A 142,313-nucleotide genomic window follows, 5' to 3' on the forward strand; every position below is an offset into this window, starting at 1 on the left:
CTCACAGCTGAGTGACTGAAGGCAGGTTGCTCGACTTCTCAGTCCTAACTTCTTCATCAGTAAGTTGGGGATAGTGTTTTCTCCTGGATTGGTAGCGAAGTCCAGAGAGCACGGATGGATGGAACAGGGCTGGGTCCTGGCTCTGCTGTGTGGCCTTGGGCAAGTTGCTTCATCTCTCTGGGCCTCTATTTCTTTACCTGTGCCATGTACCATGTGTGAGAGTTGTGGCATTAGGGGCAGTCTGTGTGAAGTGCCTGGCAGAGAGCGTGCCTTCAACAACAAAAGAAAGCAGCTGGTATTACCGTTCGTTCTGACGGTGACAATGATGATGAAAGCAGGGGAGAAGCTCGGGGCCTGGGAGGGAGCTGGCGGAGCTGCGTGTTCCCTGGGAGAGAGCGCTAGCTACCGCAGCTGCGATGGGAGCCTCATTTTCCCTGACAGCTTCCTGAGATGATAGCACTGCCCCAACCGGCAGGCTCACACTCCGCTGCACGAAAGGAACAAGGAATGGGAAAGAAGGCGTCTGCTGGGTTGAGGGGCAGGCGCGGGGCAAAGGCACAGACTTCTCTCTGACTGACCCCTGGTAACCTCTGGGCCTGCCGGCTGGCCTCCACCATACCTAGGGGACGGCCGGGGAGGGCCGGTGGGCTAGCCCCACCACATCTGTTCAATTTGATCCCCCTTTCTCCCTTTCCTCCTATCTTTCACAATTCTGGGGAAATTAGTTTCCAGAATCCGAACAGCACAGAGAAAACCCAGAGATCATCCAATCCCTTTCCTACCACCAGGGACCTGCCCGCAGACAGGGCCTGAGGAAGAGCCGGTGTTAGGTGGGCACGGCAGATGCCTGCCTCTCCCTTCAGTCCCTCTAGCTGTTAGCTGCTTCCCTCTTGCTTTGCCCTCTGGAGGGGTGGAGAGAAGCTGCCCAGCCTCCATGCAAATAACCCTCCCTAGGTTAAGAAGGATTTAATTAAACCACCCCTTCTCCAGGCTAAATAATCCCGGCACCAATTAACCCTTTGCTCTCAGGTCCTGTTTTCCAAGTCTTTAATTATTTTCACTGCCCTGCTCTGTATTTTAGGACGCAAACCTGTAATCATAGAATTTCAGAGCTGGAAGGTGCCTGGGAGCCGAGAGCGGAGGGTTGAAAACCTCACCCGACCCAGCTGCAGGAACAAGAAGGAAGCCAATTCCCCTTCCCCATACCCTTCTCCATTCCTTCTCCGGCAGAGAAAAACCCTGCTCGTTTTTTCCTCAAAGCAACATACTACACAAAACCCCAAGCAGTTCTCGTGAGCCACACACGGTCTCGGCATTTTCACGGTCGTCACCTTCCTCAGTCCCTCACCCAGGGAGCTAGGATCAGCCTCCTTTCTTAGGGAAGGAAGCTGGCTCAGAGAGACGAAGTAACCTGCCCAAATTCACACATCAAGAAAGTCCGGGGCTCCCCACCCCAGCTCCAGCTGCACCCACAGAGCGCTGGTCCCCGCAGGCCCTGGGTGAGCTCCTGTCCCTCTGAGAAACTCTGCCGAAGTCCCAGGGAGCCAGAGCTGGGCTGTGGCAGGAATCAGCCAGGATCCCACAGAGAAACAACCAATAGGATGCATGTTTACGTGGAGAGATTTATTTCCAGGAATTGGCTCGTGCGATTGTGGGGGCCGACAAGTCCTCAATCCAGAGGGCAGGCCGCAGGCTGGAAACTCAGGCAGGAGCTGACACTGCAGTCTTGAGGCAGAATTTCTTCCCTGGGAACCCCCAGTTTTTACCCCTTAGGGCTTTGCCCCGGATCAGATGAGGCACACCCACATTACTGAGGGTAATCGCCCTTATTTAATGTCAATCGACTACAGGTGACTTTCTCTCACGGCAACACCTGGATTAGTGTTTGGGTAAGTAACTGGGTGCTACAGCTTAGCCGAGCTGACACATTCAACCAGCCGTCACAGCATCCTTCACGGGTGGGGTCAGCCTTACCCACGGGGCCTTGTCCAGAGTCCCCAGCAGGTGCTGGGAAGATGCCGAGGCCAGGGACGGGGGACCTGCTCATTATGCAAGAGTCCTAAGGCAGTTTGTGCCATTGGGCCCAGACCTGAGCACTCTGCCCTGGGGATACCCTGCCTCCCTTCTGCTTACTTGAGAGCCACAGTCAGGACCCAGTGTCTTTTCTGGGGCCAAAAGGCTTGGAACGAGCCAAGGGCAGGCCTTGGAGTAGGAGCGGGAGGACTGTTGCTTGAATCCCGAGGGGCCCAGTCAGCTAAGAGCCCTTGAGGGTGAGGACAGTGTCTTATCCTTCTCTGTACCCCAGGGCTGGGACCATGCCCGGTCCCCTGCAGATGTGCTACAAATGTGTGTTCCTTTCTCCTCTCCTGCTTTCCCGGTAGGTGCCCGAAACATTCTAGGCAGGTAGAAATTAATCCTGTTTTTGAAGTTCTTCCAAGAAAGGAATTTATGGGAGTGGAAACAGTACTTCTCAATCTAGAGAGTTCTTGGTACATAATCTAAATCCTTCCAATTCAGGATAAACTCCATTGTATTAAGAGATCAGACATGAGAAAATTAAGACTTCAGAAATATTATTGCTATCAAGTTTTGAACTACCATAGCCTTCTTGCTGCTGTCTACAGCTGGAGGTACAACAAAAGGACAGTTACCAAGAAGTCAAAAGAACCATGTAAACATTAAGACTGGAGTGGAACCCTCCCCTCACAGATACAATTACCTCTTGGCTTGTCCTTCGCAGGGCCAGAGGCTCAGTTCCTCAATTCTAACTACACAGTAAACTTTCATTTATAGAGTATTTAAGTTAGATTCAAAGAAGAACTTCCCCCAGCTAATAGTTCTAAAGCTTGAAATGAGTGGTTGAGGGAGGCTGTGAAATCTTGCAGGTCTTTTAAAGGACATATAGTTCTTTAAAAGATATATAAAAAAGATTTTCTAGATATAGCCTTGCCCAGAGGCAGAGGATGAACCAACTGATTGTGCCCTCCTAATCCGAAGATTCCACCAACACTGGGATTCCAAAAAAGCCGGAGGAGTTTTCTCCTTTTAAGGGGTTTCCTCTTTCATCTGCAGATGATTGGTGACAAAATCAGGTGTGACCAGGCCACCGCTGTGGGTGGGTGAAGCTGCTCCACCCACTGAATCAGGGGAGGCTTCCAGGAGGGGAATGGCGTTGAGATGCCTCATGAAAGAAGCTGGGAGGAGGCTTGGGGTTGACTGGTCGGTGGGCGTGGGAGGAGGGGCTCGGTGGGGGCTGGCAGGCTGGCAGGCCTGGTCTTCGAGAGCCAAGTGGGAAGAGGGGAAGTCACCTCTGCTTCATAAGGATCCTTCTGTGGAAGCCACACCTGCCAGCTCTGACAAGGGATGAGGTAGGGGCTGGCAGCCAGTCAAATTCCACCACCACCTGGTACAGGGAGAACTGTTGCAGCAGGAAGACTTTAAGCTAGACCAGAGGGAGGACAGGATGAGGTGGAGGAGGAGTAACTGAGGGGGTTCCCGGGGTCCCTTCTTTTCAAGGCCTTTAAAAATGAGGATGCCCCTCTGTTTCAGGGCCCTCCCTCAACCACCGTGGTGGATATGATGGCCCATAGGGGCTTTTTGCCAGTTTGCATATGACATATGGGCGCCGAAGGCCATCAGGAAGTGCCCTTTTATGGAAACTGTGCGACTGGATTTGGGGCTGGAGAGGGTCAGGAACCCAGCAGATGGGGTTGCATGAAGTCAGGCCCTTAGGTGGCACAAATGGCAGAGCCAGGGCGAGGGACCTGGGGGAGCCCTTCCCGGGGACAGTCCTTGGTGCCCACGCCTGAGCTCAGTACTGAGGGGTGGAAGTCCTCAGCTCTCTGCTTCAGCTCCAGGCGGGCTGCTGGACAGGACGGTGGTGGGATGGGGGCTTGGGCCAGCCCTGGAAGGATGACTGTTTTTGTTTTCTTCCCCTTAGAAGGTCTGTTTAGCCCTTGGATTGTGAGGGTCCCCAGAAGACTCTACCTCCCACCAGGCATTTGGGTGGAGCCTAGGAGAACCCAAAGTCAAGCAGCACCCACCGAGAATTCAGCTGAATCAGTATCTGTTGAGTCAAGTCAAACACCATCTCTGTCTGGCCGGGGAGGACGCTTCTGTGTGTGGAGAGCGAGCCATGCTCAGCCTGGTTAGAGGAGAGCCGGGCCTCTCTCAGCACGTCCTGGGCGCTCCCTCCTCGGGGCAGCCCGAGCCCCTCGCACGTATTTCCCTCATTCACTGTTCGTGCCAGATTCAGATAATTGCCTTTCCCATGGGACTGTGAGCTCCCCAGTGGCAGGATCTGGGGCTCATGCACATTTCTACGATCAGTCCCTTGCTCAGTGCCTGGCCCACAGTAGGATGCCCCACAAATATGTGTGTGTAAGAATGAATCATTAGCAACCTCGGGGGTCTGAGCTAAATGCCTTCTGAGTAGGACAGAGGGAAGTTACAGGGGCGGGTAGGGCAGCGATCCCCGCGGGCTTGGGTCCGAAGGAAAGCCCCCCGAAAGACGAGGATTTGCCTGACTTCCCATTCGCCTTGAGGCACTGGACGGGTTTCCCTCCCGTGGGACAGCTGAGAGTGGCCTCTCCAGCACCCCTCCTCCATCCTCCCTCCCATCATCTGTGCTTCCTCCTGGGTCATCCGCTAGTCCTCCAGTGCTGTGTTGGAGCAGGCTCATGCTGACAGCTCGTCCCAGCACCCTTCACATTGGTAATAGGATGGGAGAAATCGGCAAACACTACGAACCAGTGCTTTTTCACTGTGGAAGAACCAGCTGCTAAACTTTTATCAGCACACCCTTGCAATCCACTCACTCACCTACTTACTGCCTATCCATCTCCTTCCTTCCTTCCTTCCTTCCTAATCTCTCTCCTTTCTCCTTCTCACCTATCTTCCCTCCTCCCTTCCTTCTTTTTTCAATTCTTTTATCCAGTTCTCCAACTATCTGCTCATTCATCCATCCATCCGTTTATCTATCCATCATCCCTCCACCCACTCGTCCGTCATCAACACGTCTCTTATTCATCTATTCATCCATTTTCTCATGCATATTCATCTAGCTTTGGTTTCTTCCGCCCATTTATCCACGTGTCTGTCCATCCACCCACCCACAAATGCTTTCTGAGCATCTAGTCTGTGTTGGCTTATTCCTAAGGTTCAGAATCTTTTCCCAGATTTCTGGAAGGTGGTTGTGTGAACTCTAAGAACAGGCCCAGCCAGCATTGGTGTGGATCTGTAAGCAGAGCCCTGTGGCTTTTCTGTCTGCTCCTTCTTGCCCTCTCTGCTCTTTTCTCCTCACGGCCTGTTCTCTCAGGTAAGAGAGACATAATCAGAGGAGAGAGGGGCATGTCCCCAGCCAGCGGACCAGGACAGTACTCCACTCTCTCTCCCTCTCCTGTTTCCTCCAGGCCTCAGCCAAGAGCCCAGTGAAACTGGGCCTGGCTTTTTGAGATGGGATTCTCCACCCCAGAAGCCCCCTTGAGCTCTTAGCCAACTTGCCTGTGAGTTCAAACAGAAGGGGGCTTCTTTGGGGGCTGAGGACAGAGACCTCAGGTGGGAGGGGAATCCCCATCCCAAGCCAGCATGCCCCACCCCCAACACCACCCCCACACACCTCCTCTTAAAACTCAACTGCTTTGTGAGCCAAGCTTGTCTCTGCCCTTTTTTCCCAGGGGCTGTTATTGCAAAGGATTAGCTGTTCAGCCTGGCGAGCCAAAGGGGCGGGGGCCCGTGGAGCTTGACCTGGATTCGAGGGGAAGGAAGGGAAACCCACTCCCCTCTGCACGGCCCAGAACCTGCCCCACCAGCCTCACCCCCGGTCTGCTCTGCCCTGTGGGAGAGGCACAGCCCTTTACCCGGTGGAGGTGTGCTGGCTTCCCAGGACCCAGGCAGGGCGTCACAGCCCAGAGGTGCCTGGGAGGCATGTCCTATAAGAGCTGAGGGTCCCCAGCATTCCTGCAGGGAATCAGGGAGAGGGAAGGATGGAGTTGTTTTTCTCCCTTTTCTTCCTGAGGTCTGTATTTACATGATAGTCATACATGAACAGCTTACTTCGGAGATTATGAGTCCCACACTCCACTGGTCTCATTTTGGAGGGTATTACCTGTGGCCTGGTCCAAAGAGGACAGGCAGATGTTTTTCTGAGTCACACAGCAAACCTACTGTGGAGACAGGTGAGAGTCCCTGAGGACCCAAACACCTGGCCTGGCATTGCTTGGATTCCCCTGCTTGCTGTTTCTCTGTCCTTTGGATCCAAGCAGGTTCTGACCTGCTCTGGTACAAAAACTTAAGATCTACATGTACCTTGTTAGGGCCGCTGGGATGGGAAAGACTTTCAGAAGCCTTCTTCTGGTGAGGCGTTTGGCGGCTTTATGGCACCCTAGCTGAAGAAGGGACTTTGGAATCTCAAAGGCTTCGGGAGTCAAATCCCAGCTCTCCCACTCCATGTAGGCCAGCAAGTTACCTTTTTAGAGACTCAGTTTTCTTGTCTAACAAAAAGGGATAATTGAACGGGTTGTAGCGAGGCTCAAATGAGCTCATGTATGTAAAGTATCGAGGACGGTGCCTGGAAGCTGGCAAGTAGGGTTCAGTAATCAGTAGCCATGTCACTCCACGTCCTAAAATCCAAATCAAACTGAGCCCGGACTTCCCTGTAAGGTGAGAAGCAACCCCACTGTCCCGGGGTGGACAATCCGTCCTCTGAAATTCAGTCCCGCAAATTAGGAGGCTATTTGGCTTGTGTGACCCAATTAATAGCCCTCTGTCCTGCGGGCCTCGGTGGACACCTCACCTTCTGCCCCAGGGGCCCCCGGGCTCAGCAAAGCCTGCCCACCCACGAGAACGGAGGGCCCCCTTCCCTGACGAGAAGCAAATGCGTCAGACGGAAGCAGCCCAACTGGTTGCTGAGTTGTGGAAAATAATTAAGCTGGGGGAGAAAAAAAAGCACTTCTTCTAAAAATCAGGTGAGGTATGAATGTGCAGGGCGTGGCTCCCGGTGTAATTAGCTGCTCTGCTGGCTGCGGAGCCGCCTGCCTCTCCCCGGCCCGTTGTGTCAGGCCGGTGCTGCTGCCCCTCCCTCCGCGGCCTCCGCCCCCTCCTCCCCGCAGGTGTGTCCCTGGGCCCGTGGCTGCCCGCCCCACTCCCCGCCGAGACGCCCGCCGGAAAGGTCGCCCACCCTGTGGCCCCAGTGAGCCCCGAACGGACCAGCCCAGTGACCTGCGATGGAAGCTGCAGATGCCTCCAGGAGCAACGGGTCGAGCCCGGAAGCCAGGGATGCCCGCGGCCCATCGGGCCCCAGTGGCAGCCTGGAGAACGGCACCAAGGCCGACGGCAAGGATGCCAAGACCACCAACGGACACGGTGGGGACACGGCCGAGGGCAAGAGCCCGGGCCCCACCCTGAAGCCGGGGGAAGGGAAGAGCGCCCTGTTCTCGGGCAACGAGTGGCGGCGGCCCATTATCCAGTTTGTCGAGTCCATGGACGACAAGAACTCCAACTACTTCAGCATGGACTCGGTGGAAGGCAGGAGGTCACCGTACGCGGGGCTCCAGCTGGGGGCCGCCAAGAAGCCACCGGTCACCTTTGCTGAGAAGGGGGAGCTGCGCAAGTCCATCTTCTCGGAGCCCCGGAAGGCCACGGTGTCCATCGCGGAGCCGGGAGAGGCCCGGCGGAACAGCTACCCCCGGCCCGACGCCGGCCTTTTCTCACGGTCCAAGGCGGGCTCCGAGGAGGTGCTGTGCGACTCCTGCATCGGCAACAAGCAGAAGGCCGTCAAGTCCTGCCTGGTGTGCCAGGCCTCCTTCTGCGAGCTGCACCTCAAGCCCCACCTGGAGGGCGCCGCCTTCCGAGACCACCAGCTGCTCGAGCCCATCCGGGACTTCGAGGCCCGCAAGTGCCCCCTGCACGGCAAGACCATGGAGCTCTTCTGCCAGACCGACCAGACCTGCATCTGCTACCTCTGCATGTTCCAGGAGCACAAGAATCACAGCACCGTGACGGTGGAGGAGGCCAAGGCCGAGAAGGAGGTAGCGTGCTGGGGCCCCTCGCTGCCCTTCCAGGCCTCTCCTCCCTCCCCTGCCCCTCTGGCCTTGATTTTCTCCGCTGGGCTTCCTAGGGTGTGGGGCTTACGTCTGTGCTATCCTTGGCTCTTTCAGGAGACATTTCTTTCCCCTCTGTCCCTCCAGGCTGCGGGTCAGAGGTGGCTCCCCAATCCCCTAAGGTCTCAGGAGACAGAGGCATTTCCTAGATGAGCAAATAGAGGCTCAGAAAGATTGGGGGTTTGACCGAGTTCAGTTCACATCAGGGAATAAGACCCAATGGTAAGAACTCCCTCCTGGGCTCTGCCTGGCTGGGGTGTCTCTTCTTTTTGCTTAAAGGGAGAGAGAATTCTTCCCACCTGAACAGGACTGGCCCTTGGGGATGGGTGGTGGGTGAGGGAAGACATAAGAAGGAGGGAATTTTGGGAGCCACAGTAAGGTCCTTTTGGCTGGCTTTGCAGTTTGTGTTTGCGGTACAGTGGCTGCTTGTGTCTAATTCCCCATGGCCTCCTTTGTCCTTGTCTCGGCTGGGCCCCCTGTGCTTTGCGTGTGTGGTGGTGTGTGGACATGCCTATGCCTGTAGATGGACACTACCAGTGAGGGTGGGAGTTCGAGTGTAGACGGGGTGGATGTACACAGACCATCTTCCACTTACCGATGGTTCGACTTTACATGGTGTGAAAGCGATAGACTTTTAGTACAGTGCAGTATTTAATAAGTTACCTGAGATGTTCAGCGCTTTATCATAAAACGGGCTTTGTAGTAGATGATTTTGCCAATCCGTAGGCTAATGTATGTGTTCTGAGCATGTTTAAGGTAGGCGAGGCCAAGCTATGATGTTTGGTAGGTTAGGTGTATTAAATACATTTCGACCTATGATATTTTCAATTTATGGTGGGTTTATTGGGAATCAACCCCATTGTAAGTCAAGGATCTTCTGTATATGTGTGTGTTTTACGTGCATTTTGGTGTTTATGTGCATGTTGATGTTGCATATATTTGCGTATGTGATAGGTGAGTGTGTTTGCGTGAGTTAAGTAAGTGATTCTGCCTGTACTTCCACGGGGCGGAGCAGAGGCGAGTGGAGGCTTGTGCATGTAGCTCCCCTGGGGAGGGTGAACTGGGCTAAGGGCCCAGCTGTGGCTGCTGCCCTTTCCCCACAGACGCTAGGCCCACTGCCCCCTGCAGCAACACAGCTCTCTGCTGTGGGCCACCTCTCCGGGACAAACCCTCCTGGCCACCGATGTAGGGGACTCGGCTTTCTTCAAGGGCCTCTGCACCCCTCAGAATGGGGCAGCACAGGATCCCTCCCTGCCCAGCCTCCCTGACCACGAGTTTGTTGACTACTCTCTCCCTGCACCTTTCGCCCACACCCCTGGGCAGGGAGAGACGCGTTAGAGATGGGAACAGATCCTTTCCAGAAGCCTCATTTGGCAGGAAGAAGGTGTTCCCAGCTTCCCCCATCCTCCCGCCCCAGTGGCTTCAAGTTCATACTGGGAGACAGAGACAGGGCAGGGGCCTTGAGTCCCTTTCCTAGGGAGCTTACTCGGGAAGTCCAAACAGAGCAAGGGGCAGCCATCCTCATCCATAGCCACAAAGGAACAGCAGAGCCTCAGGACAGGTTTTAGGATATGTGACCGAGTCCTAGTCCCAGTTTTTGCTTCTAACTAGCTGTCAGGCTATGGATACGGCCCTTCTATTCTCTCAGCCTCGGTTTCCCTATATGTGAAACCAAGGTGTGGGGATAGATTGTTGCTTTTCAAATTACCCCACAGAGCCCTAGGATTCTTGGAAATGCCTTTGAGGCCTCAGGGTGGGGCAGGGGCAAAAGGTGCCGGGAAGGCAGAGGCTACAGCCTCCCACCTTGACGGCAAGCAAAGCACACTCTTACTGCTCTGTTTTCTATGTAGAACTCAGCCCCCAATTTTATCTGAATCAATTGTATCTGAAATCTCCACTTAAGAAAAGCCTGAATGCCCCTGGAAGAGGTGGTTCCGGTGGGCAGAAGGGTCCTGGGCAGCCCTGTCTGGAGGCGGCAGGAGCTCAGAGTTCACGTTCTGGTGCGGGGGCTGCTGTGGGACTCACAGACACAGTCCCTGTCCTTGACGACTCGTGATGTAGGTCAGGAGGCAGAGCTCGGACGCACAAACAGGACTGGGGAGCACCTGCCCAGTTACACGGAAGCAGCTGTAAGTAAACACACCCCAGAGGCCAGACGGCAGGCCTGGTGGAGTATTGGCCATGCTCCTTCACCTTGCAGATGCGACACAGGCCCAGAGAAAGGAAGGGACCTGTCTGAGGTTCTTGTTTGAGGAAGAAGCCCCTAAGTCCTCTTCCAGTGTTTGGGAGCGCATCCAGAAAGGGCCCTGAGGAAAGGGGATTCAGGATACGTGTGCTTTAGGAGAAAATGCCAGGTCCACTGGGGTAACTTTACTGGGGGGATCATTGGGCAGCCTGTGTGTGTGTGTGTGTGTGTGTGTGTGTGTGTGTACACATGCGTGTGCCTGTGGCACGGGGAGGGGCAGGGAGAGGCAGAGCCAAGCAGCCAAGGCTCTGAGCTGGGGCGAAGCACTTTGTCTAGGCCTGGCTCTGCTGGAATGTCAGATGTGGGGGTCCTTAGCAGAGTGGGGTTAGTGGGTCGATGGCCAGCGTGAGCAAGCACGCCAGTCCTGGCATCCTTTGAGGCATCTCCTGCAGACCCAAACATCGGCCCACACATAGCTTTCTGCAAGGAGCCCTGTGCAGAACCCGTTCTGCAGGCCTGCTGGGGAAGCCTGGTGAGGTCACCTCGGACCTGTCTCGGTTGGTTGTGTGGGGCTGTAGATGACACCTATGACTGTGGCTGCTCATCTCCTGGGCCTCAGCTCTACCTACAGACTCCCAGCTGAGTCCTTGTCAGAAAAAGGGCATTCGGTGTGGCAATACGACAGTGCCTTCCTCTGGTGGCCCCTGGGTCAGAATGTTTCCAGTTCCACCCAGATGTCACAAGGGATTTCCTAAATATCTCCTGTCCACCCCCCTCCCTCTGGACATCTCCCAGGCTAGGTTAGGTGGGCGAGATTAAAATATTCGTGTGCGTCCCTTTCTGTGTCCCTTCCTTCTGTCCATCCCAACTCTCTCCTACTGCAGCACACCAGGATGCTAGGACCCCTCCCAGGTGGATAGCCACCTGCTCCGGTGTGGCCCTGCCCTGTCGTGGGTCTGGCCTGGGCTCTGGGGTGATAGCAAGACAAGGCATGTGTGGAGACACTCAGCCGTGAGTGTCGCCCGGAAGGGGCTCAGCTGCAGCGCCTCGTCCTCTTTCTTGACTCCAACATTGTGCTCAGCTCCCTTCTCTCCCCATGCCCCATGGCTTTGTTTTTCATTTCATTGCCCAATTCTTCCATGAAGCCTGAGCCACCAGGCTGCTGGGCACGGGCAGCCACTAGCCCTTGAGTTTCTGAGCTGTGCTGGGCTGGGCGGGAAGGCTCTTCGGGCAGACAGCAGCGGCTGGGATTCGGGAAGAAGGGCCAGGCTAAAAGTCTCGTCCCCTGGAGATCTTGGGGGAGAACGCCTGCTCTGGGGCAGAGTGGATGAGAAAGGAGGTGGGATGCCTCTCTGGGTGCTGAGAGGGAAACAAAATAAAAGAGGTTTAGAGACAGGAAGCAAGGGTGGAAAGTGACAGGCAGGCCGGAGACAACCCGGTCTCTGCGGAGCACACCTGTGTGCCAGGGGCTGGGTCACTCCTGACAGCATCCTACGGGCTGAAGGTTATTGCACCTATTTTATAGGTGAAGAAACAGGCTCAAAGATGCCAAGAGACTGACACAAGTTACAGCACTCAAGAGTGACAGAGCTAGGAATCTTCTCCGCCATTTTAAACCTTTCCGTTCCTGTAGGATTGGAAGGGTCTCTTTGGGATCACTGAGGCTGGTGGCTCCTAAACAGCAGTCCTCAGACCAGGATCACCTGGTGAGCTGGTGAAACACAGATTCCCAGGCCTTTCCCCGCGATGCTCTGATTCAGGGGGTCGGGACCTGGGCTCTGTATTTTTAAGTCTCCCTTGGGGATTCTAATGCATAGCCAGGTGGGAATCAGAAATCTAGTCCAGTTTCACCATGAGCAAGTCAAGGCCCAGGGAGGTGAGGTGGCTTCCTCATGGGCCTGCCCCTGGTCTGCAGACAGCCAGGGTGATGTTTCCCTGCCCTGTCTGTTCCTCCCCTGGGCTGAGGCTGGGAGGAAGCAGAAGCAGCAGTGAACCCCAGTCAAGCCGACCAACTGACACTGGGCTGTTTGACATCTGGGTGGAAATGGGGAAATCTATCCAGCATTTCAGATTCTTATCCAGATAATTACCATTTGTCTGAGAGTACAAATTTGGCAATTAACTGGCTCATTTGGCAAATGTCACAGCTGACAGCCCCTGTGGTTAATTCAGGCTAGTGGAAGATCATGGCCAATCTCCCCTTGCCTGGGGGCAATGCAGGTACATCTATCCAGGTAAGTGCTCAGGTGTGTCTGTGGCTGAAGTCCCCATCCAGGCCAAGGCACTGCCAGCTGCTGTGCCACCCATCTGCTCCCAGGGAAACCTCTGCTCACCCAAGGCCGAAGGATTTCAAGGCTGGGTGGCCCATGCAGGGCCCATCCCAGGCATCACCAGACAAGTGTGGGAGAAGGGAACAAAGGAGGCATTTAGGGACAGGCCTGGGCAGGGTGAGGGAATGGAGCGGGGAGTAGGAAGAAGTCAGGAGGCAGGTGTGGGCCGGGGTGGGGCTGTGGGGAGCTGAGGCCCTGTCACACATCAGGGGCTTCAACCACATTCCAAGGGAGGAGGCAGAGAGGGAGGCGAGGCGAGGGGGAGGATATTGGGAGGGAAAGGGGGGCCACGAGAAAGAGGTAAAATTGCCAAATTGCACCATCTGAGAGATGGAGAGAGCCTGGGTGGGGTTGGCCATCCAGGCTCTCTCTGAAAGGGAGGGACAACGTTGCAGACGACACAGAGGCTAGCCTACAGTCACTGCTTCTTCAAGCCACATAATCGGATCCAAATCCTGTTGTTGCAACTTGGCCTCACCGTTTTCTAACCGTGCGAACTCAGGCAAGCTACGTAATCTCCCTAGGCCTTGGTGTCCGCATCTGTAAAGTAGGGCTAATGCCACTTACCTCCCCCGGGGGCTTTTGCAGATTAAAGGAGGAAATACCTGGCACATAGTAGATGCTCAGTAATCAAAGTTACGTTCCCTCCTTCTCCTAGTGCTGAAGAACAGCCCAACATCTTTGGAGCTTTCCCTGATCTATTACTTCCTGTGCAGGGAAAATTGCCAAAAGCAGCATCCCTAGAGGTCTCACCCCACACGCTCCTCCCCCTGCAGGGTAGGACTCATCCCAGAGGTGAGAAAGGACTGTTCTAGCAGCACAGAGTTCCCGGTCCGAGGTCCCTCCCTAGAGCTGCTGTGTCCTGCAAGTCTGGTCTTGCAAGGCGTGCTGTGGGAGCAAGGCCCTTCCCAGCCCGTGTCCGACTTCCTTAGCGCCCCAAAGAAATAGGAGGCCTCGTCTCTCCTCTACCCTGACCGATTCTTCCGCCCACTGCTGCAGACAGCTCGTCTCCGCTTCCAACCCTGCCCTCACAGGTTTGCAGATCACCTGCAAACACCTCCGGCTCTCCTCTCATACCTCAGCTAGCCCCGCCGCCTTCTTCCCTCACTCTCTCACAGGGTGGGCTCCCAGGGGCTGGCCTCTCTCTGCCCTTGGCCTAGACACTTCATTGTTCTAAGCCCCACTGGATCCTCCACCCGCACACTCAATGCATCCTTCCTCCCGCCTGGCCAGCGAATGCATGCTCACTGAGGCGACCTTTCCTCATCTCGGCCCCAGCCATCTAGCTCCCAGCCGGTCTCCCCCGTGCACTTCTGCTCACTCCAGGCATTTGTCTCCTTGGCCTTCACCTTCTCTGGTCAAACCTTCTCCCACTGACAGGTGGTTAGCCCACCCTCTCCCCTTTTCCTACCTCCACCCTGTTTCCCCCACCTTCCTCCAATCTTCGCTTGTCCACGAGCTAAGCTCTGTCTTTGTCTTAGCCTCCCCTTCCCCCCTGCACTCCTCTCTCTTTACTCTGTATTTGGACAGTGCACACACTACATCTGCATCCCAGGCCAACGACACACACCATCCTCACCGCTGAACACCGCCCAGACCTCACCCGACCACACCTGCCCGCTCCCCTCGCCTGCCTGTGCCTGGCTCACCTGCCCACCACTCCCACTCCCTCCTCTGGGCATGGTGCGGGTGAAAGGACCCAGCACAGCACCTGGGCCATGGAAGGTGCCCACTCAGCAGTGACGATGGGGACCACTGTTCGGTCAGTGCTCGCTATGTGCCAGGTTCTTTCTGGGAGCTTCCATCCCTGATCTGAGTCCCTCCCACAGCCTCCCTGGAGGTGGGCCTCTCACCACGTCCATGGAACAGATGGAGCTACTGAGGCACGAGAAGTGAAGGAACTGGCGGAGGCTCTGTCTGGTCACCAGGTTCCAACTGCTGATTCCTCTTCCTGTGCTGGGGATGAGCTTGGTCCTGATCCCCATTGCTCATGTCACGGAAGGTTTCTTTTCCCCATTTGTGACAAGCCTAAGGGTGGGAGGGACATACTTCTGTTCTCTGCTTTCCTCCCCACCAAGCCTTGTTCTCGGGGTGCTGAGGGGGGGTGAGAAACTGAGGCGCCAACTCCTCCATCACCAAGCCCAGTTAGGAGGTCTCAGCTGCAGTGGGTGGGAGGCCTCCTGCTGTCCCCTCGACCTCAGGCCTCACTCGGGGGCTCTCCAGGGCTGGGAAAGTTGCCTGGGACAGACCCATTGTCCAGCCTCTTGGCCTCTTCCTCGCAGCTCAGATCCACCTGCCACGCCCGGCTCCCCAGGGGCCTCCTTGGCTGCTGGGTCTGTCAACCTCTGTTTCTGGGCTCTGGGGCTCTGCATCCTCCGAGTGTGAGGGTCGAGTCCCCATGTCAGCGGTGGGTCTTCCTCCCTTTACTCTCCACCTGCCCACCACTGTGTCTAGCGGCTGCTGGCTTCTCCCAGCCTTTTTCCAGAGACCAGGCCAAATCCCCTCCTTGTCTCCTTAGAGTCTTCTCCTCTCAGCAGCCCTTCTCCGTCTCTGATGACGGCACGTTCTGTGTTATGGGATTTCCAGCCCACTGCTGGGATTGGGGGCAGATGATTACTGAGAACAACTTAGAGTCTCGTTGCCTGGAGAGCCCAGCAGTGTGGTGGTGCTGGGGGCAGGACATGGGATCGGGGACTGTGTCTGGGGAGCTCTGTGGCTCCTGCCCCAGGCCTGCCCCACCCTCTGGGCACCTTTTCCCACAAATCCAGGGAAGTGCTATCCACCACCGGGTCCATTCCCTGGAAGCCTGCAGCAGGCACCCCATGGTACCCCAGCCTGATGGGCGTTCGGGAGGTGGGCCACGTGGTGAAGCTCTGAGCCCAGTGCTCGTGACTCCTTGCTGATGGAGCTCACATTCCTGCTGGTTTGTGGCTTCCTCACCTTCACTAGGCTTTTGCGTCACTCAAAGAGACAGCCAGAGAAAGGGGTGGGACTCTGCATTCAAAACCCAGTTGTATGGGGAGGTCGTGAGCAATGCAAGGCCGCCTTGCATGCCTTGGTCCTCCTGCCTGTCAGGTGGGGCTCACCCATCTGTCTTCCAAGCTGGAGGGGCTTTGAGAGTCCTGGAGGGGAGCCCAGCAGAACAAAAGAGGCGCCTCTTGGCTTGAATGGGATTGGCCTTAGCTTTGTGCCGCCCCTCCCGTCTCTGTTGTAGCTGCTTTTTGGATAATGGCGTTTCCCCGAGTGGAAGGCAGATATAGATATGGGAGCCAACGTCCCATCGCCCTCCTGATAGCACCTCCTCCAACTCACCCTACACCCCAGCAGTCTGCATCCTCCCCTGAGCAGGGGTCCCTAGAACTCCCCCTCTCAGCCTCATCCTCTAGCCTTCTCCTTCCCCAGAGACGCTGGGTAAAAGTCCCTGTCTTGCCAAAGCTGCAGAATACATTCCCTTTCTCATAAACAGGTTTGTGGCCGTGCCTGCCCAGACGGAGCCTTGCCAGCGGCAACCCTGGCTCCTGCTTGCAACACAGGCCCACGTCATGCCATAGAAACGTTGTGCACTGTCACTGTCATGAGACACTCCCCAGGGCTGGGCTGGGCCGAGCTGGGCCAGGGCCCCTTCCTTTCTCTCCCCAGTGGCTCCAGGTCCACTGAAAGGAGAAGAACCCCATAAATGAGCTTTCCTCCTGCTCATGTTGGGTGGAGGAGCCAGGCAGAGGTTCAGCCCGTATAAAGATGTGGCTAGGATGTTTGGCCCTGGCGGCCTGAGGGTACGGCAAGACGGTGTTTGACTCATTGCTGGATCTTGATGACTGGCATGGCGCCTGGCAGAGCTGAGGTCTTGACAAATTCTTGCTGAATGAAGGGCTGAAGGGATGAGTGATGAGCCCTGTCTGAGAGTTTGCTCCTGGGTGGACCCACTCCCTGGTTCTCTGGTTCTCTTCCACCTCCTCCTCCTGACGTCTCCAACCCAATCCCTTTCCCTGCAGACGGAACTGTCACTGCAAAAGGAGCAGCTGCAGCTCAAGATCATTGAGATTGAGGATGAAGCTGAGAAGTGGCAGAAGGAGAAGGACCGCATCAAGGTGAGCACCCCCCAGGCTCACCTGGCTGCACCCTCACCCCACCTGTCCTGCCTGGGAGGAGGCAGGCCTAGGCTCCTTGTTCGAGGTCTCAGGCCCACGTTGATGTCCCATGCTTGTTTCTTCTGGGTGCTCCCTCCCCCTCTAGTATTCCCACCCACTCCCCTTCTCAGCCTGGGCCAGGCATCCAGATGGGCTCTAGCCTCATTGTATATCATCCCAGCAGATAAAGACCCCAGATCTGTCCTCTAATGTGTCTTCCAATGTCCTCCAATGTCTGCTCTGCCCACCAGACTACCCAGCCACCAAACACATGCCATTTCTGCCCCACTTGTGCCAGTGTGGCTAAATGTATGTCTTCTACGGCTTGGGTAGTTGCAAATCACAGGCTGAAATCCTTGACTCTTGACCCTGGCTACGTAAGCAGCCACCCAATTCACTTTCTGAATGATGTCTGGCTCTGGCTGGGGTTTCTGGGATTGTGCCCTGCCTCATGAGAGAACTTCTGGGCCCACAGGAGTCACTCAAGCATGGAGTGATGGTTCATGTCAACCCGCCAAGGGGAAGGAGCCACAGGCAGATAAGGAAGGGTGGGCTGTAAAAAACCCTGGCCATCTCTGTCAGCAGGTGACATTCCTCCGTGGTGCTTTTGAATGAGATTCTTGGCCAAACAGGCTTCCCAGGTTGGGGCAGTGGGAATGCCCTGATCCTGTGTTGGGAACCTAAAGATGTACCCCACTGGGGAGATTTTCTTCCTTACTAAACTCTCCTTTCTCCTTCCCCTGCCCCTGGACCCAGAGCTTCACCACCAACGAGAAGGCCATCCTGGAGCAGAACTTCCGGGACCTGGTGCGGGACCTGGAGAAGCAGAAGGAGGAGGTGAGGGCTGCGCTGGAGCAGCGGGAGCAGGATGCCGTGGACCAGGTGAAGGTGATCGTGGATGCTCTGGACGAGAGGGCCAAGGTGCTGCACGAGGACAAACAGACCCGGGAGCAGCTGCACAGCATCAGCGACTCAGTGCTGTTTCTGCAGGTGACAAGTGACTCTTGCACCATTCGATCCCTCAATCCCCCCATCCACCTTCCCAGACCCTCATCCATCATTCGTCCAGCCACCTCTCCATTCATCCACCATCCATCCGACCATCCATCCAAGCTCCATTCCATCTGTCCATTTTATTCTTCCAAACAATCCATTTCCCTACCTTCTTGTCAAGAGGGCACACAAATATCACCTTGTACCAACTTCGGTTGATACGTACTAGCAGTGCTCCAGGTTCAGTAGGAAAGAGTTCTGTGATTGATTAATGATGCCTGCTTTGGGCATAGGGGCAGTAGCACATGAGTGCTGCATCCTTGTTATCTTTGATCTGGTTTGTTTGTCTATTTTTCCTTCCACCCTTCCATCTGCTACAGTGTTTTAGGCACTACTGCGTGCCCAGTACTCCGTTAGGTGTGTGGCAAATAGAGAAGTGTAAGACATGGTTTCTGCCCCCAAGCAACTGCAATGCAGCTGGGAAGATAAGACATGTACAATTAGAGAACAATATAGGAAAGTGTGTAATTAAATGATAAAGCCTATGGCTCGGGAGATAAGTGCCTGTGGATGCTGGGAGAAGGGCAAGCAGGCTGCAGAAACGTGAGACAGCTTTGCGGAGGAGGAGGAGTTTGGGCTGGGTCTGGAAGGAAGGTTAGGATTTGAGGAGGAGGCACTCTCTGGTGAGGGGTAAGGGAAGTGAGAAGTGCAAAGGTGTCCAGGCGGGATTGAGCATGGCCTGTGAAGGTGGGACTGCCACCGTGACGGACCCGGCAGGCAGTCGTAATTCCTAGCATTTATTTAGTGCTTTCACTCCCAAAGTCTCCCCAGCTCGTGTCTGTCTCATAAACCTGTATGATGTAGACATGACGTACCTGGTTTAGAGGTGGGAACTGCGGAGTCACATGTCTGAATGCTAGTGCCATCAGGGATGTCGGCATCTAGTGGATTTCAGTTGGACCTTTTCACTTTACAGAATAAGAAATGAATGTCCAGTGAGAAAGAGCAGGGCTAGGTAATAGCAGAGCCGGGGCTAGAACCCAGCTCCTCCAGCACCCAGCCAGCACTGAGTCTTCCAGCTGGACCCTGAGAGCCCCCTGCAGAGAAGGGTCCCCATAGCACACAAAGGCCTGGGAAGTTAATGGCTTCTTTCCTTTCTTGGTAGGAATTTGGTGCATTGATGAGCAATTACTCTCTCCCCCCGCCCCTGCCCACCTACCATGTCCTGCTGGAGGGGGAGGGCCTGGGACAGTCGCTGGGCAACTTCAAGGACGACCTGCTCAATGTGTGCATGCGCCATGTTGAGAAGATGTGCAAGGCAGACCTGAGCCGTAACTTCATCGAGAGGAACCACATGGAGAACGGTAGGTCTCCTCTTGTGGCCGGGCCCCAAGGCCATGGCGTTTCTCTCCCAGGTCGATTCCTGCTGCCTGGTGCAGGCTGGCATTCAGCTGGCTGGGCCCTCATTGTTCCCACCCACCCGAGCCCCACTCCACATAAGGGTCAGGGATTCTACCCCCACTTTGAACTTGCTGCCAAAGTTACGCAGCTATTGCAAGGGGCCTCCAGAGCAGGGAGCATCCGGGCACTATCTGCACAAATGCCCCCTCTCTGCGGACCATCCATCAAACTCAGGGACTGGTTTCATTCGAATCTACATCTGATTGTCAGGGCCAATCCAGCAGCTGTGTGGGGACAGACTGTAGGGGACAGACTGTGAGCTGGTGGCTTTGCAGACTCCGGCAGCTCTGACCTAGAACTGCAGCTGTACTTGGAGGAGAACTTGCCTGTCACCCTTACCGTGCTGAGCCAGAGGCTGGACTTGGCCTGGTGTGCTGGCCTGGGGACGGTGGGACACAGTGTCTCTGTGACTCACCAGCTCCCTGAAGTCAGCTTTTCTTCTGAGTCACGCTGTCCCTGCAGCAGTCAACTGAATTGTCTCACAGAAAGCCTCCAAACCTGAGAAACTGCCTTGGTTAAAGGCCTTTTCCAGCCAGTCCCTTTAGGGCCTGAAGCCTGGGCACTTTCTCCCAGGCCCCACCCAGTGGCCCTGGCCAGACACGGGGCCTTGAGAGTACAGTCTGATTAGACTTCCAGCCATAAACACCCCAAAGAAAATGACCCCTGTCTGGTCTCCAGATGGAGCACGTGATTCTTTGGGGTGAAGAGGGGGAAAGCACGTGCAGAAGGTTGGGGTTCTGTGTACCTCAGTGACAGTGATATTACATAGTGCCCCTGTGAAATGTGGGGGACAGTCAATCACACCAAGGACAGATAAGCCATTTCAGCAAGACAATCATTTGGCTTCAAAGGGCACTCAGATCCTGAAATCCTCCTTCTAATGACAATAGGATGACACTAATGGTGACGGCGGCGGCTGACGATGACTGCGTGCTCCCTGGGTACCGGGCATTGTGCTGAGCTCCTCTGGCACGTCGCCGTCTTTTCCCTGTGGGGGGGATCGCATTTTACAGACAGAAGGCTGAGGCTTAGAGAGGCATTTCTTTCAAAGGGCGCATCGAGGTAGGAAGTTCAGTGGGGTTTAACACTCTGCTGTTCAGTCTCCTGTGTCTTGGCATCCAAGAGGCTGCTGCTCCCAGTGGGTGCAGCAGTGGGGTTGAGTGTGACAATCGTGGTCCCTGGGCCACACACCCCTCAGGTGAGGTCTGGCCTCACCTGGGAGGATGGCTGTGACTGGGGCGGGGTGGCCCATGAGCCTCTCGGGAACCGTTCAGCCTCCCCACGGCTCACTGTCCCATTTCTAGGTCACGATGGTACGGGCCATGGCCTCTGTGCAGGTGTGGCCCTGCATCCTGCACAAGGTGTGCAGCGAGGTGGCAGCCAGGAGCAGGGATGGGCACTGCTGATTCAGCTGCCCGCACCTGTGCCCGGGGCCGCTGGGGGAGGCGCTTTTGGCTCTGCGTTGTTTTATTTTGCGGCTGCCGCTTGGTTGTTGGGAGTGTGTCTGCTGTAGGAGGCAGGGGATGGGTGGCTGGTGAGTCAGACCTTGGAGTGACCATCCACTCCTCCCTGGTGCCACCCGCCCACCGGACCAGGGACTCATTCCGACCCCCGAAGGCCCAGGGGCTGAGGCACCAGCCTGCTCCTCCCTGGGGTCAGTGGGGCAGAGGGCTGGGCTAGCACCAAGGGGGGCATTCGCTCATTCTCTCAGTACCTACTGTGTGCCAGGGCCCTGCTAGGCACAGGTGATGAAGACGAAGGTTGAGGGTCTGAGCCACTCCTCTTCCTCTTGCTCAGAAGAGAGGGAGAGGGAAGGACAGATGAAAGTAGAAGATGGGGAAGTCGTAAGAGAAGGGAACGGGGTGGAGGGTGGCTGGGGGAATCAAGCATTGAGCAGCAGATCTAAGCTGGGGGGTCTGCAGGTGGGTGCTCCCCGTAGCAGCTCACTCTGCTCAGCTCCTGGATCCCTGGGACCTTGTTCCTCCACCTTAGGCTCTCAGCAGTGGCTGGGACTGAGCCCAGAAGTGGGGGGCCAGGGCTCAAACTCGATCTCTGTCCTCGTTGACATGTGACATTAGGCAAGTGGCTTCTGTTACCTCCTCAGCCTCAATTTCCTTATCTGTCACACGGGCGTGTTCATACCTGCCCAAGAGTTGCTGTACAGATCAAACAAGAAGTGGACGCCAACAGCACGCCGTGAACTGCCAAGTGCTGTGCGTGTGATCGTATTTGCAAAGGGCAGTACAAGAGAGTGGCGGGCTCACTGCAGGCACCCCTGCTCCCCGACGGCTCAGCAGCAGAGTGTCGCATTCTCCGAGGCTGCAGAACCGAGACTCTCCCTGGGACAGAGGGGCAGGCTGTGGGCTGACTCAGCCAGCGTGCCAGCTCCTCCTCCTCACCTGCCCCTCTGCCAACCCCCCCTCTGTCCTCCCCAGGGGGTGACCATCGCTACATGAACAACTACACGAACAGCTACGGGAGTGAGTGGAGCGCGCCGGACCCCATGAAGAGATACTCCATGTACCTGACGCCCAAGGGTAAGGCTGAGCATTCTTGTCCCAGGCCTGGTGGCCCCCCTGCTACAGGGGTGCCTGCTACAAGGGGTCCCCAGAGTCCGTGGAGGGACTCTCAGCCGGGTGCCTTCTGGGTGGAGATAACTGTGCATCCAGTTTGCCTGGGGAAGTCCTGACATCCACCTGTGATCCCGGTGAAATCGTGAACAGAAGTGTCCTGGTTTAGAGGACACACTCTCTGGTGCCCAGCATCTCAGAGCATCCTCCCTCCACACGGGAGCCCCCTCAACCCCCCTGCCTCAAGCCCACACATACTCTTGCTTCTCTTTCCTTCCAGAGGGTCTCCTGGGCCCCCCTCTGCCAGGCTGGAGCTGCGTGTTGCTTTTGTTCAGCTTTTTGTGGGTCTTGAGCTCTGAGGGGGAGCTGCCTCCCCCAGAACCTCTGCTCCCCAGGGGCAGGGAGGGGAGGGCTCCTCTTCTGCATTTCCTCCCCCTGAAACCTGGGTCTTCAGGCCTCTCCCAGGCCCTGCAGAGTCCCAGCCTGCAGGGTGACGGCCAGGTGGGTACAGACCAGTGCCTGCCGGTCCTTGCCCTGTGGTGGCCTGTCACATTCTTGGGCACCAGCAGCAAACCACAACAATGCCCATTACATAAGGGTGGGCGTGCCAAGACTGCTGCCGGGGCAGAGGGTGTGTGTGCATGTACATGCGGGGCGGGGGGCAGGGGGCAGGGGGCAGGGGGCTGGGGGAGAGGGACACGGGGAAGGCACAGGGGCTGGGGAGGGAAGCCTTGAGGCCCTGAGCAGTAATTCTCTCCCTCTCTCCTCTCTCTCTCTCTCTCTCTCTCTCTCTCTCTCACACACACACACACACACACACACACACACACACACACACACGGGAGGGACCTGGGGTTTAGAGAGATGAGCTCAGCAGAGAAGAACCTCTGCTGCCCCACCCAATTTGAAAACAACACCTGGGCTTCTCGGGTGTTGTTAGGCTCTCCCCGCTCCAGCATTCCTGGTGTGGGCCCTCTGGGCAGGACGGGAGGGTGAGCTGTGCTAACCGGCCTCCTCAGCCCACCCCTGCCTCACCCCGGCCCAGTCCTGTGCCCCTCTAGTCCAGGGACTGGGCCCTGATGTGGCACCAAGTCCCTGACCGGCCCCTGCATGCCCGCCCTGCTCTGCGAAGGGTGAGGGCCCAGTGCGAGCCCCCTGCAGGCTGTGGGAGGGCAGCAGAGCAGCAACAGGGGTGGGGGGAAGGACCTGCCGAGATGTCACCCCAACAGTTCAGGACGGGGGGACCTTGGGCTGGCCACTGCCCCATCTGGGCTCCCTATCTGAGAAGAAGGGAGGTGGAACTCAAATGCTGGCCCTGTCGCTGGGAGTCAGTCCGTGACGTTTGTGGTGGAAGGAACAGGTTCCCCTGGATCCCTGCCCCGGGCACCGTGGGCAGAGCCTGCGCCCCAGACAGGAGGGACGAGGAATCTGCCCTCTGGGAGCTCCCAGGCTCAGGGTAGAGGCCAGGGGAGGGCCAAGGACAGTTGTCAAGGAGGTTGGGAAACAAGGCCACTCAGGGGCCACCAGGCCCGGAGTCTGGGAGTTTTGGGGTCAATAGGATTGGGCAGTGGTTGTGACTTTCCCGGAGGGTCAGTTCCGAGGAACCGTGCACTCTGTAAATGGGCACGACCGTGATGGGTGGGGGGTGGGGTGAGAGGGACCGTGGGCACCAAGGGCTCCAGGCGGGGCCTGCAGGTGCTGAGCTGGCAGCAGGACTTAGGGGTGTGGTGTGGTCTGAGTCTCGGCGGAGGGGAGGAGGCAGCAGAGGACCCCAACACATGCAGGGAGCTCATGGTCTTCATCTGTAAGGTGGGGGTGCTGGTCCCCCTCTGCCCCCCTCAAGAGGCTGTTGTGGAGCCCAGGTGGGTGGGGTGAGGCTCCGACCCCGCACGGGTAGCCAGCAGTACCTGTTGGCGCCTGGGGGATGTTCTCAGGCCCGGCTCCTCCGGCCACCTGCAGGGAGCTCAACCCTCGCTTGGCCAAGCCTGCTGCCCCTGCCCCCACAGTTGCCATGTCCCCCTTCCTCCCACGTACCCCGTTCCCCAGCCTCTGGGGTCTCATTCACACAGGGGCTGGCTCAGGAGGGAAGTATTAACTTTCCTAGCCTCCTGGTAACCTCAAAGCCCCCCAACTATGTGACCATAAGCCTCAGTCTATACAGGACCACCAGGTTTACACCTGACGCTCTCAGCGTAATTATTAATAGAGCCCCTTCTACTCTCAGAAGTGTCCCAATTTGGGTGATAATCTCAGCGATTACCTTATGCTAGACCCACAGGACGTCTCTCCCTGTGGAATGCAGGTCCCGGGACAGGCACCGGGGAGCTGCATGGGGCCAGGGGCTCCTGCGTCAGACCCCTCCAGTCAGGGGCCCCGGCCCCGAGCCGAGCCTGACTCCCTTTCTGCAATGACAACCCCTCTTCCTCTGCCTCACAGGTGGGGCCCGGACATCGTACCAGCCCTCCTCTCCCAGCCGCTTCTCCAAGGAGACCAACCAGAAGAACTTCGGCAATCTCTACGGCACCAAAGGTGGGCGGGTGGCTTGGCTCAAGGGTGGGCAGGGGCCCCATGGGGGCTGTGCAGGACGAGGTGGGTGGGGGTCAGGGCCAGGGTGGGCTCCCCAGCGTGAGATGAATGTGGGGGCCCCAAACATGGGTTGGGAGTAGTCCCGCTGAGCTTAAAGCGTGTGTCTGTGTGTGTCTGTGTGTGTGCACACGCAGGACGTTGCTAGCTAGGCCGGAGAGAAAGCATCCCCGGGAATCCCCAAGTCCGCATGCTCCTCTTACCTCTGAAGGATGATCTGGGGGAAGTGGGAGGTGAGCAGCCACCCCAGCAAGTGGCAGGGCATGAAGGCCCACAGGGGACCTTTACGGATTTGCACACTTTTTCATTGAAAGTTGTACAGTGGTCGGAACAAATTAGTTTAGCCGTGAATGGAAAGGCAGGGGTGATATGAAACAGTGCCATCCCTGGAAACCCAGGGGGCATTGTTGCCACGAGAGGCAAGGGAGTGACACCTTAAGACCCAGAAGAGGTGAAATGGGGACGTGGACGTGGCCTCCCCAGGGGGAGCTGCCAAGTGCAGGGTCTCCCTGTGCCCAGTGCTGAGGGGACTGTTGTGCCCAAGGGCAGGGCCATGCGCTTGATGAGCTCTGGTTCTGTCCTGGGAGCGCCAGCCACGTACAGGGAGGGAGGGGCCTGGGCCAGCTCCACCAGAGCCCCTGTCCCAGACACTGCCCCAGGAGGACTCTTCAGTGAGGACAAGGCCCACGGAGACTGGAGGGCCGGGCACCCGGTGCACAGGGCAATGCCGGGGCTCCATGCCCAGCACTGGATTCACACCTATAACCGACTGCACCCTCCTCCACACATGCAGCAGGTGTGAGTGCCATGAGGACAGGGCCGTGTCTGTCCCGTGTGCTGCCACAGCCCCAAGCCTCAAGAGTAGGAGGGGCTCAGGGGACAGTCATTGAAAAAGACAGAGTGAAGGAATGAGTGAACAAAAGGGTGAAGCCTCTGACCTCCGTGCCTTGGGTGGATGTGCCCATTGAGGATCCTGCGGCAGAGGCTTCCTGACACCCCTGTGGGAGGGCTCGGCGCTGGGTCAGGTGCCGGCCCCAGCCATCGTGACCCTGAACCCAAAGGCCAGCCCCAGCCCTCCCTGCAGGCAGCCATGGGGGAGGACCGCTGGGCTCGGTGGGCACTGCCATGGCACGAGCTTGACTGGCGACACCCCTCACACCTCAGGCCTGGGGTACTGGAGAAGGCTGTGTCCTCTGAGAGGCCCTGACCCCCCGTCCCGCCCCCCTCCAAAAACTACTCGGCAAGCTGAACATGGACATTTTTTAGCCTATTCAACTTGGCAAACAGAATCTCAAGAGTTTGATCAGCTGCCTGTGTCCTCAAGTTTGAGGCAGTGTGTGTACTTATCCATTGATGTGTTCACGCATCCATCCACCAACCACACAGTGAGCACCTGCTAGGAACCAGGCTCTATGCCAGGCGCCAGGTGTGGTGCGGGGCCAGACGGGCACATCCTCAGCCCGCGTGGAGCCCACGGGGGAGACAGATGATTCAACGTGCAATTGCAACCCCGGGGGACGGGGCGTAGGGAAATGTGGGGATGTGGGTATGGGGCCGAGGCACGTGTGGATTTGGGGGCGGTGATATGTGAGCTGTCACCTGAAGACCCCCAATATGTGAATTTGTGAAGGGTGGGGAGCAGGAGGAGTCTGGCTGGGACGTTGAGGGATGGAGGGGAGGGGAGGGGGAGCCAGGAAGCGAGTGGGCCAAGTTAATGATTTTGTCCCTTATTCTAAGGACAGGCGCCTTTATATAGGGCAGGGACATGACTGCTCTTTACATGTTAGAAAGATCACTTTGATGGCAAGAAGGATTGGGGAGGTGTCACTGGGGACACAGCAGCATCCTGGCTTGAGACGTGGCCAGGGGCTGGAGAGGAAGAGCCGTGGAGTTGGCCACGTCCTAATCCTGCCCCTCAGGGTCGGTTGCCTGGGTCTGACGCCCCTTCTCTGCCCCGCCAGGTAACTACACTTCCCGGGTCTGGGAATACTCCTCCACCATTCAGAGCTCCGACAACGACCTGCCCGCAGTCCAGGGCAGCTCCTCCTTCTCCCTGAAAGGTGAGCTCTTCCCGCCTGCCTACTCGCTTTTCCTCTGCAGCTGCCCTGTCAGTCCACAGCCCTGCCTTGGTCTCTGCTCCCTCTCTGGCCAATTCCTCCCTTACTCTGAAAAGGAGAAGGCCCTGGCCTGAGAGCGGGGCAGGTCACCACAGTCTTTGCTCTAAATAAGGGCAGGAAGGGGGCTGGGCCACATCAGTGTTTACTGGGGCTTGTTTCACTGCACTTGGTCCCTAATGATGCAACAATAAGCCTCTATGCTCAGAAAGGTGGAGCATGCCGCACCCCCTGTACCCCCACCTCCAAGATCCTGGGGCACTTCTGTCTTCCTACTGGAGAGAGTTTATTTAACCCTGTTCACCCAGAGACTCCCAGCGTTGGTTCTAGCCCGCAGAGCTGGTCCTGCAGAAGCTCCTTTGGGAAAGGCAGGACCAGCTACCTCTAACGCACCCCCACTGTCCTCCTTTCCCTACCCCCATCCCACACCTGCCTGCTGTGCTCTGCAGCACCCCTTGACAAATCCGAGTGGTCACTGCCTCCTGTCCCCTGGGGCTGGGGTCATCCTGGGGCGGGGCAGGCTTGAATGAGACCCTAGCTATAGATCCCAGGCCTTCATGTCTCTCCTGGAAGACCCCAGGGACAGCTCTGGTGGGCTGTGGTAGGAGTAACTCTGTCTCTCTTCTGGTGTCCAAAACATCTGGCCTGGAATAAGCATCAACAGGTTCAGTGGGACAGGGGGGAGGGAAAGAGACTTGCAGGACAGATAGATTCCACGCAGTGGCCTCTGAGGTGGCTCTATGTCTTTTCCAGCCTGGGGACGGGAAGGGACATAGTTGGAAAGGACTCAGCTGTCCCTTCCAGCCTGGGGTCCCAGCCTATGCCTGCGTAGGGAATCTTAGAGCCACCAGCAAGGCAAAGGAGAAGGGAACATGAGTAGAGGGTCCCAGCCTACAGGACCCCTGGGGATGTCCTATCCCCGAGCCAGGCCTGGTGAGCTTCAGGACTTGCCTTTCCTGCTCTCTGGTCAAGCCTGGACCAAAGGCCCCCTGGCAGGAAAGGTGGCCACCCAAGGCATGATTTGGAGCTTTCACATGCCCCAGTATCTCCCCCTCAGCCTGCTAGACTCTCTGTCTAAGGCTTTGCAGTGAGAGAGCCTCTTGCAAATGCACCGTGCCCGGGGGGAAGAGCCCAGGCACACCTCCTCTCATCTTCCTGCAGATAGGCTCACCGGGCGGGCTGGAAATGGCCTTGGACAAGGGCTCTGGACAGGGGCTGCCCTGTGTGGAGCATAACCCCAGCCTGCATGGACTGAGCCCCCTGCACCCACTCTAGCAGCCCTGGGGCAGAGTGTGCTCAGGGCTGCCAGGCCAGTTCCAGAGGCTGGACAGTGGCTCCCGGGGGTCCCAGACCTCCAGAGTGAGACGTGAGTCCCTCTGGCCCCTCCCGGGACTAGCAACATGCTGCTAATGCCTCTCTCTCTCCCAGCAGGCACTGGGAAAACCCCCTATCAGTTCACCACCTTGGGACAGGCCACTGCAGAGTTTTCCAAACCAGTGGACCGCAGTGGGCTGTTTAAAAATAATCCCGGTACCTGCCCGTTTTCCATGCCTCTCCCTTCCTCTCCCTCAGCGGGGCAGGTGGAATGTCCTATGGAGGCTCTCTGCCACTTCTTGGGTGTCCTGGTCCCTCCTCCCCCCAGTTCCCTGGAAGAAGGATGCATGCCCCGCCCGCCACCCCTAGCTCACTCTCTAGCTGGGCTTCTGCCTGTGGCTCAAGCCTGGTCTCCTGGGCCACCCCCCCACCTCTCTCGTGGCTGGCATGGGATTTTCCTTCTGAGAACTGAGAGGTGAGGCCTGAATCCCCCTCTCTCAACCTCCACTCGGGACCCATGGAACCCTGCTTTCCAAGGCTGCCCCCCAGGTGCAGGAAGGGACCGGGGTTCTCTGCTCTGCCTCCTCCCTGTGCCTTCTTTCTCGGGGACACCCCGGCAGGGCCAGCCCGGCTGGCAGTCTGACAGTGCTGCAGGTCCCCGGGCCTGGCCTGCCCACCCTCACTTGGAGCAGGGCAGGACGGGGCTTCCCTGGGGCAGGCCGCAGCCTCACTGGACAGAGGCCCCACCCGGGACAGACCCTGTTTATTTCTTGAGCTCCTCTGAGTCCAGGTCATGGCTTGTTTCTCCTCGGGTGCCTCTGCCTGTCCCTGCAGGCCGGCGGCCGACACAAAGCGCTGGACACTGTTCTGCCGACCAGAGCTCCTCACGGATCCCTCGGGGCTGAGGGGAGGAGCCAGGGAGGGTGGCAGGGCAGCCACCCTGCACCAGCACCTTCGCAACCAAGCCCAGATAGCACCGCCTGCTCTGGGCCTCTTGGGCTTGCTGCCCTGACCCTGGGTGGTGGCCACACTGGCCAATGACAGCCCCTCTCTGGGCCTGGTCTCTGGCTAGTGCAGAGCAGCAGAGCTGGGTGGAAGGAGCATGACTGTGTGTTTTGGAGTCTGGCAAAGCCTGGTTTCGAATCCCGACTGCTGCGTACAAGCTGTGCAACTCGGGCAAGCAGCTGAGCTCGCAGAAACGGGGCTAAAGGAGGAGACATATGCAAGGTCCCTGGCACGGTGCTCGGCGCAAGGGGGGCTCAGTAGTGAATGGGAGCATCATCCAGCCAGCACTGGGGCGTCAGGACGAGCTCCGCCTGCTTGGAGACCCTCACACGTTGGGATTGTGAAGGGCTCTTCTGGGCCCCAGGGACGGGAGGGGTCCATGGTAGGACCCTCCGGGGTGGGTGGATGGGAATCCTTGCAGAGCAGCCTGATGCTGACCTGGATTTGGGGGTGACGCTCCCCTGCTGCCTGGCCCAGCCCACCTGGCTGGCTCCCCTTCCTCCTGTCTGTCTCGCTGCTTCCTCCCTTCGGCCAGGCGACCCAGGACTGTCAGTTGCGGCCCTGGTGCTGCACACCTCTCCAGGTGGCTGAATTTGGTAATGGGCTGGATGATGCTTGGCGGTCACTTTGGAGAAGGCGGCTGTGCTGCGGCCAGCCCAGCCCGCACTCCCTCTGACTGGAGCCTCTTGTCTCCCCAGGCTATCCCTCCCTCATGCGGAGCCAGACCCCCAAGGCCCAGCCCCAGACCTGGAAATCCGGCAAGCAGACTTTGCTGGTGAGTGACGTGCTGCCCGGGAGAGCCTGCCTGGGCACAGGCCCGTCCAGAGACCTGGGCACCGAGGAGGGCTCCCCGGGGGCACCCGGTCTTCATGTTACTTCTCTGAGCCACGGGGTGGGGGAGGCAGGCAGTGGTGGCCTGAGCACCTACACACAGCAAAGGGCAGTAGAGACCCAGGGCCGACAGGTGGGGGACCTGCGTAAGCACACACTGTCTGGGTCTCAATTTTCTAACCTGTAAAATGGGCCCTTGTTTTTTTATTTGGCAAATGGTGGTTAGGTGTCTGTGCTTGTGGAATGACAGCTTGGTCTCTGCTGGCTCTGGGATTACAGAATGCTCAGTTCAGGGGACAGATCTTCTAGACATGGGTCACACCTCCTTGGGGGCAATTTCCCCAGCTGTGACAGCAAACAGGCTATTGGGATAAGTCAGGGATATATTTAGGGTTCAATATCTAATGACCCTAAGCCAGAGGCACCAGAAAAGTGGCACAATAGGGAAGTATGGCCTTGGGGTCCAGGCCCTCTTTGGGACTTTGTTTCTTGCTTATTTATTTATTTTAGGCAGAGTCTCACTCTGTTGCCCAGGCTAGAGTACAGTGGCTTCAGCATAGATCACTGCAACATCAAACTTCTTGGGGTCAAAGGATTCTCTTGCCTCAGCCTCCTGAGTAGCTGAGACTACAGGCATGTGCCACCATGCCTGGCTAGTTTTTCTATTTTTAGTATAGACAGGGTCTCACTCTTGCTCAGTCTGGTCTCCAACTCCTGAGCTCAAGCGATCCTCCTGCCTTGGCCTCCCAGAGTGCTAGGATTATAGGCATGAGCCACCGTGCCTGGCTGGTTTCTTGCTTTTTATAATGTGGGTGCTGCCAGGATCCCTAATGCCCTTTAGCCTTGATGTGCCTGGCCCCTGCCAAGACCTCAGTGACTGGGGACTGTCCTTCACATGCTGAACCTATGTCCCCCCGAGCGTCTCTCTCCTGAAGGCCCACGCTAGGCCCTGGTGAGGGCCAGCCAGCTGCCCTGGCATGTGGGTGGCATCAGAGGCTCTGTGGGAACAGGGTCCAGAGCCCCGGCTCCTGCTGTCTTTGCATTTGGAGGTCAGAGTACGGCGAGGTGATTTGCTCTGGACCACAGAAAGCGACTGGGGCTGGTTTAATTGGAGAGAATCTTTAATTTGCTGGTGATGGGAACTAAGTGATCATGTGTGTAATTTGGAGCAGGGCCCAGGGGCATTGCAACAGCAGGACTGCAAAAAGCAGATACGGAGAGAAAAAAGGTTTCTGTCCCTAGACTCGGTCCCCTCCCTACCACACACTTTCCCACCCTCCCTGAGCCGGGGTCCCCGCAGGAAAGCCCCGTCACACCTTGAGACTCCTGGCAGGACAGGGTTCTGGTGCCCAGCTAGCACCCAGGGCTGGCAGAATGGAGGCAGGTGCTGGTGTGCAGAGAGGCTGGCCTGGGAGTCCGGTGCCTGGGGTCTGGCCCCAGCCCTCTAACTTGCTGTGTGGCCTTGTGTGAGTCCTTCTTCCCGTGTGCCTCAGGTTCCCCTTCTGTAACATAAATTGGATGACCTGGATGATTTCATAGCTCTTCCAACTCTCACTCGCCATCATACAGGAAGGGGACGGGGCTGGGGAGCACCTGCCTGGATGCCATGGGACCATGCTCCTGCCCACCCACCACTCCAGGCCCCTCACCAGGCAGCGCCTGGTTAAGGTGCCCTGATCTGTGGCCTTCCGGGAAGACAGGCTCAGCCACTCCCAGGCCTACGCCCTTTGCCCTGTGGACGGCTTTGGGCTCCAGGCTGGTGCCTGCGGGTCAGGAGACCTGGTTCCAGGTCCTGCTCTGCCACCGTGTGACTTTGTCCGTGTCCTTCTCCCTTCCTGAGTCTCAGTGTCTTCCTTTGTTTAACGGGCGGCTTAACCAAGGTCCGAGCTAAGGACTCTCAGCCCTGGCGTCCCACAGGCCCCAGACGTAGACAAGGCTCTGAGCAGGAGCTGCAAGTGCCCCGGAAGGCTGGCCAAGGGCAGGGGTGTCTGCATGAGGGTGGGGGATGGTGTCTCCTGTACTGGGATCAGTGGGGCATGGGGGTGGGCTCAGTCTCTGCCCCAGCTCAGGGACAGCTCTACTCCTTGAGATCCCCCAGGGGCTGACAGTGCTCACACGGGTGAGGAGCAGCTGAGATTTGCTCTTCCATTGCAGCCTGCAGGGCTGACTTCTCAGGGCCCTGATGAAGTGATTGGGGCGCTGATTTCATGAAATCATGGGACTATGCGATGCACAGAGGACGCTGGGAGAATTGCCACTGGGCTCTGTCCCTGAGTACCGATGGGGGATGGGGAGGAGCCTGGGACTGTGCGGGGCTAGGGCAGCTGTTTTCCCTCTGTGCACCCCTCCATCGGGGAGGCTGGTACAGAGAGAGCAGGAGCAAACGCTTGAAGCTTTCTCAACTGGAGAAGTGATGCTGAGACAGGCAAGGGGGTGGGGCTGGGGGTGGACTTGAGCCAGGCCGCTGGGCCTCAAATTCTAGCTTCTCTGCTTGCCAGCTGAGAGACCTGGGGCAAGTTGCCTAGCCTCTCTGTGCCTTGGTGTGCTCTGCTATAAAATGGATATGATAATAGTAATTCACTTAATTGGGTGGTTGTAAAAATGAAATGAGTCCACACATATAAAGCTCGGCACAGCGCTGCGAAGCTCTGTAGAGTAGAAAGTGCTACCAAATGGCAGCTGTGGTGGTGCTGGGGGCCCTTCCTGGGCCGTGGAGGGGAAGTTCAGCCAGTCTGACTTCGGGCTGACGTTCAAGTTCACCACCAGTTGGCAGGAATGAACTCTGATTAGGATTTGAACTTGGAGATTTTGATCACATCAGGGACCAGCCCCTGATCACAGGGGAGAGCGATATTATGGGTCAGGCCACGAGGCCCCTAGAATGGTTGGGGTTTGTACCCTGCTGCTTCCTGGGGACAGTCGTGGTGGGGCAGGTCTGGCTAGCGGGCTCAGCTGCCGTCGGCCTCCCTGACCACTCTTGTTTCCCCACAGTCTCACTACCGGCCATTCTACGTCAACAAAGGCAACGGGATCGGGTCCAACGAGGCCCCGTGAGCTCCAGGCAGGAGGGAATGAGGCACCGCACCCCCGCCCTCCCTGCTGACCCTGCTGCTCTCGCCTCCTAAGCTACTGTGCTCCTCCAGGTGGGAGGGCGCCCACCCTGCACCTGCCTTCCCCAGCCCTCCCTGGCCTCCCGGTGCAGTCCTGGCCTCTCCGCTTCCCCATGGGCCACGCTCCACTCAGGCCCTTTCCTGCCTTGTGATTCCTAATGTCACCACGGCTCCTGCACTCAGAGGCCCTCCCACGGTTGGGGCAGGGTAGGTGGGGTCTCCCCAGGCCCACCACCCTCCTCCTCTTGGGCTGCACATGGGGCCAGCAGTAAGTACCCATGTGGCATCAGCCTGCCTGTCCCACCCACGCCCTGCTGTCTCTCGGCCCTTGACTCTTTCTCCCACGGCCCCGTCCCCCTGATGTGGTCTGGAGGTGGCAGGCCCGGACGGCTGCCCCTCTCCCACCCACAAGCCTCACCTCCCGCCTCCCGGCAGCCTGGCCCTGTCAGGAGAAGACTGGCCCTACGAGTCCTCTCTCGTCCTACCTACCGATGCCCAGCCCGGCAGAGCCTGCTGCCCTCGGCTGCCACAGACGGAAACCTCTCAGTGTCTTGGCATCCCCCTGCCCAGGCCATGGGTCTCCGGGGCATCCACTTTGAGTCTGAGGTCCCCGGAGGGTGGGCTGTCCTGGCTGGCAAAATGATTTTCGCCAAGATACTCCTCCCTTCCAGCTGCCGGGACAGGCAGTTCCCTCGACATGACATAACCCACCCACGGAAATAGCGACTGGCCCCGCTGCCCCAAGGGACATGTAGGATTTCATGAATTTTACGATGTGGCCTTCTCCCTTGAGTGGAAGGTATGGCTGTGCGGGTAACAGCAGGAGCTACTGACAAGGGTGCCTTCCACGGAGCCCCCACTCCTACCCACTGCCCTGTTGGGGTCTGCGTCCTCCCTCTGATGAGCCTCCAGGTTGCCCGTCACAGGGCCTAGGGCTTGGGGAGGAGGCCAGACCGGGAGTGCCAGGGTAGGGTCATCCCTCCTCTCACCCCCACCCCCAGGGCCTATGTGGGGGCTATGGGAGGGGGCTTGCGGGTGGGGGCGGGAGACGTGCAGCCTGGGCTTTCCTCTCTGGAATAAACCATTGATCAGTCACTTCTCCTGTACTGAGCAAGCGTTTCCCTGCAGGTCCCCAGGGGGGGTGGTCGCATGCTCCTGGACACAATTTTCCTCTCTGATGAGTGTACAGTCTCTTTCTCTCAAAGACATGGCTCCTTCCCCACCCGAGGATGTGCTGGTGCAGTGCAGGGGCCTGGGCCTTGGATAACAACAAGCACGAGGGGTGGCGCACGCTGATACCCTGAGTCACGGGGGTCCCCAGAGGGAGCAGGACCCGGGGTTGGCTGGGAACCCGTACCCCAGGGGGTTGGAGTGGAGGCTGACCAGGGGCTGCAGACCTGAGAGTCTTCTCCGTGGTGGGGGGACCTCTGGGCAGGGGAGCCCGCGGCGGGGGCTGGCGGGAGAGCAGAGAGCCAGGCTCCTGATGGCAGCACCGTCCTGGCTTGGGGGATGGAGGAAGGAGACTAGGACTTCCAGTCCCTGCAGCCAGCGGAGGCTGGAGGAGGGCTGGTCAGGGAAGACTTCCTGGAAAAGATATGCCAGCCAGGAGGAAGCACAACGGTAGGGAGGGGAGAGGGTCCAGAAAGCCACACCCCTTTCCCTGGTGTGGTGGGGACACCCAGGCCCCTCTGTTCTCACTGTCACACCAGGGAAGCCCCCCAGTAAAAGTCCCTAAATGGGCTGGCTATGGTCCATCATGGGGGGCAACCTTCTTCCCTCTTCTCTCTCCCCACCCTGTGGGACTTGGGAGGCTTTAGGGTCCAAGCCAGCCTGCATCCAGGCTTCCTGGGAGGGGGCTCCTGGGACTCGGAAAAGGAAGGAGAAACGGGTGAGAGGAGGAAGATGGAGAAGAAAGGGGATAAGAGAAGGGGAAGAAAGGAGAAGGGGTCAAGTACGTCTGTGGAGGACCTCCAGGCATTGTCAGGAAGAGACGACTGCAGGTTGGACTGGCACGCTTTGGCCACCTTGGCGCTCTCCCTAGGAGCTGGGACTGCAGAGTGTCCCTCGGGTTGGCTGCTGCTCCCCATAACCCCTGTCCCAGGTGCTGGTCCACCTCTGTGGGCACCCAGTGCCCTGCAGGTTCCCTGACTTCTCTGGGACCTGCAGTTGCTGGGGTGGTGATGGCCAGGAGGGCCACATTCCTGGGCTCCAGCGATGCCCAGACTCTCGGAGAGAAGCCCTGGCCATGAGGGGCTCCCAGTTCTCTGGGCTCTGCCCTAAACCTGCCAGCTCCAGAACTGGATGGGACCCCAGGTCTGGGTGAATCCCCCAGGCCCCTGCCTGTCCGGGCCTGGGCCTCCCCAGGCTACGCCTCCTGCAGCCCAGAGGCCAGCAACGTGGATGTAAAGAAGACAGCAGAGGCAGGGGCCCTGGGCCCTCAGCCAGGGGCTGGGCGGGGACATCCACGAGCATCGCACTCCCCTCATCAGTCCCCAGCAGTTCCATTATTGTTAGAGCTGTGATTATAAAGCAATCAGGGAAACCCTTTCTTCTCTGTTCTTGAGAATGCCTCCCTCCCCAGCATGAGTGAAAACAGGGCTGTTGCAGGCCCCGAGTGGCTCAGGGGAGGGGAGGCATCTCTCCCCAGAGCGGGAGAGAAAGGAGAGGAGCGAGACTCCATTTCCACTTCGTGTTCCTCTCAAACCCAGGGCTAAGTCCCGAGCCAGGCTCTCCTGTTCCTGTCCTCACCCAGCTCTGGGCATTGGGCAATTCTCGGGGGCATGTGGGCAGCCCGCTGGCAGACTAGAGAGCAGGGGGGCAGTGCTGGGGCTCAGCAGGGAGCTCTAGCTGAGTGGTTAGGAGACCTGAGCCCCATCCTGGTTCTGACACTTTTGGCTGTGTGATCTGGGCAAACTGCTTGCCCTCTCTGGGCCTGACCTTTCCCATCTACAAAACGAGGTATTTTAACTGGATTATTTCTGGGGTCTTTTCTCAATTCCAACAGTCTGTGAAGTAAAGACCACAGCAAGGAGGGATGGAGGGACTGGAAATTTTTTTTTGTTGAGACAGGATCTCACTTTGTCATCCAGGCTGGAGTGCAGTGGTCTCATCATAGCTCACTACAACCTCAAACTCCTGGGCTCAAGCGATCCTCCTGCCTCAACCTCCCAAGTGGCTGGGACTACAAGCTTGTGCCACTATACCTGGCTAATTTTTTTCATTTTTGTAGTCATGGGGTCTTGCTATGTTGCTCAGGCTGGTCTCAAACTCCTGGCTTCAAGTGATCCTCCCACTTCGGCCTCCCAAAGTGCTGGGATTACAGGTGTGAGCCACCACGCCCTGGAGGAATCAGAAAATTGAGGTTGGTCCCAGGTTGGGGCTCCATGATCAGGACTGGGCTGACAGGCAGGTCGGGCTCCCAAGTCCCCAAGGCTGCCTGTCCCCAACCTGCTCCTCTCCTTTCCTCTACACCCTGACTGCCAGGGCCTTGGGTCCCCATCCAAGGTGCCTTCCCCGTCCTGAAGGGAGGAAGGCTGAGGCCCAGAAGCTTCTGAGCTCTGCTCTGGGCCTCGAGACCCACCAGCATATGCACTCTGTGACATCAGGGGTTATTCCATTTTGTCCTAGAACAGCGCCTGGCACGTGGACAGGCCTTGGAGGTAAGAAGCAGTTATCCAGGAAGAGGTGACGGGAAAGCCAAGAGGGGAGCAGGGAAGACACCCAGCGAGGTGTCTGGGCCATTTCATCTTGTGGGGGCTCAGGCATGGGCGTGTGGGGTCAGTGTGTGGAGCCAGAGCCTGGCTGTGGGGTCGGAATCCCAGCTGAACCACCCATCGGCGGTATGACCTGGAGCCCCACGCCCGCCCTGAGATTCAGTGGGGTAACATTTTCAAGGACTGTTGTGAGCAACAGAAACGGCGTGCAAAGTGCCTGGCATCGCAGGCGCTCACTATAGGAGAGAGTATGATATTATTATTAGTGTAGAATTAACAGCAATAACAAAGCCATAACGATGACAGCAACATCCCAACCCTAGAGGAAGCTTGATGTCCCCGTCCTTTCTGGCCTTCCGCGCCTGGCGGGGAGACACAGGGTGGAAGCAGCTGTGCCCGCCCCAGAGCCAGCACCAGAATCAGAACCAGGACCGGGCCATTGTGCGGGCTCCCGTGAGGGAGAGGAGGGGCAGGACTGGAGGGACAGGTGGGAGGGGACCTTCACGCACACAGACGCGTTGGGCCAAGCCCTGGGCACGGAGGGCGGGGGGGAGGAGCCTGCAGTTCTTGGGTACAGCCAGCAGGTGGCAGCATTTCACCGCAGTTAATGGCACAGAGCCTCGCGCTCCAGCCGGGCAGGACCGGGTCCCCCAGCCCTTCCGCTAGGTGAGCCCCTTTCTCCCCTCCTTCCGCATTAGCTAATAGACCTTTCTGTCCCAGACTATAGAATGTGTGGCCCCAGGACGGCAGTCCCCCGGTCTGAGTGGGAGTGAGGGGCTTGCTGCTCGCCCCACCAGACCTTGCCCCAGCTGGCCTGGAGGCCGCAGGCGGGGTGGGGGACCCCTACGTGGCTCCGCCCTTGAGCTCTGGGGCTGGGTGGTGACAGCGGGTTCCATTCCTCAGCCCCTGGAGGGGGCACGCAGGAGTCTGGCAGGACTCTATCCAAGGCCACCTGCTGATGAGACGGAAAGTCAGAGTCCTTGAAGCCCAAGGTAAGGGGAAACTGAGGGACCAAGCTGCAGAGCCCTGGACCTCTGTTGCCCTCAGATTTCCCACCTGCGACACAAGAGGTTTGTACCTTCCTCCTGATGGACTGCGTAGGGAGGTCGGAAGGGCTACACTGGGGCCCAGGAACACCTGTCCAGAGAGGCAGGTGCTGGGAGGTGCCGGGAGGGGGTTGACCCGCCTCCTGTCCCCTCCTGTTTTCCCACCAAACCCTCACGTCACCTCCCAAGAGTGACCCAGGCAGTTTTATCTTTCTGAGTACTGACTATTAAGTTTGAAAATGAACCGTTGTTCAGCCACATAAACAAGGGAGATAAACACTAATTGCTTGCTGGATGTGCCAACTCCTGGTCCCCAATTCATCACCCTGCCCAGGCTGAGGCTAAGAAGACGTGCGGGGAGAGGGGAGGGGGTGGGCACTGGGACCTTTGGGGCCAAGACACCCTCTTGCAAGAGGACACGGCAGTGGGTGGGAGGACCCCCTCCCTTGGGGATGGCATTGGTGCCCCGGGTCCCTGAGGCTTTCCAGGGACGACAGGAAGCCAGGTGACGGAGGGAGGGGAGGTCTTTGGCTGGGTCATGGTTATCAAGAAATTAATCCCAAATGGATATACAGTGTATTTCCTTGCTGGCCTGTGGTTGGCCCTGGATAGCAAACTGCATTTCTCTGAGGTGGGTTCCATTGTCCTGTTAAGACCCTCGATGGGGTGGAATGATGGGCTGCAGACCTGGCTACTGATGCCAGCTTGCGGGAGGCTGTGCTGGCAGCGGAAGGTGGAGCCCTGAGAGCCAGTCTGAGGACGCTCCCCGTTCCTTGGGGGGCAGGTTGTGGGTCTTTGATGGCTCAGGCATGGACCTGCCTCGAGGGGAGACAGGACCAGGTGAGACTGGGCCATTGTGAGGTCCCCGTGAGAGAGAGGAGAGGCAGGACTGGAGGGGCATGTGGGAGGGGACCTTCACTCACTCACAGACACTCACGCTGGGCCAAGCTCTGGGCACGGAGGGCAGGGCCACGGGGGCGCAGGCCGGTGCTCTGCCTGAGCTCGCACCAGCCGGCCTGCGGGCTGACTTAGGTGGCGCTCAGAGCATATAGCACCCAGCACACGGGGCTGGACAGCGGTGCCGGCCTGGGATGAGAAGATCTGGGGGACCAGAGGGACCTACACTTGGAGTGTGAGAAGGGCGGGGCCAGCCCGGCAGTGGCCACCTCCCTGGGAAATGGCCAAGAGCAGAGGGCCGGTGGGTGGAGGAGGTGGGTGGCAGAGCAGGTCTCGGCTGCAGAGGTTGGGAACACGGGGAAGGGAGGTCATGGCTCCCCTGCCAAGGGCTAAGGGTGAGGGACTTCCTCTGTGGGGTGGGTGTGGAAGCAAGGAAGACTTTGGGGGTGACACCATCCCAGAGGTCACCCTTTGCCTGTGTCTGGATGGCAGTGAGCCATCCAGACCTGAATCCTGACTCCACCAGGGAGCAGCTGCATCAATAGGACAAGTTAGTTATTCTTCCTGGTTCTCAGTTTTCTCATTTGCCAAATGGGGCTAATCATAGTGACCGCATGGGTTTTTTGTGAGGGTTAAATGAAAGCAAGCAAAAGGCTGCCATGATGCCTGGAGCATTGTAAGCGTCACTCAGTGAATACGAGCTCCATGCATGAGTGGAAAACAGGACAGGGGCCCTGCCTTCGGCCGCTCTCCTCTGACCCCGGCTTCCCTTGGTGGTGGCAGTGGTGGAGTCCAGCCTCGCCACCTATGGGGGGCCCTGCTCATCTCTTCAAGGCCGCCTGGCTCTGGTTCCTGGGTACGGGCTGAGCCTGGGTCCCTCTTGGGTCCCGCCTTCCCCAGTGGGCGTGTGGCCACGGGTTCTCCGGGCTGCGTCTGGCAGGGGAGCCAACGTGCAGGAGGGACGGAAGCTGACGCCTCTCCTCCTGGTGTGCGGGCCCGTCGCTACATGCACGGGTGGCCGGGGTAATTAATTTACACATTTCATCCTGCTTAAACTAATAAGCTTCTCCGTCCTCCTCCACTGAGCCCGAGCCTCGGGCTGGGCCTGCCAGAGCCATCATCCTGGCCCCTGGGAGGGCTGGCGGGTCCTACTGCTGTTCTGTGGGCTTGGCCCATGGTTTCCCAGCCCTGCATTTACACTCCTTAGGCTTCTTGTTTGGCCGCCCCAAGCCTGCCAGTCCAGGTGTGCCACAGAGACACCTTAAGGCACCAACCAACGCTGCACACCTGACAGAGGGAACAGCAGGACCTGGGAGCCCATCCTTCCAGCGCAGGCCTGCAGGGGTCCCCTCCTGAAGCAGCAGGGCCCAGCTCAAAGGTGCCTGGGAACCCGACGACCTCCTGTGTGGTGACACAGCTAGTCTCCAAGAAAGGCTGTGGAGTGGAGACAGTGACGTGCCAGTGATGTGTGTGGTAGCTGCTGTTTTGTTAGGGAAGGGAGAAATGCACACATACGTTGGCTTGCGTGAGGATAAAGCCTCCTGCATGGGTACATGGGAGACTGGGCCCCCCGGGGAGGAGCAGGGGAGCAGCAAGACAGGGCAGGAGGGACACTTTCCACAAGGACCCCTTGAGTCTAGAAGGCTGTGAGTGTATCACATGTTCAAAATGCATCAACTGTGGAAAATAAATGCAAATAGAATGTAAAACCCCATCTGCGCAGTATGTTTCTTCCCTTTTGTGCCTGGGAGCAAGGGGGTGGGAGAGTAAGTCACGGTCATAGCTTTCAAAGAGAGAGGAAGAGAGTAAGTCCGTGGTTACGATAACCGATAGTGAATGCAGTGCCAGGGGAAGCCTGGGGTCCTTTGGGAGCCAAGTAGGTAGTTAGGAAGGGCTTCCTGGGGGAGGAGACGCTTGAGTTGTTTTGAAGGCAGCATAGGAGTTGACTGGATGGAGAAGGGAGGGAAGGGCTGGATAAGACTAAAGTGCAAGTTTCTATTCTGACTGCTAAAACCTGCATTTGGTGCATTGGGCCTTTGTCTTCCTGTTATAACACGAGAGGGCTTTGCTCAGGGAGCTAGAAAGTGATTCCACCCCTGATTTTCAGCGATCATCGACCCCTCTGGAGCCGGTGGTGGGCACTTTAGGACCCAGCGCTGTGCCGGCTGCTCCCTCACAGAGAGGCTGTCTCGTTAGTGGAGGACAGCGGGCTGGCTCCTTCCGGCTGCTTCCCCTGCTTACGATTCCACTTGTATGCTCCGATTCCAAATCCTGCAGGATTTAATATCCACTCTGTAATCTACTGGCACCAATAGGCATTATCTAACTAAACCTTAAATTGAAAATGCTAGGCTTCCATTCTCCCCGTGCCGTCGGGAGATGTCGGGGCTCTCTTCCTCCGATGTAATTTACTCTTGCACTAATTAAAGTGCGTCACTGTGCTGTCCTCGAAGGCATGCAGCCTGCCCCTGACGAGGAACACAGCCGCAGTGGACAAGGCAAGGCAAGGCCCGAGCTGGCCGATCTCGGGCGGCAAGATTGTCCCTGTGTCCATCCCAAGCACCTCTTGCTTTAAGCCTGTTTCATTTCCCAAGAGGCCAATAGTTCACTTGCTGTAATAGTCATTCATTCATTCATTCAATCGCTCATTCACTCCTCCCCTCCCTGCCATATTTATTAAGCACTCATGGCAGGCACAGAAATAAAAGGTGCTAAACACACAGTCAGGCTCTTCTTACCCGGACCCTCTCCCCGTTGCCATGACGTTTTATGTGTTGCTGATTCCCAGGCAGCACCTGGGAATAGTAACACCTTGCAAAACTACCCCCAATAGTAACACCTTGCAAAACTACAGCACAATGTCACGACCAGAACATTGACGTTGATACGACCGAGATACAGAGAGTTCCGTAACCACACAGATCCCTCCTGTTGTCCTTTTCTCCCCTCCTTCCTGACGCCTGGCAACTACTAATCTGTTCTTCATTTCTACAATTTTGTCATCTCAAGAACAGCATGTAAATGGAATCATTTAACCTCTTGGGACTGGCTTGAATAACTCTTTTAATCTTTATAACGCACTGGCGAGTGAGGGAATGTAAGTTGAGGCCAGGGCAGTGAAGTAACTTGCAGAAGCGGATTTAAGCTCAGGTTGCCCTGACCCCAAACCAGGCTTTCTTTCTTTCTTTCTTTTCTTCTCTCTCTCTCTCTCTTTTTTTTTTTTTTTTTGAGACAGTCTTGCTCTGTCGCCTGGGCTAGAATGTAGTGGTGTGATCATAGCTCACAGCAACCTCAAACTGCTGGGCTCAAGTGATTCTCTTGCCTCAGCCTCCCGAGTAGCTGGGACTGCAGGTGTGCGCCACCACACCCAGCTAATTTTTCTATTTTTCTTTTTCGGAGACAGGGTCTTTCTCTTGCTGAGGCTGGTCTTGTACTCCTGGCCTCAAGTGATCCTCCTGCCTCAGCCTCCCAGAGTGCTAGGATTACAGGTGCGAGCCACTGCTCCCTGCCTCAAACCAGGCTTTCAATCGCTCACATGTAACACTGACTGGCAGGTACTGCTTGATCCAGTAGCCCTTGATTCTGCCCATGTTGGGGTGAGGTCCTGCTGCCGTCCACACACAGCTGGGGGTCCTGGCTCTGGATGGCTGAGCTCTCAGTCCTGGAGGCGGGAGGGGCAGTCCCAGCCTGTCCTGCCCAGCCCTAATTCGCAAGTGCAGGCTGTGGTGAAGGGAACTCTGGAGGCAGAGGTGAAGCTGCAGCTGTCTGGAGGGGTTGGCGTGGGACTCAGTGCTCTCTCCCGCTGCAGGAGGCTCATGGGTGATGTGCTCCCCCTTCCTAAGGCTGTGTAGGCCCCACAGCCTGGGATTGGGGTCTCAGCCACCCTGGTTAGGTCAGCCACGGGCCACAATGGGTCAGCTCTGAAGTAGTGCCACTCGCAGAGCTAACCAAGCATGGGATTGCTCGGACTGCTGGAACGAGCACGTCTCCTGTGTACCGTTAACCTGCCGCGGGCTCCTCCAACTCTCACCTGGGGCCTGTGCCTGCCATACCCTGACCTGGTGCTGATGGGGTTGTGAAGCCAATACCCCCAGGTCCCGCTTCCCCACTGACACCCCCACATCTCCCTATGGGAGGCCTCAGGCCCTGGTCCCTGGGGAGGGGTCTGGCTGTCGCTGCATCAAGTGGGAGAGCCTGGGTAGACCTCAGTCTGCCACTCCCAGACTCAGATGGGGTCGGATGGGCCAGGGCTGGGGCTGATGCATGTGAATATGAGTGGGGACCCCCTGTGTAGCCAGGTCACAGTCACCAGTGGTGACTGTAGCCCCTGGGCATCAGGTGTCCTCTGGAGGGCAGACCCAGGGCTAATGGGTGGGAGTTATAATGGGAGATGAGCAATTTTTACTCAATGACAGAAAGAATTTTGTAGTTAACTAGAAGAATGCAACAGTAGAGCAGACTGCTTTGTGAGGTAGTGAGGTCCCCGTCAGTGAGGGCATTTGTTCATTCCTTTAACACACATTGATCACCTCCTTGAGAAGACAGCATGGCACTGTGGCTCTTGGCCCTGGAGTTCCACAGACATGGGTTCAAGTCCCAGCTCTGCTGCTTACTACTCTGTGATCCTTAGCAAGTTCTCGGTGCCTCAGTTGCTTCACCTGTAAATGGGAGTAATGACAGGTCCTTACCCACCTCAGCGGGAAGACTGTAAAACTGCCGGCCCCACGCCTAGCACCAGGTAAGCACAAAGAGCCTTTCACGTGCAATTTCACAGGTGTTTTACCTCCATTCCATAATGAGTTAAATTCTCCACTACTAAGTGTCAGAGTAGGAATTTGAATCCGATCCAGTCTGATTCTAGAGCCACAGTCCTCCCCTTGAACCACAAGCTGGGCTCGGTTAGGTATTCAAATCTGAGCTGAGGGACTTATACCTAGAATATACAAAGAACACTCACTCAATAATAAAAAGAACAAATAATCCAACTAGAAAATGGGCAAAGGACCTGAATATACATTTCTCCAAGGAAGATGTACAAATGGCCAAAAAGTGGATGGGAAGATGTTCCACATCATTACTCATCAGGAAAATGCAAATCAAACCCACTATGGATTATCACTTCGCACCCAGTAGGATGGTGATAATCGAAAAGACAGACACTCGCAAGTGTGAGGACGTGAAGGACTGGAACCCTTGTACACAGTTGGTGGTAACGTAAAATGGTGCAGCCTCTTTGGGAAACATTTTGTTTAAACATAGAATTCCCGTATGACCCAGCAATTCTACTCCTAGGCATACACTCAAGAGAACTGGGAACACACATCCACACAAAAGGCGTGCAGAAATGCTCACAGCAGCATTATGCATAAGAGCCAAAAAGTGGAAACAGCCCAAATGTCAATCAGTGGATGAAGGGAACAGCTGAATGTGGCGCATCCATACAATATCACTCAGCCGTGGAAAGGAGTGAGGTACCGGTACATGCTGCAACATGGATGAACCTTGGAAATGTTGTAAGGGAAATAAGTCAGGCACAAAGTCCATTTATTATACGATTCCATTTATATGAAAGTCCAGAATAAACACATCTGTAGAGACAGGAAACAGAGTGCTGGTTGCTTAGGGTCAGGAGGTGTGTAGGGTAGGAGAATAGAGGGGTGACAGCTACATGGTAGGGAGTTTCTTTTTGAGATGATGAAAATGTTCTAAACTTGGCTGTGGTGATAGTTGCACATATTTGTGACTATACTAAAAACCATTGAATTGTACACTTTAAATTATATCTCAACAAAGCTGTTAAAAAAAGAGACAAAGAGAAATATACTCATTTAAAAAAAATCTATCAGAAGTTCAAGACCAGCCTGAGCTAGAGTGAGACCGTGTCTCTACTAAAAATAGAAAAATTAGCCAGCCACCATGGTGTGCACCTGTAGTCCCAGCTGCTTGGGAGGCTGAGGCAGGAGGATCGCTTGAGCCCAGGAGTTTGAGGTTGCAGTGAGCTACGATGACTCCACTGCACTCTAGCCAGGGCGACAGAGTGATACTCTCGATTAAACAAACAAATAAAATCTGATGGTGTACACCTGTTGTCCCAGCTACTTGGAGGCTGAGGTGGGAGGATTGCTTGAGCCCAGGAGTTCAAGGCCAGCCTGGGCAATGTAGGAGACCTGCGGGTGAGGTGGGTGAGGCATGGGTGGAGGCAGAGGCTAGGGAGTCTCAGCACACAGGTGGAGTGGTACCAGGAGGATGGTGACCTTGCTCAGGAAGAATTTCCCAGGTGGGAAGCTGGGATGCCTTCCTGGGGAAGAGGCGCTCTGGGGTGGGAGGAGGGATGAACTGGTGACTTCTGCTGGCCTTACTCATCGCCTTGGCAGGAGGGCCTCATAAGTGTTGGGTGGGGGGAGTTCTGATGAGGGCGCCCCCCACTGGGCAGTATCTCTGACTCTGTGCGGGCCCAAGGAGCCGTGTCCCTGCCCCACCTGCCTGCCAGCCACATCACCACGTGACCCCGTGTGGATGGACAGAGCTCAGCCCGTCCCGTGTCCCCCAGGGGCACAGGTTTGGAGGCAGCGGATCCAGGGCTGACCTCAGGTGGGTGCTAACTCTCTGGCCTCAGACTCCTCATGGGGGGATTAGGGGGGAATTTCTCCCTCACTGGGGGGCCTGGCGCCAAAGTAGGAACTGTTGAAAGCACACAGTGAGGGTGCAGATCAACCGTGGGTAGATGAGGGGTATTATTATCCCCATTTCACAGATGAGGAAACAGAGAGGCCATGTGTACATGTGACTTTCTCCAAATGTGTGCCCACCACGCCATCCTCGTTGTCTTGTGCCTGATAATCGAGCCAGCCTGGACCCGTCTAAAAGCGCTGTCAGTGAATGACCTCAGTTCACCTTTAGGACGAACTTCCGCGTAGGCAGCCCCATCTTTCAGGTGAGAAAACAGAGCCAAGGGATGCGCCTGAGGCCCCGCTGCTGACTGTGACAGGCCAGGACTCTACCTTTTCTTCACTCCAACCTGGTACCCACGTGACTCAAGTGAAGGAAAGGTCAGGGCACCTCTGCCTGCCACTGGCTTTAGAGCAGCCACACCCATGATTCTAGAGCCTTCTAGACTCCGAGATGAAGCTGATCAAAGGCCTTGAGATAAAGTGGGGGCCTGGGCAGGAGCTGAAGAGAGGGGAGGAGGCGCAGGCTGGAGGACGGGTCTGTGGCTGCTGGACCCTGTGCCACCCTCTGCACCGCCCAGTGTGGGTGACTCAGGCCACCCTTCCGTGGAGCCGTCTGCCTCTCCCTGCGGCTGTTGGGGATGAAGGAGACTGGAGCTTCTCCGCCCGGGGAAGGTGGCTGCATATCAAACGGGAATCGCACAGGCACTCTTGATAAACAGCAGGTAGCCCCACTCCCGCCAGCTAACAGGATTAATCTCAATGCACACAGACGCAGCTGGGCAAAATCAAAACGCAGAACCCGGGCTAAATTACACCACTTAATGGGGGCCCTCAGGGCCTCCCAACACGTCACCTGACTTGCTCACCCACCGAGCATGCGGACGCAGGGGGAGGCTGCCCGTGAGCTGACGCTAGCTTCTGAGGGGCATGTGACGCCCAACTGCAGCATGGAGGGGGACCAGGGGACCAGGCTATGGCTTGTCAGGGAGGCCGGGCGTTCAGGCAGCCGCGGAGGGACTGTAGCAGCAGGTGGGGTGGGGCATCCTGGAAGCTTGCTCTGGAGAAGTGGGAGTGGCCCCCAGAGGCTCCTGTGACCTCCACTCCTGCCCTGACAGTCCTGCCTGATGACAGATCCCATCCCAGGAACGTTCGCACGAAGAAAAGCCAGGCCTTTGGGTAGCTCTGCCTCATGGTCCGGCTCCCGGGGCTTGTTCTGGCCTCCACAGGGCAGGAAACAGGGGGACACTTCACCCAAGTAACCACCTGCAACCCCCACGGTAGCTGTCATTAACCCACCTTATGGTTGAGGAAACTGAGGCAGAGTTAAGTGTCAGATCATGCTCTCTGCATTGCCCCAGGCTTCCTCCCAAACAGTGGCTTTGGTGAGAAGCAAACCCTCTGTCCCGCACCTGCCTTGGACTCAGGTCAGTGCCACCCAGGGTCGGAGCAGAATCTTGTGACCCCCCAGGGCCCGGGGCTCTGCTTCCCTCCAGCTTCTGCTCAGGACGGCCCCCACCTGGGGGTTCCTCAACAAACACTCAGGCGAGGCCAGCCGCTGGGGCCGGAAGCCACACAGGCTGCACAGGTAGGGCCCCTAGGGGACAGGGAGAACCGCTGTGGGCCCCTCAAACCGGGCGGGAGCTGGGAGGGCACCAAGTCCACCCCTTGGCCTCTGGAGTGGCGGGTGAGCCAGTAGGGCGGCTCCTTTCCCTCAACCTCAGTCATGACGGTAACGATTACTAAGGTTGATTGAGTTTTGCTCACTGCTAGGAGCTTTGCTAAGCCCTGTGGATCTGTTATCTCTCCTAATGCCCCCCAACAACCCAGGAGGTGGGCACTGTTTGTAGCGTGATCTCCATCATCCCGAGGAGGTAGCTGAGGTCACACAGCCGGGGCAAACCCAGCCCCCACAAAGTCCTGTGATACCCCACCCTCCCGGGTCCCCAGGGGATTCCCAGGTCCTTCAGGTCCGGCAGTGGGGAGGGGAAGGTGGGGCTGGAATCATGAGACTTGGGGTCAGATTCTGCCCCCCCAACTGCCTGATTCCGTGGCCCAAGCTGGCCCCTTTACCTGTTGGAACCCAAAATCCCTGGTTTATATCATAAAACAAACAAGGGGGGAAATCTGTGCCTCACCTGTGTTACTGCGTTGTGGGAATCAAATGAGAAAAATACACGGCTGTGGCTTTCACGCTGTGAGGTGCCACATAAATGTTAGTTATTATGCCACACCCAGAGCAGGCGTGTTTCTGAGCTCCGTGGGATTTTTTTTTATTAATAGTAATTACTTAATAATAATCCCATTCCTAATCCATGCACCTCAGGGTCCAAGAGGAGGGGAGCAAGCTCCCCATCGTGCAGTGGGGTAGAATGAGCCCCCAGCCAGAACAAAGAGCTGCCCCAAGTCCCCCACCCCCAGGGTGACGTTCTGGGCTTGGAGTCTGGGATTGGATCTTCCCCTTCCTGCGTGAGGGCTCCCGGCCGCCCTGAGAGTGATTTATGGCAGGAATCGCAGCAGGTGCTGCGTCAGCGCTCCCGTCCCACTCCTGCCTTCCCGCTCTGTCTCCAACCCCCTCTATCTGTCTTCTCCCCCCTCCCTGCTGCCACTCACCTCCCACGGGCTCTGTCTTCCCTATTGCCCAAGGCTGAGCAGGGCCTAATTTCAGCTCCTTTCTGGGGCTGCGGAGCTCATGCTGAGCTGTCAGGGGCGGCTGGGGAATTTGAGGGGGACAGGTGGGGAAGGCAGAGGTGGAGGCTCCCCGTCCTGCACGCCCAGGTGATCTGCCCCGAAGCCCTCCAGGTCCTCTTTCCGTCTTTATGGAAAGAGGCAAAACGGAACCCGAGACAGAAAGGCCAGGTTACCTGTTGTGGTCATGTAACTCGTTCAGGGCCGGAACCCAGGCGCCCAGGGTCATCAAGGCCTGGGCAACAGGGCTGTGAGCAGAGCTGCCCCCTCAGGGCCACACAGACCCCATGCAGAGGTCCTGGCGCTTTGTCACAGCAACGCAGGTTCCAAGTCCCACTGGGAGTGAGCTTCTGGACGGGGGAGCCGGGGACAGGAGGGCAGGAGCTGACACGGGATCCTCCTTCCCAAGCTTCCACTGGGGCTGGTGTGGCACCAGAGCAAGCGCTCCTGGGAGGCAGACAGAGCGGGGGGTGGGTGCTGCCCAGGCAGATAGGCGGGTCATCAAACAGTGGGAAACCAACAGCCACATATTACATTTATAAAAGCCAAGGATTTATTGTATTAGTAACTCACTTTTTAACATAGATCAAATGGAAACTCAGAAAGGTTCTTTAACTCACCCAAGGTCACACAGCTAATGGATTCAGAAAAGACAGCTCCGGCCTGGGCCGGCTCTCCCTCCTGGCACAGAAGCTAGGGTGTGGGTCGCTCTCTGGCTAGTTCCTGGCTTTGCTCTCCCTGCTGCCCTCTCCTCTCCCAGCATCCAGAGCCTCTGGAGGCCTGCTCTGCCCTCAGCTTCCGAGCTGGGCCAAATTCAGAGTGACCACACTCGAGGCCACGGCTCAGCTTCCCTGGCTGTTCAGGACCACACACTGTTCCTCCCTCTACTTCCAGGACCTGGATGGGCCTGGCCAGAGGGTCAGGTGGGCATTTTGAAGGCACTGGTGGGTAGAGAAGCAACGTGGGGTGCCAGGACGGGGCCCTGAGACTTAAGCCGTCCCACAGAAGAGCAGGCACCGAATGGGAGAGGCAGCAGTGACCTTTGGGTTGCCAGCCCTGCCTCTCAACCCCTTTCTTGGCCTCTCCCTAAATTCTGGGACAATGAAACACTAGCCCATTGGGCCAGCCGGGCCCAGAGACTCCACCTGAGTCCCTGTGGCCCGATCCCCACGTGCTGACTCCGTGACAAGCCCAGCCGAGGAGGCTGACACTGGCAGATTTCCCATCCTGTGGACAAACTTGTTATTTACATTGATTGGTGCGTGATTTGTAGCTAATTTGTTAATCAACCGCAGCCTATGCTGCTTCTCTGCAAAGATCCACCAAGATCCCGCTCTGAGAGGCTGGCCCAGGCAGGGTGGGGGCAGCCAGCAGTGGCAAGGGGGGCGTGGGGGGGACGGCCCCTCCCACCCAGGGACCTCTGTCCACCCTCAATGTCCTCACATGAAACTGCTTCCTTTGGCTCTCTCAGATCCCCACCGCCCACACCCACACCCTGAGGCCACCCTCACTCCACAACACCAGCTACTGGGTGCCTTGGGCAGCTCGCCTCACCCTTCTGAGCCTCAGTTTCCCCATTTTTTGGTAGTGATAGCTTCCCGGTCTCTGGGTGGGGGGAAGATGGGTGAGTTCTGTGAAAGCATCAGATAGTTAGGGGAGGCTAGAGCTGGCTTCTGTCAGCTCAGAAGAGTGGAGTGTTAAACTTCCAGTGATTTTATGAGCTGGTTGATAAACACAGCCATTATTAAAAATTAAATTATATAAATTACAATTAAATAAGTTATATTAAACACCAAGGTAATAAATACTCAAAACTCATTATTTCCCAATTATTTTACTATATTTTAATATTATCTATACTCTCGAGGTTATTTCTATCTATTGTATCTGCCTGGTGGAAATTCTATAAGATGACACACTACTAAGTATCTCTTCCCAACTCCACGTTCAATAATGTCAGTTTGGTGGCTTGAAACAAGCCGGGGTGGGAATATTCACACCATGGAAATTGGCAAATACTGTAAATCAGGACTTCGTTCACTGTTCTGTTATTTGTCTAGACATAAAGTGAAGGTGAAAATCTTAATGCAGATTAAACTTGAAAGTGTGCTGTGTCTGTAGTTATTAATATATCGTAAATACCACCAAAAAATGAGAAATCCTTGCAATGTGAAAACTTATTATCTGATGCAGCAAAGAAGTTGCTCACATCACTGATGGACAAAGGAAATTCCAACAGATAGATATTTTCATTGTTTTGCTTTCTTTTTACTGGTTACCGGAAATGAAAATACCAGCCAACATTTATTGCAGGAACTATACTCGTTTGTTACTTGCAACCATAGGCTGGCTATAAATACAGGAATTCTGCAAAAATCAACTAAAGCATTTTGTGAGAATCAGATCTTTATATGGAATTTACAATAAAAGATATTGTATATTCTGTTAATATTTGTGAAATATGTGCCACATGTCCTTTATATCAGTAAAATTACACACAGGTGCAGACACACATAGAGACACACACACTCATACTTTTTCTGGAGAGCCGGTTGTTAACCATTTACCAGCACACACTGACTGTGCTCACGGGAGAGGCCACTGTCTTTTTCCATTCCAGCTCCAGCTCTAGAACTGGTATGGTGTCACCAGCCCTTAATGTTACTGAAAGTTCGGCACTTGTCCCTGAGGCTGCATCAGAAGAACGAGGACAAGTGGTTTGAGGAGAAGGAAAGAGAAGTTTATTAATTTGCTGGCAAATGAAGAGGTTGGTAGACTCCCTTCTTAAAGCACCAATGTCTTGCATCTGAGCAGGAACACAGAGCTTTTAAAGGGGAGGTTTGCAGCTTCAGGCTGTTGCTGTCCAACTATAGCTGATGGTTCTGATTCATCCCATTTTCTGCTAAGACAATCTTGTGACCCACAGGGACAATTCCCTTGAGTCATCTTCTGTGGTACAGAGAACAAAGGACACTCCCCTGCCCCTCGACCTCTGGTCTGAGGCAGGGATGCAGGTTTTAATTCCCAAAAAGAGTGGGAGAGGTTTTAGAGAGACAGAAAACATTTTTACCCCTTTTCAGGCCATTCCCGCTGTTACATTAATGGCTCCATCCAGAATCTGAGCAGTGACAGCACCTCAGGCAGACGCCGCCCTCCCTTCTGGCCTGGATTTTGACAAGACCCTCGTAACTGGCCTCCTTGCTTCTATTCTTGCCCCCTCTATGTCTGTTCTCCACACGTAGCAGGAGAACCTAAATCACATCATGCCACCCCTCATCAAGAAATGTGACCCAGCCTTGGACAACCTTGTCCCCACCTCCTGGGGCTCTTCCCTTCTGCACTCACGCTGCACCAGCCACACTGGCCTCTTTGCGGGTCCCGTACCAGGCGTCTCTCCTCCTGGGGCCTTTGCACCAGATGTGCCCTCTGTCTGGGATGATCTTCTCCCAAATATCTGCTTGGCTCACTCCCTCTTCTCCTTCAAATCTTCATGCAGACCTCAAGTCCTTGTTGAGACCTTCCTCAATGACTTGTTAAACAGTTCAACACTATGCCTTCCCCCTGCACCAATGCACCTGGTCCGCTTATGCTGATCTCACTTTTTCTTCTTTCATGGTATTTCTCACCTCACAGTATACTATCTAATTTCCTCACTATATTTGCAACGGAATTGGAGCTCCATGAGGGGAGGGATTTTTGTCTGTTTTGTGCACTGATACACCCATACTCCAACAAGAGTGCCTGGCACCTGCTGAGTGTCAGTAAGTATCTTTGAAGAAATGCTTTGGGGAAGAAAGGAAAGCTTCAGAGAAGGAGTTTGTGTGGAAGAACAGGAAACAGTTCCTTCCTTTGTTGATGCTGGGATGGGGGGCTGGCCTGTTTCCACTCAGCCAGGCTCTCAAGCTTGCCTGGGGTCAGGGTTCCCCAGAGAAACAGAACCAACAGGATGTGTGTCCATATGTGTACAAAGAAAGAACCTTAAGGAGTCAGCGCACGCAGTTACAGAGGCTGACAAGTCCCAGGATCTGCAGTCGGCAGGCCAGAGACCTAGGAGAGCCGACGGTGAAGCTCTAGTCCCAAGGCCAGAAGGCTCGAGACCCAGGAAAAGCTGACGTTTCAGTTCAAGTCAGGAAAATACCGATGTCCCAGCTTGAAGGCAGCCAGGCAGCAGGAATTCCCTGCTTATTTCGGGAGGGTCAGCCTTTTTGTTCTATTCAGGCTCTCAGCTGGTCTGATAAGGGCCTCCCACCCTAGGGAGGACCATCTGCTTTGCACAGTCTGGTGACTCAAATGACAATCTCACCAAGAAACACTCTCACAGACACACCCAGAGTAGTGTTTGACCAAATGTCTGAGCACCTCGTGGCCCAGTCAAGTGAACGCATAAAATGAACCAGGGCAGGCTCTTTGCCTGTCCCAGTCCTCACGGAGCAGGGATGGAGCAGGCTGAGCAACAGGTGACCTTCCACCAAGTGGGCAGTGCTCTACCAAGATGGCCTGTCAGCACCATCATTTCCCTCCTCCTGCTCTCCAGGGACCCAGAACCTGGATAAGAGGAGAGGGAAGGTGGCTACTGAGACCTTGGCTCAGCCTTTGTTTTCTCGTCTGTAAGGTGGTCTTAAAACAGCATCCTTCTCTCCATATTCGAGTTGTAAGGCTCAAATGAGAAAATGCTTTGGCAAACAAGAAGCGTTTTGCAAGCTCAAGGTATTAACCTCGCAAACTCCTCACTCCTACTTAACCCCTGGCAAGTTTCTATCCATGCTAAGGGAGGGGTTAAGTCCACCTTCTTATTTATACAGTTTCTCACGTCCCTCACAGGAGGAGCAAGGACCAAGACATACACAGGGCCAGGGGCTTTGAAAACAACAGTAGCAACAGCACATATATTTGACAGGGCAGGTGGAGAGTTGATGCTTGTCTCTCATGCCCAGAAGAGAATCCTCTAACTGTTGAATTTCTCCATTCTCGTGGCTTTGCCCATCGGGAGGGATCGGAGTTCTGAATGTGGCAGAGCAGACAGGATATCAGAGGAGCTTTGTGTCTGGGGGCCCTGGGAGAACAGGTCTGTCCCGGGTGAGTTGTGTGCAGGCATGCCTGGAACAAGGGGAAGAATGGTAGTCTCGAGCTCTGAAATGCTCAAAGAATGTACGTTCCCAATGGGTTTTTCACCATCATCAGCACCTCCCTTTCTCCTGGCCTTATGTGGTTGGGAATCAGAAATGCAAAGGCACTTTCCTTTGCCCAGATCCTTTTTCTGGCTCCTCCACCGAGTCACCAGCACAGCCGAAGTTCAGGTAGAAACTTGTCCGGCTGGATTGTTGAGACACCAAGGCCATCCGCTGCCCAGCTCTGACAGTTGTTTGGCAAGATGGAATACGGATGCCTATGCCGTGACAGCAGGTGCCGAGAGGCACAGGGTGTTCCGGCACAGCGGCCTATCAGGGAGACAAATGACTGATGGGAAACCTTTATTGATTGGGGTGGGGGAAAGTCTCTGCCATTCTGTCCCTGCCAACAGCAGAGAGCGTGGGCGCACTCCACCCTTGTCCTCTGGGAGTGCCACGCCTCGATACCCATGCTCGGATACTCTCTGTGTTGGGGCTTCAGGCTGGGGGTGGATATGGAGCTGTTTGGTTTCATGACACAGGTAGGGTGGTGCAGATTCATTTGTTCATTCATTCATTCATTCAATAGTTATTTATTGAGAGCCCTTTTTGTGTCTCTGTGCTCAAATTGTTTTAGATGTGGAAATCCAGGAGCAAACAAAATAGACAAGGTCCCTTCTGTCATGGAGCTTGCATTCTAGTTGGGGAGACAATACATGTGAGCCCATGTAAAGAAGAGGAAAACAGGGGTAGGTCTGGGTCTGGGCCTTGGATATGTCACTTAACTAGCTGTGTGACCTTGGGCCAGTTATTAAACTGCTCTGAACCTCAGTTTTCTCATATTTAAAGTCAGGATGACAACAACGACACTGGTTTCATAGGATTGTTGTGTGGATTATTTGAAAAACAGTATATAGAGTGCACAATAGAGTGCTTGGCTCGTAGTATATGTTTCCATACACACTTGGGCCCATTATTGTTATTGCTGCTATTATCATTAATATCTCATATCCAGAAATGGAAACAGGAGAAACCAAAATGCTATATCCTTTCTTTCAGCAAAGCGACACTCAGGAAGAGGTGAGTCGAAAGCTGTATCTACACAGTATCACAACCTTTAGTTGGTCAAACATCAATCCAGCCAACCCCTTGAGTGTTTGGTAAACAAAAGCTCTAACAACTGACTTTGTTTTCCCATTGGTGGGATCAGGTAGTTATTTGAATAGGATGAATCAATTGATTGTTCTAATTGAATGAATCCATTGATTGTTCTAGTATCATGGTGACACAGTCTAAGATGACTTATAATTTTATCCAAGGCCCTGGTGCTTTCTCTTTCACAGTGAGTCCTTTGGCCTGGTTCTGTCTTGATTTTAAAACTGTTAAAAATATGTGATTAAGTGTGAAGATGCATGTGTGTGCATTGTGTGCACGTGTAAACATGTGGGTGTGTGCACACACACGCGCACACACGCACAGAAGACATGCCAGCTCATGATTATCTCCGCTGAGCTGGGACCAAGAGAACCCAAACTTTATGTTATGCCAACAGCTTTTACCTCTTCTCAGCCAGTTTTTTCCAGAGCAGACGCCAAAGAGCCAAATGGCATAGTCTGAGTGTGGTCACTTTCCTGCCAGCCGCTGGGCAAGGCTCTGGCTGTTGGCACACCGCTCTGCTGCCCTGTGTGAGATAGCATCAGCTCCACCTGGCATGGACGAGGCAGAGCTGGCACTGGCAGCCTGTAGGTGCTTATGGGAGGAGGTAGAGGATGTTGGTTACTGGCAGGCAAACCTGTTGCCACTAAAACTTGGCACGGCAGGGTAGCTTCAGTGGTCCAGACAGAGAACTAGCAGGGAGGAAGAGCGCCACAGCAGTGCCAGTCTGGCTCCTTGGTTCTGCCCATGGAAAGAGATTTCTTCCTTGGCCAAGAGCTTGGTACACTGCAGAGGCAAATTTATATGTAGGGGGGTAGTTTGACCATAATCCTAGGATGACTATGACCTCATCATCTAGAAGAGATTCCTTAGGGTATTTTTGCCCTGTGTGTGAGGAACTTATATTTTCTGAGTTTTTCCTGCAGGGGTAATAAATGCCACTTCTGAGCTCTTGGAAATAGGTAATCTGGTGACATCTTGAGAACTGCTCCTGCCTGCTCTGGGAGCACTGTCTCCCATCGTCACCCCAAGCCCTTGATGGTGTCCATAGGGACTCTGCTTTCCTGGGCCAGGAGACAGGCTGCTTAGCTAGGCACCTTCCCCTCCACATGCAGACAGATGGAGAGCACTGCATGTGGAGCCAGGGGACCAGGACCCCAGGGTCAACACTGCCTTTTACAAGCCGTGGAACATGGACAAGTTGCTTAACATCCCTGGGACTCAGTTTCCAGCTGCCCTATCTGTCGTGATGAGGATTAAATGAAATAATGCAGATAGAAGTGAACTGTAAACTGATGAACTTCAAACACATGCAAGGTATTATATATCATGCGCTTCACACAGCCCTCCCACCAGACCAGCTCTCTGTGATCACGTTTTCATTCCGTCCTGTTACAAAGCTGCGTACTCAGATGAAACCCTCAGGAGAAGCAGGATGTCCATCCCAGGGGATCCCCCACTCTCTCCTGGCCTGTCTGATCTGTAGAGTCTTCTCCACCCTGGAGCTCACTGTCTTCTCCCCAGCTAGTCCCTGAGCATGCACAGACCTGAGCAGGGGAAGGGAGCGGCGGCACAACTACAGAAAGCCAAGATTAGGGATTCTCTTTCTGTTCCTTTCTTCGTTTCCTGCTCTGAGATGGGTGAGCAGCCTGATTTATTTTTGACAAACTTATCTGCATTATGAATTATATTGGGGATGGAATTGTTACATTAAATCAAAGTTAATTTTTGACTTGTGTTCAGGGTGCCATAAATAATCAACTCCAGGGTAAGGTTATGGACTAAAGTCGCCCAAATTATGCTAATGAGGATGATTAAACTTGTGAATTCTAAGTTTCTGTAAGAATAACAATCAGTTAGCATTTACATTTCTGCCGTGCCCTAGGATCTGCTGCTTTTTCTGAAGCTGCTATTAAATATAAATAACAATACCAATTTTTTAAAGTCAAGTTGAGCCCTTTGGGGCATATCCTATTCTCTTTCCTGGTGCTCAGCTTCTGCAGATGTGTGGAGGGAACCAGAGATGGAAGGGAGGGTGGAACCCAGTCCGCAGAAGCTGTGCATTTGCATTTGCCTTAGAACCGCAAAGGGATTTGCAAGTTCTAACAGAGACAATAATTAAATTTTGCCTTGGTCCATTTGGTAAGGAAAGCCAGGAAGCCCCGTTGAGCTTTAGAAGTGCTACCCCCAGTGAGCAAGCAATGATTTCCAAGGGATTTTGAATTTAGGATGGGGTAATAGTTCTTAGCCTTTTCTGTTGACATGCTGTGTGTCTTTGGGTCCACTGCATTAACTTTCTGTGCTTTGTTGTCCCTCCATAGGCTCTGGGGACCTTATACAAGAGGCTGCTCAAGTCCCTAGTTTAGCTTAAGAAGGGGCAAAAAGACCCAGTTGATTTCCAGCTTCATGTTTAGCCACCTGTTATCAAAGCCCCAAGAGATGCTCATCTCCTGATGTCTGCGCCAGGCCCAGGCAGCTGCCATTGAAATGACAGGTCAGCTCAGAGGTTAGGTTGCTGGCTGAGTGGCTATTGTTTATCCCAGTTTCAATTTCATCGTCATGACAACCCACACAAGTCATTGTCCCAGCCAATGCCTCTGTGTACTGGTGTGTGAGGAACGAGCTTCGTCCTGGCTCGTTCTGCCTGACGGGCCAATACCCATCTCTGCACTCGGGTGGCTGCTCCTTTCTCCGCCCCCACGTGTTCACAGTGTTCTTATTTTCTCCACCACTTACCCAGAAATTGTTTTTGAAAAGTGTCTCATTTCAGCTGAATTTGGCCCAGAGTAATTGGGAACATTGCTCTGCCGGGATTTGTTCTCCCTCCTCAGCACTCTGGCAGGCCTCCCTCACTCCTGGGGGGCTTCCAGGACTGCGGGGACCACTGGCTGGGAGGAGGGCAGGCAGCGGGTGGGCATCTGCCTGCTTCACACTCGGAGCATCCAGGGCAGGCCTCCGAACGTTCTGCTCCCACCACTCGGAGCAAATGCGAAATCTGCCTCAATGTGTCTTCCAAGCTAAGGGGTGCCCCCTCCTTGAAAATTTCAGGAGACAGATGGCTGGTGTTTCTGTTTTGCTCTATTGCTCTGAGCAATACTGGTGTCTGTGTGGGGCCGTTTAGACACTAGCTCTGGATGTTAACGTCGCTGAGCCTTGAAAGAATTGCCTTGGAAGAATGGGACGTGTCCATTGAACTTCTCTTTTGGGCCCCCACATGTGATTCTGAAAGCATACGTTCCCTTGATTTAGGGAGCGGCCTGGAAATCGAACCTGGCTTCATTCTGGCGCGACGGTGACTGTGTCGGCGGGAGGCCTGGGGCCGAGTCTGCCCATCGCTGAGGCTACAGCCAGGCCCGGCACTGAGAGGTCCTGCCTGCCCCCACAGGCCTTCTGTTGGAGGTGGCTTTTCTTGGGGCGACCCATTTTGATCATATGGATGGCTTCTTTGCCTGAATTCAAAAGTACAGGATTTAATTTATTTTCAAAGGTGTTGGAATTGCTTTGCCTGAGAGGGGCTGTGAGGGACTGGGGAGCTAATTAAGAGTCTCCAAATCAAGGAAAGTTGTTATAGAGACAGGTGGGCCCGCTGCTGCGGGAAGTGCTGAGGTTGGGCCCACGTGTTTGGCCCCCTGTTGTCCTGGTGGGGACAAAGTTGAGCCAGGCAATGGGAGAGGACAGAAAGCAGGTGTGGCAGTCAGGAGCCAGGAGCGGAGCTAGGCGAAACTGGGAGCAGCATCCCTGTGATTCCAGCTGGGGCTCAGGCCACAGGCTCAGTCAGGCCAAGAGCTGGTGGCCTTCACTTTCCTCACCTTCATTCATTCAACAGACATTTGCGGGCCCTGCGGGTGTTCACTACATGCAGGCCCTGCTCTGGGTCCTCACGAGTGAGCGTGAGTGAAACGGACCCAAAGCCCAACCCTAGCAGGGTCTTTACTTTCTGCCGGGGGCAGCCAGATAATCAGCAGATCATTTAACCAGCGGTCCCCAACCAGGGACCGGTTTAATGGAAGACAATTTTTCCGTGAATGGGGGCGGGGGATGGGGAGGTGGGAGGCGGAGCTCAGTGGTGTTATGAGTGGTTGGGAGCAGCTATGTAGATGAAGCTTTGCACCCTTGTCTGCTGCTCACCTTCTGCTAGCCGGCCCCCTAGTTCCTAAGTTTCATGGAAGACAGTGTTTTCACAGATGGTGGGGTGGGGGTGGAAATGGGGGGCAGAGCTTTGCAGCCTGGTCCCTAACAGGCCACGGTGGGTTGGTGTCCCGGGGGTTGGGGACTGCAGATTTACACAGTCAGATGGCAGTAAGTTCTGTGTTAGGGGAGGGGCACAGGGAGCATGGGGGGTGCTACAGTGTAAAATGGGTGGTCAGAGCCGGCCTTGCTGAGAAGATGAGGCTTCGGCAAAGAACTAAAACAGGTGAGGGCTGGAGCTGTGGGGAGGCCTGGGAGAAGACCCGGGCAGAGGGGACAGTAAGCGCAAAGCCCGTGGGCCTGGCGTGCTGGAGGATGGGGGAGGCCTGTAAGGCTGGCATGGGGTGGGAGAGGGCAGCCCCGGGGGTGAGGTCTGAGAGGTAACCGGGAGCCAGACCTCACTGGGCTCTGCGGCCACCGTAAGGGCTCTCCCAGTGCAATGGGAAGCCACTGCAGGTTGGAACAGATGAGGGATGCAATCTATAGGCTCTTACAGGATAGGATCCCTCTGGCTGCTGTGTTGAGAACATTCTGAATTTTAGATGTCATCTGCTTAGATCAGGTCCTCAACCGTTCCTTGTCATTGGACTGGAGAAGGTCTATGTGATTACCAGATGACCTCAACTCTGCTAGGATTCTAACATTTCTAGGAAAGCATTGAATGGAACGTGCCACAAACTCATACTAATGAGCAAAGTTATGGAGAGGCAGACTGGCTCAACGTAAGTACCACCCTTGCCTCATCTGCCCGGCCTGGTGTTAGGGATGCCAGCCACGGCCAGCTCCGACCCCTGGCTCCCAGGGGTCAGATCCTCCCAGGCCCCTGGAGCTTTTCTTTGCACTTTTCACTCTGCCACGTGTGGCCTCCTTTACCGATACCACTCTCCTCGCCGCCATGTTCTGTTTCCTGCCCTCCTGTGGCTCTCCAGGGAGTGTTCACAGCCCTAGACTGCAGCTCCTTCTGAACTGGAGGGATCTGCATGAAACCTCCCCGTTTCCAGCTCAGATCTGTTCCAGCTCCAGGGGCTTCAGCTCTCTGACTTTAGACTGACTTCCTTGCCCTCTTGGAGCCTCCCACCCCCAGAGATGAGCAGCACCTATCATCTCCCTGGTTTTCTTGGGAATTTTAATCTGAGGGTCCTGGGACCTACTCATCAGAACTAAGTGTGCTCCTCATGGCTGCTTCTGTGATCCCCAAACCAGGAATGTTGGGGATGTGCCCAGGGGCATGTTGCCCTTGCCCAGCCTCCTGCTCTGGAAAAAGGAAGGATGGTGGTCAGCCCCAGGAGGCAGAATGTTCCACTCTCCATCAGTGGGCTGGCAGATTGGCCATGGGGGTCTCAATATCTTGGGAGAGACTGGGCTCATGAGACGCCACAGTCCTTTCCTCTCCAACATTCATTGCGTCTGTGTGATGTCACTTGTTGGCGTCCAAAGAATGGGAGCTTATTCTCCCATTTTTGCAGAGGTGGGACTGGAGGTGTCTTTAGGGATGCTCCTAACTGAATTTCTTCCACACCGCTGACAACAAGGCTTTGTGAGTTACTGACTGAGCAGAGATCTGAGCTGGCAGAATCAAAAGAGGCAGGTTTAGGAAAGGATCCAAATTACATTGAGGGAGATCCCACTGCTGTTCCAAGCAGTCAAACACCCACTTTTGATTGAATGAGCTTGTTATTAAAAATGCATTTAAAAAAATGAAATCGAAAGCAAATCCCTTCAAATAAAATTTCAGCCTTGTCTCAAATCCAGGGGTTTATTTGGAAGTTCCATCTTCTCACACTTTGCACAGAGCTGTGCTGGAGAGATCACAGCCCTCTGTCCCCTGAGCACGATGAATCAGGAAGGTAGATATCAATCAGGTCTCCTGAAACCGGTGCACAATGCCTACTGACATGCGGGAGGTGATCACCTAAACTGCATGGCATGTCATGCCACAAAAATTCTCATATCCCTCAAGGGCTGAACCTTGAACTGATATGGAATCAGTGATGCAGTGACACTTTCCTGCTACCCCCCTCGGACTTCTAGTCGTCTGTCCATTCCATCCCCTAAACTTGGCCTGTGTTGCTTCCTACATGTTGGCAGACAGCTTCCCCCGGCAGCCCCCTGACCACTTTCAATAAGGAAGCTCTTCCTTATTGAATTAGGAAAAAATACCACGCTGCTTCCCTGCGACCTGCACGCTCTCTTGATGTGCTAGCTCTTGGAAGAAAGGGAAGGAGCCAGAGAGTTACGTCAGCCAGGACAGTGTTAACTTTAATCCTACTTAATTCCGACTCCACAATGAAAGCTTCACTTTGAGACTTGATTGCGGTGAGTTTAGGTCAAATAAGAGGAGGTTTTATTCAGCCACAAAGTCATTTATTCATCAGACATTCACAGAGTCAGGTGCAGAGCTTAGGGCTGGGAGTCAGAGGAACAATACTTGGTTCTTGTCCTTCCGGGAGACAAACAGAAACAAATAGGAAAGAACGAACATCTATCCATGCAATCAAGTGAAGGTATGTACCAATGCGGGGACTGCAAACGAGGAACAGCTGCAACTCTGGGAGAGCCACACAGAGGCAAGGGGATTGGTGAAGAAACTGACTCTGTTTTTTTTTTTTTTTTTTTTTTGAGTCAGAGTCTCACTCTGTTGCCGGGGCTCGAGTGCGGTGGCATCAGCCTAGCTCACAGCAACCTCAAACTCCTGGGCTTAAGCAATCCTGGGACGATAGGTGTGCATCACTATGCCCAGCTAATTATTTCTATTTTTAGTTGTCCAGCTAATTTCTTTCTATTATTTTAGTAGAGATGGGGTTCTCGCTCTTGCTGAGGCTGGTCTTGAACACTTGACCTCAAGCGATCCTCCTGCCTCAGCCTCCGAGAGTGCTAGGATTACAGGTGTGAGCCACTATGCCTGGGCAGAAATTGACTCTTGAGTTTGATTTCAAAGGCTAGGAAACTCATGGAAGTAAAATTACAGAACTGATGACCTTCTAGAGAGCTGACTAGCAGGAAGTACAAATGAATTTTGAAAGGATTAGGAGAATACATGTGGATATCATGGTAGGAAGCCTAGACTCATATCTGGAGGTGAAGGTCCAAGCTCTGTTTGCTGGGATGTGATCCTTGGCAAGTTACTCAACACCTTTGTGCCTTAAATTCCTCATCTGCAAAGTGTGAGATATAATAACAGTGCCTGTCCTGCTTATCTCAGGGGGTTGCTGGAAGGATCAAAAGTCCCAGTGCATTATGAACATGCCAGAAAATGTTAAGTGAGAGGCAAAAGTAAAGGCATTTTAAAGCCTTTTATCTGGAAGTAATTTCAAACTTACAAAAAGTTGCAAAACTAAAAATAGGACAAAGAACATTCATATTCACTTTATCCAGATTTACCTATTGTTTATAGTTTATCTCATTTATTATTTATTGTTAGTCTCTCTCTCTTGTGAATATATATAAATACCATATGCCCACAGTCACACATGTATATGTTTATACATAATTTTTTCCTGAACCATTTAGGGTAAGTTATATATATCTTTACCCCTAAATACTTCAGTGTGTATTTCCTAGGAATAGGGATATTCTCTTACATACCATAGTATATTTATCAATTTTACAGATTTACATCAATGCAATATTTTATCTAATCTATTACCCATATGACAATTATAATTACCCATATTACAACTTTTTTGCTTAATCTAACAATGCCCTTTATAGCATTTCTCCTTCCAGTACAGGATTCAGTCTAGGGTCAGATATTGCATTTGGTTTTCATGTCTCTTTAGCCTCCTTTAATCTGAAACATCCCGCAGCCTTTCTTTGTCTTCTGTGATATTGATATTTTTATAATTTATTTTTTGTAGAGACTCGCTATTGGTCTCGCTAATGCCCAAGCTGGTCTTAAACTCCTGGCCTCAAGCGATCCTCCCACCTCAGCCTCCCAAAGTGCTGTGATTATAGGCGTAAGCCACTGTACCCAGCCTGATATTGATATTTTTGAGGAATACAGTGCCCCTGCTTTTTAAATGGAATGTTTCTCCTTTTATGTTTGTCTGACATTTCTTGATGATTAGACTGGCAATGTGTATTCTCAGTAACAACACAACCTAGGCGAAACTGTGTACTTCTCAGGGCATCACATCTGGAGGCGGGTGATGGCCAGCTGTCCCTCACAGGTGATCTTAATTTTGATCATCTGGTCAAGGTGTTGCTCATTTCTCCATTGTTAATTAGTGTTTTTCCCCCTTCCCTTGTAACTAGTAAGCAATATGTAGGGAGACACTTTAAGGTTATGTTTTATTAAATTTCCCTCTAGATTTAATATCCATTAATGGTTCATGACAGACTCATGAAGGTTGCAAAATGATAATCTCCAAACTCCAGTACTCTCTCTGTTTTACCAGTTGGATCTTAACCAACCTCCCCTTTCCATCCATCCATCCATAATCTATCTATATTTTCTGAATATATATCTATTATTGGTGTGGACTCATGAATTTCTATTTTTTCAATGATTTATAATCCATTTTTGTGGTAATTATTTTGGTCAAATTGTGCCAGATTGGACCAGGGGAGCCCATTCAAGGTGACTCCCCTATTCTGGGACATGCCCATCATTGTTTTTGAGCATTTCCTTCCTCTATGGCATAATAAGGTTTTTCAAGCTTGTCTTGTACCTACTCTGCCCCAGCCCTGGAGTCAGCCGCTGCTTTGAGGAGTGCTGGCTCTTTTTAGTGGGAAAGGGTATAGGAGACCAGGATCTGGGCACTACATGTGCTCATTGCTAGTGGGATATCTTTGCTTCTTGGCCATTTCAGTGGTCAGAGCTAAGAAACATGCATATATATACAAATATATGCACATACATACAAATATGCATACATATGCACATGCACGCTCATGCATGTTTATAGGTGTGTATGCATGTGAACATCCATATACGCATACATAATTTAGATATCATGAGTTCACACCAGTACTTCCAGTTCAAGTTCATTCCCACAAGGTTCTTCTGGGCTCCCTCCATTCCACATTCGCATGTCCGTTCAATGAGAACCCTGCAATTCATTCCACCACAATAAGCAAATCTACCATAAAGAGTTCAGGATTTGTTTGCACTTCTTTCCCCACCCCCGCCATGCACTCCTCCTACCCTGCCCCAGCCTGAGCGTATATGGTCAAATGCTATTTTCATAAATTACTTGGATTAGTTTTCTCTCTTTCCTTCCTTTTCAGTGTGGTTATAATTCACGCTTGGAATACAGTTGGCTTCATTCATTTCAGTTTGCTTTTAGTCTTTTCCTTCTTCCTAGTCTTACCAATTTAATTTTTTGAATTTGTAGACTATTGGCATGCTTTCAAAAGTCAAAACCCTGAAAAAAAGGTAAACTCAGAGACGTGTCATTTTCTCCCACATTCCTTCCACCCCGTTCCTTCCCACTTCTTTTAGGTATCCGACTTCATTATTTTCTGTTTATCCTTCTCATGTTTCTTCTTGTACAATAAGCAGGTACATGTGCATTTTTAATTTTCCCTTATTCCGTACACAAAAGATAGCATACCAAAACACAAAAGAACATATATGGTGGGCTATCTTTTGTGTTTTGCTTTTTTTCACTGAGTAACATCTGAAAATCACTTCATGTCAGTTCATAGTGATTTCATTTTTTCACAGCTACATAGTTCTCCACTGTGTGTATATACCAGGGTGTATTCAACCAATCTCTTATAGAGGCATTTTATTTTTCAAAATGATAATACTCCCAGTGCAACTTGCTAAATGCACACAGTGCAACTCCACATTTTGAGCATCTTGACTGGGCATGAGCTGGGACTCAGTCCGCATGCCTCCCAGGTGGGCTTTGGGCATTTCTGGCAATTGACGTTGTTGGGCAGTGCCTCTCCCGACATGCATGCACTGACTTACGTAGGGACCAGGGAGCTCCCTGGGATGAAAAGGCAAACCTTGTCTATTGGTAGGGGCACAAAAGTGTCCGATGGATGAGGGTGGGGGGACCACATAACATAGGAGAGTGACAGGCACTCACAGAGAACTCACCTGGCTGAGAAAGGCATCTGCAGTAGTGCACCAGACCCAGCGCCTGGCCCACCCTTCATAGGGGAGTGTTGATACTTCACATCTCCCTGGCTCAGCTCCTTGGGAACCTGTATGTGGCTTGTAATAAAGAGGTCTTTGCACATCCATGAACTGAAATATCTGTAACATGTGGCTGCTCAGAAATCTTTGCCCCACCATTGTTTGTGTGATACCCCTTGGTTGAGCGAGAGGAAGCATTCTCCTTGTTGGCAAAATCAGAGTTGCCAGATGAATTGGCAGAGATCCCTGCCAAGGTGGGGTCTGCAACTGTGCTTGGGGTAGGAACGGGGGCCAGGGAGAGTGGACCACGGCAGCAGCACCTGTCCCAGACTATGAAAGCTCTGGCGTGGCCACCAGGGATGGGGGCCAGGTGGAGCCCTCCCTGAAACCAGTCCAGGGGAGCAGGTGGGCCCAGCTTAGTGAAGCCAAGGGGCTGTGGAAGAGCTGCTTGGCTAGCTGGATGATATTTTAGCGGCCAACCTTATATTGCTGTCTGTGCTGTGAGCATTTCCTCTCTCACGTTGCAAGAATGACACACTGAGTTGCAGCTTTCCCAGTGGTGGCACGATCGTGAGCAACATTTCTATTCACTAACGTTGGGCTTCGCTACAGTGGTGATGGGGTTGGTGGCAGCAAGATACTAGCAATAGAACGGAGTCCAAGAAGGGGTGTCTCAGGGATGCTGTTGGGTCTGGGACTTCAGTGATGGGAGGAGAGAATAGGGCCAGGGTGGGTCTGTGCCCGCATGGGACTTCCCTGAAGAGTGTCAGAAATACATGGGAGCTGTGACTCCCTAAAAGCCTGGACTTTCTGCCACCACACAGCTGGGGGCTTGGAGCATCAAGATTTAGGCATTAAGGTGAATGGAACCTCCATTTTATTTCCTGGCTGCAGAAGCCTGGGACATTCGGGTTGCACTTGTACATAGATCAAAGTGGAGACCACTGATGCCCACCCCTCCCCCAAATGCAGCTGTCCCTTGCAGCCTGCCTGACAGATGGCCCGTTTGCATTGTATTAATTGGCATTTGTTCCTTGGCTTCTGCATGCATGCCTCATACCCTTTTCTCCCGTGCTTGCCACATCCCTGAAGGAAGTGGCTGTCCCTTCCTTTTTCCTGTGTCCCCACAGATGCGCCTCTGAACTCTGGAGCCAGTTGGGCCCTGGGGATCACAGACCTACCCTTTCGCTCCTCACTGCTGGTAACCAGTGCTCAGACCAGGGCCTGTGGTCTGGGACTCCAGGCGCCCGAATACCCTGAGAGAGCAGGTAGAAAACGGGGTGCTAGGGGTGGTGTGTCCTCCTCTTGGAGATCTCCCTGACCCCCCTTTTGAAACAGTCCCCTGCAGCCCTCAGCCCTCTCACCCTGACTTAGCGTTCTGCATGGCACGTTCCGCCCCCATGGTGAGCTGTTTATCTGCTTGTTGTCTGTCTTGGCCATTGGAATCGAGCTGTATGAAGGCGGGATCTGTGAGTCTTGTCGCTGCCAGTTGTCCGATGCCTGCAATGGGCTGGGCACATAGCAGGCCCTCGGCAGATATTTGTGTCTGTTGAATGAATAAAATGCTGCCGCTGCTGCTGCTGATCCCAGTGGTGACAAGTTCCTGAACCTTTTAAGCATTCATAACCAGAAACAAAGACATTTAGTCATTTGGTCTTCTCAGTCTTCAAAAAAAATCTATACAAAAGTGTTCTATGACTTGGAATTCACCTGGAAGGCGTCCCTCCTCCTGTTCCTGCCCAGACCAACTCCCTGGAGGAGGGGGCTTCTTAGCAGGCTGTGTGGTGGCCCAGCTCTGTGGGGTTACGGGCGCTCTCCAGTGTCCTTGAGAGGACAGGTTCAGCACCTAACTGGACTGGCCTGGTCTTGGGCTCCAAGCCCCTCCTCCCCACTTCTCCCATTGCCTGGGAGTGCTCTACCTCCGACCCCAGGCCAAGGGAATTCGTATTCCTCGCTGGATGCTCAGAGACTCTGCTGCACGTTAAGCTTGCTGGGAATGAGGCCCTGACCTTGCCTCCAAGTCTGAGAACTGGGCACTTGCCTTGGCTCCTGTGCCCAAACCTGGTGCTTGGTGTGGCATGTAGTGAGAGGGTCGTGCCTGTCTCATTCTTTCCATGACTCTGCCCCCAGGAGGCCTAGGGTCTGGAGGCCCTCCCCTGAATCCCAGCCCCTCGGGGCCCTCTGAATCCCAGCCCCCAGGTTGGGCTCTTTCTAGCTACAGGCTAGCATAGGAGCCAGTGTCAGAGGCAGTGTGGGGAAGGTGCAAGGCCATGGGTTCAAATCCTCCCTTCCTAGCTGATAGACCTTGGGCAAATATTCATTAACCCCACCGAGCTCATCTTGCAGAGTTATTGGGAAGATAAAAAGAGAAACATTTTTTTTTTTTTAAAAAAAGGCTAAACAGAGATATTATTATTGTTAATGACTGGCTTCTTTGACGCCGACCTGCTTGCTTGCACCCTCCTGTCTCCTGGGCGCCATGTCCCAGGTCCTTGCCCTCCTCCCCCTCAGCTTGCAGCCCTTCTAGCCACCCAACTCCCACCACCCACCCGTGCCACGGTGGGCTCTGCAGCCAAGACTCAATGCCCTCCTGAGGCTCTTTTGGTTTTTAATGAAAACTCACTCAAACTTCTGCAAGAGAGAGAGTGTGCACAGTAATTCCTAAAGTATGTGGCTGTGGTTATTTACTTTGGTTCAGAAAGAAGGGCAATTCACTGTCAGCCCGTTCATAAAATACAAGTACTATGGTTTAAAAGAAAGCAAAAATAATAAATGAGTTTGGTTAGCAAGAGCTGAAAACTAGTGTTTTGGATCCTAGTGTGCCCAGACTTTGCCTTTCTAAGAGCAAACAGCTGAGCCCAAAATGCTTAGACTCCCACCTCTAAGGATGGACTTAAGAGCAAAAGGCTGAGCTAGTGTGTGCCCAGACTCAGGCAGTAGGCTGCACGCGGCTGCAAAGAATTCAGAAACAACACTATTGACTAAAAGTCAGTCTGTTCTTCTTTAATCACTATTCACTAGAAATTCTAAGCAACCTGTGATAAAATACTCCTTCCTCAAAAGTCTTTTGTTGATCTAAGTTCTAAATAATTGCAACAATTACAATTGGGTGTTGACAGTATGTATATAAATTTAAAATTAGCACACTTTTATTACGTATTCTTTAATAGACATTATATGCACATGAAAGTTAATTGAGAGAATTTTCGGTTGTTCAGTCGGCCCCTGACACACATGGACTTAGTTACACATGATTGTCTTAAGAATCAGTTCATAATTGTTCAGAATTGAGCTTGATTCAGGCGTGGTTTGTCTCTAACTCTTGGGGTATTACATATTCCTGCATTTCAACAGTGGACTCTCCTAGCCTGGGCAACATAGGGGACCTCATTTCTAAAAAAATAAAACAAAACAAAAATAAAAATAAAATAACACAAACCAAAAAACCCCCAGTAGACTCTCAATCAACAGTGACAGTGCCACAGCACGGTGATTTTAAAGGAGCAGCAGATCTTGGGCCACATCAATTCTATTGTTCTCTGGGACCACTTGGAATTTTTATTTGCATTTGAAATGCATAACAATTAAATCAAGTGCAAACCGTGAAGTATAATATTTTTGTTTGGTAAGTGCAAATTTTAGTTCATTTGTGAAATATTTTGCTTACTATTTTGCCTAGCTTAAATATCTTTAAAATAATATCTTTATTATTTCTTGATATTATCTTTATATCTTTAAAAAATCTTGATAATTATAATTTATTATTCTTTTAAAAGTATTAATTATTAATTGTTTGTTTAAAGCTAAGGAATGAATCCAAAAAAAGATGAACTATAACACCATTGGCACAATTTAGTATTTGCCTAAATTGTGCCATTTGCAAATATTTGAGTGTTATTAAAATTCACTTGTTAATTACTAGACAATTATCTACCTAAAATATTACTTTTTAAAAATTCTCTTATTGGAATGATTATATATATGAGGTTCAATAAAAGAACATTTCCACTGTTTGTGTTTCTTTTCTGGCCGTTATTAATGTTTGTTTCATTTCGTGAGTATTACGGAATATAATTTTATGGAATAGAGGAAAGGATTTTTAAAAAATAATCCACTCTGAGTGTAGAATATGCTAGAATGCCAATGCATATGCCGGTGGAAGGCAAGCCCTGCTCCTGGTGTCCTGACCCTAGGGACAAGGACTCATGAAGCACAGGCCCTGCTCTGATGGACGGGAGGGCTTGGGGGAGGTTTCTAGGGGGCTGAGGCTTGCCATGAAGTGGGGCAGGTGCAGGGAACATGCCTTCTGAGTGGAAATTGCACTAAGACCCTGTCATTAAGATATAGGTTCAGCTGCAGTAAAACTATAACAAACTCAAACTAATAGTGGTTTTGACAAAATAGAAATGTGTGTCACTTTCCTATAACAGGGTTGGTGAGGTAGCCCCATGGTGTAGGAACCCAGGCCCCTGCTACCTTGTTGCTCTGGCATCCCTGGACTGGCCCTTGTTCATGTGGTCCAAGGCGGCTCCCCATCAGGGCTGCATCCCAGCCAGTGGGAAAGGCAAAAGGGAAGGGGAGGGCATGCGCCTTGCCCACAAGCCCTCATCCATAACTGGCATACTTTTGCTCTCGTCCCATTGGCACAGCTTAGTCACATGGCCACATCTGGCTGCAAGGGAGGCTGGGAAATGTTTTTTTTTTAATTCTGTGCTGAGGAAAACACTCACATTGGCTCTGCTCTCACACCGTAACAATCAACACAGAAGACTTCTATGACCAAATGTGTGGGCTTTTTTCCACACACACCAAACAAGCAAGCAATTCTGCCACGGGTGCCAGCTGGGTGTCCTCCGATTCAGTTCTGGCACTACCTGGAGATAGTGTCAGACCCCACAGGGGGAGGGCTTGGCTTGCAAGACTGCCCCCACTTCAGACAGCAGTCACAAGTCCAGGCCTCTGGAACCTCTGACCAACCATCTTCCAGTTGGGGTTCCCATGACTCCCTTTTTGAGTTCGATTAATTTGCCGGAGTGGCTTACAGACCTCAGGGAAACTTATGTGTACCAGGTTTATTATAAAGGATATTACACAGGATACAGATGAAGAGATGCGTAGAACAAGGCATGTGGCAAGGGGCACGGAGCTTCCATGCCCTCCCTGGGGGGATCCTCCCTGGGTACAGCTATCAGGAAGCCCTCCAAGCCCTGTCCCTCTGGGCTTTTATGGAGGCTTCATGACGTAGGCATGATCGACTAAACCACTGGCCACTGGCGATCAACTTAACCTTCAGCCCCTCTCCCCTCCCCAGGGGTTTCAGCCCCAGCCCTCTACTCCTGCCTTGGTCTCTCCTATGACCAGTCAGATCCTGAAGCTCCTAAGGGCTGCTAGCCCTCAGTCAGCTCATTAGCATACAAAAGGCAGTATTTTGGAGTTTCTAAGGATTTCAGGAGTTGTATGCCAGGAAATAGGGTCAAAGACCAAATATATATTTTACAACATCATAGGATGCCATGTGTCCAGCTAAAAATACCCTTACCATGGGGGAGAGGAAAACAAACATTTGGGGAAAATTGGAAATTTCTTCCCCAGAACTGTGACTTTCCTCTTTTCTACAACTAAAAATGGTGGCCCAGGGTCACTGACATCACATACACCAGCGACCTCCCTCCTGAGGGAAACTGCTCCAACTGTTGCTAATAGAATATCCTGCCTGGGGCTGGGGGACAGTGGAGGGGATATGAGATTGGCACAACCTCCATTTTTTGCCTGGCCAACACCCGAAATGGTCGTTTTCCCTCTTTTTAAGCAACTTAGTGTTGCATATTCAATTCAGCTGACTCTAGTGGATGAATTAAGGAGGGTGGGAATGAACCAGGGCTTCCCAAGTTTGCCGTACGACCCACGTGGGTGTTTGCAAAGTGCACATCCTATTCCATCCCGGAGATTCTGATTCAATGGTCGGAAATGGGACCCTGGAGTCTGCAGGTTTAACAAACTGCCCATGTGATTTGTAATCAGGCAAATTTATGAAACCCGGTGCTGTTTCCCCAGCGGGTCCAGAGCCTGCCAGAACGTGGAGATTAATTGCAAGGATATTTATGATAACATCCCAGGACAGGAGCTGTGGCACGGGGGCCTCATGGGCTTGGGCTGGAAGACCGGGCGAGGTGGGGGCATCCAGTGGAGCTCTCAGGACATGGTTCTCTGGCACAACAGCCAGAACCTGTGGCTCTTCCCTCTGGACTCCACTGCCAACAGGACTCATCTGCTCTCAGGGTGTCTGTCTTTCCCTTCCCCCATCCCGAGCAGCTGCTTAGCTATTTCCCTTTTGCACTGAGAGGGAGCCTGACTCGTTGAGCTCACTGCTGTCCAGCTAATTGCCTTCTGCACCCGGCCATTTCCCAGGGCCTTGGTCAGCTGTGAACTGGCTGCCCTTGGGTGAGGTGCCCAGCCCCAGGTCCAACCCGGTCACAGGGTGCTAAGCAGGAGCTGGGCTGGGCTTGGCCCCAGGCTCCCTGCCCCCTTCTGCCACCCTGCCTCAGTTAGTAAGACCATGCCTCGTCCCATGCTGAGAGGTGGCGTGATGGAGCGTGGCAAGAAGGAAGTGAGCCAGAAGGCACTGGTGGGGTTGGTCTCAGTGCCCTCACAGCTGTGACGCTGCGCCCGGCCAAGTGGCTTCTCCCTCTGCTTCAGCAGGTCCTCACCACGCAGCCTCCTCTCCTTCCCGAGCACGTTGGTAAGTTAAGAGATCCAGACGGCAGATGCGGAAGAGCTAATCAAATAAAAGCGATTATTATTCACAGGTCCTTTTTCTGCACTCAGGAAGTGTACATTCTGGAGTGTCCTAGCTGCTAAGGAGGAGATCTGGAGACCAATGGAGAGGAAAGTGAACATGAGGAATTTTCCTGCCAGCTGCCCATCGCGCCGCCACGGGGAGCTGTGTCCTTCTCGCTACGGTCAGGCAAGGGAGGGCCAGGCCACAAGCCAAGGCCTGCCTGGCCCCAGTCCTGCCCTCCCAGCACCCTGTGCCGACTCTGAGGTTGGCAACAAGTGGCAGCCCTCTCCTCTCCGCAGCAAGAGGGGCGATGTGTCCTTCCCAGCCCATTAACAGTACACACTGAGCGAGGTTAATGGAATGGAGATGGAGCTGGCAGGAGAGGGAGAGCCCAGGGGGACCGTGCAGCCCCCTCCTGTCCCTCAGTCTGATCTCTCCTCCTTCCTGCTCCGGGCACATCCACGTGATGTGTCCATCTGGGCATCTCTGCATCCAAGAGACAGAGGGGAGGAGAGGCAGAGGGGCAGAGAGGCGAGGGGGTTGTCTGCCTTCAGCGCTCTTACCTATAAGACCTGGAGGGATTGCAGCCATCAGCTCAGTTAAGGGAGTCATTGGGAGAGGAAATCAGTTTTACGCCCACTCAGGGTTGCGTGATTGAATTGTGGGTGTAGACAGAGACAGGCTGCAAATCTCAGGACGCTGGAGCCTCTGTGTTTGCTAGGCGAGGTCCCGAGAGGGCAAGAGAGAAGGAGAGGCACCCACGCGGGACAGGTGTGGTTCCCATCAGCCCGGCTCACTGGAACAATCATTCACTCCTAAGTGGAAGGAAATGGCTCCAAGAGCTGCAGATGGGTCTGAGGTCCGCCAGCACATCAGATGCAGATTAAATTGGAGGTAGGAGGTGAGAAAGTCCCCCCTTTTCAGGGAGGATATGAGGTCAGTGGGTGCAAATTTCACAGATGAAAATGACACGTTTCAGATCCCGAGTTCTGGGTGGATTTCACACTCGTTGATTTGAAAAACAGTCAAAGCTGCTCACATTACTTTTCTTCTGATGAGGAAAGTGGAGACTCCCTCCCGGCAGTCCGACTTCACTCTGTCACTGCTTGGATGATGGCAGTGGTGTGCCGCTCAAGGTTCTGCATGGTCCAGGCCTCAGACGGGGGAAGCTCCCAGACTCCTGCCTTTCTCTTCCTCACCAAGCGCATCCTCCCGCAGTGGGATGTGCACAGAGTGTGCGTGCACAGAAAACAGTAAGAACACATCAATCATACGTATACTCAGGTCCACTTACGACATAAAAGATAAGTTGTTTCAGAAGTAATTCAGGTTGGATGCCAAGAAGGACTTCCCAGTTATGAGACAATGGCAGCTGTTACTGCAGGGAGCTGCAGTATCCCTTGCCCTGGAAAGGTTTATAAATAGGACTGCTAGTGCCATCGTCTAAGACAGGTAGCCCTGACATCTCACCTTCCCACAGGGCGTGGCAAAGCATATTTATATCCATTCCCATTTGTTGTGGGAGGTGGTCAGGGTTCATTATACTCATTTCACAAAGAAAGAAAGAGGCTCAGCAGTGCAGTGACTTGGTCCAGGTCACACAGCCTGTAACTGGGGAGCTGGGGCCACCACCAAGGTCTCTGGACTCCTATTCTGGTGCTCTGTGCATCTGGCTCCAGGTGCCTCTGGAAGGTGCTGCCCAGCAGAGAGGATGGGAAGCTGATTACCTGTCTCAGGGCTGCCCCATTCCCCGTGGGTCTTTGTTCTTAGCCCAGGGTTCTCCCACCAAAACCAAAATTAACCCAGGCTCAAGATGTGCATTTGCAGCCACCACTTCTTCTCGGGGTGGGGCTGTGTGGGAAAAGGAGGATCCACAGGGGTGCTGGCACTCTGCCTGTGTCCTCCCAGGAAGAACCTGCAAGTTCTTCCCAGGCTCCTTTCCATTTCACAGCGGATGCTAAGTCAAGAAGAGGGAAAAAGTGTTCCTGAACTCTTGGTTCATGGGGATGTTCCAGTCCTCAGGTTTGGAGAGATACCGGATTTGGAACTGGTGGGGGTATGTGGGTTTGCCTGCACGTGTGTATACGGTTTGGGAACACGGAACTTCTGCTTCCTAATGAAAAAGACTTGAAAGGGATTTGTTAAATCAACTAAAACGGGCCTTTGGGACCTCCGTCTCTCTTATGCACAAACCTTTGCCCAGTGTGCACGTGAATTAGGACCACATGGGTCTGATTTCACTCAGAAACAGCACTGGCTCACACAATCCAGACAGGAAAATCACCAAGGGCATCGTTAGTTTCCATCTCTCTGTCCACACGCTCCCAGAAGCTTGTGCTAGCCTCTCCATCCTCTAGGGAGTGGGATGTTCGCATGTTTGGGTGGGAAGAGGAGGAAGGGGAGTCACCGTCATGAATCCAGCAATACCAGTCCATGTAAGTGCCTGAAGAAACTGGGAGAGGGCACGTGATTTACCGAAGAGGGGCTTGGGCCTGCTCCACAGACACGAAGATGCAGCCTGGAAAATGGAGGGAAGACAGAAGCTTGGATTCTCAATGAAGGGGCTCAAAGAAATTGGGAGAGTAGCTTTCTCCTCCTTTCCTTCTCTCAAATGTTTCTCTTGGGGCCTGAGTACCGATGTGAGGGACAGGCTGGTGCTGGCCTAGAAAACATCCCACGCAGAGGAACCTCATGTTCTCTGGGGGGACACACTCTTGGTGCCCATTGGGGGATCTTTGAGAAACACATTTGGTCTTTGTCCTGGTTCCTGGCAGAGCTCCTAAAGCCCTTGGAATCTCCTGCAAGATGAGTGTCTCTTGTATGCTAATGAGATGACTCCTGGGTGAGTGGGTGGGTGGGTAGATAGCTTCAAGATGGGGGCTGGTTCCCAGAAAGACAAACCATGATTAGAGAGTTAGAACTTGCAGTCCCATCCCCCCTGTCCAGGAAGGGGACTGGGGCTGGAATAGAGTTCAATCACTAATGGCCAATGATGGAATCAATCAAGCCTAAATAATGAAACCTTCATAAAATCCCCTAAACCACAGGGTTCAGAGAGATTCTGGGTTGCTGAACACACTGACGAGCTGGCAAGGTGGCATTCCCGAAGAGCACGGAAGCTCTGCACCACCCCACCCTGCCGTCTGCACTTGGCCCTACACATCTCTTCCATTTGGCTATTTCTGAGTTGTAGCCTTTATAATAAACTGGCAAATGTTCCAGGGAATTATTGAACCTGAGTGGGGTCCATGAGAACCCCTGATTTATGCACAGTCAGTCAGAAGTGCAAGCGGTCCCCAGGACTTGCGACTGGTTTCTGAAGTGAGGCAGTCTTGGGGGACTGATCCCTTAAACCTGTGGAGTCTGATGCTAACTCCAGGCAGTTAGTGTCAGAATAGGATTGAAAGGTAGGACATCCAGCTGGTATTGGAGAATTATAGGATTGGTTTGGTGTCAGAAGTAGGAGAGGGGAACAAAGCACACTCCTGTCTCTTTTTCAGAAAGATACTAATCTTATCAGACCAGGGTCCCGCCCTTACAACCTCTTTTAACTGTACTTACTTCCTTGAAGGCCCTTTCTCCAAATACAGTCACACTGGGGGTGGAGCATCGATATATGAATTTTGTGGAGACACTTTCACTCCACAGGAGGTAGGGAGCTGGTATAACGGGTCTTGGGTCTGATCAGATCCCTTCTTGCTTTGCAGGGACTGCAGGGGGAGGGCCAGCTCACTCTGCATGGCGGGGGATCTCTCCCTATCAGGGGGAAACAAACATGCCTTCAGCTCAGCTCCAGGGGTCCAGGCCACACTGCCTCCACCCTCCATGCTGTCAGTCACATCTGGCTTAGGGGAGAGAATGCTTGGTGATCCCCCTTCCCCTGCAGCCTCCGTCCCTGTTTCTCAAGTCCTGCTCTAAGGGAAAGGTTGAAGCCCAGATGAGCCACACAGCTTGTCCAGGCTCACACAGCATCTGGCAGCTGTTTCTGGGAGCGCAGCCTTTCTCCTATTTCCTGCAGAAGTACTGAAGCCACAGCCCTGCTGCTTCCTGCCTCTCCAGGAGAGCACGGGGTATCCTGGCACCACGATACCCCTTTCCCTCCCCAGTGTCTTTCTCATCCAGTGCTGGGCCTGGTTCCTGGGTCCTGGGAACTTTGCAAAGGCCTCCAGAAATGTTTGCTACCTGAAAAAAGAATTGATTGGCCCCATGATGCAAAAAGGGAACTGAGAAATCAAAATTAATAAATGTTTGATTACATGTCTACAAAACATGTCAACTAGTCAACTGCCACTTAACTGCAGGTTGTATCTGAATTATAATTAATGTGGAATGTGTACGCAGTGTAAGAAGATTGATACACTGCGGGGCTCCAGATATCAGACTGAATAGTGTGTGAAGGGCACAAAGTGGCCCCATCCCTCCCCATCTCTGCCTCTGAATCAGAAAGCCGGAGAGGAACAGAAGCAAGTCACTCCAGGGCCACCCCCTCCATCATCAAACTTTCGATAACTCCCCATTCTCTGTCTTCCAAGGTGATGGCCAATCCAAACATTATTTGCAGCAGGCTCTAGGGCAGGGTCACACCGTAATACCCCTAGGTCGGACCCCCAACTTTCCTGGACTCAGTCTGTCTGTGGATGACTAGAGCTACCACTGGGGCAGTGAAGAGTCCCCATTAACGCAGCAGGATTCAACAAATTTGCCAGGCATTATATTAAATGCAGAAGGTGGTGCAAAAGCGAGCAAAACAGCCCCCCTTTCTTCATGAAGCTTAGTGTCTAATGGATATAACAGCCAGTGTTTGGTGCCACAACCTTTTCTCATTCGATTCTCACGAAACCCCTGGGAGCGGTCATGGTGGGAATTAGTTTGGTTTCATCTCCTTTTTCAGTTGAGAAAACCGGACTCAGAGAAGCCATTCCAGGTGTCTAAGGTGGCAGCTGCAGCACCCGGAATGAAGCCCAGGTCCTGTTTCCACATGCCTATTCTTCCCTGGTGAAGCTACCTCCGGGTAGCTAAGGGGCGGTGTCTGGGCGAGGGCTGCTGTGTAAAACTGCGGGCTTGGGAACTCCCTCTCGGGCTGAGCCTTGTGTCCCTGTGTCCAGCAGGGCAGGGATGGCAGCTGCCCGCTGGAGCATTCAGCAAGCTTTTCTGCGAAGCTCCGAAGCTATCTGGAACTAATTAGCTATTTATTTCAGCCAATTCATTACGGTCTCTTTGAACCACGCTTCCTTTTCCTGGAGAAAAGCTGCCCTGGAATTTGTTTGAATGTTGCAGGCGGAATGTGCTTGGAGGCTGCACTCCAGGGCCGGCTTTGTGCTTCTCCCCTGGCGGCCGCCGCCTCCCTCCGCAGGGGCTCCTCGTCACTGCTGCCTTCACAGGGGATGGATGGGAGCAGCCTACGGCTCGTCCCTGTAGCACAGGTCCTGCCTGTCCTGCCTTCCAAGGTGCTAAATAATCCTCCGCTCCTGCCCGGGGGGCCGCTGCTGCTGCTATCTCCTGCATCAATGCGTCCCCTGTGCTCCATCAGGGCTCTGGGCTCTGCAGCAAATCCTTTGTCTCCCGTTTCAATCCCTCCCGAGCCGCCGTTCAATCATCCCCAGCGCCAGCGCTGGCTTAGCCCTGCTCTAACCCTCCCTGTTGGCTCTGTCACCGGGTTGCCCTGCCCTGATCCTGCCATCTGCTCCAGCAGCCCCTCACCCCAGCCATCCTCGATGAAAACCTACCACGTCCTGCGGTCACTCTGCTAGCTCTCTTTCCCCACCCACCTACTCTCACACCACATCCACCCTACCAGCCAATGTGCAGCTGGGCCTGCACCAGCCACTCTCTGATGCTGGGAGAGGACAGGGGGCAGAAGTGGTGGGAAGTTGGGGGTGGGTCTCAGGGGACACTCCCCTCCTCTCAGCCTCTAGACACTGCTCAGGTGCTGGCCAAGGTGGGATGACCTCACCAAAGCAAGCTGGGAAAACCCTGCAAACCATGATCTATCACTCTTCTCAACGTCTCTCCCCAGGTCCAAATAGTCAAAAAAAAAAAAAAAAAACGTGGCTTCACCACAGGACACCCCCTCTCTAATTCAGCAGCCCCAACCTGGGGCTGTGCCATTGGAATTTGGGAGAAATGCAGTAATTTTAAGAACATATGCCATTAGCAACACCCCAAGATGGCGGCTGGGGCCCATAGGCTCCCCGGGGATCCAGTAGCCATGGTGACGGGAAGGCATCCCACAGATGCAGGGGGCGGGGCCTGGAGAGTGCAAAGAGGGGTGAGATTTGGTCACTGTGGCTCTCGGTGTTGCATCATTGCCTGGGGACTGGAGGCCTTCGTGTCCTCCTTCCTCATCTCAAGAGAGGTGTCCGCTCTGCTGCACAGGTGGACAGGTGTCCTCTGGTTGGGAGGGGCCACACGATGCTGGTTTTTGGCAGAAATGGCAAAGGAGCAGTGGAGAGGGTACCTCTGCAAATTCAGCCTGTCATCTTGGGGACTTGGGGGCCCTGTGGGATTCAGAGTACAGAGTTAGAGGAATTATCCCCTAAGTCCAAACCCGTGATACATCTGTCTGGCCAACTTGCCTGTGGCAGTGTTTCCAAGACCATTTTATGGGGAAGGCTTTACCCTAAGCTGTCAGCCTCAGAGTTAGGGTCATGCCCAACATCTGCCTCTTCCTTAACCCATTTAGAGCTATTGTTCACGAGCATCCTAAACCCATCTGTAACTTATTTATATTTTCTGACTGTGACACCTCTTAGGGAAATAAGCATCCTGAGTCTATTGCTAGCTGTACAGAGGCGCATGTCCCTCTATCTGGCCCATAACCACCTGACACAGGCTTTAAAGGATGCCCCAGTGGCAGCGTTTTGGTGTTTTGATGATGAAGAGTGAACTACCCTTCATCCTACTATTCCAACCTTCATGATATTATGCAATTTAATTTCAAAAATCAATATTTCAGAGTGCCTACTGTATTCCATGTGACTTTAAAATATGATCTCATTTATTTCTCATGACTCTGTGAGGTATCAATTGTAACCCTATTTCAAACATGAGGAAACCAACTCAGAGAGGAGAGTTGATTTGTCTACCCAGCTAGCACAGAACAGAGATGGGATTCGAACCCAGGTCTGAAGATGCGCTCAGTGCTTTCCTCATGATAAATCAGCTACTTCTGAGTCTACTGGTCCTAGAAGGGTGAATACAAATTAAAAACAAGAGACTTAATTCTCTCTGTTGAAAATAAGGGAAGAGACTTCTCCTCCTCTCCCTTTTTGCAATTTCTTTCTCTGTCCTTTTCAAATGTACAATGTCTGTCCAGAAAGCATCCAGCCATGTAATATGAAAAATAGAGACATATGTTGAAGAAGATACAACACACAAGAACCATTGTACATAGGACAATGACGCCTCAGTCCCCTTCAAAGTAGGCACCCTGGGACCTCACACAGTTCTACCAGCGTCTCTTACCCTAACCCTCACGTTCAACATGCTCAGGTGTTCTGCATGTTGCAGGTCTTACCGAACATGGATCACTTTCAACAAATTCTTGATCATCTTTGAAGCGTGTATGCCACACTTTTATTTGTGCTCACTCATTGCATAGTCCCTGAAAGCCTTCTCAATTATCTGAATAGTTTCCTTGGAGGAGTGTTCGAGCTTAACGCAAAATTTGATGCAGATTCGTTGCTCTACTCGCTCAGTCATTTTGAATGTGACGGCCACACAGTGCACATGCTCACTGCATGGTGTCTAGCGCCCACTGCCCAGTATAGTGAAGGTGTCATTGTTCACACATGTGCATCCCAGTCCATGCCCCTCGGCTGCCAGGTTACACTGATGTTGTGCAAACCATTCTTGTTATATTAACAATGGCTGGAATCTTTCCAGACAAAGATACAAACCTTTATAATGGCTAAATAAGCCTCTCACAGCTCAGAATCTTCCAAGTATCTTGGAGCCATTTTCTGAAATGCAAACATCCAAGGAGATAGTGCCCCTAACTTCCACTTCCCGTGGGAGGTAAGAGCCTAATGTTGGCAGGTGCCCTGCTCCAGTATGTAACACTATCTGCTGTCATAAAAACGAGAAGGTTGTTTTTTCTCCAGATAAAGCCAAGAAGTTAACAGGTGGTGACCTCAATCACCGGGTAAAGTTAGGATGAACTCTAAATGACCGTGTTGTAAAAGTTGCCGGTACCGTAATGGAGTCACTTATGTCCAACTCCAACAAGGTGGAGTCGTGGGCTGCCATGAAGAAGCAGCCCTCACGCACGCATGCCTGTAACAGGACTTATGACAAGACAATACTGCATGTAGACAGGTAGCAGGATTTATCACAAGAACTTCCTCAAGGTTGCGGTGTTCCAGGTAAGCCACCTGCACCAGGACACTTACCTAGCAGTGGCTGGTGCTGAATCAAAAGTGAACAAACGCCGACTCCTACAATGAGCTCATGACCTGTGAAATTTATTTTAAAGCAGTTTAGCTAGACTTCTTGTCTTTTTCTTTAAAAGATTCTCCTTTGCCCCTACCCGCCTGAATCTACCTGTGATCTGTCAGAGCACGCGTATCCCCAGATGGCAATCCTCTGCTATTCCCAAATAAACTCCTTTGTTCCAGAGAGCCTGTCTCTCTGTTTCTTCTGGGCTTGATACTGTCAAGTCCTCTTACCTGAGAACTAGTTTCTGTTTATCTTGAAAACGTGGATGCAATAGGTTGTATCTGCCTGGCTGTATAGGAAGTGAGATTGCGTCCTGTCTTTGCAATCTCTCTGCAGGTGCCTGCACTGCGCATCACATTCTGGTTTAACGCTTACTCAATAATAAGACTGTTTTCTGTCTCTGCTCTCTTCGTGGAGAGGTTTTCTAGGTTGGGAGGAGATTTCGTTTTTTAATTATATTTCCCCAGCATTCCCCTTGCCTTGGCTTGCTTTCCAGCTGTAGACGTCCAGTCCTCTGAACTGTCCTCCTCACCTCTCCCTCCTCCGAGACGCCAGCTTCCACTGACCTCTGGTTTCCCGTTCTTTCTGGGGTGTGGCCTCTGCTCTGGATCAAGCCTTGCTGGTGTGCTCACGAGGTGTCAGATCGTGCTGAGGGTGATCCCTCCCTGCCTTCTTCGGTAACCCTTGCGCCGACCCATGTTTTAACAGAGATTTCGGCAGCCAGCTTTTACCCACAGAGCTGCCCCAACTAACGTCACTCCTCTCTTCAAAAACCTTCGAGGTCTAGGAGCTAAAGTCACAGCCCCGTCATGTGGGGACACTATGGCTGACTCAGGTCTCCCTTCCTGCTGCCCCTTCTGCTGCTCATCGATGTATCTCCCAGCAAATAGTCCACTTGCTGCTGTATTCACCCAACATGACTTTGCTCACCTCACCCCCTCCAGTCGGGAATCTTTCCTCCTCTGCTCTCCACCTGGGCAAGGTCTACCAATTCTTCCTGGGCCAGCCCAGGTGCCCCTCGTCCCGGAAGCCTTCTCAGGGGGAGGACTCGCTCCTGCACCTCCAGCTCTCACCTTGCTGTCTGGTCAGTCCTTTCCCCCCAGGTCTATGGCCTGTGCTCTGCAATAGGCAGTTCTTTGAGGACTTGACCCTTCTCCCTTTGCCTTGCATCCCCCACCTGCATCCAGCCCAGGCCCATACCTGGCTGCTGGGATTAATTTTCAGGCAGGACCAGCCTCGGTGATGCGGCAGGTTCTGCAATCTCAGACTTCAAGGGCCAGGGTTTCTGAAAGGGGAGGAACTGCGAGGCTTTACCTTTCTTCCTCCTCTGCTGTTTGGGGGTCACTGACCCTTTCTCAGCTAATCAGTGGGTGGAAATGTAGCCAACCCGCCTGGGCCACCCAGAGCACAAGGCCGCCTTGCTCCCCTTCTCTCTCCAGAGTAATAAACAGAGTCGTTACGAGGTGCCTCTTGCAGCCTCCAGTGCTGGCAGGTTATTTATATGCAAATTTGCCTGTCTGTGGTTATGGAGGCTCATAAACATGATAACAGCAGCTTCAGTAGGGGCCAAGACGTGATGGAGGGTGGGGAGAGGCCCTCTAGCTTCTGCGGGAGAAGTTAATATGGGATTAGCCACAACCAATTAGATGGTATCAAACCCAGTGGGATCCCACGGCTTAGCTAAACTGAAGATCCAACTGAAGGAGGGGCTGCGGCTGTCAGGGGGGCCTCAGGCACTGGCAGAGCCCTCTCCACGGAAGCCGGGCTTGGGGCAGTGTCTCCAGGCCCAGATCCCAGGGCAGGAAGCCGCCCTGCTCAGGGTGTGAAGGAATTCCCTGGGTTGGGCAATGGTGCCGCATGCTTACACACCCAGGTGCCTTCATGTGTGCTGGCCCCTTGGCCAGCACGTCCTTCCACCCCCTTCTCTGTCTGGTAACTGTGACTCATCCTCTGGGACTCCCCTGCCTGTCACCTCCCCTGGAAAGCCTTGATTAGTTTGTCCCCTCTCCAGGGTCCTGCAAGACTTTGTCCACGCCCACGTGTGCCAGTCACCACACTATCTGTGTTTATCTCCTGTCTAGACTGCAAGTGCTTAAAGGCTGCAACATTGCTCCATTTGTCTCTGCCTCCCCAGGTGTGGTACAGCGTTTGGTGCAAAGTAGATGGTCAATAAATGTCTTTTTGAGAGAATGGAAACAGAAAGGAAGCCAAGGATATCTGGGCTTAAATTCTGACTTGTACTGCTTTTGTGGTTTCAGGTAAGTTATTTCACTCTTCAGGACTCCGTTTACTCATCTGTAAAATGGAGATAACACTCCCTCATCTTGACTGTCCTAGGCACTGCTGCTGTAAAGCCCGGCCTTAGCAGTTTGCACAGTCACAGTGATTACATTTCTCTTGCCCTTCCCACCCCTCTGGGATCAGGCCACTGGTCAGACCTTCTCTTGTCTCTCAGGGGAGTCTACTGCTGGGGAAGGTAATCAGGAAAGAGGAATTCAGCAATCAGGAAAGTAGAGGCTTGTGGATAATGGAGAGTTGGGAGGCAGAGGAGAATTGGCTGGAGAAAGGGGAAGGAAAATGAGCCTTGGTCTCCAGAAGCACATTTTGATTGTTGGGGCATCCCTGAGCAGTAGCAGGAAGTGGACAGGGAGAGAAGAAAGTAGCAGAAGTGTGCAGCTGAAGAGAAAGAGCTGTGAGCCTAGAGCCAGGCACGCACTATGCTTGTGGCCCTGGCCAGCCAGCTGCCCTGGACCCAGCACAGGAAACGAAGGTGAGGCAGCAGAGAGAATGGCCGCTGCCGTCAACTGACATATGGGCCCCCTAGACCCCTCTCTGGGAATCCTTCCCTGTTGACCGCTGGGGTTCTGCACATGGCTCCGCGCTCCTGCCAATGTGCTGTGACCGTGTGTTTTGCTCTATCTGGCCCTCGGACAACTCCTCATAGGCTCAGAACTCACAGGCTGGAAGAAGCTGGGTGGAGCATCAGGTCCAAAGCACTAGCTTTACCAAGGAGGAAGATAAGGCCTGGGAGCTCACAGGATGGGCTCTATCTCACTGTGGCCCACCCAGGCCTGCTGAGTCCATGCTGGAAATCACTGGTACTTCCCATCAGTGCAAAGATCAGCTCCCTTCAGCACCAGCCTTGGAAATGCTCTCTGGTCAATGCCCGGCAGGAGAGACCAACCGGGCACTGGGCAGCAGGGTAGCCACCAGATTTCCTCCCTCCCTGAAGGGTTGTCAAGGTGCCAATTCCTAGTTGGGGTGGGAGTCCAGGCTGTCTCTGCTCACAGCTTTTTGCTGGGCAGGTCTATGGGGATCTGCTCCCTCTAAGAGCTAAATGCCTCCTATTCTCTAGTCAATGACTGGCCCCACCACCCGTCTTCCATCGGCCAACTGGTAACCCAGGAGCCGTTCTCCACCCCTTCCTCTCCTCACCCCCGTGACCAACCATGCACGAAGTCTTGGGGAGCTCAGCCTCTTTTGAAGCCTCTCTCCATCCCATGAACTCTCTGAGACCACTCATTCCCTTTCTCAATTCTTAGCCCCAACACTCCCTGGCTGGACCCAGGCCTTCTAAAACAAAACATCAGAAAGGCCTGGCAACTTCTTTTTTTTTTTTTTTTTGCCTCAAAACACACAAAGTAGGAACATTGTCAGTTCCCCTTGTGGGTAAGGAAAGCCCAGACCTCAGACACAAGGCTTGGCTCCCCTCCTGGGGTGGGAGTGAGAAGGAAAGGGGTGGAAATACCTGTCATTCTTTAGCAGGAGCCTCAACGGAGAGAGCAAGATGCAGCTAGTCTCTCTCAATAGGCTATTCTGACACGTTACATTCTTAGTAAACCACACTGCTACGTTTCTAAAACAAATCTGATCATGTCTCCTCTCCACTTAAAACCGTTCAATGGCTCCCTGTTGTCCTCTGGATAAAGCCCAGGCTCCCCACCACACAGACACGTCAGATCTGGCCAGAGCGTTCTCCTCCAGCCTTGGAGTCACGTCTCCCTTCCCTCCCTCTGCTGTGGCCAGACTGATCTAGAGTTTAACCGTGTGTCGAAGGCATAGAACGCCTTGGACTCACTGTTCCTCCAGCCTGGAACATCTGCCATCCTTTTTTTATTTTTATTTTTTCAATTTGTACAAATTTATGGGATACATGTGAAATTCTATTACATATACATTGACTGCTCAAAATAAGTGACTGAGGCAAAGATCTCAATCAATGGAGCTTTGTTAAGCCAAAGTTTGAGGATGTATCCAGGAAAAGCATAAACCACAGAAGCATCTGTCATCTTTTCTCTCCAAAGAGGGATGTGAGAACTCAGCATTTAAGGGCAGAGGGCAGGCAGAAAGAAAAAGGAGGAGGGGGTGGGCAGTGGGACAATGGTTACACTCTGGTGAGACTTCAGTTAGTGCCCAGGAAGTCTACATTTTACATAAGATAAGGTGAATGTTTGAAGAGAAAAAGGGAGTAAATGAAGAACTAATTATGTGGATGTCCCTGGGGAGGTGGAAGAATGATTGATCTTGTCTTGTCTCTGTTTTGTACCTGGGAAGATAAATTTGTAATCAACGTAATTAGACTTTACTTTTAGGAGCTAGACTTAGCCTGCAGACCTAAAGTTATAATTTGCATGTCCTTGTTTACCAGCAAGGAATTTACTTATAAATGATCTGTGGAGGCAATTTTTATAGATATCTGAGGCCTTTTCCCTTTCCATGGGGATCTGGCTAATGCACAATGTTAGTAACGGCCATTCATTTGGGAGGGGGTGTTGCATGACTCAGCCTCCAGGCTTGGCCCTCCCTCTTGCATGAAGAACCACTGGGAAGTAGTTCTAAGATTTTTATTTTCTTTTACAATATAATGCATAGTGATCAAGTCAGAGTTTTAGGATGTTGATTTCCTGGGTATGGTACATTTTTGTTTAGCTATAGTCAGCTCACTCTGCTATCAAGCACTGAATGTATTCCTTCTATCTAACTGTGTGTTTGTAACCTTTAACCCACTTCTATTCATCCTCTCCCCTCCCCACAGCTTACTCTTCCTTGTCTCTGTTCCTTATCTTTCCACTCTATACCTCCACGTGATCTGATTTTTTAGCTCCCACATATAAGTGGCTATTGTAAATAGAATTGCTTTCTTGATTTTCTTCTCAGTTAGATCATTATTAGTGTGTAGAAATGCTATTGATTTTGCACATTGATTTTGTAACCTGCAACTTTATCGAATTCATTTATCAAATCTGAGATTTTTGGTGGAGTCTTTAGGTTTTTCTAGATATAAGAGCATATCATCAGCAAAGAGGGACAGTTTGACTTCCTCATTTCCTATTTGAATGCTTTTTCTTTCTTTCTCTTGCCTGATTGCTCTGGCTATGACTTCTAGTACTCTGTGGAATAGGAGTGGTAAAAGTAAGCATGGTTTTCTTGTTCTAGTTCTTAGAGGAAATGCTTTCAAATTGTCCCCATTCAGTATTATCTTAGTTGTGGGCTTGTCGTACATGGCCTTTATTATTTTAAAGTATATTTCTTCTATGTCTAGTTTGTTGAGTGTTTTTATCATGAAAGAATGTTGAATTCTATAAAATGATTTTTTTTGCATCTATTGAGATGATCATATGGTTTTTGTCCTCCATTCTCTCGATGTGATGTATCACTTTTATTGATTTGCATTTGTTGAATCATCCTTGCATGCCTGGTGCAAATCCCACTTGATTGTGCTGTATTATCTTTTTGATGTGGTGTTGAATTTGGTTTGCTAGTATTTTGTTGAGGATTTTTGCATCTATGTTCATCAGGGATACTGGCCTGTAGTTTTCCTTTTCTGTTATGTCCTTGTCTGACTTTGGTATCAGGGTGATGCTGGCCTCATAGAATGAATTAGGGAGGATTCCCTCCTCTTCAATTTTTTGGAATAGTTTCAGGAGGATTGGCATTAGTTCTTCTTCATAAGTTGGGTAGAATTCAGCTGTGAATCCATCCAATCCCAGGCTTTTCTTTGTTAGGAGTCTTGTTATTACTGATTCAATCTTACTAATCATTATTGGTCTGCTCAGGTTTTTTATTTCTTCTTAATTCAGCCTTTGTAGTTGTATGTTTCATGGAATTTGTCCATTTCCTCTAGGTTTTCTAGTTTATCAGCATATAGTTGCTTGTATGACAGAAATAATATGATAGAAACAAATCTTTCCTTAAAAATAATAATCTTAAATGTAAATATACTAAATTTTCCATGTAAAAGATATTGAATGGTTGATTGACAAAAAAAACATGATCCAACTACATATAGTTGGATCATTTTTTGTCAATATATATATATAGTGATCTATATATAGTTAGATCATGTCCTTATATATATATATATATATATATATATATATATTTTTTTTTTTTTTTGAGACAGAGTCTCACTCTGTTGCCTGAGCTAGAGTGCCACAGCATCAGCCTAGCTCACAGCAACCTCAAACTCCTGAGCTCAAGCAATCCTCCTGCCTCAGCCTCCCGAGTAGCTGGGACTACAGGCGTGCACCACCATTCCTGGCTAACTTTTTTTTCCCCTATTTTTATTCTCCCCATTGATTTTTTCTATTTTTAGGAGAGACAGGGTCTTGCTCTTGCTCAGGCTGGTCTTGACCCCTGACCTCAAGCGATCCTCCCACCTCAGCCTCCCAGAGTCCTAGGATTATAGGTATGAGTCACCACACCTGGCCATGATCCAACTATGTGCTGCTTAGAAAAACCTCACCTTACCAGTGAAGACACATATAGACTGAAAGTAAAAAAATGAAAAAAGATATTCCGCAAAACAGAAATGATCCTTTGTATTTCTGTGGTCTTCATTGTAGTGTCTCATTTTTCATTTCTGATTCTGTTTAATTGGTTCCTCTCTCTTCTTGGTTATGCTAGCTAATGGTTTATCAACTTTATTTATCTCTTTGAAGAACCAACTTTTTGTTTTGTTGATCCTTTGAATTGTTTTTCTAGTCTCTATTTCATTTATTTCTGATCTGATCTTTATTATTTCTTTTCTTTTGCTAATTTTGAGTTGGTTTGTTCTTGCTTTTCTAACTCCTTTAGGTACATTGTTAGGTTGTGAATTTGTAATCTTTCTACTTTTTTGATGTAGGTATTTATTGCTATAAACTTCCCTCTTAGCACCGCTTTTGCTGAACCCTACAGGTTTTGATATGTTGTGTTTCCATTTTCATTTGTTTCTAAATTTTTTTTATTTCCATCTTAATCTCTTTTTTTACCTAGTGGTCATTCAGTAGCATGTTGTTTAGTTTCCATGTATTTGCATAGTTTCTGGAGTTCTTCTTGATATTGATTTCTAGTTTTATTCCACTGTGGCCTGAGAAGTTACTTGACAGGATTTTGATTATTTAAAATTTTGGGGGACTTGTTCTGTGGCCTAACATATGGTTTATTCTGGGTAATGTTGCATGTGCTGATGAAAAGAATGCATATTCAGAATGTTCTGTAAATGTCTGTTAGGTCCATTTGGTCTAACATCAAGTTTAAATCCAATGTTTCTTTATTGAGTTTCTGTCTAGACGATCTATCTAATGCTGACAGTGGGGTGTGCAAGTTCCCTACTATTACTGTATTGCAGTCTATCTCTCTCTTTAGATCTAGAATATTTGCTTTATGAATCTGTGTGCTCCAGTGTTCGGTGTATAGATATTTAGAATTGTTATATCTTCTTGCTGGATTGATCCTTTTATTATTATAAAATTACCTTCTTTGTCTTTTTTTTTTTTTTCTATTCTTGACTTAAAGTCTGTTTTGTCTGATATAAGTATAGCTGCTCCTGTTTGGTTTCCGTTTGTGTGGAATATGTTTTTTCATTCTTTTACTCTACTGACAAGGTGAGGTGTTTTTTTTGTAAGCAGCATATATAGTTAGATCTTTTTTTAATCAATTCAACCATTCAATATCTTTTATGTGGAGAATTCAGTCTATTTACATTTAAGGTTATTATTGTTAAGGGAGGCTTTGTTTCTGTCATGCTGTTAATTGTGTTCTGGTTGTTTTATATATCCCTTTTTGCTTTATTTCTTTTTCTCTTGTTTGTCCTTGTGGTTTGGTGGATTTTTGTCATGGTACCATTTGAGTTCTTTCTCTTCTTCCTTTGTGTGATTGCTTTACTAGTGAGTTTTATACTTCAGTGTGTTTTTATGATGGTAAATGTCATCTTTTCATTTATAGGTTTAGGACTTCCTTGAGCATTTCTTGTAGGGCCAATTTAGTGGTAACAAATTCCCTCAGCATCTGCTTGTCTGGGAAAGACTTTATTTCTTCTTCATTTATGAAGGTTACTTTTGCTGGATATAGGATTCTTGACTGATTTTTTTTCCTTTTAGCACTTTGAATATATCATCTCATTCTCTTTGGGCCTGCAAGGTTTCTGCTGAGAAATCCACTGTCTGATGGGTTTTCCCTTATAGGTGACTAGGCACTTTTCTCTTGCTGTTTTTAGACTTTGCTCTTTGTTTTTGACTTTAGACAGTCTGGTTATGATGTGCCATGGAGAAAAACATTTTGCATTGTATCTGCCTAGGAATCATAGAGCCTCGTATTTCTGAATGTCTAAATCTCTTGCTAGACTTGGGAAGTTTTCATCCATCATTTTGTTAAATAGATCTTCTAATCTTTTCATTTTCTCCTTGCACTTGGGGCCACTGATAATTTGTATATTTGGTCACTTTATGTTATCTCAAATATCTTGAAGGCTTTGCTCATTTTTAAAATTATGTTTTTCTTTATTTTTGTTTGACTGGGTTATTTCAAAAGATCTGTCTTCAAGCTCTCAGATTCTTTCTTTCGGCTGATCTAGTCTGCTATTGAAGCTTTCATATGTATTTTGTATTTCCTTCAGTGAATTCTTTAGTTCCAGAATTTCTATTCTGTTATTTTAAAAAATATCTATGTCTTTTGTAATTTATCATTCATATGCTGAATTATTTTTCTGATTTCTTTGTATTGTTTTTCAGAATTCTCTTGTATCTCCCTGAACTTCTTTAAAATCAGTATTTTGAGTTCTTTGATCCAGTATTTCATGAATTCCTTTTTGATTGGGATCTGTTGCTGGAGAATGATTGTATTTCATTGGTGGTCTCATATTTCCTTGCTTTAGCATTTTTTTTTTGTCCTTACATTGATATCTGCACATCTGATATAATGGTTGCTTCTTACAATTTTTTGAAATTGCTTTTGTAGGGAAGGTTTTTTTTCCTGAAGATGTATAAATATTGTTGGTTGTGCAGGGCATTTTGGTTTTGATTTTGGGTGCCTGCAGTAGTGTGATGTCTGTGTAATTTCTTCAGCAGTACACAAGTTTTTTGGTGGCTTAAGGTATGGTTTTAGTGGAGGCTGTGGTGGCATTTTGCTGGGGACTAGCTTGCCATGTGGGCCAGTATTTAGGTACCAGTGGTGGCAGTGGTGGGCTGAGTCTGTCTGGTCTTAGGACCCAGAGTGGTTTACAGTGGTGCCATTGTTGGTGGGTCCTAGAGGGCCAATTCTTGGGCTTCCAGTTGGCTTGCTCAGATGCTTGTAGTGGCAATGGTGAGTCAGGTATGTGAGCAGGTTCTCACAACCTTGGGAAGCTGGTGTGATGTGGGTGATGGCAGTATCGGTGGTGAGCAATCCACTGGAACCCATAGCGGTCCATACTAGTGGGTTGACTGTATCGTTGGTGATGGATGCAGTGGATTGTGTAGGTCAGTCTTGGCCCACTGGTGATATGTGCAAGTGGGTATCAGCTGTTGTGGCATTAATAGGGTGGGTTGGCCTAACTTTAGACTCCAGCAGGAGTGATCAGGTGGCAAAAGTGGTGGACTGTGCTGGGTGATTTTTAGGCCCCTGGATAGCATTCTCAATTACTGGAGGGATGGGGCTGGGCCAGCACTACCCCATGGTAGTACATTCAGGTGCTGGCTATGATAGGCAGAGGTGAGGTGGTCATTAGGCCACTGGTGGAATTCTCAGGTGTTTCTTGTGGTGGCTGTGCTGTGGGCCTGTCACCAAGGAGGTTGGGGCCCTTCTCAGCTGGAGCAGTGTGGGCAAGTAGCTCGGGGAATGCAGTCTGCCCATACCTTGGTCTCACAGCAGCCCACAGTAGCAGCAGTGGGATTTGTCCTAGGGGTGTATAGAGTGCCTGGTCCTCCCTTTCCCTTCTCAGTTGGTAGCAGCTGCCGTCTTTGTTTTAACTCCTCTTCATGCTTCAAGATTCACAGTGTGGGCCTAGTACATAGTGGATGCTCAGTAAGTGTTAAGTGAGTTCCACTTTCTGAGATGCCCAAGAAATCTGGGCTCATCTCCACAGATGTATCCAGGGCACCCTATAGCTGCTTTATCCTTAAAGCTTTTGGTATTATTTAGCTCAAATATCAGGACTAGCTCATTTTGTTTTATGAGATTCATAGTTTTCTGTTTTATCTTTAAAATCATTTGATGGAGGAAGTGTCAATTCAGAGGCAACCAGGTCAGTGGCCTTTGTTCCCAGTGAGGAGATGGGTGGCTATCCCCCATTAGTAACTCTAGTGAGAACCATTATCTAAATTCAGGGGCCTCTCTTGACCCCTGAGGGAAGCTTCCTCCAGCTCTCAGGATCACATTGAAGTTCCTGATCCTGGAGAGCATCAACTTTAGGCCAAGGCACAGCCCAGAGAGAGCTACTAGAACTATGTTCCTGTCTCTTGGTGCCCAGACTCATAGAGCAGTTTCCCAAATCCTTTTCACCATTTTTGCCCTGCAACCCAACCTATACCCAACCCATCGGGGGCCTGAGAAGAAAGCAGCCAGGGAACATCCCCAGGGAGGACTCCAAGGGGCATATAGCTTCAGTGTAGCCCAAAAACCAAGTGGACCAGAATCCCTGGGAGAGGCCCCTTGGGGTAAGCACAGTGGTGGGTCATTCCTTAGAGACACGTACTATGGCTGTTGAGAATGGCATCTTCCTTCCTCAAGTTTTGACCTATTTCTTGACCATCCTAAACAATGGGCCATGGCTGAAGATGATTTGTGCAAGTGTGACCTCTGACCCACCTCGTAGAGCTATGTGTGGGGTTTCCTCGGAAGTGAGCTGCACAGTGGCTCTGATCATATCCAGCTTCGATGCCAGCTGACAGCTCTTACTGCTGGCCTCCTCAGGGAGCCTGTCACTGCATGGGAAGGAGCAGCTCCATTTGTCCTCAGTGTCAACCCTGTGGTCCCTGGCACCACATTAAAGTCAGCTTGGCTGGTTGGAGGGTCTCTGGCACAACATCCAGTCATGAACACATCCTTGGCACTGCTGGGGAAGGGGGGTGGGAACTCTGAACTTGAGGGTTTGTACAGCCTAGGCATGTGGGAGAAACCCAGGATGGGAGAGCAGATACTTTGGGGTTGGCATGCTCACAATACCCTCTCCAGCAAGCATTTCTGGGTAAGCTCATCAGATGTGCATCTACCCATTAAGACCTCACTCAACAGTGGTCTCAGTGGCACTCCCGTTCTTTCAGCTTCCAGGGCTCAAAACCTTGGAGTCAATTTTCTCCATAAGTTTTCATATCAAGTTGGTCACTGGGACATTTCCATTTTTCCTAAGTAAAATTTTTTGTTTGAGGCCATTTCCAGTCTGGTACAGTCTGGTCAGGGTTTACATCCTAGTAGGCCTCCAGACTTCAGACTCTGGCTCCTCCAGTCCACATTTTATACAAATGTTCACATACCACGTAAGTCTTCCTTGCATTCTGCTGTCATCATGATGCTCCCCTACTCAAAAACCTTTGATGGCTACTTTCTTCCTAGTATATAGAATCAAATATACTAACTAATCCTTTCTTGCCTATTCATCCTAATTTTCTTTTCTTCTTATCTGTGTTACCAATGACCTTCACATTGGCAAATCAATGGCCACTCTTCTGTCTTCACCCTACATAACTTTTCCTGAGACCCTCTTCTCCCCATATTTCCCTAGGACCACTCTATCCATTTCTCCTCCTATCTCTTGGATGGCTCCTGCTCAGTTTCTCAGATGACTCCTGATTCTTTTTCTTTCTGCCCAACTCTTAAATATTAGTATTTCCCAATTTCCCATCCTTGGAGCTCTCTCGTTCCTCTATGTGTCTTTCCTTGTGTGATCTAATTCAACTCCAGAGCTTTGGTCACTATCTGTTTGCTGTTGATTTATAAATCTACAACTTTACTCAAGACTAGCAGTCTCCAGGGGGGTGTGTGCCAGATGATCTCTTGAGGCTTGAGAAGAAAATATCACATTTATTTTTATCTAAAAAGCAAGCAAGAAAATAAGCTTTATAAGTATTTAATAGACATATTGACATACATATTAATTATGAACAAATATACATACACAGGGGGATACACGCTCAAAAATGTATGACTGACAGGGATGTGTGGGAGAGATTCCTAACCATCCTCAAATATCTCTTCTCCCCTTCCTCCATAGTAATAGAAATAAACTGTGCACATAGCTGCCTGGAAAAATGACTGCATTGCCCTGCCTACCTTTCAGCTAGAGGCACCCTTCTGACCGATATTTGGGATGTGAGCAGAAGTGTTGGGTGCATTTCTCAGGGTTATGCCCTTAAAGGGAAGGGGCTTGCCCTTCCTTGCCCAGTGCATCCTTCCTTCTGGCTGGAGGGCAGATGGTAGTGAGCCATCTTGCGTCATGCACATGCAGCAAGGTGGGAGGAACCTGGGGCCCTCCTCTTTAGAGCCTTACATCAGCCCTTGTGCTTGTGATTGCTTATGTTTATGAGAGACAAGGAAACCTTATCCTATTTCAGCCGCTGTTATTTTGGGTTTTTGTAACAGCTGCTGAATCTGTAGCCTATCAAATATAAGATATGTGGAGCACCTCGGTCTGGATGTGTCTCCTGAGCTCCTACCCCATACATACACCTGGCATCTGTAAGCACAACATGTCTGAGGTAGAAACCATTATATCCCCCTCCCACCACAATCTGCTCTTCCCTGAGCCCTGTTTGGGTTCATCGCATCACTCCCACTAGAGCAGGGTCCCCTGACGACTCCTGGCTGAGATGCATAGCTCAGTGTCTAGCATGCTTGGAGGGCTGAGACCCTTCGGGGTGTGGGTCTTCAGGGAGTGACATCCCCCAGGCCTTTTGTTTTTAGGTTAATAGAGGAAGAAAGAGGTTCTTTTAGCGAAGCTTCAAGGCAGCCTGAGGGGGACATGAATGGAAGGAGGTGACCAGGGCGATGGAGGGGAATGGGAAAGAGACAATCCTCTGCCTAACTCCTTGGGTGGCCTTGGGGCTCTGATGGGGGAGCTGATGGAAGCCTGAGGTTGAAGGAGCTGTCTCTGCAGGCTCGGTGTAGACTTTGGACACCTGCTGAGCTGCCTCAGTCCTGGGTAACTGTGCAGGACAGAAGTGCAGAGTAGGCCCTTCTCCCTGCTTATGAAGAAGCCTGCCCTGCTCCAGCATTTGAGGATGGGTTATGGGGAGCAACTTTGATGTGGATATTGGTGTTCCATGATGAGGACCATTGGTAGGGTCCAGTGGGAAGGGCCAAAGTGATGCTATGAAGCCATATAGGAAGACGGCGTTTCTCAGCCACCTTTGCCCCCGCCAAATCCCATTCCATTTCCACATTCTCCTTTTGCTGACTGGATGATCCTGGGGTGACTTTGACGCCATAATGTGGTGGCAGCATACGTTTCTGGCACCCCTAAGAGGAAAACCTTCTAGGAGAGTTGCCCAATCGGGAATGTTCCAAATACACCTTGTGATCAGAAATTAATTTTTATTATGTCAGGCCACTGAGATTTGGGGGTCATTTGTTACAGCACCTACCATTTATTATCCTAACTAACAGCGTTCTCTAGTGGCTTTGTGAATGAATGACAACGACAAAGGGAAGGTGAGGCAGAAGAGAGGGAACAGGGACATTGTGTATTCACTGGAGCTGGCAAGTGTGTGTGTGAGGTTCTCTTTAGGAGAGATGAGATCTCATTAACCCTATTAACCCCTAAGTCCACATGACCTTTCTCCACAAGGGACTTTTACTGTCTCTCCTTTGGGCTCCCAAAGGGCCTTGTACAGGCACTTTTAAAAGTCCATGCATTTCTCTCTGTTTCTCTTCCTCTCTCCCTTTCTCTCTTTCCCCCACCTCCCTCTATATGAAAAAAAAATATACGTGCATATACACATTTTCCATGTACATATGCATGTTTCCATATAATTTTTCAAAACAATGTCTACTTAAAACCCAAACAAACTCATTTAATCTCCTGGAAGCTTGTACTATGAAATTATAAACTACATGGGCTTTTAAAAAAATTAAACCTTTTTTTTGGAGATAATTGTAGATTCACATGCAATTGTAACAAATAATACAGAAAGTTCCCATGTACTCTTTACCCAGTTTCCCCAATGGTAACAGCTTGCAAAACTGCAGCACAATTTCACAGCCAGGTTACTGCAGTGATGCAGTTCAGATACAGAGCATCTGCACCCCCACAAATATTCCCTGTGCTGCCTTTGTACAGCCATTCCCCCTTCCCTCCCGTCACCCCCTTAAGTCCTAGCAACCACTAATCTGTTCCCCATTTCTAAAATTTTGTCGTTTCAAGAATGTCTTAGAAATGGAATCATATAGTGTGTACCTTTTGGGATTGGCTTTTGTTATGCAGAATCATTGTTGCTTGTACCCAGAATTTGTTCCTTTTTCATTGCTGAGAAGTGTTCCATGGGATGGATGTACCATAGTTGTTTAACCTTGTACCGATTGAAGGACATCGGGGTTGTTTCTAGTTTTTGGCTATTATAAATGAAGCTTCTATAGTATTTATGTATATAGATAGGGTTTGTGTGGACACGAGTCTTTATTTCTCTGGGATAAATGTCCAATTGCTGGGTCATGTGATAGTTGCAGGTTTAGTGGTGTTTTTTTTTCCTAAACAAAACCACCCAACTGTTTTCCAGAGTTTGGCTATGTCATTTTATGATCCCATCAGCAATATAGGAGTGATCCAGTTCTTCTGTGTCCTTGTAAGCATTTGGGTTGGCACTATTTTTTATTTTAGCCATGCTGCTAGGTATATAGTAGTATCTTACTGTAGGTGGCTCTACTCTGTTATTTCCCTAATGGCTAATGATGTTCACCATCTCTGCATGTGCCCATTTGCCATCTGCATATCCTCTTTGTCCATGTTCTAATTGGATTGCTTGATATTTAATTTGATTATTTGCTTTTTTTACTATTGAGTTTTGGGAGTTCTTTATATATTCTAGATACTAGTCCTTTTTCAGATATGTGGTTTGCAGATATTTTTTCCCACTATGTAGCTTGTCTTTTCATCCTCTTAACAGGGTCTTTCATGGAGAAAAGTTTTTAATTTTGATGATGTTTACTGTATCAATTTTCCTTTTTATGGGTAGTGTTTTGGATGTCAAGTCTGAGAACTCTTTGCTTAGCCCTAGATCCTAAAATTTTTCTTCTGTGATATTTTCTAAAAGTCTTATATTTTTACATTTTGCATTTAAGTCCATGATCCATTTTCTGTTACTTACTGTATAAAGCTGTGAGACTTAGATGAAGGTTCATTTTTATTTTTATTTTTTTACCTATGGATGCCAATTGCTCCAGTACCATTTGTTTAAAAGGTTATCTTTACTGTATTGAATTGCTTTCACATTTTTGCCAAAATCAGTGGGGGTTATATGTGTGGATCTAATTCTAGGTCCTCTGTTCTCTTCCACTGATCTAGATGTCTCTCTCTCTCTCCAAATACCAAGCAGTCTTGATTATTGTAGCTATGTAATAAATCTTAAAATTGGGTAGACTGATTCTCCCCTCTTTATTCTTTTTCAAACTTGTTTTCTGAGGAGAAATGACATCTTTACTATGCTGAGTGTTCTAATCCATGAATACCATGTCTTTTCATTTACTTAGATCTTTCTTCCATCAGTGTTATGCAGTTTTCAGCATACAAGCCCTGTGCATGTTTTATTACATTTACGGTGAAGTAATTTATTTTTTTTCTGAGCAATTAAAATGGTATTATTATTATTATTGTTGTTGTTATTTTTTTTTTTTGAGACAGAGTGTCACTTTGTTGCCCTGGCTAGAGTGAGTGCCATGGCGTCAGCCTAGCTCACAGCAACCTCAAACTCCTGGGCTTAAGTGATCCTACTGCCTCAGCCTCCTGAGTAGCTGGGACTACAGGCATGCACCACCATGCCCGGCTAATTTTTTCTATATATATTTTTAGTTGTCCAGATAATTTATTTCTATTTTTAGTAGAGACAGGGTCTCGCTCAGGCTGGTCTTGAACTCCTGACCTCGAGCGATCCACCTGCCTCGGCCTCCCAGAGTGCTAGGATTACAGGCGTGAGCCACCGTGCCCGGCCTAAATTGGTATTATATTTTTAATCTTGGTGTTCATACGTGGATTTAGTCTTCCCTAATTAAACATAATGTCAGTTGTAGGTTCTTTGGTAGATGCTTCTCTATCAAGTTGAGGAAGTCCCCCTCTATTCTTATTTTCTCTGAGAGTTTTAAAAATGGATATTAAATCTTATCAAATGCTTTTTCTGCATCAATAGATATAATCATGTGATTTTTCTTCTTTAGCTTGTTAATATGATAGATTATATTGATTGATTTTCAAAACATTGAGCCAGTTTTGCATTTCTAGAATATGCTTCATTTATGGCATATTATATAATTCCTTTTATCTATTGCTGAATTCCATTTGCTAATATTTTGTTAAAGATTTTTACATCTACATTCATGCAGGATATTGGTGTGTAGTTTCCTATTTTTGTCCTTTGTCTGATTTTGATATCAGGATAATATTAGCTTCAAAAAATAAATTGAAAAGTATTCCTTCCTCATCTATTTTCTGGAAGAGATTGTATAAAACTGGTGTCAATTCTTGTCTAAACATTTGGTTGAAGCCATCTGGGCCTAGAGAGTTCTTTTTTGGGAATTTTAAAATTACGAATTCCATTTCCTTAATAGTTATAGGACGAGTCAAATAAAATTCTATTTTATATTGAGTAATAGTAGCTTATGTTTTCCAAGAAATTGATTCATTCTGTTTAATTTATGAAATTTATCTGTGTAGAATTGTTTGTAGTATTTCCTTATTATCCTTTTGATGTCTGCAGAGTTCCTAGTGATATCTCCTGTTTAATTTCTGATATTAGTAATTTGTGACTTTTCTCTTTTTTTTTCTTTCTCAGTTTTGCTAGAGGTTTGTCAATTTTATTGATCTTTTTGAAGTACCAGCTCTTTGTTTCATTGCTTTTCTCTATTATTGTTTTTCAATGTTATTGATTCTGCTCCTACCTGTATTATTTCCTTCTTTCTTCTTGATTTTGGTTTATTTTGCATTTCTTTTTATAGATTCTTGAGGTAGGAGCTTAGGTCATCTATTTGAGATTTCTTTTTCTTTTCTAATGTACGCTTTTAGTGCTTTAAATTTCCCCCTCAGTACTGCTTTAGATGCACCCCACAAATTTTTATGTGCTGGATTTTCATTTTCATTCAGTTCAGTGCATTTTTAAAAATTTGCCTTGAGACATTCTCTTTGACCCAGGCATTATTTAGAAGTATGTTGTTTAGTTTTCAAATGTCTAAAGATTTTCCTATTATCTATTATTGATTTCTATTGTGATTCCATTATAGTTGGAAAATACACACCCTGTATGATTTCATCTCTTTTATATTATGTTCTGTTTAATTCTGATAAATTTTCCCTACAGCATAGGATCTGGTCTATCTTGGCATATGTTCTATAGGCACTTGGAAAAAAATGTGTTTTCTGCCATTGCTGAGTGGAATGATCTATAAATGTGGATTTACATCACTTTACCCTCCCCCATTTATATGTTAAATATCTTCTCTTCATACACTGCAACAGCTAGTGCTATAATTTTTGCTTCAACCATAAAATGTAATTAGAAAACTCAAGAGAAAAAGGAAAGCCTATCATGTCTTCCCATATTTTTGCTTACTATGCTCTCTCTTCTTGATGTTCCAAGATTCCTTCTTTCCTCCTTTCTGTTTAAAGAATTTCCTTTAGCCATTCTTTTAGGGTAGGTCTGCTTATGAAAAATTCTCTAGCTTTCCCTCATTATAGAATGTCTTGATTTTCCCTCTATTCCTGAAGGATATTTTTTGCTGGCTATAGGATCATGGGTTGCAGTTCTTTTTTTTTTTCAGCACTTGAAAAATTTTGTTCCACTTCCTTCTGGTCTCCATGGGTTCTGATGAGAAATTGGCTGTAATTCAAATTGTTTTACCCTATAGGTAAAATACCTTTTTTTTTTTTTCCTGGCTGCTTTCAAGATTTTATCTTTGTCTTTAGTTTTCAGAAGTTTAATTATGATGTGTTTTAACGTGTGTGGATTTCTTGGAGTTTATCCTGTTTGGGGTTCACTCAGCTTTTTGAATCTGCAGATAGATGTCTTTTGCTAAATTTGGGAAAATTTCAGCCATTATTTCTTTAAGTACCTTTCAGTCCTGTCCACTTTCTCCTCTCCTTCTTTAACTGTGATGACATGAATATTAGATCTTTTGTTATGGTCCTATAGATTTGCATTTTTCTGATGACTACCAATGTCGAGCATCTTTTCATGTGCTTATTAGCCATATATATATCTTCTTTGGAGAACTGTGTATTCAGAGGCTTTTCTCATTTTTAGATTGGGTTATTTGTCATTTTAGTATTGATCTGTAATATCTCTTTTTAAGTTCTAAATACAAGTCCCTTATCAGATATATGATTTGCAAGTATTTTCTTCTATTTCATGGGTTCTCTTTGCACTGTGAACAAAAATAAAATCTTATGGCTCCCCACCTCCCCGCCCACTGGCTGACTGAATGGACCCTCTCGTGGCCAAAGGAATACCCTAAAACTGAGTTGCCAGCCATGAGAAGAGAGGTCAGACACACCTCATCATGCCCCCTCCCTTCTTGGAGATATCCTTTGTAACTCATTAACAGACCTAAGGCTACACAAGACAAACCTTCAGGTCCTCAATTTATACAACAAATATATGGCCAGTAGCTTGTCTCTGATTAACAGACTTCCTTATTTTAACTTAAAACAGTCCAAACCTTTAGATAAAGTTTCATTTCTTTAACCAATTACAAGCCAAAGAGTCTTTAAACCCACCTAAGCCACACCCTCCCTTCCCCCCGCTCTGAGACGTCCCACCTTTTCAGGTCAAACCAATGTATGCCTTCCATGTATTGATTTATGACTTTACCTGTAATTCCTGTCTCTCTGAAATGCATAAAACCAAACTGTAACCCAACCACAGTGAGTGCACTTGCTCAAGGCTTCTTGGGTGTGGCTCTGGGCCAGGGTCCTCAAATTTGGCTCAGGATAAACCTCTTTAAATTATTTTACAGAGTTTGGCCTCTTTTCCATTGACACGACTTTCTTGACAGTGTCCTTTTAAGCACCAAAGTTTTTAATTGCTGTGGTCCAACGTATCTACAGGAAACCATTGTCTAATCCAGGGTCATAAAGACGTACACCAATAATTTCTTCTAAGAGATTTATAGTTTTAGCTCTTATATTTAGACCTTTAATCCATGTTGAGTTAATTTTTGTGCATGGCATGAGGTAGTGATCTGACTTCATTCATTTGCATGTGGTTATCCAGCTGTTTCAGGACTATCTGTTGAAAAGGCTATGCTTTTGCCATTGAATTGTCTTGGCATCCTTGTTGAAAATCAATTAACCACAAATATGAGGGCTTATTTCTGGATTCTCAATTCTATTCCATTGATCTATATGTTCTTATTATATTTTAACCTCCTTAGGACAAGAGCCATGCCATGTTCATCTTCATATCCCTGGCCTGTGTAAGAGTTTGGGTAAATGTAGGTAAATCTAGATATGCTAATCTGATAGGGCTTTCACAACAAAATACCACAGACTGGGTAGCTTGAATAACAGAAATTTATTTTCTCACAGTTCTGAAGGCTGGAATCCAAGATCTAAGTGTCAGCAGCTTTGGATTCTCCTGAGGACTCTCTCCTTGGCTTGCAGATGGCTGCCTTCTTGTTCTGTCCTCACATGTCCTTTCCTCTCTGTGCACATACTTCTGGTGTCTCTACCTCTTAAAAGGACACCAGTCCTATCAGACTAGGGAACCACCCTTGTGACCTCCTTTAACCTTCTTTGCCTCTCTAAAGTCCCTATCTCCACGTATAGTCACGTCGGTGGTTAGGGCATAGACATACGAATTTTTGGTGGGCACAATTCAGTCGGTAACACTAGGTAATGCCTGTTGAACTGAGTGGAAGGCAGGAGTGCTTGCCTGGCACTGGTCAGGAATGAGAGGCAGAGAAATGAGGCTGCTACAGCTGAGTGTCAGTGGCTCGCAATGCCCCAGCACGTTCCCAGGCAAGTACGGGCCAGTCTGAGAAGTTAGCCTGACTTCCTCAGGTCAACTGAGGGCCTGGCAGGTACAAGAGGGCTGTATGAGTGGTGGTTGTGGTAGGGAGAAGTCGACCTGAGAGGGCTCCTCTGTGAGAGGCTGGAGAGATGTGTGTGTGTGTGTGTGTGTGTGTGTGTGTGTGTGTGTGTGTGTGTGCGCTGCTGCATGTGCTCCAACGGAGAGTGTGAGCAGGGAAGCATATCTCCAGGCACCTGAGAATGCTGCAAGGGTCTGGTGAGAACTGTCTTTCCTGCAGTGATTTCTGCCTGTTGTTGCTAAACAACTGGTGTGAACACACATGGGGCAAGGCAGGACACACAGAGCTCCCCGCCACAGGCCAGGCCCCTTTGCAGAGAGGACCCTACAGTGAAAGGACAGCCAGCACCTCTGTTGCACTCCTGGGTTTCTCTTAGGCTTTTATACATGATCCAACCTCTGCTCTGCTGTGGGCTGGGTGATGGGGTCCTGAGAAAATACCTCAGAGAGACGCAGCTTCACCATCTTTATAATAGAGACCATGAAATGCTTGCCTACAAAAATCCTCACCCACAACTTTTTAACCCATGGGCTCACAGAGAACCTTGATATCCACTCTCAATGGGGAGAACAAAAGGAAGGGGGAAGGGAGGTTGTGTGGGTGGGAGAGGGCCTGAGCAGGAGAGGATGGGAGTGATCATGTGTAAGCAGCCTCCACACCTCCCAAACTGAGGACAAGGTCGTGTTAGTATTCCTGGTGGCCCAGACAGCATTCTTGTAACACAATAATATCAGAAGGCTCAGGAGTAAGGAATAATAATAGCTTTCATTGACCAAGTCTTTAATCTCACTTGCTGTCTTTAGGAAGTTCAAGTCAGGGTTGGGAATAGAGTCAGGCAGGAGGGAGGGCTCTGCTCAGCCCGCCCCACATGCAGAGTGGGCATGGCCTGGGCACTGAGGTGTGTGCACATCAAAGCCAGCTGTCCTCTGCACAATGCAGATGCACTGGTTAATGTCACCCCTCTGGGCCTCAGAGAGACGGGCTGCAGGCCTGGCATCCCAGAGGCTGGGTGGATCAGAGGAACCTGAGTTTTTCATCTCTGCCTCCTTTGAGGATGTTGGGAGCTTTCTCAGACCAATTGTTCCCTCCCTCCCATGCTGCAGTGAGGAGGTGTTTATAGCTTTCTCCTAGTTAGCCCTCAGTGGTGGGGGGAGGACATTTTAGACACCTGAGTCCTTCTTCCCCAACACCTTGTCCTCCTCTTGGCACATGGTTTTGGGACACAGGCCCTAAGGATGTCATCTTATGTGTCTGCAGGCCTTTTTGCCTTCTACCGCATGTAGCATCTCCTCCAGGCCTCGCAGCAAACCTCATGCAAGGCACAGAGAGGCCAGCTCATGGGTCTTGATGACACAGAGCAAACTGGTAAGGCCACAAAGATCAAAGCTCAGGAGTATGGATGCCCAGTTTCTTTTTCCAGTGCACTTCATACCCCAAACAGAATAACTACTCAAGTGGCCACTCCCCATTTTGTCTCATTACTCTTTTCCTTCACCTCCCCACCACCATCCATGGTAGCAGCGGTTTCTTTTTTTTTTTTCTTCTTGAGACAGAGTCTCACTGTTGCCCAGGCTAGAGCACTGTGGCATCAGCCTAGTTCACAGCAACCTCAAACTCCTGGGCTCAAGCGATCCTCCTGCCTCAGCCTCCCGAGTAGCTGGGACTACAGGCGCACACCACCACGCCTGGCTGGTAGCAGGGGTTTCTAAGTGTGGTAGGTGGATGGTGGGAGATAGTCCCCTTGTAAACTTTTCCTTAGGGGCCTGGAATTTAAAGCAGGGCCCTGCTAGTTTGGAGGGGCTCCCACTGGCAAAATCTAGGATGATCTGAACATTGAAAAAATACAGGAGGCTGAGGCAGTAGGATCGCTTAAGCCCAGGAGTTTGAGGTTGCTGTGAGCTAGGTTGATGCCATGGCACTCACTCTAGCCCAGGTAACAAAGTGAGACTCTGTCTCAAAAAAAAAAAAAAAAAAAAATTGAAAAAATAATGAGTATAATTGATTGTAAAACATTGAACAAATAAATATCTATCAGACCATGGTGATGGATAGATAGATAGATAAAAACTGGGTGAGAAGAGAGAGAAATTCATTTAACACCATTGGAGGTGACTATTGGACTGATTCCTTATTCAGGAAATTAATGATTAAAAAGAAAAAATTAAGCATTTACCTGTCCTTTTTAATAGAAGAAATTGTAGTTAATTTCTCTTGATGAGGGAAAACTCCTCTTTCTGGAAAACACTAACCAACAAATATGGAAAGAATGATAAAATTACAAGAATCATTATTTTATAATATTCCAAGACATAACTGGTTCAGGCAAAGATTTATTGATAAATAAATGTCCAATGCATCAGGTGAAACATTGTTGGAGAACAAGATATTCTAGGGGGTCAAGGTATTGCCTCATAGATTACTTGCTGGTTGCCAAAGGGAAAATGAACCTTCTCAATGGCCTGATCTGGCAGGGGCCACCTTAATCCAGTGGTAAAAATGAGTGGGACAGCCCGACATTATGTGGCTTCTGATGTGGGGCAATGTGGAGTTCATAGCATCACCTGTGAAGTTGTATTACTTACCTGCTGACACACGTTTTAGTCTTCCCAGGCTGTTATAACAAAATACTATAGACTAGGGGACTTAAACAACAGAAATTAATTTTCTTATAGTTTTGTAGTCAGTGAAGTCCAAGATCAAGGTGCCAGCCAATTCAGTTTCTGGTGGGGGCTCTCTTCCTGGCTTACAGATGGCTGCCTTCTCCCTGCATCCTCACATGGGAGGGAGGGAGGGAGAGCATTAGAGAGAGAGAGAGAGAGAGAGAGAGAGAGAGAATTTGAGAACTCTTTCTCTTCTTATAAGGCCAACGTCTCTATAGGATTAGAGCCTATTTTAGTCTGTTTTGTGTTGCTATAAAAGGAATGTCCATAGCTGGATAATTTATAAAGGAAAACAGTTTATTTGGCTCACAATTCTGGTGGCTGGAAAGTTCAAGATTGGGCATCTGAGTCTGGTGGGGGCCTCAGGCTGCTTCTACTCATGGGAGAGGCAAAGGGAAGCTGGTGTGTGCAGAGATCACAGGTGAGACAGGAAGCAAGGTGGGTGTGCCAGGCTCTTTGTAACAATCAGCTCTCATGGGAACTGGTAGAGTGAGAACTCATTCACCCCAGGGAGGGCATTCATCTCTCCATAAGGGATCTGCCCCATCACCCAGACACCTCCAACACCGGGGATCAAATTTCACCATGAGGTTTGGAGGGGACAAATACCCAACTATAGCAGGGTCCCACCCTTGTGACCTCATTTAACCTTGATTACCTCCTAAAGACCCTATCTCCAAATACAGTCATATTGGGGGTTAGGGATTCATATATGAATTGGCGGGGGGGGGGGCACAATTTAGTCTACAGCTATGCATACCAAAATACCCCACAACTTAGTGGCCTAAAACAACAAATATTTATTACCTTAGTGATTCTGTTGGTTAGAAATCCAGGTATAGCTTAGCTGGGTGCCTTTGGCTCAAGGCCTCTCATGAGGTTGCGGTGAAACTGTTGGCTGGGACTGGGGTCTCCTGTGAAGGCTCAACTGGGCTGGGGCAGGGAGATCTGCCCCAGGCTCCCTCCCATGGTTGGTGGTAGGCCTCGCCCCAGGGCCACCTCACACATGGCAGCTGCTGCCCTGGAGCTAGCCACCCAAAGCTGAGAGAGAACTCTTGAGACAAAAGCCTCAGAACTGACATCCCATTACTTCTGCCATATTCTATTCTTTAGAAGCCAAGTGCTAAGTCCAGCCCACACTCTAGGGTAGGGGCTTAGATAAGGGTATGAATGCCAGGAGGTGGGGACCAGTGGGGCATCTGAGAATCTAATCAAGCTCAAGATGTAATGTCTAGTTTACAGAAAATAAAGTGACAAATTAAATAGCACCATAAGGAAATGATCAGATAAGCCCAGAAAGTGGAACATTCTACAAGACCACCAGTTTGATTTAAAAAAAAAAATTAATGTCATGACAAAAAAAGGCAGGAAGACCATTTTAGATGGAAGAGACTAAACAGAAAAAACAACCAAATGAAAGCATGCGCTTGCATTTCATCAAATGATGCCCTCTGATTGGAGTCTGGTATTAAAAAACAGCTCTAAAAGACATTTCTGGGACAATTACAGAAATCTGAATATGGACTAGATATTAGATGATATTAGGAAATTATTGTTACTTTTTCTTAGGTGTGGTAATGGCATTTTGGTTATGTTGAAAACTGTCCTTATTTTTTAAAAGAAACAGATTGGAATGTCTAGGACATCTAAGATATCTGTCTTGATGTCTGCAAATTAGACCCAAATGGTCTAGAAAAACACATAGATAAAGCAAATTTGACAAAATGTTAATTGTAGATTGTGAGTAAATGGGCCCTTATTGTATCATTCTTTGAGCTTTCGTGTATGTGTGAATTTTTTTATAGTAAAAAACTGAGAGGTGGGAAAAAAGTCAGGCTTCTGACCGGAACCCTCAGAGATCAACTCCAACACATTTCTCAGGATCATGAAAAACGTGTCCAGCTTTTCTCATCTAGACACGTAGTGTTTGCTCATGCCTTTCTTCATGCCCCATCTTGTTCTAGAAAAGATTTAAGGTGACTCCCGCCCTCCCCACTACCTTGCTCCTGGCGCACCAGGAGCCCCGAGGAGGGTGAGGCCGGAGCTGGGCCGGAGCTGGCTTGTGCCGGGTCCCTGGCAGCACAGAGGCAGGTGAGGGGGTGAGCTCTCAGGCCCGGATTTGATTCCCGGCTCTGCCATTGGTGTCAACCCTGGACAAGTCTCTTAACTGCTCTGAGCCTCGGGGTTGAGAGGGTCGGAAGTCACAATGTGGGGACGTGCTCAGCAGTGGTGCCTCCCAGGGAACGCTGGTCTGTTCACAAGGATCCAGGGGTGTCAGGTTTTCAAGTCCTGGAATCCCAGATGCTCTTGGTGGGGAGTCAGGCGGGGCAGAAAGACCCGGAGTGTCTCCTGAGAAGCAGAGGGACACCAAAGGAACTGGGAAGGACAGTATTCAATGAGCAGGTGCCATGGGTCTCTGGGCCCTGCCCACCTGTGTGTGTGACTCAGGCGAAGCATGGCCCAGCAAATGGCTCTTCCTGTTTCCTTTCTCCCCAGCATCTTTTCAAGTGAATCAATCACTCTGAAAACATTTCCACGACCGTTTCCACTCCGCATAGCCTGGGATCGCGGCAGACGTCCCTCTCCTGTCCGCCTGCCCCGCTCTGCTTACGAGTCCAGCTGCTGCGAGGAGGTGGCTTGACCGCGTGACAGACCATCACTCAAAAGGCTTCCAACACCAGCCGCCTGCCTGTCACGGCCTCCTGAACAAAGCCCCTCTCTTGTGACAGGAGGCTCAGTGGCCTGGGCGACTATCTGCAGAAGGAAGGAGCTGGTGAGATGTACCAACATGCTCCTCAGCTCAAAGCTCCAAGGAGCAAATTTACTTCTTGGAACCGCAGCTGGAGCGGCCACTAGCCGGGCCCAGGCCCGGGAGAGGCTGCTAAGTGAGACTGTCAGATTCCCTGGCTGTGCCCATAATCTAGAAATTCATAAGCCATGGAATCACAAGTGTGTGGCACCTTGGGCTTTGTGTTCGGCTGACAGGAGGAGGGATGAGGGCCTGGGCCAGGCAAGCCACTCCTCAGTCAGGGAGAGCCACTGGGGCCCTGAGAAAGGCGTGAATAGTCCCGGTGGGACAGCACAAAACTCTCCGGACACATCTGAGTCATGTGGTCAAAGGGCAGGTCTCAGAAGCTTCTCTTGGTACCACCCAGAAGTGATTTGAGAAGTGTCAGAAAGATTCCTCAGGCCACAAAGCCAAAAATGCCACCATTAACATGCTGTACCTTTGGGTTAAGCATTGCCCTTAAAAACAGCAAATATCCCTAAAAGAGTAAGGAGTGCAGTCACTAGCCCAGCCCCTCACAGAACACCGTACATGGACAAATAGCTACTGGACTCCTTCCGTTCAGCCGGGCCGCTGGGCTGGGCTAGAGAGTAAGACAGAGCTCCTCTGTCCTGGCGTTTGGGTCTGCGGTGGCCGGCAGGTAAACGAGCAATTACCACGCAGTGGGATAAAGGCTGCTACAGAAATGGGAGCCTGAGGCTGAGGCCAGGTGGGGAGAGCTGGGGATGGGGAGGGGAGGGGCCCAGGCACCAGCTGGGATATTTTATCTGCCCCTGAGGGCGAGCAGGGGGCAAGCTGGGTGGAGAAGGGACAGGACCTTTGCTGCAGGGGTGGAGGCACTCGGGAAGCCAGAGGGCAAGCCCCTAGGCCAGCCTCCTTCACTGTGCCACCTGCAGGACGTCACTTCTCTCTGATCCTTGGGTCCCCGTCTGCTCATGGGAGGTGGGATGAAGAGGCCACTGTGGTGGCTTTCCTGGACCTGCCCTAACAGAGGTTCTCACCCTTTGGTTTGCATCAGAATCACCTGGGGTTGGGCCGGGCGAGGTGGCTCACGCCTGTAATCCTAGCACTCTGGGAGGCTGGGGCGGGAGGATCGCTTGAGCTCAGGAGCTTGAGACCAGCCTGAGCAAGAGCGAGACCCCATCTCTATTAAAGACAGAAAGAAATTAGCCGGGCATGGTGGCGCATGCCTGTACTAGAGGCTGAATCAGGAGGATCGCTTGAGCCCAGGAGTTTGAGGTTGCTGTGAGCTATGATGACGGCACTACCTGGGGCCACAGAGTGAGAATCTGTCTCAAAAAAAAAAAAAAAAGAATCACCTGGGGTTGCCTGGCCAACCCCTAGACTTACCCACCTCTGTCTATAGGGGCAGGGCCTGGGCATCTCACTACCAAAACACATCTCCAGTGGGAGCTGAGGATCTGCTCCAGGAAGCAGCAGGGACGGAAGCAAGGAGGGAATGCAAGGAGGGGAGATGGAAGCTTTCTTCAAACCTCAGAGATCCTAGAACTTTGTGAAACTACCCAGAGTTCAAAGGAGTCCCCCGAGGGAATTCAGAAGCTCCTCCTGCTGGATTAAATGAGATAATGCTACCAAGGATGGGGCATTAAGGTTGAGCTTGATAAATATGCATCTTCCCCACTCTCACTCTGCGAGCCTCTCGTCTAGGGCTGGGTCAGGAGAGGACAGTCTGAGGAATGTGCAAAGCACCATCAAATGTCTCCCAACAAGGAAATGCGAGGGAGTTTTGTGAAAACCCCTTTGAGGTCTCTGGGCTTCTTTCCTCTAGGCCAGTGACTGGAGTAGTGGGAGGGGCATCAAAGAAGAATGAGAATAAAACTGGAGGTCTCCAGAGGAGTCGGGGACCATCCAGAGAACAGGACTGCTGGCTACCTTGGAAGCACAGGTAGAGAGGCAGTGTCCCAGCAGGTTCCCAGCGGGCCACCCCGTTGCTGTCTAGATGAGGACGGCCAGCCAATCCCAGGCTTGCCCTGCGGTCAGCGCTCAGGCTCCCTCAGAAACCTCCAGCCTCATCAGTCCCGACCCGCAGCTGGATCCAGGCTGGGCTTTCAGTGAGCCCCTGGCAGGGTCAGGGCAGCAGGCATAGGGAGGACTGGGGGTGGGGGTGGGTGGGAGAGGCAGGGGCCCAGTGGCAGAGGCAAGAGATGGCAGAGGGCCCGAGAGGGGTGGAGGGCCGGGCGGGGTTCTCCCTGCACCTGTCCCTATCTTCAAGTGTGTGGTCCCCTTGCTCCGTGGACCCCACCTCCACCTCCCCGCCCTTGCCCGTGTTTTACTCCCTTTGAATATTGACCATTTCTTGGTTTTACCTGTTCAAAGCTTTTCCCTCTTATAGCTCCATCTCCTCAGTGAAGCTTCAGCCCTTTTTTTAGTCAATATTCATTTTACAAAGTTTTGTTTGAGCCACGACCAGGGGCCAGAATATGAGACGAGTGCACTGAGATTCTTGTCCTCCAGGAACTGGGTCTGAAGGGGGCAGCTGATGTGTAAATGCAAACAAAATTCACACATAAAGGTAGGGCTGGAAGACTGAGTGTCTGTCCCCGGCCGGGAGAAGCTTCCTCTAAGAGACGGTGATGCTGGAGCAGTGCCGGAAGGTGAGGGGTGCTCTGCAGGTGGACCTGGCAGGTTTCAAGAGGAGGCCTGGTGGGAGCAGGAGCTCCACTGCTGAAGGGATGGTGACAGGTGGGGAGGGCAGGGGAGCAACACTGTGGGCTGTGCAGGGAGGCACCCTGCATCCCCTGTGGCTCTGGCAGTTCTGGGGGCACCTGCCACACAAGGGCACTCGACCTGTCCTGCTGCCTCCTCACCGGCCTTTCAGTCCCTACCGCCGTCCCTGCCCCGCCTGACCCATCAGTCACACAACAGAGTCCTGAGCACACAGATGGGATCTGACAAATGACTGTTGATAGAGTCTTCCTAATCCCTTTCCCGTTCCTTCCTGTGTCTTCACTACAGCCTTGAGACAGAGCGAACGCATCCCCCTGTTTTTGTAAGACTTGCTGATCACGGGGCCTGCCCGTAGCCCCTTCTAGGAGGAGCTGTGCCCCACTCCCCAGGCCCACAGCCCCCGCCCAAGGGGCAGCCCTCGCTGGCCCTGCTTTATATCACGTGACTCTTCCCTGCCTGGCTACGACCTTGCAGTGGCCTGTGAGGGGCTCTGCCCAAACTGGGAGGGCTGGGCATTCAGCTTCTTGTTCTTGAGAGGTGAAGCTGGGAAATGCAGAGAGCATCAGCCACGGGGCCCAGAAGCAGAAGCTAAGGTGTACCCAGAGGGCAAGAGGCCTGGAGGTGCAGTCTGGGCCCCCATGGGTCAGAAGCCACCGTTAGGGATGAGAACGAGACGTGGGGAGGTAGAGAAAAGGCCCAGCAGGGGCTAAGGGGGTGAGCAGCCTGCAGGGGAGAAGCAGAGAGAGCTGCAGGGACTCAGAGAGGAGGAGAGCAGGCAAGCCAGAGGGTGGGACACCAGAAGAGAGGGACAATGCTACGCCAAGCACTACTGTAAGACCTATACCATTCTGACTCATTTAATCCTCACAGCCACCCCCTGGGTAGGTGCTAATCTCCCATTTTACAGATGGGGAAACTGAGGCACGGGGGGGTTTAATGGCTTCCCCAGGCTCACACAGCTGGGGAGTGGCAGAGCCAGGATTTGAATCCCAATAACAAAGCTCTGCCGTGTTGTGGGGTGGCTGGAGGACCAGACAGCCTTAGCTCCTCAGCAACTGCTGGGTGGGAGCTTGTCCCCACGGCTAGAATCCACTGGGATTCTGTCTCCCTTGTTTATTATTCTACACATCCCCTTATCACACGCTCTCCTCCATCCCCACATTCATACTTGAGCTTGTCTAAGGGAGTCTCTGTCCCCTGTGCAACTGATTTATCATTCAGGTTCAATTCAGTTGGGCACTAACATGAAATATTTATTTAAAAAATTTTTCTCATGTCATTGCTTTCAGTTGTACTCTGTTGAATTTCCCTTTTCTGTCCCTTGACAACTTCTTGGGCAGATTCTATAACTTATTTTTTGGTGATTAAATAAACAGAGTTTAAGACTCCTATCTTGCAGTGGATTGAGACTCACCTTTTCTCACCACAAGACAGCTGGGGCCTGGAGTGGGTGGGAGGTGGCGTCCCCTTCCCTGCCCTCCCCAGGAGAGACATCTCCCTCTGGCATGCCAGTTCTCCCTCCCCGCTGGAGACCAGGCCCCCCACCCCCGCTATGCAGGTAAGAAGAGGGTAGGGAAGGAACAAAAGGCTCCTACCTGTCCTAACTGGGGCATGGAAGGCACTGCTGCTTCTTAGGCTAATGCTGATTCGCCACCAAAGAGCTCCCCATGGCTGGGGAGACCTATTCCAGCTCCACTCTTGCCTGATCCCTCTTCCCATGGGAGGAAGCTTCCCTTGCCTCACAGGCTGCCCTCTTGGAAGGCCACCAGCCAGGTGGCTTAAGCCTCCACCTTCTGCAGTGTCCCTGGACGCATTGAAAACTTACCCATCATTGCCACATCAGCCGCTCCTCCTGCCATCTCTGTCCCCTTCCCCCTGTTCAGGTAGCTCAAGGCAGCTCAGATCTGCTGCCTAAGTGGATGGCTTCCTGCCAGGATGAGGTCCCCCGAGTCCCCTTCTTGTAAGCATTCCCAATCTCTGAATCAGTCTCTTGGAGCTGCAACTGCCCCCCTCAACCAGGACATCTGGCAAGCGAAGCTCCTTCTCCCACAGGAGAGGAGGAGCAGCTATCCCTCCCTCCCCAGCCCTGCGGCTCACATCGGCAGAAGAGCAAGCAGTCGGTGGCATTTGGGCAAGACGGGCAGCGTCTTAGTAAGCCATGAGGAGTGGTCCAAACCCAACCGTTTTAGGATATGGGGTTCTCAATGCTCCTTGTTTACAGCTTCAGGTCCTAGTTGCCTACTCTGGGGTAGCAGAGAAAAGTGGACTTACAGCCTAAATATACAAGGCCACTGGACCCAGAGGGAGCTGGCTGCTTGGGGACCTGCTCCTCAGGCATAAGGATGGTCCCCCTGGCTCATCCTCTGATGGGCTCAATTCCTTCTGCCCCTACTGAGGGAAGAGCGGTCCCTGGTTCCCTCCCTCTCTGGATGAGCAGGCCTGGGGGTCAGGGGCTTCTGGATGGCCAGACCCTCCTCCAGAGGCAGTCACTGTGCCCGTCACCCATGCTGCCCCAGAGCCCAGGCTCCTCCTCCTCTTTCCTTCCCTGCCTGATCCTTCTATTCTAGATCCTTCTGTGACTTTTCCACTAGGGCCATCTTTTGTCCTTAGTTTCCCAGGACATTCTTCCTACCCTCTAATCCACAGACCTGTTGCTTTCCAGAACTCTCTGCTGTACCCCTCCGGGGACCTCCCTTGGACCTCCCTTCCTGGCCTCCAGCCCCGGTTCCCTCTGACAGGCTGGTCTAGTCTGACCCAGGACAACCCCTGGCGGACTCAGGCTTGATCCAGCCGCTCTGTTGCAGAGGCTCCAACCTGAGGGGCCAGGAGTGGGGTGGGGAGAGGCTGCTTTGTGCGGCTCTTGGCCACGGAACTCGCACTCAGTCCCGCTGGGGTGACCCGTCCTTCCCGCAGATCTACCAGGGGCAAGTGCCCAGCCTGGCAGCTCGCTTACGTGGGCGGAGCTCACGCACACATTCACACACACACACACACACGCACACACACACGCACACACGAGCAGAGGAGGCAGTGTGCAGGGGCATGGTGGACAGGGAAAAAATTATAAGGTTCATTTAGAAAGCAGTAAAGAGGGGATTTCAATTTCCTTTGAAAATCACAACACAATTATTCTTCCGTGGTGGCTTCTGTGGGAACAGTGGCATTCTGCTTGGGGACCCAGGGCACTGGAATTGGGGGAGGCTGTCGGGGACAGGTTGCATAGGGGCACCACTCATGGGGGTGACTCCATGGAGGGGTCGTGGGAGCGAGGATGGGAGGCCCTGGGCGGGACGGGTCAGGGAAAGGGCGAGGCTGGGGTGACTGTGCGGGAGGATGGAAGGACGCAGGGTGGCAAGAAGTTGGGAAGTGCTCACACAGCGGGGGTGTGTGTATGCATGCGTGCCTCTGTGTGTGTGTGTGTGTGTATGTGTACTCACGCGCACGTGCATCAGGCCTGGACCAGGTGTGGCAGGTAAGGCACGTTGGGCACAAATTCTAAGGAGGCATCGCTCTCAGGCTGGTAGATGTGGATCCTAATTTGCACGGGGTGCTGGCTGGGTTCTGTGCCATCTTGGGGGGAGGCTCGTGATCATCCCCTGTTCTCCCCCTATGTGTGCTAACATCAAACACTGAAAGTGTATTTGGAAAAGGAAAGGTAGTGGGTGGAGCAAACATCTGTCCGCTAGTCAATGAAGAGAGGAGAGGAAAAGGGTTTAAGTCAGAAACAGAAGGAATTACTGTAGATATGAGAAAGCGCCTACACTGTTGAACAGGCTTCCAGAGGGAGGGCCTCAGCTGAAAGGCAAAGAAGGTAGCTGGGTGGGTGCTGATCCTGACCGCAGAGCCAGCCAGACTTGCCTTTGACACCCAGCCCTGCTACTTTTTAGCTGTGTGACCTTGGGCAAGGCGCTGGACTTCTCTGGCCCTCCTCTATAAAATGTTGATAAAAATGTAAACTTCATGGGGTTATTGTGAGGCTTCATGAGATAGCGTTAGAAAACACTGAGATTCTCATGAGATCAGAGATTGTGGTCCCACCCCGAGGCAGGGGTGGGAGGGGATGACCTTGGGGCAACTTGTGGGCCCCTTGAAGGCAGGGCCCAGCCTGTACCTGTTGAGGCCCTGAGTAGTTGACAACCAGCTTTTGCTGTTGGCTGAATTCAGAGCTGGACTGCCCTTTGGAAGGCCCTCCTGTCTCTGGCTTCTGAAGATCAGCTGTTAAAGCTGTGGCCTGGGGAAGGGTCCCTGCAGAGGGTCTAGATAAATCACCATGACCTCTGTGCTGCACTGTGAGCAGGGCGGGGCCGCTGGCTTTCGGCCCTCGAGTGGATGGGCCTCCTGTAATTGAGGACAAGGCGGCACCTGCCACTCAGTAGTGGAAAAACAGCCAGCCCTTTTGAGAGTACACAGGTGTCTCTACTCGGTGTCAATATGCTTAATGATTTGTAACGTGATTGATACAGAAAGTGAACTTGCTATATAATCCATCTGTTGAAAAGGAAATGGTGGCAGAGCAGCACACACCAGGGGGAGTCAGGATGCCCAGCAGAGCCTGCTGCTGGGGCGCTGGGCTGGGGGCTGAGGAGTGGGAGGGCAGATTCCAGCAAGACTCACCCCTATGTCCAGCCTGGGGCAACCTGGAGAAATGGAACCAAGGAAAGACCATACATGGAATGGAAACAAGGACAGACATACCAGGAATGGTATGAGGTGGAGGAGCTGGAGGGAACCATCTAGAAGTTAGGAGCCCAGGGGACTGGAAGCCCCAGTTCCCTCAGTCTGCTTCTCTGGGGCTTGGAGCAGTTGATTAACACCTCTGCTTTTGCACATGCAGTGGATGCAGGTGGTGCCCTCCTAGGTCCCTGGTATCCCTCTCACTGCTTCTGTGCATGGTACCCCTGCCTCTGCGTGCTCTGCTGCAGGCAGCTTGCACCTGCAGCCTTCAGGGGATTGCTCTGGGGCACCTGCAGCCACCTCAGCTGGATGTGCCTGGGAGTTTACAACCTCCTTACCCTTACCCAGCACTACTGGTGCAGGAGGACAAAAGCCTGGTACCTTCGCCTTAAGATGGGAGCAAAATCTCTGCAGTGTTATTTACACTCCAGAGCTTTCCATTGGTTCAGGCTGAGGCTGGGACTTGCTTCCTCAGTGTCTGTCCCTTCCCTGTTCTAACTGCCCACTACCTGGTTGGTTCCTCCCCTAATGAACACCTTGCATGTGTATGCTTTTCTCAGGATCTGCTTCTAGGGAGTCCAACCCAAGACAGCCCCTGAGAAAACTCAGAAGAGGCTCCTGGAGTCCAACAGTTAGCACGCACACTCCTTCCTAGTTTCTATGGGTCATTTGGTGACTGCCGCACCAGGACTGTCAGGCCCCGAGTATCCCTGCCAGTGGCCAGAGATAGCGAGGTAGATAATCCCAAGCCACATATGAGCGTGTACTCGTGCACATGTGGGTTTGGCTCTGGGAGGACTGCTATGGTCTCCCACCCTGGCCCCGCTCCCTGCCTCCTCCTGCCAAACGTGGATTTGCTTTCCTATGCTTGCTTTGCCCAGACAAACATCAAAGAGAAACAACATTCCCTGAGCACACACTGTTTGATGGCTGGAGTACATGGCAAAGCTTGTTGAATGAAGGGACGTTCAAAGTAATTTAGTCTGGCCTCCTGGGTTTTGCCTGGAGTCCTGCGGTAGGTACCAGGGGACTCCAGCCTCGAGTTAAACACTTGACCTGGATAATCCAGACAGAATCCTCCACGTGGAAGTAATTGAGAACTCACTGTAAATGCGTGCAGGTCCTTAGGACACGCTGGCCCGTCTTCCTTGAGCAGGGAAGAAAAAAGATAAGTCTTATCTCTTTCCAGAATACTTTCCCACTCAGGCTGAGAGGGTCAGTTGCTCATTTGTTCCTTCACAGGATACATACCTGTTGAGCACCAGTTGCGTAGATTTCTGTTATTTGGGCTGCCCAGACTCCGCTCACCTGCACGAGGTCGCCACGCTCTGGTCCCCCTCTGCAGAAACACCCTCTCCCAACTCCCTTTCTGTAAGGTGGTGCTGACTCTGCCTCCAGGTGGGCATGAGGTCAGGCCTGGCCAATCAGAGCCCTGCCATTCAGTCAAGGATGGTCACGTGACAAATTTGGACCAATAAGAATGGACTCGGAGTTTTTGTTTGAGTGTTGGAGAAGAACAGCTCTAACTTTAACCTGGCTGGGCGTTAACTGGTGAGGATGCGGGTCTGGAACTATGGGCAGCCACAGGGAACCTGAAAAGAAACCAACACGTGGAAGAAGCCAGACTGGAGAAAAAAGAAGACCACGCACTGATGACGTAGTTGAGCCCTGAATCCAGCTGTGCTGGGAGCCTGATCTGGCATTTTTGAATAGCTTTTTTCTGTTGCTTTTAAACAAAACTGATGCAGATGTTAGTTCGGGCAGTAGGGTGTGCAAGTGGGAGATCGCATACACGTGTCGGCTGAGTGGGTGTGCCGGGCGGTGGGGACCCACAGACCATGGCTAAAAGGCTGGAGTCCTTGTTAAACAGAAGTGACTTTCAGTAAGGTCCTATTAGAAAGTGGCACGCTCAGGGTGAAAGTGGCTTGCTTGAAAGCGGATGGCATTTACATTAGGCTTTACTGAGAGAGCCACTTCCTGGAGGACCTGAAATCTGCAGCAGCCAGAAATGTGCAGGAATGCAGGATCGGAAAGCTAAATGGTCTTTTCCAACCTAAAATTAGTGTGAGTTAAGAAAGGAAAGTGGGCACCCTGGGAACACACTGGTTCCCACCACCCTTCCCAGGCACCTTCTGTGATAAGCCCCCAACTCAATGCAGGGGACGTAGCTGGAGTCGAGGGGCCAAATAATTCCCTCCCCTCCCCCAGGGAAGGTGGAGCCCGGAGGCTGCTGGCTGGTGGGGCTAAGTGCTGCCCTGTTGGTGGGGGGCTGAGCGCTGCCGAGCTGGGGCTTCATGTACTAACCCACAGGGCAGCCAACTAAAGATCCGAGAGAATTATTCTGCAAGAGAAACACCAAATCTGTCAAATAACATATCCAAGATGCCCATCATTTACTAAAGATCTGAGCAAATTATTCTACAAGAGAAACACCAAAGCTGTCAAATAACCTATCTAAGATGCCCATCATTTAAGACAATCAATCCACAAGTCCCCACTAGCCCATCAAGTAGAGAGCTTCTTTCCAGAAGTTTCATCTTCCCCATTGTACTTCCCAAGCGTGGGCTTGGAAGACAGTGGACAGGGGACATCTCCCAGAAAACACGCTGAAGGACAAAGAACCTCACTTCCTGCCAGGATTGGCAGTGTGTGTGCTATGGGCTGTTGCCCTCTGTGTAATTCTCTTTTTATTGAAGTTATTCTGCTCACCCTCTGCCATTATATACTGTTGACATTGCAGGGGGTGGGGAGACAGTGTTCATTGTACCATTTAGACAAAGCTTGCCTGGCCGTCAGAGGCTGCATTTGGAACTGACCAAGAAAAAGGGCACACTTCAGGGACAGAATTATATCCCGTTTATGGCACACGTTCTGGAAGCCAACTGCTTCTCTGTCTTCTCACACCTTCACCTCATGTGTGGCCCTGAGCGAGTTACTTCACACCTTTGTGCCTCCGTTTTCTCTTCTATGAAAGGGGGTTAATAATGTGGTATATCCACACCCTGGTGTGTCTGTCTTTGGCCACCATCTTGCTACCGCCTGGGCACCAAGATAGAAGTTGAGTGCAGAGGAAAGGTGGGGTGAGACTAGGCGTGGCCAACATTGTGTGAACCCCAGTCTCAGTTGTGCCCAAATCCAGTTATGCCTTCATGGTCACTAATGCAGAGAATGCATTTCCAGTGCACCTAAGAGAGTCTGAGGGAATTCTTATCATTTGCAATTAAAATAGGCTAACTGATATACTGATTGTGTGTGTTAACCACTGGATACACAAGCCCTGCTCTGAGGAGCTCTCAGCATGGTCAGGAGACAGGAGAGTTGAGGCATAGATGAGGAGGCTCCCATGTGGATATGGGGATCTGGGAAAGCTTCTTGGAGTAGGTGCCTTGTTGTCTGAGTCCTAAAGAAATGGTCAGAGCCAGAGGAAGCAGGTAGGGGAGAGAGTGCAGAGTCCTATGATGGAATGGTCAATCTTCTAGTCACTGGAAAGTTACAAGGATTAGCTGGAAAATAACTTGCTAGAAGTGTTGATTTATGCCTTGACTAAGAGGTCAAACCAAATCCTTTCAGTGGGGAATACAGCCCTGGGACCCCGCCATGGTGCCTGCCCCAAGGGGATGTTGGCCTCTAGTGTGGTCTCACAACCTAGTGGCTCTTCACTGCTTTGATCTGAGCACGTGTTTTGTTTGGCCCATACCATGTTTCAGATATTCTGAATTATATGCCAATATTTAAAATTGAGACAATTCACATAAATCTGAATTTTTGGCTCCTCTGGAAAAAGCAAAATGCCTGACAGCACTGACCCCACCTTCCCACGTGCCAACGATGGGCTCTGAAGCATGGGGCTCCTTTTACATGGACTTGTGCATTCCTGGGCCTGCCCCAGTCCCCACCACTCCCTCTTGTTTCACAGTGGGCCCACTTCACCCATTCCTTTACCTTCCCTGGCCCCTGTAGGAATTTGAATGTGTGACCCTGTTTTAGAGTAAGGATGTACTGGACATGGATTAGTGCATGTGCCAGCGGGTGATGCCCTGGAGAGTGAAATAGGAGTGAGTGAATGCCCCTCTCTGAGCGCTTTTCCACTGGTGCTGATGGGTGAGGCTTAGGCAGGAGGGGCAGGTTCTGAGACTTGGGTCTGGGCACTGGGAGCAGAAGGGGACTTGTTTGGTTTTGTACCACTCCAGGCTGCCTAGTCTAGCAAATGGAACCTTCCAGAAGGTGCTGTCTAGGATACTATAGTTCTACAGGTTTGAGGACAAAGCTATGGCTAATTAAAAACATACACCTTTGTCTTGCTTTTCCTCCTTTGTATATATTCTATCTCTTTAAGGAATCTCCTTAGGGACAGTTTTCAGGTATTCCTGGATCCCCAGGACTGAGTCCACCATACTAGCTAGCACCTGTGTGTGTGTGTGTGTGTGTGTGTATGTGTGTGTACGCACGTGTGTATGTTTTCTTCTTTGAACATTTATTTGACATTTGTTCTTTTAATTCTAAATTTGGGTTAAATTTAAATGTTATTAATTTAGAGTTGTTTATTTAAATCCAAAATTAAGGTTGCTCATAATAATCTTACACATGGCCTTTTCCCAGCTTTACTGAAACTAAAGTTTATAGACCTATTTTATGTGTGTAGAGCTCAGTGAACATTTTTGAAAAATGTTTTCCCTTCTGTAACCACCACCACCATTGAGATATAAATGTTTCCATTACCCTCTGGCTTCCCTGGTGCTCCTGCTACTCAATCTCCCACCACTCCTGGGCCCGGGCAATCACTGATCTGCTTTCTTGTCACGATAGATTAGATTTCTCTTTTCTAGAGCTTTATATAAATGGAAGCATTCACTATACTCTTTTGTGTCTGTCTTCTTTCCCTTGGCATGATTGTTTTGAAATTTGTCCATTTTGTTGCATTTATGAATAGTTCATTCCTTTCTTTCCCTGAGTAATAGTCCATTGAGTTTATAACTACACTATGATTTGCTTATTCACTCACATGTTAATGATGGGCATTTGAATTGTTTCTGGTTTGGGATATTACAAATAAATTTGCTATGATCATTCTTGTATGGCTCTTTGTGTAGACACGTTTTCACTTCCCTTAGGTAAACACCTAGCAATGGAATTGCCAGGTTTTAAGATAAATGTATATTTAACTTTTTAAGAACCTGCCTATTTTTCCAAAGTAGTGGTTGTACCGTTTTACACTCCCACCAGGAATACATGAGAGTCCGTGTCATGGAGCCGTGCAGTACACATGCATTGCTCCCCATCTTTGTCAACATTTGTATTTTCATTCTTTTATATTTCAGCCCTTCTAATGAGCGTGTAGTGGCATCTAATTTTGGTTTTAATTTGCATTTCCCTGATGACTAATAATGTTGAACATCTTTTCATGTGCTTATTGGCCATTTGTATATCTTTGTGCATAATAGCATCTTAATACTAACTCTAATAGAGTCAACTTCTAATAGAGTCAATAGGAGATTATAGAGAAAGTTAACAGACAGCCTAGCAAATCAGTTCTATGAAAAGGACGAATCAAAAGCTGCAGGAGAGCTCACATCCAGTCTCCGAGTTGGAACAGGAATACTGGGGTTCTGCCTTTATTTCAGAGCTAAGCAGCTGGGGAAGGTGGCAGGCAGGATTCCCAGACCTGTTCCTGCAATGGGAATGGTTCAGGGCTTGGCTGGTGGCTGCCCTTGTTGTGCCCCCCTGCTGGGCAGGTACCTGTGAAGTGGAGAGTTGATAGAGTGGCAGATCCAGAGCCTCATCTCCTTTTGGTAGGTTTGCTTGTTCATGGGCATAAGTTCTGAGCCTGCCTGGACTCTCCAAGTCCACTGAAGCCAGCTCTGCCCTCAGCCACAGACTTAATATGGAGCCAGTCCTGACGCTCTGTCTCCCCACTGTTGGGGGTGGGGTGGGGTTGAGGTAGCAACATGCCCAGCTCTCTCTGCTGGCTGAGGCCCCATGCAGCTGGGCAATGTAGCAGGTCCTGGGGGGAGGCTGGTGCATGGACAAGTTCTGCAAGGCTTCTGCAGCTGGGGGTGGAGACATAATCTCAACCTCACTCAACTGCACTCAGCCTGCTGGCATCACGGCTTTAACTCAGCTTGGATGAACTGTTTGACCTGAACTAGTCAGGTCCATCAACTGACAAGTCTATTCAGTCTGAAAACCTCTTTGATTGATTGTTTTTTTTTTTCAATGAGTAAGACGACTATTTGACTGCACCTAATGAAATGAAATTTGGCTTCAGGAACACTCAGCTTGAGTATGGAACGTCTTGTTCTCTTTGTCAGTCTGGCTTACCTCCTATTCGAAGAGCTCACTGATTTGTCATATGCATCAGAGTGCTGGAGTCTTCTGCCACTAATTGGCTGTGTTATTGACATGACACAATGAAAAAGGCATTGGTTTTGGAATGTACTGGACCCTGGGTGTAGTCACAGCTCTGTCACTTAAGAGTGGTGTGACTTTGGGCAAGTCACTCTCAAGACCTCGGTTTCCTCTGTAATATGAAGATAGTAAAATTTATCTTATTGTATTATTTTGATAATGAGGTTTGACAATGGACATGACACTGAGGTGCATTTGAAGTTTTCACTGGCTCTGGGCTTCAAGCCTCTGCCTCTGAAAACTGGGTAGACTGGACCTCGGACATATGACTCTGGGAAATAGAACTATACTTTTTCCAAGTCATAAAGTGACTGTCTTCACAGCATGTTAGTACGTCTCAAGAGGGAAGGACATAGTATAATATGTAACAAAAAAAGATCCAAATTTCTGTCAATAAGAGGAATCTTAGTTATAATGATAGCCGATTGAACACCTACAAAGAACTATCTCTGGGCTAAACTACTTTCTTCTGCCTGACACTTCTCCAGGCAGCAGCGACATCCAGTGGGCTCATTTTCTTGAGCAAATTCTCTACCCAGACAAAGCCAAGTCTTAGATTCAGTGGTTGACTCTATCACAAGGCAGTACCTCATGGTGCCTCAGTTTCCCTTTCATCCCAGGAATTCTACAGGCCTTGCCCATTCCCTCCCGGGTGGCAAGGCTGTGAGTTATCCTCTCAAATGCCCTCTGAAGTCCTCCAATGGGAGTTGGCGGGATGAGTAGCAAGAATTATTATTAATTAGTGAAAATATGTATAATCACATAATTGGAGTGTATAATTGATGCTTCACTGCTGCAGGCAGAAATGAGGGGATGCAGAGATGAAAGCCGGGGAGAAGGAGGCTGCCGCAGACCCCAACTGCTGCAAAAGTGTGAGAAATGCAGAGGGTTTAGCATCCTGGTACCCTGCAAAACACGGATTGAGTAACGATCGTGTGCTGGGGAGCCGACAACACAAAGAGGCAGTGGATGAGCGAGCCCTTAGTGCCAGCAGCCGGCACACATGAAGCTGCTTTCCCAGGAGGTCGCCTCGTGCCTACATTTTGAGGCTGCTGTGTTATTTTATTTATTTATTTTTTTTACAGCAGCATCAGATTTCTAATGAAAGAGCTCAGCCGATCTCTGCAGTAGCAGAGAAGAGATGATAGTAATCTCGCATGTAGCCTGGCTTCCTGAGCTGTCCCCTTGGATTCCTGTATCTTGGAGTCCTCAATGCTCTGTCGACACTCAAGCAGAGCTTCCACCCCCTCTCTGGTCCCAAGATGCTGGGTTATTATAAATGAGTCGTGACGTCTGGGATCTATTTGCTTCAGGACCCGTTTGTTGGAAGAGGAGAAATAAGGCAGCAGCTGAAGAGACTCTTCTCAGTATAATGCACTCAGCTTTTCCTCTCCTTGGGTAAAGATGTGGAAGGAGGTGTGTTGGGGGCAGGGGATGGGGAGCTGGGGCACGATGGGACAGGAAGCAGGTGTGGGTGATTCTTGGAAGAGGGATATAACAACAATAATAATAGTAACAATAGCAGGCACCTCTGTGCTGGTGGTGTGCTGTCTGCATTAGTTCATGCAATTGTCACGCACCTTGGGGACATGGGGGTTGTAATTATCCTCACTTCATAGGCAAGTAAATGAAGCCAAGGTAAGAGGAGTCATTTGCCCAAGGTCGCCCAGCTGACAAGTGATGGAGCCAGGACTCCAATCCAAGTCCTCCTCCAAAGCCTACGTTCTGTAACCACCAGCTCTGCCCCTGTGGGCACATAGCTTTACCAGATCTGATGCCTCCGCTGCCACCATAGCCACCTCCACCTGTGTTCCTACTGAGTGAGCCCCCACCAACCCCATACGCTGTCAGGATCAAATGAGCTGATATTTATTAAGTACTTAGAACAATGGTTGGTCCTTCATAAGCATGCAATCAATACAGTCAGTATTATTATTTTCCTAATATGATGCTATTATTTCTCTGTGCCAGACATGCTTCTGGGTGCTGCAGGACTACAGAGGCAAAACAGAGAGAGTCCCCGCCCTCCTGGGATCTTAGATTATAGCGGAGGGAGGACAGGTGCACAAAGATAAGGAAAAGCAGTGTCATGCATGCCAACCACATGGCTCACACGGTAAAGGCAACAGCCGTCTGCAATAAGGAGAGACCATGCTCAGGATGAAGGTGAGCTTCCTGGAGGAGGTGAGCGAGGTGTGACCTAAGGCGGAAGGAAGGGCTGAGTTTTTAAGGTGTAAGACAGAGTGCGTGAGGCCAAAGCATGCAGGTGGAAATAATGACCAGAATTCAGTTCCCCCCAACAATGAGGGCAGGGATTTGTGTCTGCTTTGCAACTGCTGTACCCCCAGCGCCTAGGATAGCGCCTGGTACAGAGTAGAGTCTCAAAAGCCCTGTGTTGAAAGAATGAATAAGAAAAAGGAATGTTAATAGGAAATTGTGACGGGATAAGGTTGGCAGACTGATTTGGCCAGCGTAGAGAGTAGGTGTTGGGGATTGAAGGAGAGAAGAATCTTGAAAAATAACTCAGATTTTGATGGTGGAAAGAGATGAAGGAGCTGCATCGGGCCTGGTGTGGCCTCCGTGAATGCCTGGGACGAGGAGGGAAAAGTTCACCATGTGCCAACCTGGTGTTTTTCCCCACCCTGGACACCTGGAACAGAGGAGGTGGAACTGGGAGGAGGAGTTTGCCTCAGAGCAGAACGTGACTCCCAGGCAGGTCTGGAGCACAGAAATAGCAAATGCAGCAAGCAGACACCTGGTTTCATTATCGCGTGTCCCATCAGCACGCACGTCCCTGTCACAACTTGCAGTCCACAATATTCATCTGCTTCGGTTTATGGCAGCATCTTCACTGTGCCAAAGTCAGCTGGTCTCAGCTGACTCCTTACACTGACTGCTTGGCATCTGTAGTCTAAGCAACTGCTCGGTGGACTCAGTGTTCCTACTTTCAAACAACCTGCTTAGGAATGGTGCAAGAATGGTCTGTGCATTTCTTAGTAAGTGTTAGAACTGCTCATGGGTGTAGCCAGCTCCCAAGTTAGACCTTTTGCTCTTGGAGACGGGGGATCTGTTTTCTATTTCCTCTGCTATGTCTCTGCAATAGGCCTGAAATTAATGACACTGAGCAATTGATGGGAGAAAAAAGAGTTCCTGTGGTCACAGTGGACCCAAGCTAATGCTTTCAAATTGAACACGGGTAAACTTGGGGAGTGTGGATTAGACTTGGAGGAGAATAATCTATCAGTCAATTCCAGTGACACATATAGTGAATTAAATGTTGGGGTAAGCAGTGACGAAAGTAGAAAACGTAATGACATTCTCCCATTATTTTCCTAGGGAGACTTTGTCTTGCAAGACTGTTTGAAGGTAGTAGAAACAAAATTCTTTGGAGCTGACAGATCTAAGTTTAGTCTCTGTTACTTATAAATTGATTGATCTCTGGAAAATTTCTTTAGCTCAGTGGTTTTCAACTGGGGGTGATTTTATCCCCAGAGGACATTTGGTATTGTTTGGAGACATTTTTGGTTGTTGAAATTGTCGGGGAGGGAAGAGGCGTTGCTACTGGCATCAAGTGAGCGGAGGTCAGGGACGCTGCTAAACACCCTACAATGCACAGCCAGCTCCCCCACAACAAGGCCCTATCTGGACCCACATGTCAGTAGTGCTGAGGTCGAGAAACCTGCCAACCGTGTCGAGCTTCTGCTTCCCCATCTGTAAAATGGGGTGAAGAGCAGCAACCTCACTGGCAACTAGAAGATTACATCCAGTGGGGGTTAAGTATCTGGCACATAGTAGGCCCTCAATTCAGAGCTTTCTGGTCCCCTCCCAAGTCCCTTCTTCTTTCTGGACGTTGAGAAGTTGGGGAGAATTTAGAAGTGTTGCCAAGCTAATTACAGGGCAGGAATAACATTCTGAAGGAACATGAAAAGAACAGGGATTATTCAGCCTGAAGAAGAACGGTGGCTCGAAGGTGATTTAATAATAGCGTTAAAGCCCAAGAAAGGTGATTATTTAGGGGAAGATAATCCACTGCTTTCCATCTCCCCCGAGGAATGAAAATGAAGCCCAAGCAGGGTGGAACCGGGCTGGGTGTGAGGCAGAGCTTCCTGCCCACAAAGACCGTCTGCAACAGAGCCTTCTAAACTAAGGACTGTTTCCTATCCGAATTCAATGCCACTCACATCCCCGATGACTTTCTGTGTGGGGGAGAAGCTGAGGGAATAGTAGGGGTGGTGGGCAGGACAGCGACGAGGGCAGTACGACCCTACCCTCAAGGAATTCACGGACTAGTGCGGTGTGTGGGGGAGGGATGCAGAAGCCTTGGCGAGCACCAAGGGTAGGGAGTAAGAGGAGGAGGAGCAGGGGCAGCATGTGAAATGGATCATGGAGATAAGTCGATGTTGGCAGATGAAGGCTAGGACCAAGGGCAGGTGGGCACAGGAGGCTGGGTGGGTGGGGCATGGGAGAATGTGGGTGTGTTGGAGGAGCAGCTGAGAACCCTCCAGGAGGTCTGGGCCAGACCAGGGGCGCTTGGGAATGCCAGGTGGGGGCTTGTTCAATGGGGGCGGGGGCGTGGGCAGGGGAGCCCCTTACTGGAGCTGTACCTGGGAAGGTAAATGCACCAGGCTGTGTAGTGTGGGCTGGAGGTGGCCTCGGTGGGGCAGGGCAGTCGAGGACTGTCCTGAGGACTTAGGTCAGGTGAGAGGTAATGAGGGTGGTGGCAGCTGGGAGCGACAGGCGTAATCCTCTCCTGAGCCCTATTTCCTGGGTGGGCCTCTGGTCTCCCCGTCAAGGTAGACAGGTTGGCTCCAAGCTGGGCCACCTGCTGATCTCACCACCCAGGAACCCGTCCTGAGCGTGGGATCTTCTTCTCCGCTCTGGAAACCTGGAGTGTGGCCGGCTGCCCTGACTGCTGCCAGCTCTGCCACGGCGCGGCTCTATGTGTGGGGGCGCATGGGGCCCTCTCGGGCTCACCTGGCATGTCCTCTCCCGGGTGGTGACACTGGTGGAGAGGGGGTGTAGAAGTCAAGGCAGGAACCAGAGGGGTGGGCTGGGGATGCGGAACCATCCAGGCCTAGGAGGGTTGCTGACAAAGACCCCCATCCCTGCCAGCCGCTCATCTGTCTCTGAGTCTGCAGACCTTGGGGGTAGTGCCACCCCCTCCCCCCGGGGTCGCTCCTGCAGCCTGTGGCAACAGGCAAGACAGAGTGGTGGCTGCTGCTCCCCGGGGTCCCTCCCGACACCGGCAGTAGCACAACGTGGCAGCCTGCAGGGAGTGCCCATGGAGGCCTGCTTGAGAGGGGAGGGGTTGGCAGCAAAAGGTCTGCAGATTAGGGTAGACCCAAGGGAGGACTTCCTGATCCTAAGCGGTGGGTGCCACGAGGTGCTGCGAGGGGAGGTTGAAGCAGTGCAGTGTCCTCGCCTCCAGACAGTGCGTGGGAACCTCCTGGGGAGCTTGGGAGACGCAGACGTGCCCAGGCGGCAGCCACACCTGCCGAGTGGGCATTTGGGGCACTGGGCAGAGCTCCACCATCCTCATGCACAGAGTGGTGAGGCCTCTGTCCCTTCAGAGAACGTCCCTTCAGACCTCTCTTACTTGACCTTGTGTCCTCTGCAATGAGCAAGGACTTTGGGATTAGGAAGACTTGGTACAAAATTGTACCAAGCTTCAATTTGTCATATTTAATGTGAGGATGTCAGTACCTATTTTATAGGATTACTTTGAAGATAAAAGAAATAATGTGATGACTCTTTATAGTTGGTTCTCAACAATTAATATTCTTTCCTTTTCCGTGCCCTGGGGCCAGGGCTCGGGTGAGCGCAGCTGCATGGTGTACACTGTTTCCAGGAGGCAGTTACTTTCTGCAGGGCCTGAGAGTGTGCACCTCCTGGCATTTTGCACCCGGGTGCCTTCCTTGTTCACCCTGGTCCCAGCCCTGCCCTGCCCTGGAGCAATGTGTCATCTCAGGCACAGACGGGCTTGGTTTCATGGCACTTGGAAAGGACCCTCAGCGATCTCAAAATCTACTGGAGGAGTAGCAAGGCAAACAGACAGGGCCTGTGCAGAGTGGTGACCAGAGATGGAAGTCAGCGTCGGTGATGGGGACCCAGGGCTGGCTTCGAACGTAGACTGTGGAGGGAGCAGGCGGGGAAGGTGGCAGCAGAGCTGAGATGAAAGGATTAATCAGCAGGAGTTATCCAGCATCACAGACTCTCTTGTTGTGGGATCCCAGCCTAGCTAATCTTGCTCCACCACCGGGAGGGCAATTTGGCCTGTGCCCACTCCGAGAGCCTATGGTTGTGCCATAGGATGCCACCCACCTATTCAGAGAGTGCAAAGCTCATCAGATGCTTCCAAGGTGCAGAAGGCTACCACCGCAGAGGGGCTGGCCCATGCTAGCCAGTACATGGCAGCCCCAGAGGGGTCTGGGAGTAGCCCCGGCAAGGGGAAAATCCCACCAGCCACCTGTGCAAGCCAACTAGCTCTTGCTCCTTGGAGAGTGAAGGCGCCGTGATCATGAGTCACGCCACTCCCCAATTATTGTGAAAGGAAGCTTCCGTAAGGAGGAGGAGAATTACAGAGCAGCACCAGCGTTGGGGAAACATGCCCAACTTCAGCCGTCATTCCCACTCGCCTCCTTTCTCTTTGCTCGAGGTGCGTATGACAGGAGCTTCCAAACAGCTTAAGCGCAGGAAACTCTGGGAGTGTGTGTGTCTATCTCTGAGCGACTTTCATCCTGCTGTAGGTTCAGTCTGTCTGCAAACCCCTCCCTAGTCAGCAGCTGGCGAGGCATCTCGACAATGGAAGGATGCTTGTTTCACTACTCCAGCTGCTCCCTGCCAAGCTGCCTCCCTGCAGCACAGAGAGGTGCTTCCACAGAGACCCCAGGGCTGGCTCCAGGGCCCTCAGCAATGTTTTCCCAGCATGGAAAGTGCCTCTCCTCCCCACCTGCCACCGCGGAGCCCACCACCACCTCCGACAGCAGCCCTGTAGACATTCCAGCTGGCCCCAGTGGAAATTTCTGGTTGGTGATAAACACACTGTCGGGCAGGGCCACTTAGTGATGGGGAGATTGTAGAAAATGATTCCTGGAGTTCTTTCCAGACTTCCTGATGCCGTGATTAGGACAACGGTTTCCAGAGGACTTTGAAGTCCCTTGCTGTTCCAAGCCATTGTCCTTGTGTGGTAATGACCAGATTCTCCAGGGCTGGAAAGATTTTGAAGGCCATCTGGTCCCCTTGCATCTCCCTCCCCTTCACTGCCTTCTCCTCTCCCCATTCCATGTTTAAATCTCCTCTATAAGTTGTCCAACATTTCCCCTGTACCCTTCTAGCAACAAGATCCCCAGCGGGTTCAGGGCTACCTGAGCTGTTCTGTGGTTTTTCTTCTGTTGAGCTGAAGTCTTTCCACATTGATTCCCACCGGCTTTGGTTCCACCCCAGGGAGCAGAAGGATGGAGTCTCCTCTTCCTCCTTTACGACCTCCTGGCTCTCGCTGGCAGGTGGCTAGCGTGTAAACCCGAGGCTTCTCCCCTCCGGAAGAACAAGCCCTGCTTCCTTGAGCTGTTCTCACATGCATGGTTTTAAGTCCCTTTGATGGGAAGTGAACATTTGAAATTCATCTTAATTCTGACTCCCTCCTTCTGGGGGATTTAGTAGGTAACATGACAGCTCAGAGTGCAGCCTGTTGGTTTATAAAGGTGACCTCGTACATGCCTCCCCCAAAGTATGTAATTTAGCCCCAAAACCCTGTCTGACTGGTGGTGTCCAGACCTCCATGAGTCAGTCAGCTGGTGCACTCGCTCACTCTGCCCTGAACCCGGGCTTATGGGGAGGTGCTGAGGAAGAGGAGGCCCGAGCCAGCTCCCGTGAGGCCCTCAGATGAAGGCAGGCTGGAAGAAACATCAGAAAGAGACTTAATGACATTTACAGGGGAGCCCAGACGAGTGCCATGAAGGAAGTGCAAATGATGGGGGACGTGCCCAGGTGGCCCATGCAGAGGCTTCTGGAGGAAGCTGGGTCAACACGCAGGAAGAAGCCCAGAGCGAGAGGAAGAAGAAGGGCCTTCCTGGTGGGGACCAACGACGCAGTCATGTGAGGGGGCTGGAAAGGCAGAAGGAGCGAAAGGGCTGCACCGGGTAACAGGACGGTAGAGGGGTGAGTTAGAGAACTTACCAGGCTCCGAGAACCTGCTGTTGGAGAGGAGATGAGGCGGTGCTTAGGAAAACACTCTTTTTAGCAAGAATGCTCCTTCCATCTTTCAAACGGAGACATCGCTGAATCCCCAGGGGACCGTCAGAGGACAGGCAGCCACTGAGACTCGGAGCTTGGTGGAGCCCACCCTGCATTCCGTTTCTCTGTCCAGCAGGTACAGACGTATCTGGCCACTAGCTCTTTCACTGTTGCCAAGACGAGAAATGTTTTCAAGGGCACTCAGGTAGCCTTACCAGGAAGTCACCCTGGGTAAGAGAATCGGCCAGTCTTTTGAGGTGACTGGGTCTGCTAAGTTGACTTTCACAGAGAACAGGAAGAATTCCGGACCTGAGACATCCTGGCTTGGGCCATCTCTTTGCAACCAGGAAGCAGCACAGTGGCCGTCCTTACTCTGTGGGATCACAGCACAGACATGCTGGGTCTCAGGTCCTCTCTAGAAAGACCCGCTCTTTGGGGAGCCGTGTCCCTGCACGAGAGCATTTCAATTCCTTCCCTCCTCCTCTGCACCTGATTTCCAATTTGTTGGTGTTTTCCATTTCATTTCCCTCCTGCTCACCTTTCCTCCCTGCGGGATCATTTGGGGCTTTGATTTCCTTTTGTTGGAATGAACATTTCCTTGGTATCACAACCGTCCCTCTCTCCTCCCACCCCCGTGACATTGTTTAATTCGGCTGCTTCCTGCACCTGGCTTTGCCTCACACCGACCAGGAGGAAGGATTGCCGGTGGGGAGGGAAGGATTGCAGCCAGCAGCCGAGCTTGCCTCCCTCCACCAGGACGGGGCCCCTGCTAGTGTCAGGAAGGAATGAGCTCTATTTACTGACACCACTGCGCCTGGAATGGAGCCTTGGAGAAGCCTCCACACCATCCACACCATCCCTGGTGGGCTGCCCAAACCCTGGCAACAGAATACTGGGAGGGTGGCAGAGTCTCCTGGCTGGTGGAGGTCCCAGCCTCTCCCCCCTTGCCTCCAGGCAGGACTGTCCCACAGCCACTTGACATGGATTGAGGAAGGATGGTGGTGTGGGACAAGTGGCAGCCTCTTTTAAGAACTGCAGAAAAGGAAATTCTGTGATGTTTCTTCCATGCTTCCTGGTTCTGGGGTGTTCCTATGGGAATAAAGTGCTCTAACCTTACCCCTGCCCACTGTAGCCCTCAGAAGCAGCTAATTTGGCTGCCTTATCACTCCCTCTGCTGACCTTCAGGGTGGTCTGGCAGGTCCGGTGTGGGGTCTCTATCTCCTTCATGATCCTTTATGGACTTTCTCAGGCTCCACAACTGCTCGAGGCTGCTTTCCTGTTAGCGTCTCCTTTTCATCATGCACACTTCTCAGTGGTGGTGGAATGGAGAGAGCTTCTCAGAGAAAGCCCAGCTTTGGGGGTGACTGATTATTGGATGGTGAGACCATCATAGCAATTTAACTAGGCCGAGAACCGGATCAATGTTCTCAAACCTGTAATCCACCGCCATGGCAATTTCAAAGTGAGGAATGATGGATCTGCCCGTTCACCCATTTGTTAAACTATTCATTTAACAAATACTTTCTGACTTTCTAGCCTCAGCCAGACGCTGGGCAAAGCACAGGGAAGACTGAGATGAAGGAAGCATGGTGCTTGTTCCCAAGGCATGCACAGTCGAGGGGAAGACACGTGCATACCTTGTCCTTACGTGCTACAGTACCATGTGATGATGCCATATGTGTACAAGGTGCCATGGGGACAGACTGTGCCTGCGGACTCAGGGAAGGCATCACACAGAGATGACATTGGAACTGGGCCTTTGCAGGAAACATAGGAGCTCTGTAGCTGTCAAGAAGGCGAAGGAAAGACTTGGTATTTTTTTTTTAATTTTTTTATTTCAGCATATTATGGGGGTAAAAATGTTTAGGTTACATATATTGCCTTTACCCCACCCGAGTCAGAGCTTCAGGAGTGTAAGTAATGATGTGTTTAGGACACGCCACTCCAAAATATGGTGCCTTAGCACTGCATCCCTGACCACCAGGCCACAGCCTGGTACCGGTCGCTCGGTGGCCTGTTAGGAACCCGGCTGTGTGTCATTGCCTGAGCTCCACCTCCCCACCCTTGCCTGTCCATGGAAAAACTGTCTTCCATGAAACTCAGGAACCGGGCCACACAGCAGGTGGTGGACGGGTGACGGGGTGAAGCTTCATCTGAATTTACAGCCGCTACAGCCACGCCCCACTGCGGCTCGAGCTCCACCTCCCCGTGGAGGTGGAAAAATTGTCTTCCATGAAACCAGTCCCTGGTGCCAAAAACGTTGTGGACTGCTGCCTTAGCATATTGGCTATTTTAAGCTAAAGGAATGTGAAGACAGGACAGAAGCAGGAAGTTCACTCTGACCTTCCCCTACGCTTCTCCCCCGAAGCAGGTCCTAAGACCCTCAGGTGAGAGGCGGCCTCCCTGCAGCCAGCAGGTAGGAGCCAGAGAGGAATCTGAACAAACAGGTGCTGCTAAGCTTTCCCCAGTTCACTCCCTTACCTCATGCTCCTTGTCCTGTCACATTTCTCCGTGACTGTTCCCCCTTAATCAGACCCACTATAAAAAGCAGCAGGTTTAACTGTTTCCGCAGGTCCTCATTTCCTTACGATGGCTCCCATGTCACATAAAACTTATATTAAATAAACTTATATGCTTTTTCTCTTGTTAACCTGTCTTTTGTTATACCCCAGCCATGAATTTAGGAGGGTAGAAGGAAAGGATATTTTTCCTCCCTTACGACAGCTTAGGGCAGCAAGTCAATTTCAATTGCTTCCCATGGTGTTTGCCTCAATGCAAAGAGGGCCAAACACGGAGAGATTATGAAACTATAAAATATATCATTAATTCTTTCAGTCAGGGGATGAGTATGTTTGCTGTGCTAGGGTGCCTTGCATGTGACACGAGCTGCTACTTATAAAAACTGGGGCCATCAGGCCACACAGAAAGTCCCGGTCGTAGGGAGCTGGAGTCAGGCAAGCCCTCCACTCCTCACTGAGCCCGATGCAGAAACCTTCCAGGAAAAGGGGAGAGGGCTCTGCTTATTGTCTCAGTCCTGAGTTCCTAGGGGCACCAGATGTGTTCCAGCTCAAGATTTAGAGATGGGGAGAACATAAATTCATGCAACTAGGGGGCCAGGGGAGTTCTGATTTCGGTGTCTGCTCTTTAATCAATAGAATTAGGCCTTTCAATGGGAAGGTCTTAATTTGATGATCTCCCAGAGGAGTCATTGGTTTTGACATGGACGTATTACATGGCTTCCTGGCTACCGGGGAGACAGGGCCGGCTTCCCAAAGGAATGGGCATGCTGCTGTCTTTACTTCCCTTTGTACCAAGAGCCAGGAGTGGGCTTGGTTTTCATCACAGCTTCAAAGGTAGGAGCTGGAGCAGCCCCTGCTTAATTCCTGCTTCTGCCCCTGCAAAGACCACACAAGGTCCTCGGTGGACAACCCTAGCCAGGCAAAAATACTTCCCACTGCCAAAGAGAATCCGTGATTTTCTTGTCAGAGGAGTCTGAAATACCACCCTTAGTGACATTTAAATAATTGAAGCTGTAGTGTGGGTTGGTCCTCCACATTTCAGACTCGGCAAGCCTGTCGTTACGGAGTTATAAAGAGGGACCCCTGGCTAGGACGGGGTGCTGGTGGGCTGGGGCTCGGCCACTGGCGTCGCTGCTGGGGACAAAGGAGCCGCTATTCTCAGGCTGCACCTGGAAGGAGAAATGTCTGGCTGGTGTTCACCCAGGTCAGCGCCACGGCCTTGCCCCAGGAGGCCCTCGCTAACCACTTACCCAGTGAGCCCCCTGTCCCTCTGACCTGTTTTACTTTCTTCCTGGTACTGCTGGCTAAAATTAGTTTATTATTATCCATTTTCCCCACTGGCAGCAACTTTGTCTTGTTTGTGGCTGTATCTCCTGCCATGTTACAGGTGCTGAATTAATACGTGAATGAATAGTTGATAAAAGAATATAAAAAGTTTTTGCCTGGACTCTAAAGTACAAAGTAGATGCACATTTTCCCGAACTCGTAGCTAGAAGACCAAGTCCTAGTCATTTCTAACATTTTTTTAGCTGAACTTTAATCTCACCAGGCCTCATTTTTTTATCTGTGAAACACAATCCCACTGGGAAAAGGTTACTGTGAGGATTACACAAGGTGATATATGTGGAAACCCCTTTCTGAACTTTCAATACTATGTGGACATAAAGTGTAGGAGACATCTCATATTTATCTATTCATCATCTCTTCCTTGGGGGACCCACCAGTCCCCAAGGTTCTATTTGTCCTGCCATGCACAGCAGCAGACCACAGAGACAGGCATATGACCCAGGCCTGGACGTCCCCTCCCTTGGGACAGTGATGGATCTGAGAATTGAACATAGGATCCAAATAGGGCCAGGCAGAGTTCTTCCCCAAAACATATATTTATGCTAAGAGAAAAAAAAGCTATGAATTAGGGTAACTGAAGACTATCTTCCCTATTGCTAAGGGGAGGGGAGGTGGGAGCCTTTCTGCAGATGAAATAGAGGCAAGAGAAATGAGATATAGATGGTGACAGACAGATTTCTGATGCTCCCAAGTGCTGGTTCTAGCTCTTGTTTGTTGGATACCTGAAGGTCTTCCTTTACTCCCTGAACACTCTTAGTTATTAATATTTTCCCCACTTGTTCAGCCAACATTCTACCTAGGTACACTGAGTTGGTTTTTATTTTTTATTATTTATTTATTTATTTATTTATTTTTTGTTTTGTTTTTAAGGTGTGCACTTTTATTGAACTTGTCTCAAGTCAGCGTACAGGTAAGCCCTGGCTGCCTCCACACCTCCACCCGCTCCTAGGGAGACCAAAAGCCTTCATACATCTCAAGTTGGGGGACAAAAAGGGGGCCACAATGGCTGATCATCCAAAACAAAATAAAAAAGTATTAAGGCGAAGATTAAAACAATTTTGCATTACATAATTTACACAAAAGCAGTGCTGTCACCTCCCCTGCTGAGTTGGTTTTTAGTCATATGCAATGGAAAAGTTATTCCTAGTCATTCAGTTATTCATGTATTCATCTATTAATTTAATCATTAACATATTTGATCAAGAGTTATTAAATAGAAGACATCATTGTTGTATAATAAAGAATTTAACTGATCTTTGTCCCTGGTTCCTGGAAGGGAGCCTCGAAACCCTTGGAAATTCCCAAGTGATAGAAGTGCCTTTGTTATTTGTGTGGGACCTTGGACCACACCTGAGTTTAGCTAAGGAAATGACTCAAATGAGGCTGGTCATGCCAGAAAGGCCAACTGTGTGTTTAGAGGATTGGGGCTTTGAGCCAGGTGATATCAGCCTGACCTCTGCCAGGGAGGGGAGGGGAGCTGGAGACTGAGCCCAGGCACGTGGCCAATGATGCAGTCAATGGTGCCTATGTGATGAAACCCCAATAGAAACTCCAGACTCCAAAGCTCAGTGCAGCATCCAGCATGGATGTGCTGGAAGGGTGACATGCCCTGATTCATGTGGAGAGGACACAGAAACTCTGCGTTTGTCTTGTGTGTCTCTTCATTTGGCTTCTCCTGATGTGTATCATTTATAATAAAACTGGAACGTTAGGTATGGTGCTTTCCAGAGCTCTGTGAAACTGTCTGGTGAATTATAAAACCTGAGGAGGTTGTGGATTTATAGCCAGGTGGTTAGAAGTGTGGGTGACCTGGGGATCCCCAAACTTGCAGCTGGCATCTGAAGTGAGGGCAGTTTTGTTGGGGATGTCTGTGTCAAATGATTAGTGCCAGAATTGCACTGCAGTGTTATAACCAGGGTATATATGATCTAGTCACTCCAGTCTAGGTATTTACTCAGGAGAAAAGGCAATCTACGGTTTGTCATCAGGTGAAAGATCTGTGTAAGGATGCTCACACTAGCTTTATTTTTAATAGTCCAAACCTGGAAACAACCCAAATGCCCATCAATAGGTGAGTAGATAAACAAATAGTGGCATATCCAATTAATAGAATACTACACACTAATAAAAAAGAATGAATTAAAACATGAAACAACATGGATGAATCTCAAAGTAGTTACACTGAATAGAAGAAGCCCCACACAAAAGATATATATGCTATAAAAGATGCATGTATACTGTCTGCTTTCATTTATGTAAAACTCTGGAAAACACCAAGTAATCTATAGTGACAGACAACAGATCAGCGGTGGCCTGCAGAAGAGAGGTGGAGAGGGGTGTGAGGGAGGGATTCCGATGGCGCAGAGGGACACGTGGGGGGTGGTGGTTGTGTTCACCATTTTGGTTGTGGCGATGGTTTTGCGGGTATATACAAATGTCAAAGCTTAGCAAACTGTACATTTTAAACATGTGCAGTTCATTGTATGTCAATTACACCTCAATAAAGGTGTTACAGACAACACCATGGTAGGCTTGTGAAAGGGCTAGAAGGTTTCCTCCAGCATCTCCCCAGTAACTCAGACTCAGTTTATCCAAAATGGAACTCCTCTTCTGTCCTGCCTCCCAGTGCTCTTCTCCTGAGATACACCCTCCTGGTTAGTGGCACTGCCATCTACGCAGAACCAGAAAACTGAGGGTCATCCTGGACTTTTTCCTCTTCATCTACCAAAAGTCAATCGGAACTTAAGTTCTGGTGATTCTCTTTCCTTGACATCTCCAAATCCAGCCCTTTCTCCCCAGCCTGGTTGAGATCATTATCATCTCACATGCAAACTTTCCCAGTGGCCCCCGAACCTGTTTACCCCGTTGCCATCCCCCCTTCAGTAACTCCATGTCCCCCATCCTCTGCCCTGCTACCCAAGGGAGCTTTCTAGAACCTGTGTGTAATCGCTGAGTTGCCTTAATACATAATTCTTCCAGATATAAAATAAAAACTAAAATGCTCTCCTTTCTCTTTGCCTAGATAATCCCTACCTGAAATATTGCTTCTTTGTAGAAACAGTCCCCAACCCAAGTCTACTTATCTGTCCCTATTAGCACCCTGAACTCCTCCTTGGCAGTAGTTTGTGCTCTCACAAATGCTAAATTAATTGTTGATTTATTGTCTGTCTTCCCACCAGACCGTACACTTCATAAAAGAAGGAACCATGTCTGTTTTGGTAACTACCACGCCCAAAGCCTTGCACCGTGTCTGGTACAGAACAGGAGGTCCAGGAATATTGGTTATTAACTCAAAGAGCTCTCAAGTCTATTAGGACCAATATGACAATGTAAGGTAAATTATAGGTGCTGTGAAGCATGACCCAAATAAAATGTAAAATCTGAGCAAAGTGGACTGCTCTAGTCTCTATGATCACTGCAGACTTTCTTGCTCTTCTCCTTAATGTTAGGTTTTTCTTACCACGTGAGAGCCCTGGCCCAGCTCCCTACGCCCCTTCCTTCTCGAAACCCTTCCTCATCCCATAGCTGGGTCACTCCCTGCTCCTCCAATCAGCTAGACTGCTGCTTCTCTTCTCCCCAACCCCCCCTCCCTTGCCCCTCCTCCTCTCCCTCCCACATCTTTTTTAGGGGGTTGGAATCGTGGTAGCAGTGGAGCATAACATAGACTGGAAAGGGATAGAGTCTGCAGTTGGGCGTCCATCTCTTGTCCAAGTACTTGCGTGTTAGCCTTGAAAGTAAAGGCTCTGAGTCATGTGAAAAACGTGGTGGAAATAGACTCCACAGGGCCAGGCACCTAATTACTTGGGAGGATGAAGGAAAGAGAACACTCAAAGATGAATCAGCATTTTCACCCCTGCTTTACGCAGAGGATGGTGGAATTTTTATTAACCATCACCAAGGGGTGGGTTTGATGGGGTGCCCAGATGGACCCAATTGGAGCGGGGAGAGGAAAAGAACTTGGAATGGATTTGACCTTTATAGCTGGGTGAATGTAGTTCCTGTATTCTGCGATCCAGAAATTCCGGGGGCTTCTTCCCTGTAGCTCCCAGTCCTCTGGGAGCCTCTGCCAGTCAAGTGGATGGGAGATCCGTCTTCACCAAGAGGTTTTTTTTTCCCCTAATAAATAACAATGCTAAATTACAAGTGTGTGGGGGCGTATAGGACGTCCCTCCTCAATCCTGCTATTGTGTTCGCGCTCTGGGTAATTACTGTCTGATAGTTTTAAACAGATGAGTCTCTCTGGCAGCAGGGATTACAGCTTGAAATCAATCCTGAACAAATATTATATTAATTTCTCAACTCCTTCTCTCTGTGGACAAAACCCGTTCTTTTCCTCCGAACACTGTAATGATGAGAACATTAATATTAGATCATTTAGAGATGAAACGGAAGTGGGAGAGAAGAAAGGATGGGACTTAGGAGCTGAGGAGGAGGCAGGTGCTGAAAGTTTCATGTGGCTCTCTGCAGATTGGAAGCAGGAAAGGAAATTCTGAGAGCACACGGGGCAGGTGTGGGGAGATCTGTTCGGAGTTTTAGCTCTCCCCGAACGTTCAGCTTTAGCTTTTGCTGGCACCTGCTTTGACAACAGGAAGGGCTGTGTCAGGCAGGCCGGGTGGTCTCTGATGCTTATTTCATCTCAGAAAGGAGAAGACCAGTTCCACATAAATAGGTCTACAGGGGGCCTGGCGAGACTTCTGACTTTCCAATCAAACCGGGCAATCTGCAATTCAAAAACAAACCAGGCTGCCTGGAGTGAGCCTGCAGCCTCCCCCCTCCACCTGGGAGGCCCAGCCTCTTCTCCTGGACTGTTTATAGGACCCCCCCACCCCCCAATTTAAAGATACGAGATAAAGCCCATGCTCTTGCGCACAGCCTCGGTTAAGAGCTGAACCTGGAAATGTTTAAATGTACAGGCAGTTCTTGATTATGAATGCTAATATAATTCTGAACCATTTCTCTTTAGCTTTGTAGGATTTTTTTTTTTTTACTTCTGTCAGGTCTTACCTGACATAATCATGCACAGCTCAGGTTGACATTAAAACATGAAAACGAGCAGGAACAGTGGTGTTGTGGAAAATGCGCTGGATTTGGAGTCGGTCCTGCCCTGCTAATGAGTCTCAATGCCTGAGCAGCTCAGTTTCCCTATCTGTGGAACAGGGACCATGTCACCCCTCCCCAGTGCAAAAGTACCTGACAATCTGTAAAAGCCCAAGCCCAAATGGGATTATGAATATAGTCTTGTTGCACCAGATTTCTGGGGACGCAAAGCTTAGAGAGAAAACCCACCTGCAGATGAACATGGAGCATGGATGCAGGTGATATTACTGCAAAGCCACGTAGAGGGGCTGGACTGATGTAGTTTTATGTATAGGGGAGGAGCTGCTGAGAGGGGCCACAGAAGGAGGCAGAGGGCTGGCAGTGGGATGGGGAGGGTGTTAAGAACCGTGAAGGATCGGGTACTTTCCTTACTCACAAGCCAACAAGTTAGCCTGCCACGGTTACATGGATGCTGGAAGAATACACAAGACTCCTGGTCAGAGACAAAGGACTTTGTTACTTACAGCAATAGCAGTGGTCACAGTGTTAACATTGGCATGGTTCACCAAGCCCCAATTCCTATAGGGTGATTGAAAGATGGTCAGGTGACACCTGTGTGTGCAGGTTGTGCTACTGGAGGGGAATTCTGAGCTGAGGGAACCCACATTTTTATAATGGGAAGAAAGCTGGCCTGACACTTGCTCCAGAAGGAGATATTATCTTTATTATACTGGACACTAAACTAATACACTATCTCTATCTTCCAAGGCTGTCTGCTATACAAACAACATTGAAAAGGTAGTTGGGAACAAAGTCAGTTAATAGCAAGATGTGCCAAAACACAAGAGGCCTAGGGAACACTGTCTCCTGACAGGAGGCTCTGTCTGGAGCTACAGCAGAAAGCTTTCAGAACCAAGAGTCTACTCCTGATTGCAGTGGGAAGCGACAGGAGATACTGGGATCCCAGCAGCTCCCAGCAAGCACCCACTCACTGCCCAACCATCATCCTTTACACTGCAGCCAGGCGAGATCTCTGAAAGGCACACATCATTGTTCTCCTATCCCTTAGAGCAGAGTCTTCACCATTTAACTAAACCCAAAATAATGCAGTGCTGGCACCGGCGATCAGCACGGTGGGGGCTTGTTAGAAATGCAAATTCCCAGGCCCGTACCAGACCTGGCGAGCCAGCCATCTGTGCTTGACAAGCCTCCTTGGTAATTCTGACTCTTGCTCTAATTTGAGAAGCTCTGGGACTAGAAGATTTTTCATGCTCTGGCTCTGGCTGGCTACCCCAGTCTCTTCTCTCAACAGGTCTCAACAATGCGTCAGATCTTCAAAAGCACAGGCTCTGTCTCATGTGTGATCTTCACCACGTGTGTTCTTTCCCCCTCCTAGCACATCACTCCCCCCCGCTGGGAGTTCACATAGACGATGCCTATTTACCCTTTCGTGTTCTCGTTCCGGGTCAGCAGTCACCTCCTCCAGGGAGTCTGCCTGACCTCCCCCAAGTCTGGGCGGGTATCTCCTCATTTAGTGCTTCCAAAGCTCCCCCTCTTACTCCCATCACAGCCCTGACCCCACTTTCTCAGTCCTCATGCCCTCGTCACCTTCCCAGAGGCTCCACTTCCTAATACCATTGTCTTGGGAGTTAGGATTTCAACATATGAATTTTAGGGGGGATAAATATTCAGACCATACCATTCTACCCTGCCCCTCCCCAAATTCATCTTCTTCTCACATGCAAAATACATTCATTCCATCCCCAAAGTCTTAAGTCATTCCAGGATCAACTCAAAAGTCTAAAGTTCAGAATCTCATCTAAATTATTCCCTCAACCAGTATGGGTGAGCATCAGCGTATGATTCATGCTGAGGCAAATTGCGTTCTGGCTATGAGCCTGTGAAATCGAACATGTCATGTGATTCCAAAATGCAACGATGGACAAGCATAGGATAGACATTCCCATTCCAACAGGAAGAGTTAGGAAAGAAGAAAGGGGTTACAGATTCCAAGTAAGTCTGAAACCCAACAGGGCAAACAAAATTAAAATGTAAGGGCTTGAGAATAATTTTTTTAATTTGACGTTGTCTCTTCCAGACTGGGCCAGAGGTTATGGCCCCACCCCCATGGCTTTGCTGGGACAGCCCACGCTGTAGCTCTCATGGGTTGGAGCCAGGTGCCTGGAGCTCTCCCAGGCTGCAGTCACCTGCTGGAGGCCCTACCAGTCTATGGTGATGGGGGCGGCTCTGCACCCACAGCTCCACTAGGCAGTGCCTTGGTGGGGACTCTCTGCAGTGGCCCCAACCCCGCATCATGCCCCTGAGGTGCCAGGTCAGCTTCATCCTTTGAAATCCAGGTAGATGGAGATAGCTCATGCACTTTGTGCACTGGTGGAAATGGCACTGCACGGATGTCTCTAAGGGTACTGTTTGTGCCCTCTGGAGAGGCAGTTACCATGGCCCACAGTGCACCTGGGCCCACTGGAGCCAAACCTGGGGTGGCCGAGGAGTTCTGAGCCAGAATATGGGAAGCAGAGCCTTGAGGTAGTACTGGGCAGTGAGCACCAAGGTCCTGCAGGTGTCCAGGGTCCCTCCTTTGAAATCATTCTGTCCCCCAGGCCCTGCCACTCTGGCCCTGTGATGAGACAGCAGCTCTGATAATCTCCGAAATGCCTTCAGGGTCATTCTCCCATGGTCTTGAGCAGTGTCTGGCTAGTCCACGCTGCTCTCCTTATCAAACGATCGTGTGGCCACAACCCTGCTGTTCTCTCCCGGACATGCCTTCTCATTTTGCAATATGGACAGGATGAGAATTTTTCAAATCTTTAAGTTCTGCTTCCCTTTCATTAAAAATTACACCTTTAAATTATGTCTCTCTTCTTGAATTTTACTATATACTACACATTCAAGAAAATCCAAGCCATGCCTTCAATACTTTATAAAAATTTCTTCAGCCAAATATGCTATCTCATCGCTCATAAGTTCTACCTTCCGTAAAACACTAGAATATGATCACAATTCAGTGAAGTTCTTTGCCACTTTATAGCAAGGATCGTTTTCCTCCAGTTTCCAATAATGTATTCCTCATTTCTGTCTAAGACCTCATCAGCATGGCCTTTGCTGTCCCCATGTCTCCCAGCATTCTGTTGGTGGCCACTTGGATAAGCTCTAAGGAGACTGAAGCTTTTCTTCTTATGCTCCCTCCAGCATTGCCCTTTGTGATCTATAGGTGACAATGCCGGCTTTTTCTGGCACGTTCCTCAAAATTCTTCCAGCCTCTACCCATCACCGGGTTCCAAAGCTGCCCGCACATTTTTAGGTACTTGTTACGGCAGCAACCCCACTTCTAGGTACCGATGTTGTCTTAGTCTGTCTGGACTGCTGTACCAAAACACCACAGACAGGGGAGCTACAGACATAGAAATTTACTTCTCACAGTTCTGGAGACCGGGAAGTCCAAGATCAACGTGCCGGCAGATTCAGTGTCTGGTGGAGACATGTTTCCTGGTTCACAGACGGCGTCTTCTCACTGTGTCCTCACGTGGTGGAAAGGGGGAGGCAGCTCTCTGGGGCCTCTGTTATAAGGACATTAACCTCATTCATGAGGGCTCTGCCACCATGACCCCTTCACCTTCTAAAGGCTCCACCTCTTAATACCATCATCTTGGAGGTTAGGATTCAAAATAAAAATTTTGGGGGGGACAAAAAAATCAGGTGAAAGAACCCACAGAACTAAAATTTCTCATCTAAAGTCTGTCTTCACCCAGAAGCCCCACAAGAGCAGGGACCGTGTCTGTCTGGTCACCCTTTTATCCGTGGCACAGAGTAGGCACTCCAGTTAGTCAGTGGCCATGCAGGAAGCCACATCTGGACTGCAGGGGCCAGTCAGGGACTCTGAACCTTCTGCTCAGAGGCTTGGCCTTCTGGGCATGTTCCTGTGAAACCCACTCTTTCTACTATACCCCAGGGGATTATCTTGGGGAAAGAGCAAAGGCCCTAAGCTCCCATCCTGTCTACTTTGGGGACACACTTTCTGCACTAGGCCCAGGTCAGCGCAGCTTCTGGGTGCAGAGGGCCATGATCCTGAGGGTGGGAGGCAGCATTCTGGTTCTACGTAAGGGCTGGGAGGAGGCAGGGAGCGGGGGAAGCAGCTTGCTAAACTCTTAGTGCGGCTTTGGTGCTTTACACACGTGACCTGGCTTCACCATTACCTAGCAACTTGTCTGCGAGTTAGTAGTTTCCGCATCTTATAAACGAGCAGAGTGGAAGCTCACAGAGAGGCTGATGGCCTTAACAGCAGAGCCAAGACCCCAGACCAGTGCTGTTCAACATGGTGCTGTGACGACTGCTCCTCTGCTCTCTGCATTCGCGGAGGGGCAGCAAGAAGTGAAAAGGTTTCGCTGTCCTGGGTCCCCACCATTCAGTAGAAGAGCCAGAGTCCCACAGAGCTGGAAGCCCCCAGACAGGCACTACTGCATAAAGGAAAGAGCCCAGGACTCAGACACGTGCTTGGGGACCCCAGTTAGACCGCACCCTCACTCTCCCTCGTGCCCTCACCTGTAAAGTGGGAGGGATGGTTGCCCTATGTGACTTACAACTTCCCTCCCTGCTCTGACGTGACCCTAGGCCCCAGGGAGCCGCTTTCGTAGCCTGCAAATCCAGATGCAGCCCAAGCCAGGGTCAGGCTCACCAGGCCTGGCAGGGTGGAAAGGGTGGCATTCTTAACTCGACCTTCATTGCTGGTCATCCCTGCAGTCTCCCCCACTGTAGGTCCAAAGTTCAAGTTGGGGATAACGGGGTTTGAGAAGGATGAGCACCCTTGACCTCCGGCCTCCATACGTTCATTAATAGGTCCAGCTGATTTGCATAGTGCTTCAACCTTGGCTGTACAGTGGAATCACCTGAAAAATGGTAGAATCAATTTGAAAAATGTTGATACCTGAGTCTCACCCCTGAGATTTTGATTTCATTGGCCTTGGGTGTCGCCTGGACATTGGGATTTAAAAGGCTTCCTGGGTGACAGTAACATGTAGGTAGAGAACCACTGAGTTAGAATAAGATTGACATTACTCCTCCTGCCCCTACGGCAGTATTTTGAGAAAGTGATGGCCTCTCTTTTTGACTGGAATAGCTGGACTTTCATTATTTACCCCAGAGAGGGGATATGGGGTTGCCGTGCACCTCTGGACATTCCAGGCACCCCTGTGTGCTATGTGCTTTGCTAAAACCCTCCTGGAATTTTCATTTTGGCCTTTCCAATTTCCAAAATTTCAAGTTTTCGGGCTGTGGGGCAGTGGTCAAGAAAGACAGAGGTGTAAGGGAAGGTGATGTCCAGACAGGCGACAATGTCTGTCTTATTGGTTAACACACCTCCCCACCAACTGGGTCTATGGAAACTAGGGCTTTGGGTTGCAGAAGCAGCAGGGTGAGGGCTTGCCCTGCTTGCCCTAAGGAAATGCCACCAACCTGGACCTGGGTCAGCCTTGGGGCAGCTGTTAGGCTGGGCAGCTGGGAGTCATCCCTGCAGTCACTCAGGTGCTGAGCTCTGCCCTTGGCCGTCGGAACAGGGCTGCAGGATGGTGGTGCCAGGGAGGCCAGGGGAGCAGGGCCCCTTTGAGGCCGTCCTAGCACTAGGCCCTCCCCTCCAGTACTGGCTCATTGGCCACTGAGATCCATGCAACAGGGACACAAAAGATTAAAATCTCCAGTCACAGCTGCCTAAAGTGTGTTGGTGGGAGAGGACAAACTAAATCCCTGTTTTCATTCCTTCCCCCAAATGGAGCTCACATAAAGCCTTTAAACCATCAGCTTTTATCTGTTTTTAGTGTCCAATTTAGGGCTTTGCAGGGGCTCCCTCCAGGGCTTTCTCAATGGATTTATATCACAGCCAGATAGCGTCTTCGAAAGCTCATCTGAGCTGGAAAATAGAGAAATATCCTTCTCCATTGTCAAGTGACAAGTGACGGCACCCAGGCAGCCAGCTAGAGTGCACAGGGGACCCACTCTGGAT

General features: G+C 51.1%; 1 protein-coding gene across 2 annotated transcripts; it reads left to right on the forward strand.

Annotated features, from left to right (window-relative positions):
* Positions 1 to 7,014: 7,014 nt before the first annotated feature.
* Positions 7,015 to 105,184, forward strand: TRIM29 (tripartite motif containing 29). Of its 2 annotated transcripts, none has more exons than XM_045556270.1 (9): positions 7,015 to 8,027; positions 16,607 to 16,702; positions 17,498 to 17,731; positions 18,900 to 19,098; positions 21,631 to 21,732; positions 24,202 to 24,294; positions 26,310 to 26,408; positions 29,480 to 29,556; positions 105,110 to 105,184. In XM_045556270.1, exons 1-9 carry the CDS (start codon positions 7,224 to 7,226, stop codon positions 105,122 to 105,124), a joined length of 1,719 nt encoding a protein of 572 aa, XP_045412226.1. In that variant the 5' UTR covers positions 7,015 to 7,223; the 3' UTR covers positions 105,125 to 105,184. The 2 variants fall into 2 exon arrangements, with proteins under 2 accessions (XP_045412226.1, XP_045412225.1); XM_045556269.1 differs by lacking the exon at positions 105,110 to 105,184 and adding an exon at positions 32,604 to 33,817 and having other exon boundaries at positions 7,018 to 8,027.
* The last annotated feature ends 37,129 nt before the right edge of the window (positions 105,185 to 142,313 follow it).

Source organism: Lemur catta, chromosome 7 (assembly GCF_020740605.2).
Source record: "Lemur catta isolate mLemCat1 chromosome 7, mLemCat1.pri, whole genome shotgun sequence".
NCBI classification, from domain to species: domain Eukaryota; kingdom Metazoa; phylum Chordata; class Mammalia; order Primates; family Lemuridae; genus Lemur; species Lemur catta.

Coding starts and splice junctions, on each gene's coding strand:
- TRIM29 (XM_045556269.1), top strand. CDS start 7,224: ATGGAAGCTGCAGATGCCTCCAGGAGCAACGGGTCGAGCCCGGAAGCC. Junction 17,732..18,899: donor ACTCAGTGCTGTTTCTGCAG/GTGACAAGTGAC, acceptor CTTTCTTGGTAG/GAATTTGGTGCATTGATGAG. Junction 26,409..29,479: donor CTCCTCCTTCTCCCTGAAAG/GTGAGCTCTTCC, acceptor TTGTCTCCCCAG/GCTATCCCTCCCTCATGCGG.